Here is a 115,266-nt window from a genome sequence, read left to right on the forward strand (position 1 = left end):
GGAATTAAATGAACGCCTTTAGTTACGAAATAGTCTCATGGTGTTGTTGACGTCATTTATTGCTTCTGTGTTGTGGTTATGTGAGTCAGCTTGATGAGTTAAGAAGCTTTTAAGGGCTTTCTGGGAGGGTTGAATCGACATTTTGTTTACCATATTATTGTTTTTGTCCATTATTTTCTATACCTGTTATTTTTTTTATTATTCTGCCTATTGTTAATTTGTGTGGCGATTTTTTCCACTAACGAAATCTATTGTTTGTGTTAACTTAGTGGGTAGATAGTTAGGTAGTTTCTTGACTTCTGTTTAGGGTGGAAAGTTATCGTAGGTACTAGAGGGGTTCTGATTTATTCCTAGGGTGTACACAAATGTTTTTATCGGTTTATATACGTGGAGAGTGTGAGCGAGGGACTCTACCATGATGAAGAGAGAGAGAGAGAGCGAGAGAGGGAAATGACTCCAAAATCCATACCCCTCACCAACACCTGTGACGAGTCAGGTTGGACGATCAGGAATGAGTTAATTGGGTCGAGTTGATGAGGGGATGTTTACCTGGGTGGCTACGAAGGGGCGCCTCAAAGACACGAGGGGCTGTGTTAAGTTATGAAGAGGGACTGTGAGGGGACATAAGGGGAAAGAGTAATGAGTGAGGGGAGATGAAGGCACGTGGGTGTGTGTATGTGGATGTGTGAGTGTACGTGGGTGTCAATGAATTGATCAGCTTGCAAATTGAGTGGCAGAAGCAATGATCTGAAGGAGGGAGAGGTGGAAAGCAGAGGCCCAAGTGTAATAATAATATTAATAATAATAATAATAATAATAATTATAATAATAATAATAATAATAATAATAAACGGTTCATTAATAGAGTTGCAGCCGGTGGCACAAAATATACAAACTTACATGTGATTTAGACATAATAATATACGTTCAATACATTTACAGGGCTGTACATTACATAAATCAGGAGCTGTGTGTGGGGGGGTGTAACTTAAAAAAAACTCATTATTAAACGCATTGAAAGCAAAGAAAAACAAAAATAAGAAGACAGGTTTGCACAATCAGTATCTAGGACTCAAATCACAAATGCTTTCCTCCCGTCGACCGTAAACTTAACGTCAGACGTTACGTCAGTGCTGCTTTGGCCACCATGAAAGGAGGTTACCGCTCCTGGTCCAGAGAACAAGATCAAAGCCTCGACGCAGATGGAAGGCGGCAACATTAATATTCATGTCTCAGGGGAATATTCTGTTTCTCTCCACATATTGTCTGAGGGAATTAATGTCTCCAGTATCAAGTTTAGTACTATTTTAAGATAGTTTGCGTTTCCTGAAGAGCGAATGGATGATCGCCTTGAGAATTAGACACTGGGTGAGGCTCTACTTCACTTAACAAAGCCAATAGTTCCGACTCATTGATCACTTGACCCAAAATACGTCTCATGTTACTCCAGGGAGTTGGTCATAGTATTAGAAGGGTTAAGTCACCACACTCAAGGGATCGGGATACCCTAATGAGTTAACTGACTGTACTTAAGGGGTTTTGACAGCCTACACTCAAGGGTTTAAAGCGAAAGATCGGCTGAATAGTTTATCTAAATCCACGCAAGACAAATATTTAAATCTATGAGAACAAGCATAGAAATTTCTGATACCGCCCCTCCGTTCCTCCATACTCTTTGAGGATGAAAAAAAAATCATATATTCGATAAATTTTTACAGATATGCCATAAACTTCAGCAGGGTAGAGTGCGTGACCAAGAGTGAGTGAGTGAGTTTGATATAAGGTGCGTTTAGAATTTCCAACATTAAATATATAAGCGCCTTAGTGTAATGGATTTGTAATTAATGTTTTCTTAAATCTAATATTAAATCTTTAAGATGGAACATTTAATTCGTGATAAATATTTATTTTTTTAATCCAAGATGTCGGATTAAAGTCATTGATATTACGATATATTAAATCAGTCCTATAATGGTCAAGTTCATCCTTAAATCAAGCAAAATGAACATAAATTAATAAGAGATTTCGAGTAATGTTCAGTATTAATGGTGACGGTGGGAACGCAAGAACCGTGAAATTAGTTTGGGCGGGAGACTGTGGCTGAGTTAATCTTATTGGTCAGAGGTTCTCCAGATTCTCAAGAGTTCGTACTACCAATTGTTCTCGTAAATGAATATAAGAAGGGGCTAAAAAGTGTTTGACTGCAGCTAAAACAACAAGAATAACGAAAATAATTAGCTACAAAAAGGACAGAGATTCTACTTTATCCAGATTGTCACTTAACACCAGATATGAGATAAAATTTAACATAGGGAAATTCTTGGAAGTGATAATGTACCTTGATTATGTCTTGTGTTAGTGAACAAACATAGTTAAGATAATCTCAGTATATGATTAGGATATTTGTGAACATTAATTTGTGTTTTATCTTAAGTCAGTTTGTTACATTAATTCTTAAAGCTTCACTTACAATACATATTACAGACCTTTCGTGAACCTGGAAGGAACACTGAAGCTGCCTGGTTGTGTCTAGATTACCTGCGGCTTATTAGCCATCCAGGAGTTCATTATAAACCTATATCTGTGCTATGACCTTACGACACAACAGTATAAACAACACATCCATGCTATGACCTCACAACACCAAAGTATCCTCTGTGTGGTCTAACCTTACAACATATTATGGAAGCGCATGAATACCTGAAACGTGACACAAGAAATTTAGGATGTGTGTTCCTGCAGTGAACCTATATGATGATTTTACTGAATATATCTATCTTTTTATACATTTAAAATGAAAGTCATTAACAGAACACAGCTTAAGGTTGAAGAAGCCACAAATTCAGAAAATTGTGAGGGCAAACTTTTTTGGAGTTAGGGTTGTGAGCTATTGGTACAATCTGCCAGAGAGTGTTGTGCCAGCCTTGACTGTGAGCTCTTTCATGACCAGACTTGACCAACACTGGAGCAGGTACAGATACATTCAGGAGCCAGTACATGGTCCAATACTTGCTAACAGTGAAACAAAAACGTGACCTACTGCCCAAACCGCTAACAGGTCGATCGGTGGCGAAGAGGATAAAGTAAATAAATAGCTTTAAAAATCCTGTATTTTGCATAATACTGGCTGAATAAATATAATTCTGACTGCAGAATATAACACTAGCAGTCTTATTATAATAATTGATGGATAATACAGAATAGTCTTATAACTAACTTCAACATATCTTAACGTCTATAAACAAAGAGTATTTTAGAAAGTTCCAACTACTCCCGCTGAAAGCAAGTTTACCTTAGGCACCCCTGCAAGAGGCCCAGCAATGGTCATTTTCTTTGATCATCAGTAGTGTATGTGTGAGATGTTTCGCGGAAATTCACGAGGGTACAAATTTGTACTTATTGTATTGTTATTGTACTCAAAGGATTGTCATAGAATTCTTGAGTTAAAGCAACATATTAAGAGTGTTAAATAAGAGTACTTAGTAGGCAGTAGGTTGTCATTGTACTTAGTGTACTTAGGAAGAGTGTAGGCAAGACGTTTCAGTCAAACAGGTATTTCATATTTTTCTATTTGTATAATTCTGCTAGACTTTATTTTAGTCGTGTTTTTAGACTATTTTATCCTAATTACCTAAGTCAGTGAGTTTTTTTTAATAGCGATGTATCTTGAAGAGTATACACTATGTGTCATAATCCTTGATATGTTAAGGTTGCACGTCTGTTGCAGCACTTGTTGGCTCAAACGGCAAAAGGTGATGGCTTCAACCTTAGAGTGTCTGCAGCCTGGTTGAGAAGCCTCGTTCATGCAGCCACTGGGAGATGACGTGGTAGTTGGTGTCCATCCAGACCACGTTGTTGGCAGTCTGCTGAATGGCCTTCCTGGACGCTTCCACTACACTCGGCTGGTCCTGATGCTCCTCCAGGAACACCTCCAGCTGCAGGCACGTGGTTAATAGACGCTGATATATAGGTGTGGCAGGGTAAGTTTATTTAGCACTAGTTTATTTCCATATACAATGTAATGCTGTAATTCTGACTGTTTTACGGTATGGACACTTAGGGACATAAAGACACAGAGATGCAGAGATGACTCAAGGGTAAGTATTCCGGATTGACCATTCACGGAAATTACTTAAAAAAAATGTATACTGTTTATCACTTTTTCACGAATATGACCTTCATTTCCAGCGGAGACATGACCCCCTCCCCCGTCAATTACCAACATTGTGGGGTAAAACACGCAAAAACGACTCTCAAATATGTCAATACATGTCTAACTTAAATTAACCAGAGAAACCAGAAGGACCTGACTTAACCCCTATTCAGCCCATCCCTGGACTCCCCGGTGTGTAAACCTAACCTAATCTAATTACTATGATCTTTATGGTGATCCTGGAACCTGTATCGAACAAAATATAAGCGGTAGTGTCTTTTACTGCAACACCATGCGTGGCGACCTTGACGATACAGTCAGTCTGAATTACACCTTGGACACTTTACTGAACCAAGGAGAACACCACGAGACCTGAAGATGTCGACAGCTGCGGCTTCTTTCTTAAATACTCGTTGAATTACGCGCCAGTCTTCCAACGAGCAATCATTACAGATAGAAGTCATCTTCCCACTAATTCAAATTCATGTGACATCGAGACTTCCGCTGATTGGCTGAATTAGATTGTACTTTAAATGCTCGCCTCGCAAGCGAGCAGACCCAGGTTCGATCCCCGGGCAGGGTGAAACTATGGGCAAGTTTCTTTGCACCATTTGCCTCTGTCTACCCAGCAGTAATTAGGAACCTGGATGTTAATCGACTTGCCGATCGTGTTCCGGGGTAATGGTTAAGTCAGTGCAGAAGTCGAGTTGTCCGGTCTTCTCGGATTATTCCTTGACACTGGGTTATGCAGCCCGTTAACTCAGGGTGTGGTTGTTGTGTTGGCGACAGCTTCTACACTTAAAAAAATTCACGCCTTGGTGGCCCTACGGCCGACCATCCTCGTTACACGAGGGGGAAACCATAAAAAAAAATAAAATAAAATATAGAGAAATGTGAAAATAACGCAAACTATAATTTTCTGTCGGAAACGCTATCGAATAAAATATGCTTAGTTTTTTATGCTCGATCTCCCTATATAAGACTCAATATAAATCTCTGTGAATGGTCACTACTGAATATTAACCGACTCGAGTAAGACCTCAGCAGGAGATGCACAGGAGGGTGGGTCCTTACCTCGGCCAGCTGGTACTGGGTGTTGAAAGGTTTACTGGCAGTTCTCACGATGACGTCGACTAAGGAGTCTTCCGTGCCGAACCTTGCAAGAATTACATTATTATGGTGGGAAGTTATTGGTGACAAGAATATAAAAGTATGACAGTTTAACCCTTTTATTCTCTCCATCATTCTTTTAAGTGTTAAACAACCATCTTCATGTAATTTCATTACCTTCATTAAAGGGTTAAACCATCATACTGTTGTCTTCAAAGGGCTAAGGACTTTAATTACTGTTAAAATGGCGTGAAAATGGGGGAAATATCTCAATTTTTCAAAACATTTTTGCACAAGCGAAAACTCGGGTGGCAGAAGTTATGGCCAAATAGAAAACGAAGGACTAAATTGTTTCAAGGCCTTTCCCGCCACAGTACAAGATGACCAGAAACAAAAGCAGACACACTTCCCCCATTCGTAGTCATTCATTTACATATAGAGGCAGGAAGCGACACGAGACTCACATGGCAGTAACGTTCTCCCAGTTCTGCAGAATGAACTCCCAGGCCAAGGGCGGCCCCTCCACCTGTGCTGCCACCGAACTAAACACCTGGAAAGTGTCATGGTTCCTGATGTTCACGCCGGGGGTGAAGGCCATATCCAAGTACCTGAAGGAGGGTCAGGAGATTGGTTGTAATAGGGTGGCTACTGGAGGGTGAGGTGTCGAAGTAGGCAACTGACACATACATGAAAAAACACACACAAGCATATATACGCACACCATAACCTAACCTCTCACCCCAACACCCAGGTAACCCACATCAACACTTACCTGTTTTTCATCCAGGATTCCTTGGTGCAGGCGAGGCCCTTCAGGAGTTGGTCCTTTTGGTGGTCGTCGTCACTAGTGAGGTACTGTGTCCACCCGAACTGCCACTCCTCCTCCCCTCCGTGGGCTATAGCTGTGCAGTACACAACCTCCAGCATACCTTCAGGAGCCAGGCTGCCACAGATTCCACGACAAGTAAGAGAAATGAAGGAATGAAAGTTAGGATTTGTTTTTGAGAAGTTTGCATTAGATCCTAGAGAACAACATATCAAGCATGTCCGCTTGTCCGTAATCTTAAAGTACACGTCTGTCGTCCTTCACCCTAACTATAAGTCATTTGTAGCGGTTAGTCGAATACACAGCACTAACTAGTACATAAGAGTTAGTAGCGGAGTATTTCCGGTTAATACACCCATTGTGGTAGGTGAGGACAATACCTCTTTACCAAACCTGATTGATGGATGAAAACTGTTGTTTAATCTACATGAGTTAGCTGGTCCTCACCTGGTGGCGTTGGGTTTTTCCATAAACTGCCTGTAAAGTGTCTGGGAGTCCTGAACACAGCGTGGGTGGCCGAAGTAACAGGCCCACTTCACCACCTCGTAGCACCACGGGCTGTTGGGAACCTTACCCGCTGCACTGAGCTTCTCGTACACCGGCGTTATCACAGACAACCAGTACTTCTGTAGACGTTAGCATCATCGTTGTTAGTGGAGTCCCTCGTTGTCACTTATAGTGTATTAAAGTCTGTTTTGTTTTTCACCAGAAAGCAGCTTTTAAAAATTAGGAGATATTCTTTCTAACATGTCAGTGTCTCGATACAACTAAGTTGCCTAAAAATATATGGTAAATCTGTCTAGTTGGGCTGTTGACAGTGTGTGAACCTCATGTGAGACGAGTGTCACCGCCACGAGGCTGTCTACCTCTTCCTCTATTACTCGACTGTATGGAACTTTCCTGCTTCTCCGCGCAAATCTCAATGATCTCACACGTGCTACTTACATCTAAGTAACCTTCATTAGAGGAACTTTATTGTTAACACACTACGTAACTATTAGCTTGAGTATTCCTTGGAATTCTTGCGTACAACATCAATTGTTAACTAGTGGTTCTACATCCTGACACTTAACTGTATAAAAACTGTAGGTGCTTTGATTTCACAGTTTTGATGAGTGTGTGTGTGTGTGTGTGTGTGTGTGTGTGTGTGTGTGTGCGCGTTCGTGCATCTGTATGTACGTACACTATTTAGGTCAGCCTCACCTTGAAGCCGCCATAAGCAGCAGTGTTGGCCAGCATAGTGTTGAGGTGGTCGAGGCTGGTTAGCACTACGTCCCACACCTTCGCGTCTTTCTCCTTCGTCAGATACTTTGTCACATTCAGCGCCGTCTCGTAAGACAACTTCCCTGAAAGTATCACGAGAATTAGACAACGAAAAAAAAAGAGCCAAAAACTGGTCACAGGTCTCGGTTAGCCATACACTCGATGAAAGTTTAGTGCAGACCCACCTGCTCCAGCGAGGTTCATGGCATCGTCGATGATCTGAGCTCTGTTGATGGTGTTGATGACTCGGTGGTCGGTGAGGAGCTGCTGGATCAACAGGTTCCAGTTGTCTTGGTCGTAGTTGACTCTGTAGTAACCCGTCTCCTGCAGGTTGAAGATGACCCACTGGTCCTTGGTGGGCAGGGACGGGATGGTGATGTGTGTCTCAGAGTCCTTCATCCACACCTTGGCCCGGGTCTCGTTGAAATTGGGGTCGTCGCCCACTGTGTACGTCAGCGGCACCCACCACTTGTTAGAAGCTTCACTTTGAGATAATCGGAAGCTCTCCTGAATAAAAAAAAATGTTAATGACCAGATGAGCTAATTGTTATATTGTATCACTTAATTTTGAATGTGTTGATGTTGACATTTTTTGAAACGAGTTTTCTTTAAATTTGGTTACTGCCATGTGACAGTGTATGCTGAGTATTTGCTGCTATATTCTGACATTATCTCACCTGAGAGACAGTGGCCGAGGTACCGTCTGGGCTCCTCTCCACCTTGATGACGGGGTAGCCCATCTGCAGCGTCCAGGTGTCCATGATGGTCTTAACAGTGAGGTCTTGAGGCAGCGTGTCGTCCTGGTGGGCCGCCGTCGTCAGGTGCCGCCATAGGTCGTCCTGCTCTGCGGTATCGTACTTACTGCCAACCAAAACAACAACTCTAACCACGTGTGTCTCACGCCCGTATTATTAAACATCTTCCCTTAAAGAGGGTCGTCGTGTTTCAACCCGAGATTTAAACTAAATGAATCCTGAGGGACACCGCAGTACTGTACTTAACGGGGCGGTGTGGCCATATATCCTGATTTTCTCATCCCCTGGCACACTATATTTCAGCTAGCCACTTGAACTTCTCATGTAATCATTATTTTTATGATATTCCTATTCTTCTTCTTCTTCTTACTATTATTAACACTCTTCTTCTTCCTCTCTTTATTATTATTTATACTCTTATGACTTTGCTGCCAGTATCACTGTAAAAGCGATTACGTAATCATAGGCATGACTAGATTATACAACAGTTTCAAACAACATATAGGTACTTATCTCTCCGGTTGCCTCGCTGAACTTTAGACTTTAGGGAATTTAAATTTAAGCCTTCTAATGGCTCTCAGGTATTGCCCTTCCTCCTGTTGCACCTTATATATTTGCTGCATGCACAATAAAATCCTCTTTTTTCATCCTTTGGAAATCGATGAAATCACGAACTTTTATCATGTACAGAGGGTAGTCTGTAATTTGATATGCATCCAGATACGGAGCATTTATCAGGCATTGTCACAGACATTCGCACCATGACGGCCAGCTGGTAACAGAGGTCCCACCCAGGACCACCGCCCGGGTTGCCGGCCAGATGACGTCATGCGCGGTGAAGGACGAATTTTCAACTCGAAGTGGGTTGACTTGGCACAATTATACTTTGGATTTCACCTTCAAAACCCACACCTACAGTACAGTTCTTGTTGGTTGAAATTGCCTACGTAGACTTAGAAAAGTTAGAATAGACACAGATAGACAGACACACACACACACACACACACGTATGTATAGGGATGACCATCTACAATATCTTACTGTCTCTGGATGAAGTTTGTGAGGCCTGTTCTGAAGGTCTTTTCTGAGAGGCAGTGACGCAACATCCGGACAACAGAGGAACCTGAGAGAGAGCGACAGAGAGAGTAAACATGACCTCATAACAACGTGTTGAAGAATAAGAAGAGGGTCTTAAGTGTAATCTCTATATGTTTTAAGCTTTGAAGGTTTATTAGCCATAACAAGTTAAACCACCATCATTAACAGGTTAGGTTAGATTACATTACATTAGGTTAGATGATGTTTGGTTTGGTTAGGTTATGTTAGGTTTGGTTAGGTTACATTCTTAATCTTCAGGTGACCTCAATTAGGATACCACCAACACTCGCCTTTCTGGAAGACGAGATTGAGGAGGAAGTCCACTATGTCCTCAGAGTTTAAGGCGGGCATGTAGAGCGGGAAGGAGGAGGAGAGACTGTCCTTATGTAGAGCTTTTTGGAGGTCCTTGACCTGATCGTTATTTAGACTCCATGATGACTCCACCTGTAAGATGAAGAGGAGGAGATAAGGGGTAAGAAATGAAGGAATGAGAAGCAAAGAAGGAAGAGAAGAAGGTGTTGAAAGGATGATAAACGAAGAAGGAAGATATGGAGTACAAAGCGAGACTAATGTGGAGAGGCGAGTCACGTGGAAACTGTATCGACGTGTAGATTAACATTTAAAATTTTCCAGTTTTGAGCGTTGATACATACAGAAGGGGCGGGGAATATGAACCATAAACAAAACAAATATTAGGCATCCAATTAGTCTAAATCACAACCTGCTTCCCCACTACCTCAGTCAGGCTAAGTATTATCACCGTGTATCTCAGAGCACCACAGAACAGGACTTACACTGGAGACAGCCACGTTGTCCAGGTAGGAGGCGAGGCCCTCATAGAGCCATATGTGTGACCATGTCTTCGGCGTGACCAGGTTGCCCAGCCATTGGTGAGATACCTCGTGGGCCAGCACCTCCGCCACATGCTGTTTGTGGGACGACGTTGAGGATGACGCGTCGTACATCCCCGCTGCCTCCCTATGGACACCCGAAAGTTATAGGGCATTAAATTTCGGAGAAAACATGTGATATGTACAGTACATCCACAAAAAAATTATTCGGCACCTGTGTCATATTCTATCACGCCGTAAGGGTGCCGAATAATTTTTAGTGGGTGTACATGTATGTATCGTGCATGTATACGTGTGTGTGTGTGTGTGTGTGTGTGTGTGTGTGTGTATCCTGTGAACATCTGGGAGTTATAGGACATTTAATTGTAGTGGACATCTTTAAGAAATCTAGAACCGGTATCAACAATACTTACTGGTAGATGACAATTAGCCCTGGACTGGAGATCGCCTGAGTTTCATTCCCGGGGACGATGACCACATCCAGCTTGGTGAGTGGGTAAGACACGTTGAAATACTGCTCGAAGAAGGTGAGGAAACGCGGGGTGAACTCTTGCAGGAAGGTAGTGTGCTGGAGAACGCCTTGCCTCGCCCACACTGCGACGACAAGGATCAGACAGGAAAAGTCAGACACTCATCTGATAATTTATTTTACTATTATGCCATAGACCACTACAACAAGTAATATAAACAGAACTCTAATAATGTTAATTTATTGTACTTTCTCACCTGTGATTGGTAGGCCACTTAATGAGGTGTTCCGGGCGGGGGCGAGGGAGGAGACGGCGAAGGCGAGGGAGTGAGTGGGTATGTGAGGAGTCGTCAGGAAGCTGTCCACCACCCACCCCTCCTGACCCTCCCTGTGTGGTGAGAAGAACGTTAATTTCTGCACGTTAATAATTAAAACAAAACTTAATAATCTTATCTCCACATTAAAATTTAAGAGAGCTTTAATAAAATCCATGAAAGCTCAGTAACTTTCACTAGGTTAATGACGATCTCTCAACACTAAAACCTAACAAAGCTTTAATAAGACATAACAAAGCTCTAGAAAACCTATCAAAGCTTAATCTCTCTCTCTCTCTCAGAACATAACCAACAGCTCACAAGGGAGAAGTGTCCACCAGGGGCATGAGGGAGACGCTAGTCATGTTGTTCTCTCTGGCAAGCTGGATGTCAAAGGTCGCCTTCAGATGAGGTTCGTCGAAGCAGGGGAAGGCTCGTCTGGCGTACGAGGGCGGGAACTTAGTGATCGCCAGACTCCTAGAGAAAAAGGTAAATTTAAGAACACACTTTTATAAGGCTATCTTTGATCACCACGCAAGTTCACCACAACAAAAGTTCACCACAACAAAAGTATCACCATCATCATCACCAACTCACCTCTCACCACCATCTTCGTCCTTGTACTTGACACTATAGAAGCCTTTGTCCGTGTTCTTGAGATTAGAATAGAAGTTCATGGAATAGCGATACCTTCTGCCAGGGTTCAGTGGCTTCGTCAGGTGAGCAGTGAAGGTGTGGACGCCGCTATGACCTGTGAAGTGGGTAATGGTGGGGGCTGAGTGTCCGTCCTCCACTTCCCCCACCGCCACCAGCTGCCAGGAAGAAGGGCTTTAATCAGTGTGGGTGATGGTAAGGAGGTTGTGGAGGTAGCTGTGAAAAATGGAGGAAGTTATTGATAGAAAATGGGCTGAGCATTTGCTACCGCCACAATAGGATAAACTAGAGAGAGAGAGAGAGAGAGAGAGAGAGAGAGAGAGAGAGAGAGAGAGAGAGAGAGATTGTTTACAACGAACTTTGCTGAGGTGTTAAATGAGAAACAGATGGCTCCTTGTGGCTGGCTAGCCCGCTCCCTCTGTGGGGTTCAGAAGACAGTCTCTAGCCGTCCAGGTGGCTAACCAGTCCTACCCTAGATCCGCAACACGTAAGTGCTCTATGGTTTAACACCCCACTCTACACTAATGGATACCCTATGTAGTTGTTAATAATGTATCGGGGAGCTTCCCTGTGAAACTTACAAGTGATTTAACCAACTCATTTGCACTTTTGTATTCAACAGGTTTTGACCGAATAAAGAAAAATCGCGTTCAACGTTACGGGTCTCATTATTCCACAATCGCCCGACGAGCGGCTACATTTATTTCTCAATCACAGTCATTCTTTTGCTTAAGAGCTAAGTGAAGCATGTAGGATTATTGGTCGTTGTGGCTACTAAACTCTTATGCCAAGGTTAGGTTAGGTCAGGTCAGGTTAGTTTAGGTTAGGTCTGATTAGGTTAGCATTTGGGTAGGCTAGTGTTCGGGTAGGTTAACGTTTGGTTAGATTAACGTTTGGTTGTTTAATTATTAGAAGAAATAAACTGGGATGCCTGATGTTCACGTGACCTGATATTCCTAACACTATCCTCCGCCTACTGTACCTTGACAGAGTTAACGATGACCCGGAGATCAGCCAGGTGGAGGGTGATGTTGGTGGTGGACTCTAGAGCCTCCACCTCCACTTCCACAAAACCATGGACGCTGAAGTTGCCGTTGAGGAAGGGCTGTAATCTGACGAGGTAGTGGAGAGGCCTGACGGAGCGCGGGAGAGGAGTGTCTGGGCCTGGTTCCTCCGCGGACATCTCTTGGCTCACCTCGATTGGTGTCGTCGGTACAGGAGTCTTGGGCCCTGTCGTGTGCTGCTGCGTGCTGGTAAGTGTCGTCATAAAGTGCTCTTGGTTATCTTGTCCCTCCAACTGAGTATTGGTAATGATACATAATAAAAATCAGGGATGTGTATGTTGCAGTCGGTGTGAATTTTTTGAGGTATTTTAACCTCAACAAAATTCACACCGACGGAAATGTAAAGATTATTTTAGTGCATATTGTTAAGAATGGTTGACAGGTAAACGAAGGGTAATTTTATCATTCAACTTTTGCAGTATGTTTAATTCAAAATGAAAATTTTATATATCTTTCAATGTTAGAAGTAGAATGAAAAGACACACATACACACACACAACACTGACCGTATTAAGAGGTAACAGAGTGGGGAGTTCATCTCTCAACCTGCGGAAGGCCGAGGTATATAGTGGCCCTGTCACCAGCAGCAGCAGCAGGAGGCAGCAAGACCCTGGAGCCCCACCACCACCACCATCTCTCTTACCAGCCAACATGACGGAGGTGAAGACGCGGTCAGCCCTCTGTCACTGTAGCTGTGGTGTGACCCTGGTACAGTTACCGGACACTGTAGGAACAATACTCGTCCTCAACAACTACCTGCTCTGAGTCACTTGATTTCTGCTCCTCCTTGACCTTATCCAGTAAAGTAATATATATTTCAATACACAGTTCTCTCTTGTAAGTATATAAAAGACAGCTATGAAGGTTATACGTGAAACAGAGAGAGGAAGAGATAGGAGATAATTTAGTCGACTCTTGGCTCTTACTTCAAGGAGTAAATCAATAGCTTCATCAGTATTCATTCTCTCAAGTTTTTGCTTTTCCTAAACCTGACGTCACCACTAATAAACAATTTAACCCAAAACTAAAAATTTAACGAGATTGAAAAAATAATGCATCCATATAAAAAACTTACAAGAAAGTATAAAAACAAACAAAAAGAATCGGTATTTTTACTACACACAGGCAAGTGCTGAAGGTAACTTGTGAAATCTCCGGGAGTGTTGACCCACAACAAAAAGAGCAGACAAACACTGGGCAGACGAGGATGTCATATACCACTACAGTTCGAGGAAGATCTAGATAGCCTCCACCCAGTACTCACAAGTAAGTAAATAAGAAAGACGTAATTGAGGATATTTCACCCCCAAAATAAGAAGATTCATGAATATTTCCTATAATTCAACACCTTACGGATATCTAGGACTTGAAAGTACGCTGATCAGTGTTACCGATCATATTACACTGACCAGCTCCTCTCCTTAATGCTCGTCTGAAGAAACACAATCCTAACGTCATCGAAACTTGGACATTATACCAATAATCAAATAAAATATCGAGACTCTGCTTTATAGGTATCTAAACTAGTTCTGCAATAACAGGTTTTTATTTTCTCTCCCCGCCTCAAGAAAAACTAGATTAACCACTAAACACTATATCAACACAAACACACGGTAAAACTTTAACAAAACTGTTGAAATATCAAAAACCAATCAATGCTAAATGTATGACTGCGTTAAACTACAAAAGTAATACAAACCCTGGAGCACTCTTAGTACGTCAGGCAAGGAGCACCACCTGACACACACTGACCCAACCAACCCCTCAGCCCTCACTCGAGTCACTCACCTCCTCACACCCCGTTGTCAAGTAAACATTTTCACGAACAATATTCCTTCCCTTACACTAATATTACCTCCTTGTAGCAATAGCAATAAGGCAAGACGAAGTGATTTTGTTCAATATATTTTACTAATACCGTAACATTAACCCGATTTGAACGTTTATTTCCAGTTTTGGGGGAAGGATGACGATGTGGAACTTGTTTAATGATCTGCTGGGTGTATCATCATGGCAGAAGGTAATGCAGGAGGCCCGGGGCTACACACACTACTACTCGCGAACCTAATCTTGCACAGGTATAAAGGAAGTTTAAGTTAGTCATCATAGCAACACACTATTCGTAACTGTTATTCACTTCACGAGGCCAGGGTCAAATATCTGCTCCGCGAGGACTCTTCATTAGGATTATTCATTTTTTCTTCTTATGGCCGAATCTGCCCTGCGCTTGTCCAGTCCCTCGCCAAGACGTTAAAATTATTTCCATTTTTAGTTAGTTAACATTTAATTCTGATATAATTACAGCATTTAACAAAACCTAGCTTATTTCACCTGAAGATTAACCGCCCTAGCACTAACACTAACCTAACCAAATACCCCAGTTAGCGTTTAGGGTGGTTAATCTTCAGGTGAAATAAGCTGAGGTGTATAATTCTCAGGTAATCTTAAAGTAATCCCCAGATGTGTATGGCTTTACTTCACCCCTGTATCGTTTCGCCTTCAGGTATAAGTCACCGGTAACTTGTATATGAAGGTACTCGACTGTCGCAACCATCTCCATCAGAGACTCCCTGATGAGGCTTCACCCAGCATACACTACTCCCCGCAATAAGTCACGATCTTAGGTTCCCTCCCTCCCTCCCTAATCAACCCCCTTTCAGTAGTAATGATTTATACCCCTTCGTAGTAGCAATGACCTCCCGTGGTAACAACAGAACCTGGGTGCCTTTAGTGAGGACAGCCTCAGGGACACTACTATAATGTGGAGGTGATGCAGCGAGTCTTGTGAAGGTCACCTTGAAGTGAGCGAGGTTCCTGAGGGAGGTATTCTGGAACTCCCTCTGTTTTACATTGATTTGAATAATATAGGACACAGCTCTATCCTCCAATAGTGTTTTCAAATAGTAATCAGATGGTGGAGTTTTTACGTTAATTATGAAAGAGCGAGAGAAGTATTACTAGACCAAGAAATACGAATGAGAGAAACTGAAATCGCAACAGTGTCATAAAAACGGTAAACACCCCTTGGGTTGGGTAGGTCGTGTTGCCTCTCTAAATTCAGGTAAGGTTATAATAGGTCCGGGCGTCAACCTTTACTGTTACTAAGTTTGTGCTCTGGGGTATAAGTGAGGCAGGGAAGGGGAGAGGGAGGGAAGGGTAAAGGGAGGAAAGGGGTTGAGAGAAGAAGGAAGGGGAGAGGGAATGAGAAAGACAGAAGGGGTAGAGGGAAAGGGAGGAAAAAGGTGGGGGGGGGAGAGGTGATGGGGAGGAGAGAGAAAGACGAGGTGTGTGTGTCGCTGGGAAGACAAGAGAACAAATGCCAGAATTCTCGCTAACACCAACTGCAGGAACATCGAGGCTACCATTATCCATGAACAACTACTGTACGTTGGACTGGCCATGTTACCCGCATGGACGACAGTAGGCTGCCAAAGCAGCTCCTTTACAGTCACCTAACGAATAGTAAACGTAACGCTGGTGGGCAACAGAAAAGGCATAAGGATAGTCTTAAGACAAACCTGAAAAGGTGCCAAATCGACCCCTTCACCTGGGAGACGATTACTCAATACCGTAACGCTTGGACGACCACAACACACGAAGGTGTTTATACTTGCGAGTTAGCCCGACTGCATAACGAGGCAGATAAGCGCCAACGCCGGAAAGACGGTGCCACTGCCCCTCCCGCACTAGATGTACCCCCCCCCCCACATGTGTAACATCTGTGAACGACCCTGCCGGTCCCGTATCGGCCTCTTTAGACACCTCAGAGCTCACCAACGTAGGTGACCAATATTATAGTTATTCTTATACTTTTCATTAGACGTCAGAGTTTGGTGTTTATGTTCATTCTTCCTTCATTGGTTTTGTTTACTTAAATTCAAAATGGCCTCAGTTAGGTTTACCTCCACTGAACAGTATTGTACAAAATATTGAGGGTTTTTTAAATTAAGTTGCTGTAGCTTCTTAGAGACTTTAGATTAACCTGACTTAACCCAACTTAACCTAACCCTTCAGGCAGCGTTAGAGTGTTTAATAATCAAGAAGAAAAGGTTAAGGGGTTATTCTTCTGATGATCCGAATGACTTATTTACTGTAAGCATTAATTTCATGACACACATGCATACGTACATTACACACACACACACACACACACACACACACACACACACACAAAGACTGACACGCAAACACACACACACCCACAAAGACTGACACGCAAACACACACACACCCACAAAGACTGACACGCAAACACACACACACCCACAAAGACTGACACACAAACACGGGATACAAAAACAAGATTGGATTAGAAAGTTTGTTTGGTGTAAAAGAATGTGTCCTGCCAGGTGCCGCGATGTTCATGAGGGCGTTAACATGTCTCAAGATGGAGGGGGAGGGATGCGACCAACTCTTTCGTCTAGTGTACGCCCATGATTGTGACATAAAATAATATTCATGGTTTGGTTCCGGGATAATGACTGAGTGTGGAAGACAGTAATGAGCTGAGACTAGAGAGACAAAGATGGTAACAGTAATCATCAATGTACAAGCTCTGCAAATACTAGTTCACGCCGCCACGACTACTGAACACCCGGGGTATGGTTGTTAAACTTGGGTGGCGTGTGTGTGTGTGTGGAGGTGGGTGAGGGGCTGCCTGGCGACAGGGCTCAGTAAATGGGCTATGGGGAATGGGGGGAGGAGAGAAGCCCAGGGCTGGTGAGGGTCATCCTCGGACGTTAACCTTGCCAATACCCGCCCGTGGCACAATCTTCAGTCTTGTCATTAAGTGCAGGTGAGGGTAAACACAACAATCATCTCACTTCTACTGAACCTCTTCACTGGTTGATGACGATGGCTTATGAAGTTACCTTTGTTCATTGTCGTCACACACCCGAGGTTATACCAGACCATGACCTCCTGAACTAGTTTCTGATACTCGTTCATCCAAAGTTCAGTAAACTAAAAAGCCAAACCTTTCTTCCTTAATTTACATAAACAGACGTTAGCCTCCCACCACCAAAGACAGATAAGGCATATAACCTAGAAAATCAAATTGAGTTGGTTGACATAGATATGACAGCAGAGAGCAACAGTTTAACCTCAGTGAGCGGCAGCAGAGTGTAGTGTGTGGTGGTGTGAGACGGGTTGCTCTGACTGCCTGGAGTATCACCTTCACAATTCTCTACTGTAAGGTGACAGAGCTCCTACAACCCGCTGTTATTAACCCCATTACCTGTTCGGTCTCCATTGCTATGTCTCTTAAAAACGAATATAAATATTACGTTTATGATTTGTTTTGACCTCCGCCAGCGTTTACAGCTCGAGTGATGGCATTTATGAATCATCTTGGTGTTGTTCTTTATCATTCCGTTCTTGGTCTACATTTCCAAGACACATTTGTAACGATTAATTAATTTATGTCCTCAATGTGTCAACAGTGTGTGCGTGTGTGTGTTAATTACCGCGTGTATTCTTAATGTGTCCTCAGCAATGTGTCCTAGATAGTGTGTGTGTCCTCAACAATGTGTGTAATCGACAATGTTTGGATCACCTTAAGATTAGGCACCTTAACTAATTTCACCTGATAATTAACCACCTTAACTCTAACCTAAACTAACTTAACAGTGAAACCTAACTAAACCTAACCTAACCCCTCCAGGTAGTGTTAATCAGCAGGTGAATTAAGCTGGGGGCCTAATAGGTGACCTGTTTTTTTTTCATATCCACAGTCACCGAGTAAAAAAAATATCGCGCACGAAACTTTGTGAATTTGAAAACTTACGACACGAATTGTTGTCAGCAGTAGGACCAGACACGAGGCAGTTTACCTGAAGGAGGCCCAGGAGAAGGACTCTACAGTAGTCTTGTGTGTGTTGTCTCGTCACTTCTCGCATCAACGTCTTCATCATGTTAGCGTTTAAGAGGAGTGACTGGCCTGCCAAGGGTGTAAGGACCCACAGGTATAGTGTCCTCGTCCCCCTCCTCCTGCTGGTGGTGATAGGGCCGTCCTCCACTTCTGCGCTCCGTCGGCTGAAGAATGGACTACCCACCCCACTACACAGCAACACGGTAAGCAAATTCCATTCCCCCCCCAAAGAAAATTAAGTACGTCTTGCTAAGTACATTTTTTTTCACCCTTTCAACAATCAGTGTGAAGTGTGTTGTTGTGAATGTGTTAAACTATCGTCCTTGGAAATATTAATTATCATCCGAAAGGCATTAAACCATTATCCAGTTAAACCATCGTCATCTAAGGGTTTATTTAACACACGTAAAACTAGATTATCGTCCAGATCAGTGTGTCAAGCATCACGTGTAGAAGCCATTTAAGAATTTCTCATTGATATAATTTTCCTCAGTTGGGATCACTGGACAACCTCAAGTGGAGAACATCTTCGTCTATCTCCTCTAAAGACAGAACAGAATCTACGACCACAACGACCACAACGATCTCACCACCTACAACGACATCAGTACCAGGGACAAATTCAACGTCGCCACCAATATCGGAATTCACGACTTGGGAAACGACAAATTCAGCTTCGACTTTAACAGAAATTACAACCTTGAGAACGACAGATTCAGCATTAGTAATTTCAAAACCAACGACTCCAGCAAAGGCAAACTTACCATCATTGACTTCAGACACAACGACAAACTTACCAATGACAACATTTCCAGAATCCACAACAACAACAAAATCACTTTCACAATCAACCACTCCACAATCAACGACCACTTTAACCACAATCAGAACAACAACAACCGCACTAGAGGAACATACACCTCCCCTTAACCCTATAATCACTATAATTTCACCCAGCTCAACAAATCAACCAGACTTCAACTATCTCCTCCCCAGGGTCATGAAGCCACTCCACTATGACATCTACGTGCAGCCTTTTATCAATGGGAATTATAGCATTAATGGTTCTATGGCTGTGGACATGGTAGTGCTCCAACCTACCTCCAACATCACTCTTCATGCTTCTAATATGAAAATCACCAAAGATACGATTAAGGTGAAGGAGTATTAATTTTGTTGTAGTTTTAGGGTGAAATGGATAGATGATTGCATTGATGGATAGATTGGTAGATTCATGGGTAGATAGATAGGTACTGTAAATATTCTTTGTTTTAAAGATAAGGAGAGAGAGTTAAGAGAACATTTATCTCTGTATTTCTTATTTTTTGCCGACCTATTTATTTATTTATCTATCAAATGATCTATCTTTCCTTCTATTGCCTTATAATGTCTATCGATCAATCTTTTAATCAATCTATCTAACTTTTCATCTGTCGTTATTTCTATAAATTTATCAGTCTATCCTCGATCTTTCTATCATTCTATCTCCCAGTCTATCTATATACACACATACATACTCTCACTACAGCTGGCAGCGGCTGAGGGTGAGGCAGGAGACGACCTCCCCAGCATCAAGTCCTTCACGGTGGACACAACTCGTCAGTTCTTCACAGCTCACCTGACGGGGGAGCTGAGACCCGGCAGGAGACTCCTCTACTCCATGAACTACATCAGTAGCCTCCACAACCACCAGTCAGGTTTCTTTGGTGTCCAGTACCTCGACAGCAATGGTACCCAAAGGTGAGTATTAAAAAGTCTGATAGACGAGAGGCGTTTTTTAGAGTCTGTGACTGTGTTTTAGTGCGAGTAACGAAGGTGCGTGTGTGTTTGTGCTGATATGAAGACCTTTTTTTACTTGAATATATAACCTAGTGTTTCGTGTTCTCAGGCATCTAGTGACCACGCTGCTACAGGCCACCCACGCCAGAAAAGCCTTCCCCTGCTTCGACGAGCCCGACCTCAAGGCGACCTTCAAGCTGCGGGTGGCCAGGCAGAGCAACATGACCGCCATCTCCAACATGCCCATACGACGCACCGTGCCAATGTGAGCACGTTAGTGGTGAAAGAAGGGCCGTGTAGCAGGTGTAAACATTGATGTATCGAGAAAATGAATTAAAGTAGAGCACAGTAAATGTTTTGTTGTGATACGTAGCTAATAATAATAATAATAATAATAATAATAATAATAATAATAATAATCGTATTCATTATCATTGTCATCATAGAATCAGTAAGTTAATTTAATTCTTGCCGTGGTTATCTCTTTCCTGGCCTCCCTTCTCTGTTGCGTGACTCAGGGAGGAGGAAGGCTGGGTGGTGGACGAGTTTGACACCAGCCCCCTCATGCCCACCTACCTCCTCGTCCTGGTCATCGCTCACCTGGATTACGTCAGTGTTACCAGCCACGGCCGCGTTCCTATTAGAGGTGAGCAAGTTTATTTCTCTTGTTCTCCAGAGTTTGCCAAAAAAGTCCTTCTATTTCCAGGACAAAAATCCCTGGTTGTTTGTGTATCCCCGTCTCTCTCACTGTAGTAGGGAATTGCTCTTTAGCTATGGAGAACCATTTAAGATTTAACTGTTACATATTTTGATCATGTAATTCTTAATTGCCATTAAATGAAAATATCCCTGTTGTAACATATCCAATCTTTTGTTATTTTTCCTCCTCTGTTCTTTATTTTTATCAATGTTCAATCTTTATCTTCACACTTCCATAATCTTGTTCCTGAGAGTAAGTGAAGTGTTTCTCCTGGTTAGTGTGGGCGAGGCCGGAGCTGCTCCACAAGACAGCTCTCGTGCAGCAGGTCGCACCGGTGACCCTGTCGTACCTGGAGCAGTACCTCAACATGTCATACCCTCTGCCCAAGCTGGATTTTGTCGCGTTACCCAGTGATATTGGCACAGCGTTCGAAGGCTGGGGTATCATCGTCAACTATAAGTAGGTAGAGTGTGTGTGTGTTTGTGTGTGATAATTAATTCAGCTATAAATACTACTTTCGTGTCTTTGTAAATGCCTTTTTTTATAGAATTGATATGAATTGTTGAGCTTTAACACGAATTTATCTCTTACTCTTATCACACACACACACACACACACACACACACACACACACACACACACACACACACACACTAATATCCCGATGATATCTTTGTATTTGTAAATATGAAAAATATCTGTACTGATCACTTTCTGAACAACTTAGAGTACCGGTATTCTATTTTAATAATAATAATTGATATTCAGTCAATGTGACCAAGGATAGCTGACAAGGCCATGAGATGCTTGTATCCAGTAGAGTTTTTATGCCAGGGGGTCACCCATCCGAGCACAACTCATTTTGGTTAAACACGAAGGTAAATGAGGTCAAGCAAAAATCAATTATGAAAAAATACAGGTAGTTCAGGCTAAAAATCACTACGCGCTTAACAGTCTGACACAAATAAACACTGAAATTCTTACGACAAATTTGAAATGGAACACAAAGATTCAGCCACTCAGTTTATTTCACCTGAGGATTAAACACCATAACGCTACCTTGGTGGAAGTTAGATTTTTGTACGGTCATTAGTCCCCCCGGGCACAGGTCAATGACCCTCATCAGGGCCTGGGAGGCTAAGGTATATTGATAGAAAGAAGAAGAATAATAAAGAACCATAAATAAATACAAAAATTAAACAAGAAAAACCAAGAGTGAGAAACAATATACAGTAGGTATGTTGTGTTAAAGTAAGAGAAACAATTGAGACCCTGCAACTGTGTGTAACTGAGGCAGAAAGTTATATCAACAACCTGGGACTTGGTCACAATTTTTGTGGTGCCATATGGCAGCAGGGTCTACCATCAGAGAACACATTATGCCTCCAATATCTTCCCCAGTCGGTAGTACCTCCCTGTTTGATAGCTGCCTACTACCTCTAGATTAAGTTATGTTATTTGAAGTTAGATTAGGTTCTAATATGTTAGATTAGGTTGTTATTTGAAGTTAGATTATGTTATGTTGTGTTATGTTATGTTAGGTCAGGTTATATGAAGTTAGAGTCGGTTTATATTATATTATGTTCGATTAGGTCAGGTTAGCTTAGCTTTCGGGTGATGTAAGGTGAAAATAGGCTGTTAAATGATCCGTTGTTATTATTAACTTGTTATTCTTTTGATTTTGACAGCGAAGAGTTAATGTTGTTCAGCCCAGACGCAGACCCAAAAGACCAGAGGGATATGGTGGTTCACATCCAGGCACACGAGTTGGCTCACCAGTGGTTCGGTAACCTGGTCACCCCGAGTTGGTGGACTGACCTGTGGCTGAGTGAGGGTTTCGCTTCCTACCTGCAAGTTCTAGCTTTCACTAAGGTATGTGGAGTACCTGTGTTTCTTTGCTTGTGTGTATGTATGTGTGCACTGCTCTCTTCTGCTGGTCACACCCATCACATCAAAATTATACGTAGAAAAATAAGCTTTTTATTCATTCTGTGGAAGCCACTAGCAATGACACACAAACAGGAATATAGTTAACTTGTATATTGCATGTTGTTTACTTTATCTGTTAAATTTGGTACATAAAATTAATCTACTGTATTCCAATAATTGTTCTTTATGTAATTAATTCATCATATAACTAATTAATACTATTCACCGTTAAGTTTATGGAATACTTTTTATCCCACTATTTGGACTTATTGTAACCTTTGTATCACTTTGTAACTGTACTACTGTAACATTAAACCTGCAAGTCACTGCATCACTCTTCTGCCTCCCGCAGATGAACCGGTCACCCAACATGTTAGAGGAGATGGCAGAGCTCTTGCAAGATATTCTTCAAAGCGACAGTGAACCTTCGTCCCATCCCATCCGCCTCCCTGTTTACAACCCGAGGGACATATGGGCACTCTTTAACCCCATCTCTTATTATAAAGGTGAGTCGCTGTATCAAAAACACTCAATCAGTTAATTCATGTGAATTTTAAACCAATTATTACGCCTATATAGAATCTACATCCGTATGTTTAACGCTATTATTATCCTCGGTATGCAGTGAAATATTGTTAGTATAGTTTGCCCACCAACAGTTAAAGAAGAAAATGGAAGTGTTTTTATGGCTACCTATATCATAATTAAGGTTCGTCTGTTCCCCATTAGGGTCGTATATCATCCACATGATGAGTCACTTCCTCTCTGAGAACACCTTCAGGAAAGGCATCATCAACTTTCTTAAGGACCGGTGAGTTAATTGATGAGTTATGAACGAATAATTTTATAGTAATTGATGGATATTTTCACACTTAGTGGGGAGACGGAGACAAAGATGACATGAATAATATCCCTTAAAGACTCATTAAATTGTTAATATATAGTTACTAGTTAATTAAAGGGTATTATGGTATTTTTAATAATTAAGAAATGAGTTTTTAAACACATGATTGGTTAGAGTAGATTGATACGATTAGATAGTGAATCTAAAAAAAATTTGAAGTTAATTAATATGCATAATATGCTGGACATGTAGATTATTCTCAGCAATGGTGTACCTCTAGTTTGGGTGTCCGTTAGGTAATATTATGTAGGTAAATTAGAATAGGCTACGCACCATAAACGCCAATTATAAACTTATGTTAATTTTATACAAATTTGTTCTATTCTAGTTCTTAAAACCTCATTCAAAAGTTTACAATAGTGAGAAGTCAATTCAAAACTTATTTACTAATTTACTCGTTTAACCTCGTCATAACCTGTTAAATTAATTATCGGTCAGCTAATCGGTCACACACTGTTGGCAAGCACCAGACTTGTGCACTCTTGACTGAATATATACAGTATATCTAAACACACACACACACACACACACACACTTAATCCTCTTCACCATCTGTCAGTACACTAAACGGTCTTGCGGTTCTCTGTTCAATAAATTATTGATTGAGATACCATATATTTCTCCTGATGCCAAAACTGTCGTGCAGTATCCAATATGACGCAGGATTTTCTGGTGAATAGTAAATACAAGAACGCAGAACAAGACGACCTGTGGAGGCACCTGACAGTCGCTGCCCATCAGGACGGCACACTGCCCTGGGACGTCACTGTTAAGACCATCATGGACACCTGGACGCTGCAGACTGGCTACCCCGTCATCAAGGTGGTGAGGAGCCCAGATGGTACCTCGGCTACTGTCCATCAGGTACGACACTCCATTACATTTTTTTATAGTCAATTACAACTACTCGGCAATTTCTTTAAAATTTTTATAAATTTCAATAAATTACAATTTCAAATTACAACTCCCTCATGTCTGCCTTCTACGGTCATGAAACACAAAGCTCAAGTCAGTTTCTGCACTAAAAAATAACTACAAATTGAATCAAGAAGCTATTTGGTTAACCATTTATTATTATTTCAAGTTTTTAGTTCGTTTACCATTCACGCAAGGAAATTTTGTCAGAATGAAAATTGTAATCATCATTTTCGGTGTTATATATTATTATGGTATTGTTATGCAAATATACTGGACATACATTCATACACGTTTTCGGAACCTTATAAAATGTGTAACAGTGGCAGGATATCGAGTATTATGTTGTCAATACAGGAGAGGTTTCTACTGGACGGGTCTGAAAAACTTACAGACAGAAATTTCTACAAGTGGTGGGTGCCGCTGACGTACACAAGGCAGGACAATCCCGATTTCAACAACACCAAGGCTAAGGTATGGATTAGGAACACCGAGTCACAGATAATGATCCCGTCCCTACCAGACAAACACCAGTGGGTCATCTTCAACATACAGAGTACAGGTTATTACAGAGTCAATTACGACCTCGGCAACTGGAAACTATTAATCAAACAGCTCCTCACTGACCACCGAGTCTTCCCCGTCACAAACAGAGCTCAGATGATTGACGATGCTCTTGATCTTGCTCTAGTTGGTAAGTATCCTCTTGGCTATTTAACCTGGACTGATTTAGACATGTATTAGATTTGGGTTCCATAATACCATTTCCTTTATTAATGTTTTGATATATCTTTAAAAAAATGTAATCTTACAGAAGTTCACATAATCTATACATTTATCATCTTTTTTCGTATTTTATTGGAAAAACGTAGAACGTTTAGGAGAATTGAGTCCTCTTGTGAGTACTTAGCCAGAAGTATTCAAGAATAAAGAACAGTAAAATATGTCAATAGATCAACATATAGACGGATACATGAATAAATAGATAAAAGAGAGATTGAGTTATAGACAAATGGATACCTTGTTAAATTCATCTCTCCTTCTCAGGTGAACTATAGATATTTTGCTTAATGTCTCTTACTCTGGCAGGTAAACTCTCTTACAAGACGGCCCTCAGTGTAACCGAGTATTTGCGGAATGAGACTGAAAGGTTGCCGGTACAATCATGCTTCCACAACATGGAGCACTTGGAAAAGATGCTTTGGAACACCCCAGTTTATGGAGGCTTCAAGGTGAGTGAATCTTAAGGATGTTGTCATCATTTTATATTGTTAGCTGCCTTACTGTGTTTCTTGGAAACTGGACAAATGGATAGCATGATAGATGAAGTGATATAAATTTCACTGATGGACAGATAGGAAAATATGCTCGGAATCGAGTATGACGATCATACAGCTATGGGACAAAGATATGAGTTATTAAGGATGTCACCTTCGTTGGTGAGATCTGAAGTGACTGGAGAGGCCGATACGGGCCCGGCAGTGTCGTCCACAGATACTGTCCATGCGGGAGGGGCGGCTGCACCGTCTTTCCGGCGTTTGCACTTGTCTGCCTCAGTATGCAGTCGGGCTAACTCGAAAGTATTGACACCTTTTCGTGAGGTGATCCTCCAAGTGTTACGATGTGGAGTAATCGTCTCCCAGGTGAGGGGATCGATGTGGGACTTTTCAGGTTTGTTTTAAGACTATACTAATACCTTTTTAGTTGCCTGCCAGCGTTACATTTACTATTCGTTTGGTGACTGTAAAGTAGCTGCTTTGGCAGTCTACTGTCGTCCATGCGGGTAACATGGCCAGTCCAGCGTAGTTGTTCATGGATAATGGTAGCCTCGATGCTCCTACAATTGGTGTCAGCAAGAATACTGGCATTGTTCTCTTGTCTTCCGCGAACTGGGAAGATGGAACGTAGAGAAGCTGCCAACACCTTTGTTCCTGCCTGGAGTCGTCTATGTTGAAAAGTACCTTCATCCGGTACTGGATGTCCACCCCGCTGGCTAAATTGGCACTAGCACGAGTAAGGAAGGCAGCCAAGAAAATGGAAAAGAGCGTTGGTGCCAGTACACATCCTAATTTTATCCCCATTTGAATGGGGAACACTCAGACTGGATGCCATTGTGTAGGACACTGCTTTCATGCCATCGTGGAGTTGCTCCACAATGGCAATGGATTTTGGTGGGCAGCCAAAATGGCTGAGGGTCCGCCAGAGGGCTTCCCTGTTGACCAAATCGAAGGCCTTGGTTAGGTCGATGAAGGCCATGTACAGGTCACGACGCTGTTCTCTGCACTTTTCCTGTATCTGGCGGGCAACAAAGGTCATGTCAGTGGTGCCATGTGATGATCTAAAGCCACATTGAGATTCTGGGAGAAAGTTTTCCGCCTCAGGAAGAAGTCTGTTTATCCGCCTCAGGAAGAAGTCTGTTTAGAAGGACTCGGGTGATAATCTTACCAGCTATGAACAGCAGTGAGATCCTGCAGTAGTTGCCACAGTTTGATCGTTCTCCCCTGTTCTTAAAAATGTTGACGATGGAGGCATTTTGAAGAACTTGGGGAATTTCCTTCTATTTCCATATATTCTCTATGAGAGAGTGGAGGCTTTGTTATTTTTCATCTGTTATTTTTCATCGGTATTGAATAAACTGCAGTTTTTACTTTTCCCCTACAGAAGTACATGCTATCGTTGCTGGTGCCATTGTACAGTGCGCTGAAAATCCACAACGACCAGCAGGTTGAAGCCGTCCAGAAGGAACATGCAGACCTGGTGAAGCGGCTGTGTGACCTGAACCACCCTGACTGTGTACACCTCGCCACCTCTCTCTACAGCCAGTGGATGCAGGAACCCAAAAATCTCAAGTGAGACAACTTTTTTTCTTCTGTGTCATGTTTCAGTTACTTGTATGCTATTAATTTGTAAGATAGCGTTATAATTTTTTTAGTCATTGCTCTACACTGCCACAAAGTGCGTGCTTCTCACCAGTGTACCACAGGTTCGATCCCCGGTCTTGGCCAGTGAGAAAAATGCTATCCATTGTGACGTCACCAAATACTGCAGGTTTTCTCTGGGTCATCCAGTTTCCTCCTGTACTAACACTGGAAAATGAAGGTCGTATAAAGTAACAAAGAACAAACCAACCGCCCGAACGACCCATGAAAGGCTGAAAATTAAACTGGAAGGATACGGGATTCGAGGAAGTGTCCTAGCAAAGATCTGAGAATTTCTCCATAACCGCATGCAGTGTGTGGTTATTAATGGCACGAAATCATCATGTGTACCCGTCACAAGCGGGGTACCACAGGGTAGTGTACTGGGCCCACTGTTGTGTGTTTGCTTCATAAGTGACATGCCTGACGCTGTACATTCCTCCATATAAATGTTTGAGGATGACGCCAAGTTATTTCGGGAAAATAAGAACCATACAGACTGTGAAGAGCTGCAGAAGGATGTCTGTGAGCTTCAAGAATGGTCGAAGAAATGGCTGCTAAGATTCAATGTCACGAAGTGTAAGAGGCTGCACCTGGGGCGTACCAACAGTAAGGAGGCGTGTCATATGTCCCAACGGGACGAAGAAACTGCAGTAATTGAGACTGAATGTGAAAAGGACCTAGGTGTGTATGTTGACAATGAGCTGAAATTCTCGGACCATTGCGAGAAGAAGGTAAATGAGGCAACTAAATTATTAGGTCTCATAAGAAGGTCGTAAAGATCTTCAAGAATGAGGTGCTTCCCCGTCTGGACTATTGTCACCCCATCTGGTCCCCGAAATATGCTAGGGACTGTCAGTTGATTGAAAATGTCCATAGGAGGGCCACCAGACTGGTGCCTGCACTTCGACACCTCAGCTACCCTGAGAGCCTAAGGCGCCTGAAATTGCTTAACTTATACTACAGACGGGCAACGGGGACCTAATTGAGGTGTATAAACATCTCAAAGGGCACCACTCAGTCGAGCGTCCTTACCTGGAGCTGGCGGACGCTCGCCCCACAAGGGATCACAGCTCAAGGTTGAAGAAGCCGCAAATCCAGAAAGCTGTGAGGGGTAACTTTTTCGTAGTGAGAGTTGTGAACTCTTGGAACAATCTGCCAGAGAGTGTTGTGACGTCGCCGAGTGTGAGGTCTTTCAAGACCAGACTTGACAAGCGCTGGAGCAGGTTCAGATACATTCAGGAGCCAATGCATGCCCAGTACTTGCCAACAGTGCGTAACAGAGACGTGACCGATCGCCCAAGTAGCTAACGAGCCGATCAGTGGTGAATAGGATAAAAGTAAAAAAAAAAGAAAAGAAAAATTTAAATAAAAATATTCCACTGTAAGATAATGCTCTATTCATCTCAGTCAGTATTTGTGTTCCCCAAAAATAATTTAACTACCTAATTTACTCAATAGCTTATGCTGGTAGACGGAAACAAGTTCACTAGTTAGTATTTGTCTAAAAAGTAAACTTGTTCACAATATTTAATGTAGAAATTTTAATGTTTACCTTAGGGTATCAGCCCATTTACAACATTTAAAACAGAATGTTGAATTTATTATCAAATAGCATATCTTGTAATTTAAAAAAAGGTTTACTATTTATTTATAACAGAGAACTTTTGATTAACAAGTAGAGACTGGAGGTCTGGGATGGGGCACAGAACTACTTTATAAAAGTTATCCATCATCGCTGGCCATCACAGAAAACTTAACATATTTTACAAGTTTGTTATAGCATACACAAAATAAATAAATTTGAGTTGAGTTCAACATAGAGTTGTGAAACTTTTATTTTTCTTATGGAATCTTTATACTTTTGTGATCGCAGTAAATAGAAAATTATAATATGTGTGACTGGATCCAAGTAACGAATTATTTAGAATCTATGAATGAACTCTCAGCCATTATTGAAATCTCAACTTGCTCGTTAAGTCCCGGCTGCATCATTCTTTCAGCATAGAATCTGAGGTGAAGCTGAACTTTAATGTGACAAAATTTACACAATACGGTCTAATACATCCATCGCAACACTCAAAACACAGTGATAGACTAACATGATCCAGCCAGGACACAAACACACAGCCAAGATTCTACATTAGGAAGTGATAATTTTACTAACATTAACTTCGTATTCGATTACTTAATGCAAGCTCGAAACTTTGTTAAAATGTTTTAGTTTAAATCATTTTTTTTTTAGGAGTGAAAAAATTTAATATAAACTATAATCAGACTACACTCACACACAGGTCGGTGCCACAGCAAATACGGGAGACTGTGTACTGCACAGCCATAGCCCACGGCGGGGAGGAGGAGTGGCAATTCGCGTGGAGGCAGTACTTCCTGAGTAACGACGATGACCACAAGGATCAGCTGCTGAAAGCCCTCGGCTGTACTAAAGACTCCTGGGTCAAGGCTGGGTGCGTACTGCCGAGGGAAGGGTCAAAGAGTAACGTCCTATTATAGTATTTGATGAATCTTAATTACACAACTTATTAATATAAATTTATCCACCACCCAGAAATAAATAATAAATTTTATCTTTCTTACAAAATGAATAGTCACGATTTTTTTTGTCAGTAAACACCATCTAACACCTTGGTCCAACTTGTCTATTTACAATTAACTATAAATTTGAAAATAAAGACACCCCAAATTAGGAGAAGGTGCCTATAATATTGTGAAAATAATACATTAAATTCACTCTTTCTACATTATGTTATCAACCTTTATTTAGTTCGGGGAGATATTGTCATTCTGATTCTATAGCAAACATTTATGATCCGGTATATGTAGTTGATTAAGACTATTAAACTAGATAATTTCAGAACTTTAAAATGTGAAATTTGAGGGTTTTTTAAGTAATAATATCCTAGGAAGCTTTAAATACATATACTGATGACTTAAGTGCCAGTAAATTAAGAAACTTTAAATGCAAAGAAAATAATAATCTTAATATTTGTAACCTGAAATAATTTATTATGGAGGTAAATTAAATACTTCCTATTCACCACAGTGATAACTTACACATCCAGGAGCTTTAAATCACTACCTTCTCCCTCCTTCAGGTACCTTAACTTGGCCTTTACCCCTGGCGTGAAGCTGAGGTCCCAAGACATGTTCCAGGTGTTCAGTTCGGTGGCGTCAAAGGTCCAGGGCCATCACGTAGCCTGGGACTTTCTGCTCAATAGGTGGAATAATGTTACAGCATTGTGAGTCTGACTAGGTTATGTGTCAAGTTTCTGGGCATTAAACTCGCATTAATTGACAGAAAATTATATTCAACCACTGTCATTTTTATTCCCATTGATATTCGGCTCAACCGAAAGTGCGAGAATGATTCTTGCACTCACAAATATAAAGTGTGTGAGAGAGCCTCGAAACGACAATCTTGAATGTCTATCTTTTAATGTGAATCTTGTTTCCAAAAGTTAAGAATCACTTTATGGTTAATCTTATCCAAATGGTTCTTGGTGTTATTATGTAATCAAAAAAATAAAATCAGTGAAAGGAGTGAGGGTGAGAGAATGTGGTTGAGAGGAAGGGGTCGATTATTGAGGATTGTGAGTGGTTATGTAAGGATATCATGGCGTGGAGGATGCTGTACATGACTCATCCACTGGCTATGGTAAAGAGGTTTAGAGGCTTTATTTAAAATGTAAGTAGAATACAGGTTTAGGTATAACGTGTAGGTGGAGGTGTATATAAAACATTGTCAACAGCGTGATGGTGGTCCAAGAGGAGAGGCATTAGTATAGGGTAGAGTAGACCTTCCACTTGTCCCTTTATCAGATTCTTGTTGGTTACGATGTTTAGGAAAGTATGAATTGATTGACGGAAATTTCGACTGCTTATACCATATACCACTAAATTATTAATTCATTAATTTAGTGAAACTCATGTAAAGGCAAATACTAATTTCACTCACATAAAACTACAGCTAACACATCAGAGGAATTGTTAATGCTTTGATCATTACAGATTTGGTAATGGAGAGAACGTGGCCGAGATATTCCTGAAGACGGCCACCGAGTCCTTCAACACCAGGCAGAACCTGATGGAGGTGAGGCTGTCACTTGTCACTTTCAGCTCACACTAACAAACTTTCTCGCCCTTCTTCCAAGCAGTCCACACTTCTCCGCAGACAAAGCGAACATAAATATTTCCCCTGTGTTTTCTATATTTGTTGTCAAGTGTTTGAATTGTGTACGTGCTTAGAGACCTTTCTTATTGATGTTAAGAAAATTGTTTTAAGGTAACAGGGATGGTAAATTTCATATTGCCAGTTCAAATTTCAATCTCTTCACCTTCAACCACTCAAATATAGTAACCCAGCAAGCATGATCACGTCTTTGTCACCCTTGCTTGTGTGTGTTTATGTAAACCGCCTGAACTCTACTGTGTTTATTTGCAGCTGAAGTTCTTCATGAGGACAAACAAGAAGTACCAGGGGGTTGAGAAGGCTTCTGAATCTGCCATGACACGGACTTACTCCAACATTGCTTGGATGGACAGGAACTATGATGACATCCGCCTGTGGCTCAACAATAACGGCTACTCTACCAATTTGCAGGTTTTATGAGTTTCCAGACCCACAGAACATAATGCTGCCTCAATGTTTCTGTACCAAGTGACAAATACCTCGAAGACCTCAAGCATACAAAGTACCAAATCCACTGAAGTGTCTTCATTCCATCTTGAAATTCAGTGCCAAGCCATTGCATGTATTAAGCTCCGGTTCGCCTGGCAACTCTCTGGTGTTTGTGTGCTAGCACTAATGTATATATCCCGAGTGCTTGTTGTATATGAGTGTAACTATTCTAGTTACTAAGCGGTAGTTCACCTGTTGATCGCTCCACCCACTGTTACCAGTTTATTTTATATTCTTAATTTGTTATCAAGTCATTCTCTTCCTACGGCCAAGTCCACAGAGTCATTTCTATATTAAATCACAGTCATTTATATCTATTAAATCACCCGGTCATTTCTATTTATAATAAATCACAGTCTTCTCTATCTGTATTAAATCACAGAGGCACTTAGGACAATATTCTGGTACAGTACTCGGCTATAACTACATTATGAGTGAGATTTTCCCTCTTGGTGCAGCAGTACTGAAAATGTCCAGACTTCAGTAAACGTGTAAACAAATGACTTTCGTCTGTTTTAACACTCTGGACTCACCTAACTCTTTAGACTTCACTCTGAGAATCAAACTACAAACTTATTATCAAACAACATTATTATTTGTGGGTATTTTATCAGTAGAACCATCCGAAAAAGAATTGCCATTGTATAAAAACTGTCTTTTCCAGGGACTTACTGTAAAGGTGTTGATGAAGACCATCTTACCTGGTTAATGAGCGTGTGAGTTTATTGATTAAAAAATATAAGTTCTTTTACTGGATCAAGATTAATAACTTATGACCATAGTGTAGTAAAATGATTCAACAAACTCAGGGGTAAATAATGACGTCTTAATATTGAAAGACTGAGAGTGATTTGGTTGTTTGCTTGAAGTCATCCCTAAATAGATACGAATATAATTTATTTTCTGTTGTACTTATTGTTGGAGAATAAATGACATACTGTTATAGTTTGGGTAATATTAATCCTTATTGTATTTTGGGTAATACTCTACTTATTATATTTTGGGTAAGATAGATTAGACAGACAGACAGACAGACAGATGGATGGGCGGGCAGTCATGCGTACACACATTCGGTGAAATCGTCAAATAAGTTTATATTGTTTCATTATGTATATAGAGAGTACAGATATACAAATAATGGTAAGCCCTCCTCTCTCATAGTCACAGGTCCTCCAGCCAGGTAAATATTCACGGTAGAATAGCACTGTAATGCACCTGAGACACCTGTTCCTTCACCTGCTCTCATCTTAACCTTGGCTTAACCTTGGGACTCGACAGCATCTTAACCACCGAGACACGGCTATCGTCATCCTCTCTCAGCTAAGTTTATGCATCACGTCACACACACACACACACACACACACACACATGACTATATATCTCTCTCATCGCTTCGGGGGGCAGAAAGTGATTCTTTTCTTTCGTGTTCGTGTTAATCATTATTATTTATCTCAAGTGACCACGCACACCCGTCGAGCAGCATTCCTCAAGCAAGAACTGGTACATAGATCCTACATTTGGGGGAGAAGAAGTAAGAACCCAGCCTCTTCCTCATCTCCCCCTTCTCTTCTCCCTCTTCTCTTCTCCATCTTTCTCTTCTCCCCCTCCTCTTCTCCCCCTCCTCTTCTCCTCCTCCTCTTTTCTTCCTCCTCTTCTCCCCCTCATCTTCTCCTCCTCTTCTCCCCCTCATCTTCTCCTTCCTCCTCTTCTCCTTCCTCCGTCCTCACAAAACAGAATCGCGAGTCATGCTTTCTTTCAAGGACTCGACTCTCACTCTCAGTCACATTCTACTTCACGTTCATAGCTCGTCCTTCCCTTTATGGTCAGGATTGAGGGAGTTTTATCGAGTCATTAAACTGTCCAGCGGCGTTAATCTTGTCACTTATACAAATTTTAACCCATTTTTTTTAAGAGAATCTATTAAATCCTTCAAGAGTTGTTGCTCCTATACGGGATATAAGGAACACACGAGGCGACGAATGCGGTTCCGTAATATTCCTGAAGTTTGATCAGCGATATAATTGGTAACTTGGTCTGTCGCCTTGTATAAATAAAAGGTCTATGAGGTACAGTAATTGCTACGGTAATATTTTTTCTTTTCGGTGAGTCTTTCTTCTCGCGTCATGCTAAGAAAGAAAAAAAAAACACTATTAAAACACTCGCAATGTTTAATGAAAGTATGCTTCAGCGTCCCTGGTGTGTCGGGTACAAACGTGGAGGTACTGGGCAGCTACCATCCTTTTTCTTGTACATGACTGATTTGTAAATGTAAACAGTGACGCAGCTTGTGTGTGAGAGGGTGACCAACCACATGCACTTCATAACCTCTTTAATTCTAACTTTCCCAACAACACGTTCCCTGCTTGAGGAATCGATGGAGGAAGGGAGTCTTGGCTACCTATGTCGTGTTTATTGATGTTTAAAGTAAGCTAAGACACCTCAACAGGTCTCGGTATAACGGGATGATACGCAGATGAAGAAACTCCTAAACTCACCCAAGCACAGAAAAGCGTACATGATAAAGTGAGTTATTGCCAACACAAACCTGTTTACCCTCCTAATATCAACTTCCTTCTAAAGGTCGTAGAGGAAGATGACATACGAAGATAAGTACAAAAACCAGAGGAGGAGTATATACCGTCATCAGGAGGATATGAGGGAGGAGGAAAGAGGGGAGGGAGGAGGGAATGGCAGACAACCAGCTCACACTTCCCCCCCTGTCCAGGTCTTCCTCTTAGCCAGTTGGTGGGTAGTTGCCGTCCTGTGCACATACCCAGTGACTCTCCTGCCGCTGCCGCTGCTGTAGGTGCTGCTCCTGACGCGGCTATTCCAGGGTAGTACTGCTGTACCCTCGCCACACCTCGGGTAGGTTCCGACGCTTATTTTATTTTCACAGGAACCAAGTTTTACCAACCTACACACACACAGACACACACTCACTCACTTACTTACTTTCCCCTCCCCCTCCCCACAACCCCCCCCACCTCCCCCCCACACGCATCTTCCCCTCACACACACACACTACTACTACTTTGCTGTCACTCGGAATCGAGTATGACGATCATCCAGCTATGATACAATGGTATGAGTTATTAAGGGACCGGTAGGGTCGTTTACAGGTTTTGCACATGTGGGGGGCTACATCTAGTGCGAGAGGGACGGCGACAGAGTCTTTCCGGCGTTGACGCTTGTCTGCCTCGGTTTGCATTCGAGCTAACTCGAAAGTATTGACACCTTCTCGTGTGGTGCTCCTCCAAGCGTTACTGTGTGGACGACAGTAGACTGCCAGAGCAGCTACTTTGCAGTCACCTAACGAATAGTAAACGTAACGCCGGCGGGCAGCTGAAAAGGTATAAGGATAGTCTTAAGACAAACCTGAAAAAAAATGACAAATCGACCCCCCCCCCCACACACACACATCTCTACGCTGCACTGAAACGCCTAACACCCACCCAAGCCCGTAAACCCTCACAACTCGCAGTAATCCGCCCATAGCCTCCCCCCCTTCCACCGCCCACCAAGAAGTGTGTGTGTGTGAGATTCACTGCTTGGCCCAAACAATCATCTATTCACATCTCAAGTGGCCAGGCAGTGTTTACAAGTGTGCTCTGTAGAGCTTTATAGTGGTTGAGTGGTGGAATTATTTGAGTTAGTTTCAGTATGGTATAGACAGGTGTATGAGGTGGTGTGATGATGTATGGGATGTCTAGGGTGTGTGGAGCAGTGCTGGGATGTGTTAGGCGAGAGGGGGAGGACATGTATTAGGCGTTTGTCTGCCGTCTCCACCCCCTCTTTCCTCTCCCTCTCTCTTTAATAATGAATGGCTAAAAAAAATCCTTTATAAACACAACACTTTTATTTCAACATATACAGTACACACCCTCCCTCCAACACATACACTCTCCACCAACATCAACAAATACACTCGCCCTCAATACAAGTGTACACTCTCAGAATCTTTCCTAATATATACGTCCTTGTTTCACGACCCAAGATACCGCGGCGCTCATGTTAGCATGGTGACGAGGCTATAGGAGATTATTATTCTCACTCTCTCTCTCTCTCCACACACACAGTTGCTAGGGAGACGGTGAGAGTATAAAAGCCCTTCACTGAGATGTTTACGGACGTGTAAAGGGAAAGTTGTGTTGGTGTGTGGTGCAATAGAGGGAGAGTTTTGGGTCTGAATGCCTCGGTTATACTCTTCATCACCTGTCTCGGTTATGTTTACTAGCCTGTCGCATATCAGGTTATAGTAGATTCATTACGTCACACACACACACTACTACTCTGCTGTCACTCGAAATCGAATATGACGATCATCCAGCTATGATACAATAATATGAGTTATTAGGGATGTCACCTTCATTGGGGAGTTTTGAGCTGACTAAAGAGGGCGATACGGGACCCGCAGTGTCGTCCACATTCGTTGCACACGTGGAGGGCTGCATCTACTGTGTGTGTGGGGGAAGGGGGGGGGGTGGCAGCGTCTTTCCGACGTTGGCGCTTGTCTGCCTCAGTTTGCAGTCGGGCTAACTCGAAAGTATTGACACCTTCTCGTGTGGTGCTCCTCCAAGCGTTACGATGTGGAGTAATCGACTTCTAGGTGAAGGGGTCGATTTGGCACCTTTTCAGGTTTGTCTTAAGACTATCCTTATACCTTTTCAGTTGCCCGCCGGCGTTACGTTCACAATTCGTTAAGTGACTGTAAAGTAGCTGCTTTGGCAGTCTACTATCGTTCATGCGGGTAACACGGCCAGTCCGACGTAGTTGTTCATGGATAATGGTAGCCTCGATGCTCCTCCAGTTGGTGTCGGCAAGAATACTAGCATTTGCTCTCTTGTCTTCCCAGCTAACTCGGAGGACGGAACGTAGACTACGTTGGTGAACGTTTTCAAGTGCCTTGTGGTGCCTCCTGTATGTGACCCATGTCTCACTGCCTTATAGGAGGGTGGGCAGGACCACTGCTTGATATACGTGCAGCTTTGTGGATAATTTCAGCTCCCTACAGCTGAAGACACGGTTTCGGAATGCGCCAAAGGCTTGAGATGCACAACTGATCCGATGTTGAATCTCTTTATCAATGTTTGCGGTGGTGGACAGGTGGGAGCCGAGATACCGAAAGTGGGCAACATTAGAGAGGGTAGTACCGTTAAGCTGGATGAATGGTGGAAGTGTATCTGAACCTGGGGCAGGTTGAAAGAGAATCTGAGTCTTACGCACATTCACCTCAAGGCCGAAGTGTGCTTGCGCATCTGCGTAAGGAACAGATTAGCGGACCCCTCGTAAATTTATTTACAAAATCATTAGACACGGGAGTTGTGCCAGACTTGTGGAAACAGGCAAATGTAGTACCCATATTCAAAAAGGGAGGCAGAGCATCAGCGTCAAATTACCGGTCGTCGATTAGTTTGACGTCAGTAGTGGGGAAATTTCTTGAATCAATTATAGCAAATAGCGTCCGATAGCATTTTGAGAAAAGCAAATTAATCTACGACTCTTAACACGGGTTTACAAAGGGAAAATCTTGTCTAACAAATCTGCTAACGTTTTTTAGGAAAGTCTTCGAGGTAGTAGATAATGACGAAAATTACGATGTTATTTACTTAAACAAGCAAAGCGTTTGGCAGAGTACCGCATCAGAGGCTTCTGAGAAAAGTTAAGGCTCATGGTATCGAGGGGAAAGTTTTGAATTGGATAAAATCATGGCTCGCCGATAGAACACAGAGGGTCAGCGTAGATGGTGTTAAATCTGAGTGGGGTTGTGTAACCAGTGGGGTTCCCCAGGGGTCAGTACTGGGCCCACTCTTGTTCAAAATCTACATAAACGATCTAGATACTGGGATCAGCAGTGACATAAGCAAGTTTGCGGATGACACCAAAATAGGGCGGCAAATTAATTCAGGGCAGGATGCAAACGCACTACAGGAGGATTTAAATCAACTTCAGGAGTGGTCAGAAAAAAGGCAAATGAAATTCAGCACCAGCAAGTGCAGAGTACTTAATATTGGAAGAACAAATATTGTCAATGTATACAGCCTTAACAACATCAACCTAGAGAAGTCGACTTGTGAAAGAGACTTAGGGGTACTTGTAAGCCCGGACCTACGGCCTAGAAAACAGTGTGTTAATGTTCGAAATAAGGCAAACAGAGTATTAGGTTTTATATCAAGAAGTGTAAGTAATAAGAATGCAGAGGTCTTATAGCAATTATACCTTGCGCTAGTCAGGCCGCACCTCGATTATGCGGTTCAGTTCTGGTGCCCTTATTATAGAATGGATATCAATTCACTGGAGTCGGTGCAGCGAAAAATGACGAAAATTATTCCGGGATTTAGAAACCTTCCATATCAAGATAGGTTAGAGAAACTAAACTTGCATTCCCTAGAAAGACGAAGAGTGCGGGCAGATATGATAGAAGTATTTAAGTAGGTGAAAGGAATCAATAAAGGCGATATAGATAAAGTTCTTATAATATCCGAGCAGGACAGGACTCGTAGCAACGGGTTTAAGTTGGATGCGTTTAGGTTTAGGAGGAAGATAGGAAGGAACTGGTTCACAAATAGGGTGGTGGACGAGTGGAACAAGCTTAGCAACTTTGTAGTAAGTGCTGGAACGCTGGAAAGTTTTAAAAGGAGGCTAGATAGATTCATGGATGATAGAGAGTGGTAGTAACTCTCGACAGGAGCTGCAATGCACAGGCCAACCGGACTATTGCAGACTCCTTATGTTCTTATGTGTTCAGTCTGAGCAACAAGGCTGAGGTCGTTTGCATACTGAAGTTTAGTTATGGAAGCTGCCGACACTTCTGTTCTTGTCTGGAGTCATCTTATGTTGAAAAGACCCCCCTTCACCCGGTGACCTTACTAAACATAAGGTCAGGCCATAAACATGACATCCACTAATCCGCACACCAACACCACCACACACGCAAAGGAGCTTAAGAGAAAGGGCGATGTGACTAGTCAAGTCAGGTCAAAAATATGGGACCCACTCATCAAGATTTTTCTTATCCACGTTTTCATTGTGGATATATATATATATATATATATATATATATATATATATATATATATATATATATATATATATATATATATATATATATATATATATATATATATATATATATAAATATGAAAATCAATATTGTTTCCCCTGTAAAAATACATGGCAGAATTTTTTATCACAAATACTATTATTGTAAACAATTCCTACCGACAGCTACTCACCACCACCTGAACAGACTGATAAGATGTTCGGTCTGGCCAGATTCATCTGTGTGATGGGGTCTGCCATATTGGCCTCCTGCACCGTGACTACCACGCCCGCCCCGATCACAATGCCCACCGTGAGTGTACGTTGATGCATTTTTGTAGATTGTGTGGCAGCATAATAATACTGTATGTGTGTATTACAATTCAGATGTATTAGGCCCTAACAATGAATTATCCCATTGAGTAAGATGACTTAACTCTTTTAGTACGATGATTAAACCCCTTGAGTTCGATGACATGACTCCTTAAGTGTGATAATTTAACCCCTTAAGTACAATTTTACTGTACTCATTGCAATAAGCCATCGAATGCATAGCGTTAAAACCACTGGAGGACAGATGAATTGTAATCAAGGAGTGATGTCGTCATGCTCAAGGCGTCAAGTCATCATACTCAAAGTGTCAAATTATCACATTCAAGTGGCCAAGTCATCATACTCAAGTGCCCAAGAAATCATTATCAAGTCGTCATACCCAAAGAATTAATAAAGATCTTTTCGTATATCCTGCAGGAGGAGGGAGACAAGTCTATCGTTCTCCTGCCGAAGACGGTGCGGCCACTCCACTACCTGGTCAAACTTCAACCTTTCATCAACGGTAACTTCAGCATCCATGGGCACGTCAAGATTGACTTCCATGTGTTGGTCTCTACCCACCACCTCGTCCTCCACATGGCCGACATAGTCACCCTCAACGACACTACTAAGGTACCCAACTTATCCGTTATAAATTGATTCTTTAGTAAAGTTAAATTTATCCCTTTTTATGGGGGTTAGCCCACCCGGGCACAGGTCACTGACCCACATTGGGGCCTAGGGGCCAAAATGTAATAATAATAACAATAATAATAATAATTAGTTCATAGTAAATAAAATTTATAATAAAAATTATACAAAATAAAAATAATAATAACAATAGAAATTATAACAACAACACTGATAATAATAATAATATTAATAATAATAATAATAATAATAATAATAATAATAATAATAATAATAAAGAACCACAAAGAAATACAAAAATGAAAAAAGATCAATAGCGAAAAACGATTATGTATGTTGTGTTGTCAAAGTAAGAGAAACAATTGAGACCCTGCCATTGTGTGTAAATGAGGCAGAAAGTCAGATTAGCAACCTGGGTCACAATTTTCGTGATGTCATATGGCAGCAGGGTCTACCATTAGACAACACATTATGCTTCCAATGGCGTGTACCTCCCTGTTCAATAGCTGCCTACTACCTACTACCGTGATACCCGTTTTCTTTGATTCTCTAGTAAAGTTTAATTGATTCGTTTTCTTTGATTCTCTAGTAAAGTTAAATTTGCCCGTTTTCTTTAATTCTCTAATAAAGTTATAGTCCAGTCTTCCGGAAGGTAATTTTTTCAATGCTAATATGACTTCACTGCCGTGTGACTTTATGGAGTTTTGAAACATTGGGTAAGTTTTCTGTGGTTTTCGACTTTAATTATCCAGAAAAACAAAAAGTAAAAGTTTCTGTCGTATACGGGATGATGATACTCCTAGTGACAAAAATAACCACGGATGTAAGCCAGAAACGACGAGAAAAGTTACTGGTCAAAATTCAGAGAGTAGACCCTATACCAGCCATATGTAACAATCCTAGCATGTATTGATCACTTTATTACTGGTAAGGAACCCCGTGTCGAGTTGATATGTTTGGGCGGTGGCCACCATCCAAACATATCAACTCGTCTCAGCTAGGTGCACAGCCCACTTGCTATCATCCCCTACTACTTTACTTCCCGTTTCTATGCTTTACTTCTCTCTCCTCTCCTCTTCCAGGTCAAAGTCATTTGCCACTTTGCTTCATTATCATCATCAACATCGTGTCATCTTTAGACTTATAAATTATGATAGTTTACGTATGGAAGTTTTTTTATTCTGTATGTTTTCAGCTCTAAATGTGTACTTCTCACACAAACCTTCGCCAGCAGACGATAGCAACCAGTACCGGTATGATTTTCACTCTCGCCCAACTGGTGGCCACGCTCAACAGGAATAACAGTCACGGATTTGGTCAATTATTAGTTATGTGAGTGTGAATCCTGAATAACCAGTACAATGAGCCGCTAGGTTATGATCTTAAACCTGCACCAGCGTCACAGTGGCAGTCTCCTCTAGGTAAACAAACCGATATAATAACAATGCCCTTCCCTGTCTACTTTTCGTTTCTAGTCAGGGTGACAGGACCCTTCACCAGTTAGAAGATATAGTAGACGTGCGCCAGGCAGCAGATACAGTTGTATACAGCTCCTGGATCAAATTATCAACACCAATTGACGGTGATTTCCCCGCTAATGGCACACACACAAGCCGACTTCCCACCCCTCAATTTGGTTGCAGACCTCCCCGCTGTGAAAAGGATGCGACGGCTACTCTGATTGATGGATCAGCAGCCCGAACCTAGACACCATCACAGGGAGGCCGGTCAGCTGGAGGATGTGACACATACAGTTATTATACAAGTACCGGGTCCTTCCACCCCTATAATTCCCAACATCCGTCACAAAACGTCCATCAGGATTCCCGATAAATTTTGTTAGTTGACCCGCAAGAGAAAGCTCCATCACAGTTAACTAATGCCCTACCCTCCCGCAATTCCCTAAATAAACCTCTCTTAGTAAATCTTAACCGCTACCATATCCCTGTAGAGTGTTAGTTCTCTATGGTATCCAACTTGTCCTGAGTCTCATCCTCTGAACACTGGCACACTCAAGCCAGCAGACCTCTAGGGTTACACGCTTGGATTACCCCACAAGTCAACGGAGTAGTTAGGAAAAATCCATCTTAACACTGCCCGGTCCTTCTTCACCTTAACCTTGGTCAAGTGAGTCTTTGTCCTCCCCCCAAGTGGCGTGACTCAACCTACCTACAACAATCCTTTAAACATCCGTGTGTTTGCTTGTGTTAAGATTCGTCTTGCAGTTTCTTTCAGTGTGTGATTGTCACTTAAGTCTATATGCTATCTACTTAACTGTATGATTGCCACTTAACTGTATGATTGCCACTTAACTGTATGATTGCCACTTAACTGTATGATTGCCACTTAACTGTATGATTGTCACTTAACTGTATAATTGCCATTTAACTGTAGAATTGCTACCTCCCTCATCCTTTCCTTCTTCCCTCTCTCTTATCCTCGCCCTTACCCATTCTGTCACCCACCATCATTCTCCCTCATCCACGACTATTTTCCACATCCTCCCTCCTCCTACACCCTCCACCCTCGCTCACTACTATCGACCCTCACCCACCATCCTCATCCTCCTCCCTCATCCACCATCACCACCTTCCTCCCTCACCCACTACCTTCCTCCCTCACCCACCACCTTCCTCCCTCATCATCCTCCATCACCTTCTCCTCTACACATATATTGTAAGAGATTGATCCAATGACTATAAAATATTTTCCCAAAAGAGATTAAGTTGTTTTCCTTCAGTTATGTTATGTAACCCGTCAGGTGATAGCGAAGGACAGCGAGCGAGAGGAAAAAATCGTACAACAAGGCTACAACTCCTCCAGGATGCTGTACATAGTCCACCTTCAGGAGCAACTGTCGGAGGGCCGTAACTACACTCTCTCCCTGGACTTCGTGGGTACACTAGGGGAACAGGCCCGGGGGTTCTACAGGTCCTCCTACAAGAAGCAAAATGGAGAGAGGAGGTAGAAGGAACTTGGTCTTGTAGTCTCGGTAGTAAAAGGTTTATTTTTTTTTTTTTGCTCCCCAGATTGTAAGCTTCATGAATTGAGTTGTTTAATACAGTGTAGTACAGTAGTCGGGTGGGTGCATCACAGTAGTTAAATACGGTCGTGGGATGAAAGTATACATCATCACAGAGAGCGGAGGATAAATTATTCCATTTTGCTATAACATAATTATCTCCTCATAAAAAGCCAACTAGGACTTGTACTTTACGTAACAACCTCCCAGGACAACCGTTTCACACTACCTTAAGTCTCTGATTTATTTATAAAGAGCGCTGTTACATTTTTTCCATACTAATTTGTTTCTCATTTTGCAAAAAAAAAATTAGGATTTTACATGGCCAAATTTACTCCTGCATTATACTGTACTAAAGTGAGTCTGTCCGTCACCAGCTGGGTAGCGTCCACACAGTTCCAGTCAACAGATGCACGACGAGCTTTCCCTTGCTTCGACGAGCCTGGACTGAAGGCCACTTTCAAGATCTTCCTGGCGAGAGAAGAGCACATGAACGCACTCTCCAACATGCCTCTCGTCTCTTCCACCCCAATGTGAGACCCTTGGCTCTCCTACAGGCTCAGGCTTGAGTTTATTATGTGATTCTAAATTAAGCTTTGCAGATCAGTCCATAAAGAACAGATCCTTCTAGCTGCTTCAGAGATCGTGAGAGTTGAATAGATGTGTCAGATGGGGAGGAGAATTTCGTCGACGTAAACAGGATCCTTTATACACCCATTCCAAAAAGTATCGAGACCCCGAGCGTCTGATAAAATATGAAACATCAGATGAAGACAAACCCTTGGAGTCTCAATACTTATTTTGATTGGCTAGACATGCTCCGAAAGTCTCTTCCATGGCAGACTTGGCAGACGAGGTATTCATAAATGGATAAATTCATTGCCAGATACGTTATTAAGTGAGACCATCAGTTTGTCACATGTTGTCAGGTAACAGAATTTTCTTCTTTTCTTTTCGTCATCAGTCTCCAATCTCCTTAGTGTCTTCTATTGTCGTGACAGAAACTAAACACATTGGTTGAAAATTCATAAGATATCGAGGATGAGACTTGTTATGAAAGCTCTCACGAACTCTTTAGCATCAGTGATATTGTTTTGATGAAGGTAGTACTTAAGTAGTCAGTCTTAATTGATGTATAGGATGTATAGCGATAATATGTGTCTTGTTGTTGTCATCAGTGAGGGTCAGGAGGAGTGGTTGTGGGACGAGTTCCAAGAGTCGGTGCCCATGTCTACCTACCTGGTCGCCTTCGCCATCTCAGACTTACCCTCCAAGGTTGTCAGCGATAACGGTACTCTCATCAGAGGTGAGTTCTGGCAACTATTAAGTGGCAAGGCTTGATATAAACACTGCTTGGTGTTTTGTGTTTTAATGTTTCTCTATGCTTTATACACTGGTAGGACCTGAGAGAAATATTTGGCAAGGTCTCTCTGGGGAAGTACTGTAACTAGCACTGGACAATGAATAAGTGTCGTGGTACTCCCTAAACATCATCTCGGTTATAAAACAGTATGACATGTCAACAAGAGGTCCCGCCAAGTAATATTTCCTGAAATCGTGAAATTTGATAAGTTTTTTTAACCGTTTCTTGTCGATGTTCCTCGGGGTTTTTATGTTCCTGACTACCTTAGATGAACCAAAAAGCGTCCTCCATTTTGTTTCAGGAAGGTATTGTGTTGAAGAATGAGTCTCTCTTGGAATTTTTATGCAACAATTTTAACTTCTCAAAAACGCTGACCACATTTTGTCTTTATCATGGTGTGAGTTTGTGGTGGGCCTCTGCTGGATGTGTTAAGTGTAGATGGACAGTTGCTTCGAGATTGATAATTTACGTATAGATTTGCAGAGAATATAAAAAAGGATACTCTTCATACTTCATTAAAAAATCTATATGTCTTACTTTACCAAATCATAAACTCACACCAATCAAAAAATTTGGGAGTTTTCGGGTTAATAATACCACCGATTGGTCCTCCTTACCTACCTGTTTACCGGTCTGTCTCTCACAAGTGGTGACACGGGCGGCGACGCAGGACTTTGCGGAGTACGGGGGACAGACAGCCACCAAGGTCCTCAGTTACTACAAGGACTACTTTAGCATCTCCTTCCCGCTCCCTAAAATTGACCTGATAAGTGTACCCGAGAACAGCTTCGCTGCCATGGAGAACTGGGGTCTCATTACCTTCAGGTGTGAAGAGTCGTGCACGCTGGTAGTGGTGGTGGTGCTTGGTGTAGACTGTAGAGGGCAGGCTGGTGGTGGTGCTTGGTGTAGACTGTAGAGGGTAAGATGGTAGAGTTATGGCTAGAGGGGTAAAATATAGGCTATATATGGTTGATACAGGTGGAAAATAAACCATAAATAGCTGCTTGACTTAGAATATAGACTGTGTATGGTTACGATATGACTGCTTGGTCTTGGTGTAGAGGGTCGGCTATTGGCCCATCTGTCCATATGCACCAAAGACAGGTCAGCCTTCGACATTTGTTTTTAAGACTAATTGACAGCGGCGAACCTTTGATCCACATTACATCCCATATCTTATTAACGACGTGTGGAATATTAACAAATGCTGGTTAGAGCCTGTACTATGATTCTCTCTGATTAATGATTATTCGCAAAACTCAAGGCTGGGAACTAATACTGTAACATGTTCTCTTTAATTGAAACGCTGCATTGCTTACTGTGATATACTAAACGGATTATCTCTCTCTCTCTCTCTCTTTCTCTCTCTCTCTCTCTCTCTCATTAGTGTGGGCTCGGGAAACGGAGGAGGACAAACTACACTACGGGTCACAAGTGGCTGTAAGAGGCCTTGAGTTCTTCGAGGACTTCTTCGAGATAGACTTTCCTCTCCCTAAGTTGGATTTCATATGTCCCCTGGAAATGGGTCCTAATGCCATGGAAAATTGGGGTTTGGTCACCTTCAGGTTAGTCTCCTCTAACTTCCACTGGAATTTTCAATGTGTGATGTATAATATAATCCTTGCATGAACGCGCTTGACGTATGCGATTAAGAGCTATGCATGGTTTTATTTATTAATTTGCTTTTGTATATAATTCGTTGTCCGGATTCTCAAAGATTCCTATAATGAATATTTATCGTAAATGAAATGTAAGAAAGTACCTAACTGGCTTACCTATACAGTAATTCAAAACTAACGTCCAGAAATAACAACAAAACTAACGACCAGAAGTAAGCATCAAAATTACAATACATTTTCACTTATCACCAATAGAAAACAATATTTATTTACAGGATCTTTATGAATCTCGACCAAAGATGACATAGAGTGATACACGGGTGGTTAATATAGATGAAAAATACGATAATATTGATACTAATCTTAAGTGTTATTGTTCCAGGTTATCTTATTAACAGAGTATTGATGTAAACAGAATAATCGAATCGTATTGTTAGAAGATATTAATATTTTTATACATTCTCTTTGGTTGTCTTTTTTTAAACTCTTATCTCTGTTTCTGTTTGTCTCTCAATCTATCTCGCTAATTGTCTTACCTCTCTTCTTCAATCTCGCTATCGCTTTCTTTCTCCTTTATCTCCCTGATTCACCACGGTTTCTCTCTCTCTCTCCCCTTTTTCTTTCTCCTCCTCCTTCTTCCTCCTTCATTTCATTCTCTCTCTCTCTCTCTCATATCCTTATCCCGGGCAACAGAGAGACAGGACTCCTATACGACCCAGAGAGCTCGCCGGCATCACAGAAGCAGTACGTGTGTTACCTGGTGTCACACGAGTTGGCCCACCAGTGGTTCGGCAACCTGGTCACACTCTCCTGGTGGACGGATCTGTGGCTTAACGAAGGCTTCGCTACCTACATGGGCGATACGGCTGTAGATCACGTGAGTCTGACTAGGCATGGGAAGGGGTCAAAAACAAGTTCGATTTTATTTTACTGGGTCATATCAGGAGGTTTGAAGGGTTTAAGGGATTATATCAGGGGTTTAAGAGGTCATATCAGGGATTTAAGGGGTTATATCAGGGGTTTAAGGGGTTATATCAGGGGTTTAAGGGGTTATATCAGGGGTTTAAGGGGTTATATCAGGGGTTTAAGGGGTTATATCAAGGGTTTAAGGGGTTATATCAGGGTTTAAGGGGTTATATCAAGGATTTAAGAGGTTATATCAGGGCTTTAAGAGGTTATATCAGGGCTTTAAGGGGTTATATCAAGGGTTTAAGGGGTTATATCAGGGTTCAAAGTTAAGAGTGTTTTTAAGAGACTCATTTATGTTCTCCATTTACGACCTCATATTTTATTCCCGATTTACGTCTTTCCCTAGCGTCTCCGATTTACGTCCCTCCACTTACGTTCCCGATTTACGTCCCTCCACTTACGTTCCCGATTTACGTCCTTCCACTTACACCCCCAATTTGCGTTCTCCCACTCAACTTCGTGTAGATCGAGCCCTCGTGGGGGATGCTGGATCAGTTCGTGGTGGAACGACAGCAGAAGGTGATGGCTCTGGATGCTCTTCGTTCCTCTCACCCCGTCAGAGTCCCTGTCAGCGACCCCGCCGAGATCAATGAAATCTTCGACGTCATCTCCTACAGTAAAGGTGTGTTTTTGACGCCATTATCTGGAGTAATGGTGTGTTTTTGGTCCTTTTGTGCTACACTAATGATGAGTTTCTGACCTGTAGAATTGTTATAATGGAGCAATATTGCCTTTGCTCTTTATTAATGATACAATTTTGTTTCCATGTCGTATAATAATGGTATGTTCTCTTTCAATTATTTTCTCGAGTATTATTTTATTTATTTTTTCTTGTTCATGACAATAAGTTCAATAAGACTTTTGTACATGTGTCGTCTTAAAATCACTGCTGACGTCACCTACCTTGTGTTTATGTTCTGACGTCACTTGTGTTTCTGACTTCACCTATCTTGTGTTTATATTCTGACAGCATCATTGTTTCATAGCTCTTCTAGTTTGTTATTTAGTTTTTTTTATGTGTATTGCTTTCTTATCTATATGTTAATGCCTTGACGTTGTTCCTATTACGTCATTTAATTTTCCTTTTTCTTCGTACTTCTTTTCTTCCTTATTTATGTTATTACTTATGTCTTATGTAGATTTTTTATGATTTCTATAAATTTCACGTTAAACATTTCTTTCGTTCATTACCACTATATCTATCCTGCCAGGAGCGTCTATTATCCGCATGATGAACCATTTCCTGACGGAGACCGTCTTCAGGAGGGGCCTCAAGACCTACCTCACTGACCTGTAAGTTAACATCTTGAATTCATGAGGAGTCTAACCTAGCTTGACCGAACCTAAATTAATCTAACAACCGAACCCAGTTTAACTTAACCTAACTTAACCGAACCTAACACAACCGAACCTAACCCGTAAACCAACACCATGAGTATATAATCAATCTAACCTCACCTAACCTAATCTAACCTTACCCCCCTGGCTTGACCTAACATAACATTCATTGGTTGATTGATAATATCATCGAAGATAACTTTTTTCACCCAGGAAGTACAAGAACGCGGACCAGGATGACCTATGGCGGCACCTAACGAAGGCAGCACGCGAGGAAGGGACGCTGGCGGAGCACCTCAGCGTCAAGACCATTATGGACACCTGGACGCTACAGAAGGGTTTCCCCATTGTCACCGTCACCCGCGCCGGCAACAGCTCCGCTGTCATCACCCAGGAATACTTCGTCTACGACAAGAATGCCACGACCTCGGAGTACAACTGGTGGATCCCTGTGACGTACACCTCGCAGGAGGGTCCTGAGTTCCACGACACCAATGTCAGGTTCTGGCTCAATGGTAAAGGCATCGACCCTGTGTCTTACATCGGGTTCCCTCAACCACACCACTGGGTCATCTTCAATCTTAAGCAGACAGGTGAGTGAGTCAGCTACATGAGTGAACGAGTCAACCAGATGGGTGAGTGAGTCAACTAGACGAGTGAATGAGTTGATCAGACCAGTGAATGAGTCGACCAGACGGGTGAATGAGCCAACCAGACGGGTGAGTGAGGCTACGAACTTAAAACTCAAGTCACATAATGATAAACAGCAGTAACAATCTACTTCCCTTTATCCTCAGGTTACTACCGAGTCAACTATGACGAGGCCAACTGGGAGCTCCTGACGCGGCAGCTGCAGGAGGACCACACCGTCATCCACATCACCAACAGAGCCCAGATCATAGACGATGTACTCAACTTGGCCAGGGCAGGTGAGCCACCCACTGACACCTGGGATAATAACACCCTCAAAACTTAATTAATCCCCAGTTAAACGGAAGTTGAAATTGTGTATACTTAAGTTCCTGCAATACGTCATTTTCTTTATAATCGAATTATCTTGTCGTCTTCATCATACATACATACATACATACAGTCCAGTACTTGCATGTGTACGTACTAACTTGTCCAGGACACCCACCACACACATACACGAAATTCAAGAATGATTGTCAGTACCAGTGTGAGTAAGACACCCAGTGAGGATCGGACAACACCCAGTAAGCTCATTTAATATTGGTGCAGGAAAACTGTCATACAAGACTGCCCTGGGTGTGCTGTCGTACCTAAGGAAGGAGAAGCAGTTCGTGCCGTGGAAGGCGGCCTTCAACAACTTCCAGTACCTGTACGACATGTTCTACAGAGACCCTGCTTATGGCGCCCTCAAGGTAAACACCCATTCTCTTGTAATGTGTAATACTATACAGAGTATTTATGTCTCGAACCTTGCTATGCATTATCTTATTTGGGTCAGAATTACGCACTTGTTTTACAATTCAATTTAGTGCATTTGTGCCCCGAATCTAATAGAAGTTACCATAAAAAGATCAAAACTACGGTACTTTTATCTAGCTATCTATCTATCTATCTATATATCTATTCTTCTTGCTGGTTGCAGGACTACCTTCTGTCAATCATTGTGCCAATGTACGATAAGTTGGGCTTCGAGGAGGAGCCAGGGGAGGACCAACTGGCTCAAAAACTCCGCACTGACGTAATCACCTGGGCGTGTAACTTGGGCCACCTGGACTGTCGCAATAAGTCCCTCGCCATTTTCAGACGATGGATGGCCGACCCCGAAAGTTTCAAGTAAGAACTCGTCAATTTTTCGTTTACTCTGAATAATTTGAGGATAACTCGCTGTTTTTGTTTTACAGGCATTAGCCCACATCAAGGCCTGGTGGGCGAAAATATAAAATAATAATAATAATAATAATAATAATAATAATAATAATAAATATCAATAATGAGAAATGATATACTGTATGTATGTTGTGTTGCTAAAGTAGGAGAAACAATTGAGACCCTGCAATTATGTGTAAATGAGGCAGAAAGTTAGATCAGCAACCTGGGACTTGGTCACAATTTTTGTGGTGCCATATGGCAGCAGGGTCTACCATTAGACAACACATTATGCTGCCAATATCTTCCCAGGCGGTAGCACCTCCCTGTTTGATAGCTGCCTACTACCTACTCTATACTCTACTTATAGTTTTTAACGTTCTGAGTAGATATTCATAAAATGAAAATCGTTGTCAAGTTCACATTGGTTAAAGCAAGTACATTGTCAGTACAGGAATAAAGACAGTAATAAAAATAACAATCCTATCACTTTGCTAATATATGAATCAAATACGTGAAGTTTATCTCCTGTGTCTGCCAACAGGGGTGTATCAGTCAACGTGGCCTCAGCGGTGTACTGCACTGCTATAGCGGAAGGCGGGGAACCAGAGTGGACCTTCGCCTGGAAACAAACCCAGAGCAACACCGTAGTCGACACATCTGAGCTGGTCAACGCTCTTGCCTGCACCGACCAGATCTGGCTCCTGACCAGGTCAGTGTTAATACTAGGATGGTTCTTTATGAATAGCAATAAAAACATCGCATTGCTCTGCGAGGCGAGAGAACACCGTCACAGACTCACAGGGACGCCAGAGGCGGATTTTGTATGCATTTATCTGCCTCAACAGCTACGTTTTTTAAAGCATATCTTATAAGTTAACTTTAACATAAGACAAAACTATCTGAATAAGTCAAACATACTTATCACGGTGTCTTAATACTTTTCGGTCGTATATTTTTTTCGACAGGTACCTGGACGGCGCGTTTAATGCCAACTCAAGAATCAGACGTCAGGACGCTGCTGGCACCTTCAGGAACATTGCTGCTGGTGGAGTAGGCAATATGCTGGCCTGGGACTACCTCAGGTCTCACTGGGCCAACATCACCGAGTAGTAAGTCACAGGATATTTTTATTCTGTATATTAGTGAGCGCTTTAGTCATGTATAATTTGATGACTGTATTTCCCTGATACCTTGTCTCACTTTCTTCTCACCTCCTACTACTACTTTGCACTTTTCTGTCTTTCTCTGATTTAATGATTTTTCTACCTCTTATCTCAATTAACTTAGTTTATTATTTTTCCCATTCTCTATAGTATCGGCTCCACATTCTTCGCGCTGCCAAAGATGGTGGATGATGTGACCAAGACCTTCAACACGCTGCAGCTTCTTCATGAGGTAAAGTGTCTCTTCTTGGCGTCCCAGGTTACCAGGGCAGTGACCAGTCAGTGAGATAATGTACTTGACGTTTACATACGCCTCGATAGGTAGATGGCCGATGCAATGTTTACAGTTTGACACCAGTTTTTTTGTTTTTTACCTTTGTTATGATAGTTTTTCCTAATGTTTAGTAAGTCCGTTTATCATTAAATAAAACTCCTTTACCAATGTCAATACGATTAATTTAAAAAAAAAATTGGGATTCTTTTACGTGCATCCTTCTTGTACTAAAAGGACTGATGGCTAGTTGTTATTTTAAGTGTACGTGAATTATTGTAGTTCCTCACTAACATACTATAGTTCTTAGTGCAACAGCCTGGTTGATCATTAACACACTTCATCTGGTATTTCCCGTAGCTTGAGGAATTTGAGCGTGTCAACAAGGATCAGCTACTGACGGCATCGCGGGCGGTGTCTCAGGCGGTGGAGGCTACAAAAATTAACTTAGCCTGGATGGAGGACAATCGTGACTTCATCGTCGACTGGCTCAAGGAACAAGGCTTCTCATCTAACCTCTCAGATCTTTAGACCCAACCTGACGCCTACATGAGTTGACTTGGTTATGACAAATCATTGACATCTACAACGCCTTTGGAAAACATCTAAGGCTTAGTTTGACTATGACGGATAATTGGCATAACAAAGCCTATGAAAAACACTCACGATCCAAACCTTTGTCCCTCAAATCCAAAAAAACCATCAGCAATGACTATTGCAAACCTGGCACCTGTGATGCCCTGGAAACGATTTATCTTAAAGGCTTTCTAGATAATACTCCAGGAATGTAGTCCCGCCTCAGTTCTCAGATATATTAGGTCCTCGTGATAAAATTGACAGCAAGTTTGAAATCCACATGACACCTGATGAAAACTTTGCATTTTCACATGTACTCAGATCCACTGCTGCGCACCCATAAAGATAAACTAGACGCAACTCTCGCATCAATAATGAGGGTCTCAGGAAGAACTCGACCCCAACCTCATCGTTTATAGAACCTTAGGAAAGCTCACTGGAATGATCCGATCGTTCGCGTCAACAGTTGGTTCCAAACAGCCCTCTGGAATGACTATTGAAATGTGTCCAACAAAACATCAAGTGTTTACTTATACTTTTACACCCTTATAGCATGGAGTTATAATTACATGGCTAGAAAGATTGTTACAGATGAATAATTGATTTGTACAGATATAAAACAAGATAGACGATTCGTAATAAAGATTGAGGAGCACATGACTTGTTTAAATGAGAATATTCCCTAAAAATAGTGTCAGTTGTTTTGTATATACTGAGGGTAATTAAACAGGATATAATTATATACTGCAGTATATGCATGGTAGTATACACACCGTACATGGGGTACAAAGATATATACACATTAGCCACGAAGGTTAATTAACACACAGTAGAAAACCTCCACTTGACACACAGCTTGGAGACGCCACTGTCGTGGAAGGATAAAAAATTTAGCATTGAGTGAACCTTCCTCTAGTCAATCAGTCTCAGTAACTCGAACTCACTCCAGTCTGTACAGTCAGGGACAGTGATGAGGGTGGTAGTGCCTTCTACTCTTGCCACCCTTCCCTGTTCACATGGCTGTTCAGAGCCGTTGACCAGAAATGAGAAAGTTGACTGTTGTCTTTTGCTACAAGGAAGTCTTAATTAATATTCATAGACATTAGCCACTCTCTCCTTGTTCACATACAGCCGCAGTATATTCAGTAACAATAAAACAAGAAGGCTAACGGCTGTCAACACGCCCCCACCCCCCTCCCCCACACCCCCCCTACAGTTTGCTACACTCCTGCCAAGTCTTTAGTGCGACATCTAAAGGAGGTGTGTCCCGGAGTTTTAGATTTTGCTGTGAGCAGTGAACAGTACTCGTACTGGGCAGTCTGGTGGGTAGTTCTTAATTTCTTACCCAAGACAGCTGTAAGTACTCGTGTTGTGACGGCCTGGAAGTAATTGCAAATATTTACTCTCCCAAGCCTGGCCGTGAACAGTGATTGTACTCGTGTCAGACAGTTTGGTGGAGAGTTTTACAGATTCTCCAACCCCAGACTGGCTGTAATGGTGTAGCACTAGAATTTTGAGAATCAGTGACTGCAAGCATCTAGAAATGGTGAGTGAACTTTGAAAAAACAACAGTGTGTATGTTGAAATTTACAGTGACTAGTGAAAGAACCGGTGAGGTCCTCCCCAGTAAGTACTATTCACAGTTCCACGACATTTGCTCACAAGAAAAATGCTCATTAGACAAATCTAACCTTACCTAACCTAACCTACCCTTTCCATTAATGTTGTGAGCATTTGTCTTGTGAGCAAATGTCAGCACACCACTGTATACACATTTCATTGTTGCACTTATTTTGTAGTGTGGTTCGGGATGATTGGGAAGGAATTATTACTAACTTCATGAATCTTGATTAAAGTTAAAGGCATAAGTTATCTAAATTTGTGCATTCCTTTGTTCGTGTTCCTTATTCCCTGTACAGTGTTGTAGTGATCCGGCAGGGTAATACTTCGTCGAGGTCTTATAAAGCAAATAGTGTGCGGCAAGAATCAAACCTAAGAACTTTTCCATGGTGTAGATTTGGTTTAATTCAAAGAATTCCTAAATAACAGATAAAATTTCCTTGTCACTATATAAGTTTGTTTTGATACACTGTACGTGTATCAATAGCGTACTCTCACATCATGACAGGAAACACAGGACTATAATTGCACTCATCACTACAGGTCTTGAAAAAACATTACATATCAGCTGGTTTAATCTTCACACAAAGAATAAATTGAGGTATAAACCATTATATTACCTTGGTGATAAATTTTAAATTATTAGTAATTAAATTTGAGCCTTTCCTGGTGTTGGTGTAATCATCCCGAGAATGACTGTACTGCATACACGATTAAACATTAGATTACAGTCACATGTGTTGCTTTTGTTTATACATTAAACTTATGAGAAGAAAAAAAAGCACCGCTGAATTGAGTCGAAAAACATTTGTCTGATACAATTTTCCAGTGCACATTGTATCCCTAACTAAAAAATAAAACTTATGCATTTTCGTTGCCTATTCTCAATGAAACCTTTTATCGAGGTATTGTCTACATTGATTGGTCAATTAGAATAGTTTATGGGTAGAACTTGGCCCCAAAGTACTGGTAGAACTAGTTACGGGGTAAAATTTCTTGCTCGTGCAACTGTTCAGTCTGTTGGTGGTAGCAATGAACTCGTCCCACTTCTCGACCCACTTCAGCATCAGGGCGGATTTTGCCTCTTCGTCCAAGGTGCTGTACCTGAGCACGACAACAACATTAATCCCCAGTCTAGTTCATGAAAAAGTGTGTTAACTATCGTCCCACTATTCTTTATCGATACGAAATAACATCATCTCTGTACAGTATTTATAGAAACTCTAAGTAATTTATTATTTTAATGTTAAATTCATGGATTATATTATCTTGAGCCTCCCTGTTTAGTAAGTAAACCAATCAGCCGCATTCATATTGCTGTTCCGATCACAAGTGCAAAATCATGAATTTCCTTGAATAAAAAATGGGATGATAAATCATTTTACTTCATCTTGACTTGTGTCAATTTCTGATAAGACAAAAAAAAATGGGTTATAAAGCTTACATGATGGAGTTGATAGCCAGTTGCTTGAGGAACCTGAGATCGGCCTTGGCTCCTCCCAAAGCCATAAATGCCTCATAAAAGTCGTGAGATATGCCAACGGCACCCCAGAAGCCAGGATCGTCAGAGGAAACCACCACAGGGAAGCCCTCAGCCACCAGCCCTGCAGCTGGGTGGTTCCTCAAGTCCGCCACAAGCTTTAGTACCTGGTGGAGGACACCACCGTCACCGTTCATATATCATAGTTCTGCAATGCTTAGAGCACCTGAGGAGGGACATTATTACCTTAAAATATCAAACAGTCCTACAACAGCTACAGCACTTGAAGGACACCGAGCTCACCTGGTTGGAAATAGGACAGATTTCAAGAGGGACGTCCTTCTCTATGGCGAGCTGCTTGGCCTCGGGGTGTTTAGTGATGGCATACCCATGGCCGATCCTCGTGGCGTTGAGCAGCAGAGCATCGACAAGGTTTTCGTCCGTACTTGTTCCCATCCAAGCTGACCAACACAACCAGTTACTCCAAATATTTTTTCATTGGAAGTCTTACATTTAGTAATCTAACAAGCAGGCACTGGTTGTTCAATTCACCTTAGTGACTAAAAACTAGTTATGTGTTCCCTTATAACCCCCCCCCCCAAAAAAAAATCTTACTGCCCTTAGTCTTTCGTTATCTTCAAGAAAAAATGTGGCTCTCTGTAACCCTTTTTCTCAAGTGCTCACAGTTTGCTTATTAATCCAAACTCAAGTTGTAAACTAGGGAAAACCTCCATTATTAAGACTTGTTCTTAGAAAACATCTTCCCTATATAGGTTTGGATTGTTCACACACCAACTAGTGCAGTACATACCTGTCTCTCCTGAGTGGTAGAACACAGGCACCTGAGCATCATGTAGTGGGAGAAGATAGGCCAGGAAGTCTATGAGAGGATTACCTAAGTCCTCCTGACCCACCAGGTCGAACCCCGCCACAAAGTCCGGGAACTGAGCTCTCAGTTCCCTTACCAATGCGACGTAGCCTTCCATGGTAGCATTGTCCACACTGCGAGGAGAGGAAAGGATATTCATATTTTTTTCTTTTAAGTTACAATCTGCTGAAACGCAGTGATATGTACAACATTTTCGGTTACAATTTTGGTCACTTTACCTCTATAGTGATTAACCAGGACAAAGCAAAAGTGACAGAAATTATGAACAACAATACTTTTAAGATTGACACTTGAAAATACCAAAGCAACAGACTTGAGTACTGAGTGGATGTAGTGGAATAGAATTAATAATTTATTTAAATGAGCATAGAAAAGGCCAGTCAGCCTCACGTCTGCCTTTCCCTGCACGCAGAATGGGTGAGGAACACCTGATCAAAAAAGTATCTGCACATTTTGCATGAAACAATGACACCATATATCACGACATTTTCTGTTTTATCCATAGTGAGTATTTTTATTTTATGCACATTCAGAAGAAAATAGATTAATCTTGCAAACAGTGTGTAGTGTGATTCATGTTGGTGGTTACATTGTGGCATAGGTGCATTGATCATTTAGGAAATCATCAGACCCAATGTACAGATATTTTTTTATCGTGTGTACAGTCAAAGACAAAAGTCATGTCGTGGTTTTGTCCGAAGATTAAATATAACTCGTGAAACATTATGAGAGCCCCTACCACAAGGCAGTGCTCACCAAAAGTTTAAGCCCTTCGGCATATGTTTTCATCATATTTCATGACACGACTTTTGTCTTTCATTGTACACCCATCAAAAACGGTATCGCAACCCTCGGGTCCGATGGAAATCAAAATGAGCAAATACGTACAAATACAGATGTATCTGTTGGGTTGGTGTCTCGGACTATGCTATAGGCCTAATATACTTTATCGTGCAAAGTTCTGTGATTAAGACTACTGAAATAATACTAAGCCTAATATTTGCACTGAAAAACATGGTCAAGTGCTCTACAGTAACATAATGATGAAGGGTTAGGGTGCTATTCGTGGCATGCAGTAGGAAAGGATGGCTTGAGAAATGAATAGAACAGTCGTCATTTCCCAAATGATATGTATTTGTGGGAGAAATTCAAAAGGTACCAATAGGGCTGACAGCGATAATCAGAGATTATATCGTATTTCTCCTTTGCTCTTTAGTCACATCAATTTAATTAAAAAACTTATTCTCACGAATCTCTCTCCGTCGGTTAGAGAATCTTGAAGTATGAATGATGGTCTCGGTTCATGTGATTCAATATGGCGGGAAGTCTTAAAAAATGTGGTTTCATGGTAGTGCAGGGTGTTATCCCACCCCTGATTTCCTATTAAGGGTTAAATTAAAGAAGTACTGTATGGGAACAGGCATACCAACATATCACCAACCACACCCAGGATATATGTAAAAATACTTCATTCTGTGTTCCAGAAGGCAAAGTACAGCAAGAGTCATGATACATCTTTTGTTGGGTGTACTTCTATACAGTATTAAATAATCATAAATGCATCAGTTCATTCTCTCAAGGATCACACAATACCTGTACCTAAATACAGTACCGTGTGAATGTGTTTGTCTCACGTATAATGAACCACTCATCACAAATAAGATATGTTTTGACAACCTAACAACTTACAGTCGAGGTGGAGCGTAGATATAGCGGGTACCGAAGAACTGGTCAGGATGATTATCGAGGAAGCGCTTGGCGGTGTCCCGATAAACCGCCGCCGACTCAATTTCGGTGAGCATCGTCCCGTTGAGCTCGTACAGCTGGCAACACAGTGACCCTTATGTAAACAAACGATCCAAGTAGAAAAGAAATTACTCTTATCTGCATTATAGTATTACTTGAGACGTAAGTAAGAATATGCTGTTGGATACTGACCAGGGGCAGTGTACCCCTGAACTCTATGTAGAGGACATTATCATGGGCAAACTCCTGGTGGGCCCGGTAGAGGTAGCTCTCCCACGCTGGTCGGTACATCAACATGCCTGTTATGGCTATAAACACACCCTGGAAGGCTGACCATACGCTGTTCAGGTCCGGATATTTCTCTAGGGAGTGAATACATATGAATTAGCAAAGGTCACTTTTTAGGTAAATTATTGGAAAGCTCTGGGCTGAGCTAGATATTTCTGAGCTGGACAAGGGGCAAATAGATATGCAAAATGGCATAGGAACAACTGAATATATGAGTTGGAGATATTTCTACTGAATTTATGATAGGACATAGGCCCTTTGAAGTGTATAGATACTCCCGTCCACATGTTTACCATCTGGGTTATCAGTCAGTATTGAGAGTCTACTGAGAAGCTCCTGGTCAAATTCGTCTGCTGAGGGGTACGACTCTCTCACTTCACTCATAAGCTGCCAGTCACAAGTTGTATCCGGAGTCTCGAAGAACCTGTACGAGGAAGTTACAATATAGTAAGCAGTTTATTAATTATAGATAGGTGAAAGCAAATATATTGTGAGCGTTAAGTGAGATGAATGAAATATGATGGGTGACGGGGAAAGCTTAGGACCATTCGAAATGAAACTAAAAAGATATATATACAAGATCACAACCTGAAGAGTTGTATGAAGACTTTGGTGGAAATAGAAATGACCTTTTTTAAGTGGATAGGCCATAAAAGCACATCAAAGCTGAAAGCTAATGTTGAAGAACAAGATTAAAGAAAATGCAGTACCAGCCATGCTGCCTCCTTGTGTACCGAAGGCTTAATATACAGTGAGCTGTATCTACACTGTCCCTATGGGACCCATTCACGACAGATAGCTGACGATTCCTTGAATGGAGTAATGCAGGTATGTGAAGGTTCCAAGTGTTCCCTGAAGAAAGCAGTGATGGGTAGGGAAACACCGGGTAACACTGAAGTCCATTTATTAAGGGATAGGAGAAATACAAGTGGTGACTTGCGTGTCCCATGCACGGCCCACAGAGTCAGACTGAGACTGCCTTGCCATATGGCAGCCTCGGGGCAATGTTGCCACCTAACACGTGCAGTGTTGCCACATGATTACATAAATAAATGCTACTCGGCACAGTAGCTTAGATACATACCCTACAGTATGCGTATTAGAATATTTCTTCATGGTAGTAACATGAAGAAGTATTCTAATACGGATACCTGAGGTCACAGTTTCAAACTGTTCAAGTTAACCACACCAGACTGCTATGATAATTTTACATGTGTTTTATACTGATAGAAAAATTCACTCGAGCTTGTGTTATTCTTTAATTAGGTTGACGTTAAATAAATACCTGGACAAAAGTTATGTAAACATAGACTAAGACTGATATCTGAATATATGTTATAAAGACTGCTTTAATAAAGATCTTCGTTTATAATTTTACAAACAGATGTCCGATACCTTTGACCAGCGCGGCCACAAATGATGCCCTTAACTAGTAGTATTAACCGCACCAACCAGCAACTGTCTTAAATTTATTCAGTTTAAAAAAACTCTGAGGCACTCGTATACTCACATCGTCAGAAGTTGGTCATCTTTAGTGTAGCACATGTAGAGGTTCGGCCAATAGGAGATCTCCTCCACCACCCAACTGGAAGACGCCATGGCGGTATCGTGCAAGTGTAGCGCCGCGCCTGCAAAGTCAACATAGTTACACCGTGCACTTCTGTATGTCATTATTTTCCCTTACATGTCTTGTGTCACTGTTACAGGTCGTGTCACAGTGGTAACCTCTCCCCTCACATGTTTCATCTCTACAGGGGAGTCCCTCAATAAAATTTTTATACCAGTAGAGACGAAATATGTCAAATTTCAGGGTATACGTTGACGCTGTGCCCTGACTATATTTCCCTACTGTAGTTTGAGACATGAATCCTTGGAACAAAATTTCATCCAGTGTTATTATCCCAGGAAGTGTTGAAGCTACAGCACAACTTTTCATGTTCACTTGAAGGCAGTGGAACTGAGCGTTAAATAATATTAACGTAGATCATAATTATGAACTGCTGCTTTTGACTGGCAAAGCTTACTTGTTAGGCTAAGGTAGAGTTAGATTAAGTTAAATAAGGGTGGTTTAACTTTTGTCGGACTAACTTAGGTTACCTTTAGGCATTTGCTGAATCATCTTGAAAACATCTGAAGCCTCGATCTCGTGCCTGACGGACATGAAGTTCTTGGAAGGAGGGAAATCGTGGGTCTCAAAGCTCTTGTCCATTTCCCTCATCTTGTTCAACATCAGTTCCTTGTTGACTGCTTGCTCGTCCGCCGATAACACCTGCTCCTGACCTGTAAAGTGGCCCACTTGTTATCACTGTTCCTCCACCGCCATCACTTGTTACTGCCCTACATCATTAACGTTTACAACACCTCAAATTAATGTCTTAGTAAGAACGATTGTGAAATTGAACTTGATATAATCAATAAAATAATTTCACAGAGTAACTAATACAAGCATAGCCCATTTAATTAAAACCTCACCTTGAAAAGTTCAGGAAATTAAATTTCGGGAAACTACTTTTCCGATCATTTACTTGAGAAACATTCAATATCAATTAATTTAATCGTTATCAGTAGAGGCTTGGCATTTCAACTGGCAATATATTTATGTTACCAATCTTACAATATAGTGTTTGGAAAAATTTTCCTTTAGTGAGATATTGACTAGGGTTTGAGTTCCTGGGTGGGTTAGAGTACTGTGACGACTGACCCATGATAGTAGTCTGCTCCTGGGCCAGCAGCATCGCCCTCTCCTCCAAGTATTCCTTCAAATCAATGGCATGAGAGGAGGCACACGCCAAGACCAACAGACCCACCAACGTCCACCACCATCCACGTTGCCTCACCGCCATCACGAACCCTGGACGGGATAAAAGGACCACAGTGTTAAAGTCGAACTGAACCAAGTTAACGCACCTCGAGTCGAAAATTCGTCCTTCCCCAAGCATGACGTCATCTGGTCCGTAGATGTCCACTAAGCTAAGAAAAATTCAGGGTCAATATCAGTCCATGTGAGATACTAACCTGGCGTCGATCCAAGATGGCGTCCTCGTTGTCACAGCAACTGTCACTAGGGCGTGTGAGTTGCTAGGAGCTGAAGTTTGATGACCTAGGAATGTCGGAGCTGGACACCGGGTGAAGTCTCAGGTCACTGGGTTCACTGAAGGTTCGCTGGGATCACTGATGAGAGATCCACGTCGAATGAAAACCACTGTGAGACTGACGAGCACAAGACAAGCTTCTCTGTATATAAGACTGCCTGTTACACAAGGAACACTTGCAACACACTACATTCACCAAGAGCCAAGGCAAACAACTTATGTCTACCAAGAGAAAAACTCAACTATGTTTAGAACACAGGAATGTTGCTGGGTAGTTTTGGTTTTGTTGCAAAGCGAGAGACTGCACGTTCTGTCAAGGTGTGAAGTAGCAACGTTCGCTCTCCCTGAATCGTCTCAAATTTCGCATACACGCTTCACAACGAGAAACATTCGACGAACACTTGACATCCCTGAAACAACTGGGTCGCGCCACACTACGTCACTATGACGCTATTGTAATGACCACGGTCTTACACGTCAGTTAGCGCCAAAATCAAATGATTCATATTACGCTCAATAGCCCACAAAACATGTAACTCGGCTTTCGTTTGAGTCCTCCATCTGAGGAGTCCGTTTTCTCATCACTTCAAGACACCTCAGTCCTCCGTTATCCCATTTTCTCTGACTTACTGAAACCAACCTCTCTATAAAATGAATGTGAGTGTGAGAGAGAACACCTTTGTTTTGAGTCAACTTAGATATGTCTGTTTACAGTTGGAACATTCAAGATCCATTGTGAGTGGGGTAGAATGCTTCAACTGTCCTTATCGTTAGAAGAACGTGTCCGTGTATATTCCACCTTTTCCTGGCAAGCTCAACCTCTGATTAGATTATATGAATAGACATAGGAAATTACCCTGATCAAGAACACCGGAGTTCATAACTAAGTCTACAGTGATCCAAAATGATAGAGAAGTTATGTTGTTGGTAAGATCGACCCTTCTGGTATGAATAGGGAGGCCCAAGCTGCCCAGCAGGTGCACATATATACCTCTACACGAGGGAGAATCACGCATTCGTGACTTCCTCAACGTCTCTCCAGTGTGTTGAGCTGAATACTCATCGGCTAACGTGGGGCGGTAACCGGGTTGGACGATGCCGTTGATTCGACAGGACTGAACTGGGAAGTCCGTTTCCCGCAAATCAGGCGCCTACTCCCTGAGCGTGTGTCGGGCTACAACCGACCCCTAACAGCGATCTTCATTTGTTGTAGAGACCAGTGTTACCCTGGGGCACTCCTCACAGTCACATAGGCCTAAGTATTATGGTACCTTGTTTGGGGGATAACTAGCAGAAATATAGTATCCCAGGTTAAGTATTGAACCACTGAATGAGAGTTAAAAGTGCCATGTTGTTCCTTGTGAATTAACAGGAGGTATTGTATGTTGAGATAATTGTGGAGTTGTCCAGTGTGCTATGTATTCATTGGTAGTGACCATGAAATGATAATCTGAGAGTATAATGATATAACCAAGAAGTGAAGAGTTAATTTGCTACTTGGTAAGGTAAGACCTGAGGGTCCAGTGATATCTGGTGTATACCCAGTACTGAATATCATTTGGCAGAGTGACAATGCCACAATTGTCGATTGAAGTAATAAGTATTTGGAGGTATTTAATGAGGTAATAAGTTCTTGAAGTGTTTGATGACTTAAGAAACAAATTGCAGTTCTGTTTTGTCTGAGTGAATCTAAGATGCATCTTATCCAATCACTGTGTTAATAAATATTGAATTAGTAATCTACGTCTACGAGTATCACCACTCTATCCTTTCCCACATTGGTTCTCAGAAAATAACTAACTCACGTGCCTAGAAGCTCGCTACCTAACAGTTAACTAAGAGATGTTATATTCTAGAAAATCCTGGGTGGTGGCAGGCTACCGTTGTCAGTATAATAAGTGTGGTAATAACAAAGACATGGTTTCCCAGGTTAATCCATGGTTTAGAATATAACTAGAACAAAATATATGGATGAGATCATAATATATGACAGGAAATGAAAAGAAAGAACATTGACTTGGAAAATATAAGCAGAGAAGCATACAAGCTACTTATATAAGAATATAGAAGAATAAGGATATATATGTAAAGAATTGAAGAAGGATAAGTATATAAAACCGGATACTCATTGAAAAGAATAGCTGGATGGTAAATTATTGAAAAGAGGAAACACGGCTCGTTACACTGTTAGTCCACATTAGGCTAATCAGCAATTTATTTCATTTACTTATACCCATTTTTAAGCTTTCGAAACTTAATGGTATACTTCAGTGTGAGTGTGTTAAGCGTGAAACCTGACTTGACTTGATTTGACGTCTGTAGATAAGGAAGAGGGCTATTGCTTGTGACCCACTTAAATACTTCTATCATATCTCCCCGCACTCTTCGTCTTTCTAGGGAATGCAAGTTAAGTTTCTTTAACCTATCCTGATATGGAAGGTTTCTAAGTCCCGGAATCATTTCGTCATTCTTCGCTGCACCGACTTCAGTGAATTGATATCCATTCTATAATACCCGGCTATGCAAGTTCTTGTGCTAAATCTCTGGGGGTTCTTGGCTACGCAAGTTCTTCCATGTATAATATATTATCACTACCTTTATGGCTTTTAGTTTATTAAGCTTACCACACAGATAACACTGGGATCACTGTCTGAAAAGAGCTACGTGGCACCTCTCATTCTTGTCTTGATATCACCCTCACAACACTTGGACTTTACCACAGTAAGAAACCTATTTTATGTTGTTGTTTTTCGTGTTTATTCGTACAATATTACCGACAAACAATTTACAAATTAACATTTCATAATTCACTCTAACTTTTGCTGATTTCTGCGTTTGTTATTATAGTCGCGTGTTTACTAATTAAATAAAAGAATTAAAGTCGATATATGTGTCACGTGGAATAAAGCTGACAAAAGCAAATACAGAATGTTGTGAATTTATCTAGATATACCTGGAATCATAGACAGTCTTAACTGCTAAAGTGTTGATCTTGTGTTCTTGCCTTGGTGAATGTGGCGAGCTACAGCTCCCGCGCCTGATGCTCCAGTGAACTATCAAATACCACTGACCAGAGCTTGGCGACCTTCCTCTGAGTGAAAGAGGAGGGGGGGTTGGATGGAGGGCGAGTAGGGAGGGGTAAGAAGTAGGACGATTAAGGGACGGAGGGGGGTGCAAGATAAGTGTGTTGTTGGTTGGGAGGGTATGGAACAAGGCCAACTGGCAGTATGTTATGTACGATAACAAGCCTCCTTGGGAAGTGTATACGTGCGAGTGTGATGGTTACGTCCGTGTTGTTGGTTGTTACGTAAGGAGTTCACATTATGGCCTCACATACAGGTAAGTAAACCAGGACTTCAGACAATAAAGCTAGGATTCCATTCAGGCGTTAGCGCCAAAAATAGATCACATTGAAATGTACACGGTTGTTTCCATTGGCACGGTTGCGCTAGCGGTAGCGTTAGCGTTATGCGTTTGCAGTACATGTCAATCGCTCCCTATAGCGATTGTAAACGGAAACGGTTGGAAACGGATGCGGTTATCCCACACTGTGACGTCACTATCCCTTTGTTTGCTCTTCTCACCCAGCTAAATGCCTCGAGGAAAAAAGTTTCTGTCGAGGAGACTGAGAAGTTGATTTCACTCAGAATATATCCTAACCTATTTTGTAATGCATTTATATAATGCATTTAAAAACCTTTACATATCATTTTACGAGATCCACGCATTTTTGACACAACTATTCTAAATTGAAGGTTCATGGTCTCAATACAAGGTTCACTGGAATACTAATTTTTATGTCACTTAATATTTATCTGCAGTTCCTAGTATTTCTTATTTATGAGCATAACTCACCTTACACTACTACTACGGACTGCCCAGTATGGGTCAATAGGCCCGCTGCAGTTTCCTCCATTCTTATGTTCTTATGTACTACTTTACTGTCACTCGGAATCGAATATGACGATCATCCAACTATGATACAATGATATGAGTTATTAAGGATGTCACCTTCATTAGTTGAGTTTTGAGGTGCCTAAAGAGGCCGATACGGGTCCTCCAGAGTCATTCACATGAGTTGCACATGTGGAGGGCTACATCGAGTGCGGGAGGGGCGGTGGCAGCGTCTTTCCGGCGTTGGCGCTTGTCTGCCTCGGTTTGCAGTCGGGCTAACTCGAAAGTATTCAAACCTTCTCGTGTGGTGCTCCTCCAAACGTTACGATGTGGAGTACTCGACTCCCAGGTGAGGGGGTCGATTTGGCACATTTTCAGGTTTGTCTTAAGACTATCCTTTTACCTTTTCAGTAGCCCGCCGGCGTTACGTTTACTATTCGTTAAATTACTGTAAAGTAGCTGCTTTGGCAGTCTACTGTCGTCCGTGCGGGTAACATGCCCAGTCCAGCGTAGTTGTTCATGGATAATGGTAGCTTTGATGCTCCCACAGTGCCTGTATGTGACCCATCTCTCACTGCCATATAGCAGGGTGGGGATGACCACTGCTCGATATACTTATAACTTTGTAGATAATTTCAGCTCCCTACAGCTGAAGACACGGTTTCGGAGTCTGCCAAAGGCTTGAGATGCACATCTGATCCGATGTTGAATCTCTTCATCGATGTCCGTCCTGGTGGACAGGTGGGAGCCAAGATACCGAAAGTGGGTAACATTAGAGAGGGTAGTTCCGTTAAGCTGGATGGATGGTGGGGGTGTGTCTGAACCAGGGGCAGGTTGACAGAGAATCTGAGTCTTACGTACATTCACCTTAGGGCCAAAGTGTGCATAGTCATCAGCGTAGGTGTTCATTTGGGCAAATGACTTCTCTGTTCCTGCAGTGTTTCAACAAATCCTCGTCAACCAGGAAAAGAACATGTACGAACTGTTGCCTGCTCAGACGAAAATATTCTTTGAATTTTTCTTCATCCAAGCTTAGGTCTTTTACCACAGTAGTGTAGGTAGTAGGTAGTAGGCAGCTCTCAAACAGGGAGGTACTACCACCTGGGAATATATTGGAATCATAATGCACTGTCCAAACACAACAATTGTGACCACGTCCTAGGTTGCTGATATGACTTTCTGTCTCATTTACACACAATTGCAGGGTCTCAATTGTTTATCTTACTTTAACAACACAACATACAAACTGTATATTGTTTCTCACTATTGATCTTTTTTATTTTATTATTATTATTATTATTTCATTTTTATTATTGTTGTTATTATTATTATTATTATTATTATTATTATTATTATTATTGTTATTTTTATTATTGTTATTTTTATTATTGTTATTATTATTATTATTATTATTATTATTATTATTATTATTATTATTATTATTATTATTATTATTATATTTCTATTTAATATTTTTTTAATTTTGTATCAATGTATATTTTTATTCATTTATTTATTATTATTATTTTTTTTTTGCACCCCCTACATCCTTGTTTAAGGTGAAGCGCAGAAGCGTTTACAGCGCCCAACAGGGAAGCATGCTAAGTTCATGCTTGCCTTTATGTCTCATGAGTTAATGGCGTAGAAGCCTGAAGAGTCAAGGGCGTAGAAGCCTGAAGAGTCAATGGTTTAAAGTTATTGGAAGCTCCAACAACTCCCTGAATACGAATTCGCAACTTTCGACTTACAACAGGTACCTACATTACTGATAGGTGAACAGGGACTAACGGGGGCTAGGAAGTATGTCCAAACAACTTCCACCGGCCCGGGAATCGAACCTGTGTTATTATGTTTTCGCCCCCAAGCCCTGATGTGGGTCATTGACCTGTGCCCTGGTGGGCTAATCCCGTAAAAAAAGGGCTCCATATTTGGTCCGACTCAGCAGCAATCTTTGAACCCACCATTTATGTTTCCTTGTCCGTTTTTGTCTTTGCTTTAAGCTTGATCTTATACAAACCCAGGATGTTTAGTTGCAAATCATCCTGTTCATATAAATAACGTCGTAGCTTCGATACACTTGACGCCACCTTTCCTGTCCTGTTCCCACTAGAAAGACAGCTGCATGTATGTGGAAACAGGGGTGTCCGTTTTTCAAAAATTTTACGCAAGCACATCCTGCTAACGTATACCGCAAAGTACAAAGAACATAAGAACATAAGAAAATAAGGAGTCTGCAAAAGGCCGGTTGGCCTGTGCATGGCAGCTCCTGTCGAGAGTTACTACCACTCTCTATCATCCATGAATCTATCTAGCCTCCTTTTGAAACTTTCCAGCGTTCCAGCACTTACTACAAAGTTGCTAAGCTTGTTCCACTCGTCCACCACCCTAATTGTGAACCAGTTTCTTCCTATCTCCCTCCTAAACCTAAACTTATCCAACTTGAATCCGTTGCTCCGAGTCCTATCCTGCTCGGATATTATAAGAACTTTATCTATATCCCCTTTATTGATTCCTTTCACCCACTTAAATACTTCTATTATATCTCCCCGCTCTTCGTCTTTCTAGGGAATGCAAGTTTAGTTTCTTTAACCTATCCTGATATGGAAGGTTTCTAAGTCCCGGAATCATTTTTGTCATTCTTCGCTGCACCGACTCTAGTGAATTGATATCCATTCTATAATAAGGGCACCAGAACTGAACCGCATAATCGAGGTGCGGCCTGACTAGCGCAAGATATAGTTGCAATAAGACCTCTGCACTCTTGTTACTTACACTTCTAGATATAAAACCCAATACTCTGTTTGCCTTATTTCGAATATTAACGCACTGTTTTCTAGGCCGTAGTTCCGGGCTTACAAGTACCCCTAGGTCTCTTTCACAAGTCGACTTCTCTAGGTTGTTGTTGTTAAGGCTGTATACATTATAAGTATTTGTTCTTCCAGTATTAAGTACTCTGCACTTGCTGGTGTTGAATTTCATTTGCCATTTTTCAGACCACCCCTGCAGTTTATTTAGATCCTCCTGTAATGCATTTGCATCCTGCCCTGAATTAATTTGCCGCCCTATTTTGGTGTCATCCGCAAACTTGCTTATGTCACTGCTGATTCCTAGTATCTAGATCGTTTATGTAGATTATGAACAAGAGTGGACCTAGTACTGACCCCTGGGAACCCCACTGGTTACACGGCCCCACTCAGGTTTAACACCATCTACGCTGACCCTCTGCGTTCTATCGGTGAGCCATGATTTTATCCAATTTAAAACTTTCCCCTCGATACCATGAGCCTTAATTTTTCTCAGAAGCCTCTGATGCGGTACTCTGTCAAATGCTTTGCTAAAGTCTAAGTAAATAACATCGTAATTTTTCGTCATTATCTACTACCTCGAAGACTTTCCTAAAAAACGTTAGCAGATTTGTTAGACAAGATTTTCCCTTTGTAAACCCATGTTGAGAGTCGTAGATTAATTTGCTTTTCTCTAGATGCGATCGGATGCTATCTGCTATAATTCAAGAAATTTCCCCACTACTGACGTCAAACTGATCGGCCGGTAATTTGACGCTGATGCTCTGTCTCCCTTTTTGAATATGGGTACTACATTTGCCTGTTTCCACAAGTCTGGCACAACTCCAGTGTCTAATGATTTTGTAAATAAGTTTATGAGGGGTCCGCTAATCTGTTCCCTCCACTCTTTCAAGACTCGAGGGAAAATTTCATCCGGCCCTGGGGATTTTGTTTTCTTTAGTTTATTTATCCTCTTAAGAACATCCTCTTTTCTGATAGTGATATTCTTTAATTTCTCTTCTTCCTTTCCCTTAAATATCAGTTCCACCTCTGGAATTTCATCGCAAATTTCTTCTGTGAAAACTGATAAGAAGTAGCTGTTCAATGCTTTGCTTATTTCTCCACTGCCATTTATCAATTCTCCCTTCCCTGACTTTAAAGGCCCAACTTTGTCCTTGACCTTTGTCCTATATACCTGGAAAAATACCTTGGGATTCGCCTTGAATTCTCTTGCTATTTTGATTTCATAGTCTCTCTTTGCTTTCCTTTACATTTTTCTTAACATTCCTAGATAGTTCATTATACCTATTTCTGAGCTGCTCCTCCCCACCCTTCAATTTCTTATATATTGACCCGTGTTTTCTTCTTTCTTTGTGGTTATCAGCATATACCTAGATCACGCGCACCTACAGTGATTTACTTGCACACACACACACACACACACACACACACACACACACATATATATATATATATATATATATATATATATATATATATATATATATATATATATATATATATATATATATATATATACCCCTGATTTTTATCTAAAACTGGAATCATAATACAAATCATAAGTGAATTAAGAAACTACAGCATTTATTAAGTTGAGCTTGATATACAAATGCGTTATAACAACAGACGAGACAGCTAGTACCGTAGCGCCATCTCTTGACCTAAGTCTTAGGTTCGTTAACGTTAGAACATGTGGTAACTGGTAAAGCCAGTCAGCTTAGGTTCGTTAACGTTAGAACATGTGGTAACTGGTAAAGCCAGTCAGCTTGCTCCTCTTATTATGTTTGTAACGTGTCAAAACAAAACAGGAGACATGTGCTGATCAAGCTTTGAGAACTATCAGTTATTTCTCTCTTATATGAGCAAAATAGGGATTTAAAATTAGCACAGAAGATAACCTTGATCGGGTTTGTGTTTTAACTGTGGTGTTGGAGTGACAGGTTGGTCCGAGTGGCAGGTTCCCGGTGTCAGCTGGTAAGGCTCTAGGTTGGTTTCTCTAATTTTATAAATGTTGTATTTGTGATAGGTATGGATGAGTTAAGTATACTAATAAGAAAGATTCATATAATATTAGATAAGGTAAAATATATGCATTTTAGAAGAAAGATTAACATAATATTGGTTATTAGGTCAACGGATACACCCCATTTCGTCACCAACCCTCTGTTCGTCATCAAATAAATCCATGAATAGAAATTACACATGTATACATATGACTCGAGAATTATTGTTATTATTATACATGAATATTATTTATTTAATAAAGGAAACTATTAAAACTGGTAAATAAACAAAATACAGAACAAATGCAGGCCTATTGACAATGTTTTTATTTTTTCCCATTAGTCTTTAATAAATTGTTTTAGTGAGATGCTTGTATGAGTAATAACGTTTTTATTTTCGTATTTATTAAATTGTCTTTGTGAGATGCTTGTATGATGCAATGTATTGTTATGAGAAGCATAATTTTGTATTACAATTTTGAAATCTATGTGTTTTGATTATTTTCTATCTCAAGCAACAGTTATTTTGGCAAATGTAGTGAAATTTTCGTGTAAGTATATATTGATGTATTAATTATGTAAGAATTTTCTGGAATGTATTGCGGTAAATTTGCATTGTCACATCATTCTCTGTTAGAAAGTCAAAAATATATTTTTCTAGCGTAGTTGTGTGTGTTTAGACCAAATATGACCTTCATTTCTGGCGGAAATTGGCCGGGTTTTTTTTCGTTGGACGTTTTCCGAAAAAAATCATGGCAAAAAACATTAGAAAAACCTAACCTAACCTAACCGACTCTCACCATATGGTGGAATCACCTATTTCTTGCCTTATTGGCCTGGTTCTTGTTCGTCTTTGCATTCTGGGATTCTTACCCAATGCCACATATGTTGGTCTTTGCGATATTTACATTCAGCCTTGCTCTTAGTACACTTTCCTGAGGTTGGAAGACCACCATGCAATCGAAAAAGTGCTATTGTTTCTACGTTTTTTTTTCCCAAAAACTCGCAATCAGCTCCATATACTTTAAGCGACACCCATCGCAGACTTCCATGGTCGAAACTGAAATTGAATTTCAAAATATGAGAGACCCAAAATAAAACTTGAATTTGATTGGGCCAAATATACTGCGAATTAAACCCAAAATCATTTTAATCGGTTGAAAAACAAAAACACTTTTGATTGGCTGCGTGACGTGTATGGGAACGCATGCGCGTGATGATTTATGAAGGAGACCCGCAGTGTTGGAGGTGAGGCAGGCGATAATGGAGGAAGATTAATGGAAGAATATAGAGAAAATTTTGGATATGCTATCTCCGTTATTATACATTTCCGCCGGTAATGTAATAGATGAAAATTCTCTTATAATTTTGAATATGATAATAGATTAGTGGTAGGAATGAACGGTGTGTAAACGCAATAATACCTGTATTGCATCATTTTTTTTTATGATTTAATTGTTATTGTAAGCCTCGAAGACAATTGTTGTGCAAGTATTGTGGAATTGTGATTAATATAAAGTGAGAAGACTGAGGAATTGTGCACTGGTAGTGTGCTGACTATATATTCGAAGTGTGGGTAAATTTATAGTAGTTCACATAACCCTGTTAGAAAGTCAAAACTATGTTTTCTAGTGCATGTTTTGTGTGTTTTGATTGGTTCTGACCTTGATTTCCGTCGGAAATTTCTTCTTTTAGTTATCGCCCCCCTTTACCCCCAACAAGATAGGAGATCCTGTTGGGAACCGGGGTTTAGGGTGGGGCTTTTTCCGACAAAAATCACAGCCAAGTGAAAACAAAATACACCAAAAAACACAAGAGAACTGAATAAACTAACATTTTGGGGGATAACCTAACCTAACATGATCTAAACTAACTCTCACGGTGTTTTTACATAACCAGACTCACCATATCACTTATTTCTTATCTTAATCTGAATTATAATCTTTATTGAGGTCGGGAGAACACCATTCGTAACCCGGGGATTGCCTGTAGTTTATAAGCCTGTGCCCCTGTATTGATTTTTTTTAAGGGTCTTTTGCAACTAAGGCTATCTTGCCCCTATGCATAAGTGTGAATGATAAACAAAGGGGAAGATTAGATTATCCATAAAGTAATCATTGTTTAATACCATAATAATGATTCCTGACAAATAGGTTGGGACTTGTACTTTATCTATACATTAGAGTACAGTATTATTCTTTTATGGTCACTTCTTGTCTCAGTAAATTGTGATTTTTAAAGTACTTTACAAATAATTGAACGTGTAAATGTCTTAACTGTACAGTACTTTTTGATGACACATGCTGTTGATGTAAATTTAATTTGAAGTAGTTTCTAATAAGTTATTTCATGCTCATGACAGAGGATGCCACTCTCTAGGGAGGAGGAAGAGGCTTTAAATGATCACTTTCTGGTCAACAGCTACGTGGAAGGTTTCACCACAAGCCAGGCTGATGCAGTTTTATTTTACCACTTTAAATCGACTCCCAGCCAAGACCTTCATAACCTTCACCGCTGGTATAAGCACATAGCCAGTTTTGGTAGTGATATATCTAAGTTTGCCGGCCATAAAAGAAACAACTTGACTCTCTCTTTGAATGGAAAAAAGGTTAGTTGATGGCAATTGAAATTAGTTCAATATAAAAGACAGTGTTGATGTACCTGCTATACAGTATTTGCTTCTTTTATGCACTCTTCTGTCTGTGGTATAGATCTTACAAAGGGTCTTGTGATGTAAGCCAGTGTAAGACAAAGAGAGAAGTTAATGCATGTACTGTGGTAGTTACCTCAGACACTGTTTCTTGTGTATTCTGCATGTACAGATGCACTGAAAAGCCATACTGAAGTTAATTTGCTTAAGAGTTCTGCATTGCTAACCCATAAGCCCCGGGTTAGGGGTGCTGCTGGCAGTACAGGGGGGGGGGGTATAAATCAAGAAAAAATCGACTTAAAAAAAAACAGTGGCGGGAATAGGCGGACGTTCTGGAACGTCACCTGGGGCCTATGGGTTAAGGTTGGCCATCATCAATCTTTAGTAAATGCTGTACAATACACTAGAGACAAGTAGACAAAGTTTATATTACTGTAATATACAGTATTCTTTTCACATAAATTTATTCACAGCTACATGTCTTGAAACCAGAAATATCAATCTTTTTTTTTTCGTGTTTTTTTTCTTTTTATCATCTGGTTTTAATAGTGATTCTTGTGTAGGGAGTGGAGTTGTGTTCTGATGTGTGTGCAGTAGGTTGCTCTACAGATGCCATAGCTACTTCATTCCTGAGCAGTTGCTTCAAGTATATAAGGGATTCATTCGTCCTAACTTGGAGTACTGCTCATATCTGGGGTGGCTCTTCTTCTGTCCAACTGTTAGATAGGGTGGAATCAAAGGTATATCTTCTTATTGACTCTCCTCCTTTAGTTGATAATCTTTCTTCCCTTTCTCTTTGCTGCAATGTTGCTTCACACACACTCTTTTACAGGTACAGTACTTTAATAGGCAATGCTCGGTGGATTTGGCATCCTGTGTACCTCCGGTAAGACCATAGGCTCGTAACACTCGTCTTGCCCGCGGTGCCCACCGTTTCTGTGTGGATGTCGGTCACACTAGAATAGCCCATTATAGTACATCCTTCTTTCCTCACACAGCCAAATTGTGGAATGCTCTGCCTTCTTCTATATGTTTCCGTACTTATACAATCTGTCTCACTTCAAAAAGCTAGTTTTCCTGCATCTTTGTGGTGTAGATTAATATAATCTTTTTCATTTATATTTTTAATTTCTTTTTACTCTTATTTTTTTGCCCCCTAGGCCCCGTTGTGGGTTGATGACCTGTGCCGGGTGGGATGTTCCCCGTAAAAAAAAAAAAATTAGACAAACCAGCTTTGGGCGATGGTTCACTGTACATGTACTGTATTTTATTTTATTTTTATTTTTTTTTTAACACGTGCTTCATTAAGTCTTAGAATTTTACACGTTTTTAATGTCATAGAAGGTACACTAAATTTAATTCTACCTCTGTGTGGTAATCAATATTGCTACGTAACTGAGACCACAAACTTTTTTATTTATTTTTTATTCAGTCATCTGACCTCTAGTCTTGTTTTGGCCACAGAGTTAGCAACCAAAGCATTATTAATATTAGTTGTTGTTATTACCACCGTACAGAAGAACGTCGATTTAAAGCGATTCAATTTAAGGTTAATTATTTAAAGGGACACCCACAATTAAGGACAATGTTTTAATTTAAAGCGAATCTGTCCTATTTTGCGCAAGTCAATCTGATGCATCATATTTTAAAATTCGCGCCTAATGTTTCTCTGGGCACGCTTCACTGTCCTTAGGGCAAAGCTGTACAGTACTGTACATGTACTCAAAATAATGTACTAAATGGTTACGAAAATTTTTGTCTAGTGCAAACTATTGCATGATTATATTCAAATTAATCACTATCTTATAAGTATTCCAGCAATGTAAATTATATTCTCCCCGGTCTTTTCTGTGACAGTTATAAACAAAAAACAAAAACTCAATCTATAGGACATAAACAAATAAATACTTCACTGGACCTTCGGCGCAACTGTCAAACGTGTCGCCTCCCCTTCCTCCCTCCCTCTCCCCCATTTTCCCAGCCAGGGTTGGGTGGTTATAGGCTTACAGTTTTTATCATATATAATATCACAGATTAAAGTTAGGAGAATATAATTTGCATTGTTAGAATCCTTGCAAGACAGCAAATAATTTTAATATAAACGTCATATATTTTGCACAAGAGATAAAAATTTTAGCCCTTTGTAATAAAATTAATTAGAACATGTCAGTTCAATGACATTTTATAAGAGAAAAACTTCGTCACTCCTAAGGACAGATAAATAAATAAGCACTAGACCTGAGCATCAACTGTCAAACATATCACCTCACCTCACCTCTCCCCCACCCTCCCCCACCCTCCCCCCTCCCATCTTCAGCTGATCGCTAGTAAACAGACCATTTCACTTCCCATAATTTTAGAGGTATTGATTTATGAATGTTTGTTTTAACATAATACAGTGGTCCCTCGATTAACGAACACAATTGCCTCCACAGAATTGTTTAACTAAATCTATTATTTCAATGGGAAATTGGGTAATTGGTTCCAACTCACAGAAAAAGTACATACCGTACAAAGTACTGTACAGTATACCGGTAATAGAATTAACAAATCATTAAATATAAACTAAATACAATACTGTACTGTACATTATACTGTATAATAATAAATAAAAAACAATAGAATACTTTATTTTAACTTACTTTGAGGTGTGTGTGTCGTATTACCGGCAGCTTTGTTGACATATCAAACAGCTAATTGTAGAGGCAGTCGATGATGACATGCCATGTTCTTTACAGAGTGCATTGGTTCTAATGCCTTCTTCATGATTCATAATAATTTCTGCACTGTATATTATCAATATGTGAACTAAATTTCAGAATGACCAATAATTTTAATGTAAAATTGCAAAAATATTCAAGAGACCAACAAACTGGATGTTCACTCCACTGTAAACAAAGTTAAACTGAGAAGCGTTGGTGGGTGATTCGATCAGTTGATCGGCACACAAAAACTGTTCCCTGTTCCCTGTTAACTAAATTAGAATGACCAATAATTTTAATATAAAAAATGCAAAAGTATTCAAGAGCACAACTTTCTTGATATTTACTCCACTGGAAACGAATGTTAACATAGAACCAATTTCTCTATTGGCGGACTAGCCGATCAGCTGATGCGCACAACAAAGCGTGTTTCTCGTAAGGCTTTCATTAATGGAATTAAAAATCCTTATGGGAGCTAATTCGTTAACCGAAATTTCATTAATTGAACAGTTCGTTAATCAAGGGACCATTGTACTACAAGAAACAATGATTTGTTTATTCTAGGAGATGGGCTGAGGTACATCTGGATAGACTCTTAGTCTTTTTAGTATTTTGTTTCTCTCAAGTACCAAACTAAATTATTCCATTGGAACAACACATCGATTTAGTGCGAATTTGGTTGAAAGTGACCTCTCTTGGAACGTATTTCGTGTTATATCGATGTTCTACTGAATTAGTATTATTATTATCTGTATTTTAATCTCTATCTCTCAATAGAACACAAGTCTTTTCCTCCTATAATTCATTGATAAGTACTGTAGTATAGTAATTGGGCATGCTTTACTTTACATGTAATATATAGGATGATATTTTTATAGTTGGTGGATTCTCAGATAACAATCGCGATGGAGAACAACAGTGAGAAGCAAATTAATGGCGAGGAAGGCACGGAGCAACAGGAGCAGAAAACAGCTGAGGACATTGTTGACCCGTGGAATGTACAGGCATCTAGTAATAAGGGCATTGACTATGATAAGTTGATAGGTAAGCTGTTTTAGTAGTTAATTTGTTTTATATATAGTACCTGTACTGTACCAGTATTTGAATGCAGTATTTGCCTCTTCTTTTTAAGTACAGTACTTGTACTGTATAGTGAAACCTCGTTAATTTGAATTTGGGGAAAGGTGATCCAGATTATTGCAAATTTCAGAGCACAAAGGTCTACCACATAGAAGTAAATGACATTAACAGATGTAATTCAAAAACACAATAGTATCCTGTAAAATACGAATACCCTTTAATTCCAAAGAGCTCCTGGCTTCTGAAGGTGGTGTAGAGGTATTGATGGTAGGTAGTGAGGTACACTTTACACTATCATATACTACAGTACAATACTACTCCCTCACAAATCACTTATACTATTCAGTACACTAATTTTAAGTCGCTCTCAAAGGTCTGCCCTTAAACACTTATAGTTTTTCATCAGACTCATTATATTGTAATATCTGTTAAGGAGGTTCAGGAGAAGGTGTAGTAATGACAGAGATCTGACTTGCCACTAAGACTTGAACCACAATGGAAAGAAATAGAAGGACCAGGAATTGACACATTACTCACCGCATGATCTGGATTAAGTGCTATCCAGTTCATCTGCATCCGAATTAATGGGGATTCACTTTATTTAATTCAATTAGTGTTCTCTATAATATATCCCCCCTTCCCATCTCCCATAATCCAGGAAAAAAATATATTGATGCATTGATTTCTTTTATTGTTCTCATTTGTTATTGAAAACATGTAATTCATTAGAACTCTGTGCCTAGACAGATTTGGGTCTTCTCGTATTGACGATACTCTCTTGGAAAGATTTGAGAAGCTCACTGGACAGAAGCCTCACCACTTTCTGAGACGAGGGATATTCTTCTCACATCGGGATATGCACAGGTGAGTGTTTCATACAACTTGATATATAATGGAAGAAAGTCAAACAGCTTATATGAGTAATTTTATCAATTCTTAAAGTTATGTATTTGATTTTATTAATGATTATGTAAGAAATTTGGGCAATTAATTCTTCGCAGATGATATATTCAGTATTTCTTGTAGTGAGAGAGAATGTGTGGTAACACTCACATGGCACCACTTCATTGTCACCTGATGTATGTAATTGTTCAAACTCCTCGTTTCCCTTCTATTGCATGCTGATTTCTTGTTTTTTTGTTTTTTTTGTTTTTTTTTACCTTCTTAATTATTGGTTTATCCTTACTTGAGAAGCCCTCGGTCATCTCTTCTCTTTGTGTTTATACATGGTAAATCCTCAACTTCTGTTATATGGCAAGTCACTGAGACTCTGCGCCGAGCCGAGAGAGCGTAGCGGGGCCAGATAAGAGAGGGTGACACGCCACAGAAAGAAGTCTGTGACGACGCAAAACGACGTAGTATTGGATCACCGGGACGTTTTGGTCTCTAAAGTTTAGCGACTTAGTACCGAAACAACGTTTAGCGCGGACTACCTGTATACTATATACAGTTAAGTCCTTTTGTATGGAAGAATTAATGAGGCTGATGGCTTCACTTAGTATGTTAAGCCTTGGAAGTAATCTAGAGGTTAAGGATTCACATTATATATACCATTTCAAGTTTTTCTAAAAGAGTTTCAACCCCCCCTTTTTTTTCATATGCACTTTTCATGAACTGTATCACTCGTCTGTAATATTCCCTCCCATTCTTGATACAGGTACAGTATTTCTATGTCCTTAGATTACTGTATGCATATTGATGTGGCAGAAAGGTAATACAGTAGTGTAGATAAGATGTTGAATATATTTAGAACTCTTTTATGTTTGTGGTATTGTTGATTTCTATACAGGTCTTAGTATGACAGTAAATCCAAATTAATATACTGTAATTTTCATAACATATGGATAAGACTCTAGAACTGGTCATTGTCAGAATCATCCCTGACTAGTAACAAGCTCAGTGTAGTGTAAGCATCCTGATTCTATATTATTTCAGTATTTACATTTTATATTTTCTTTTTATTTCAGAATTCTTAACCTGATTGAAGCAGGCAAGAAATTCTTCCTTTACACTGGTCGGGGTCCATCATCAGAAGCCATGCATCTAGGGCACCTCATCCCATTTCTTTTAACTAAGTAAGTGGTAATTTGGTTAAAAATTATTTACAGAGTACTGGTACAGTTGAACCTCTCCAATTTGGTAAACTTTGGACCTGAGGAGAGCTGGATCATAGAATTATCTGGTTCATGGGAGTTTACACATAAGGTATAAGTTACTTACAGAACCACAATATAGTACAGTATGAGGGCTGCTACTGCCACCCTTCATGAGGGCCTGTGTGCCAGTAACAATTCCTTTTACTCTTATATATCACCATTGGTAGCGTGACGATAGGAGGCTCGTGGGTAGGTGTAATGATAGTATCAAGCAATAGGGAAGAAATAACGGTAAATACTGTAGGTAAATAATATACACAATTATACAAATACAAAGTTTATTTAAACATGAATATGAAATTAGAAGAAAGAATTGGTTTGTACTAACAGACGAAATCTATTACTAGGCCCTCAGGCTCAACATACTCACACCATTACTGGGTGGACATATTCAATACCCTTCCAACCCTACGGGGTGGACATACTCAATAACACAACTATGATAGTCACTTAGCACCATAAATACTAGGCAACTGCCACTACAACACTCAGTCGTCAGGAGTGATACTCAAGCAACAGCCATGGGGTCCAGCCACCATGGAGTACTATCCGACGAACTCTGGAGATCCCAGTGGGTTAATTCCACCACACAAATATAGCCCTACTGAGGTAGACATTCATCCACCAATGATGGGGGCTGGTAGTGGTGTGTGGCTTGGTGGTCCAGGGTCACCTCGTGGACCGAGCGTTAGGGCCAGACGAGCCAGCTATGGGGGCTATAGGTGGTCTGAAGTGTCTGACGGCCGGGTCTCACGAAGGTAACTGATCCTACTGGACCTCGGACATGTCCCCAGACATAGTGGATACAACATCCACCCTACAGACACGGCCTAGGCTGCGTTAGGGACCTGTATGGATGAAGGGACGGGCACTTACTAACTGGTGACAACAACAACACGTTTCAGGGGACGTTAAAGACGTAAATATGACTTTACTCAGAGCATATCAACTACGTTACTGTAACACTTGCACAATCAACTATTAATTGGGTCAAATCACTTAAAGAAGGGCAAATTACAACACAGCGTGGAATGGCATACCTGTATGGATGAAGGGACGGGCACTTACTAACGGTTAAAATGCCCGCGGCGCCCTCACTCAAACTAGGCCAGGGAGTCCAGCTACTCCTATTCCAATGAATTAATTTACGGTACCCTCTGACGTTGAAATTGAGACTATGAACTCCTTTTCATTCTCTACTATTATCTTCACTAACAATGCTCTGACTCAGCTATCGAAAGCAGAATTAAATTGATTACAAAGGAATGGATGGCAACAGGTCCCAGCATACAGCGTCTGCTCCCATAGACAAAGGCGGGGGAAACAGAGAAAACGGGGGACGTTTCCACTGGGGGACTCGGAAGGTTTTGTGGACGTTTGAGCGTAATATGAATCCTTAAGGTTTTCAGGTTAGCTCTTATCATGACCATTACAACAGTACCATACAGTACTTGTAACATAAACTTAATCTACTGTACATTTTACCTGTTGCAGCAGCTTGGTAGCACATAGCTTTTCTGTTAGTGGATGTTTATTGAACAGTTGAACCCATGATCGTAAGTATAACTTTTTCTAGTGAGGTAAATGATTATGCACTCATTGTCATTTTTCTTGTCATTGCTTGTTTCATGTTTTAAAGGTGACAGAGGCATCAGCTATATCAAGACGAAGGTTGTCAACAGTTAGCCAGATGTTGTTTCCCGAGAAGTTTTGCTAATTACTATTGTAACTGTAGGGACATTCAGTATATTAATAGATTTAATGCATTTTATCACAGTTGTCATACAGTATATGTATTTGTTTGGTCTATCAAACTCAAAAACATATTGTTAAAACCCTGGTTCTTTGTTTTGATTGCAGCTGTTAAATCCACAATGTCAAATATATCTCCTGCTGAAAAACACATAAAATAATGAGTCTGTTCTGCAGTATTTACAAACATTCTTTATGGTTTCCAATTTAATTGCTACTGTTTAACCCAAAATATATGCTATGTCTTCAGGTGATACAATTAATTACACTTGAATATTATTACAGATGGCTCCAGGATGCATTTGATGTCCCCTTGATAATCCAGCTGACTGATGATGAGAAGTACCTCTGGAAGGACCTGAAGTTGGAACAATGTAATAAACTTGCTTATGAGAATGTAAAGGACATCATTGCAGTTGGATTTGATATGAACAAAACATTTATATTCTCAGATATTGATTTTCTTGGTGGAGAATTTTATAAGTAAGTATTATATTTTTTCACACACATTCCGGGTAGTTATTAATCATACTGTACTGTACTTAAAAACCTCATCAATGTCGCTTTCTAAAGACAAGTTTATGTACAGGGGAAACTTGTTGGTTGAAGGTATTGGATCATCTTTAGGGAGTGAAGAGGCAGCACTGGTGGGGCGTGAGGAGACAGCAATGGGGGACTTCTTAAAATAGATGTCCAATTTAGACTGCACAGTTTGCTTTTTCTTTTCATCGTAAATTTTCGTATAGCAAGCAAGTGCATCTTGGACCATTCTGTTAACTTTGGCAAAACGCTCATAATTTTGATCCATTCCCCTTATTAATTGTAGCAAATGCCTCTGCCATTTGCTTCACTGAAAAATTTTGGGGGGGTTCAGGTTCTTCTTCTACATTTCGACTCGCTTCTTCCTCTGCATTTTTGTGTGCTTCCAGTTCGATAAGATCCTCATTACTTAGCTCTTCTGTTACACTTTCAACCAACTGTTCAACATCTTCATTATCAATTTCTAACTGAAGCTGTTTACCTAACTCCACTATCTTGTTACTGATCTCAGAAATAACTTCATTTTCATTAAATCCTCTGAAACTGTTCACATATCTTTTCAGTATTTTCTTCCATATTCCATTCATGCACTGTTGTGTAGCCTCATCCCATGTTGCAATAATGTTCTTTATACATGTCAAAATGTTGTAGTCCTTCCAAAACTGTCTGAGCGTTTTCTCACCTTCAGTAGCAGCAACAGCCTGAGCGAAGGTCGTACGTAAATAATTTGCTTTAAAAGCTGCAATAGCACCGTGATCCATGGGTTGGATGACAGAAGTAGTGTTATGTGGAATGTAGACCACCTTAACATCAGGGTGCATGTCGTCCAGGTGTGGTGGGTGGTCTCGGAGCATTATCTAAAATCAGCAAAATCTTGAATGCATTCCCTTGTTGCAGACAATACTCCTTGGCTCGAGGAAACAATTCATGAACCAATCCTTAAACAGTACTAGGGTCATCCAGGCTTTCTTGTTACTTTGATAAAACACTGGCAGTGTGTGCTTGCTGACATGTTTAAAAGTCCTGGGGTTCTCTGAATGATAGATCATGAAGGGCTTGATCTTGAAACCAGCAACATTCCCCCCTAACAGAAGTGTAATTCGGTCCTTGAATGCCTTGAATTCTGGCATTGTTTTCGCCTCTTTGTGGGTGTATGTCCGTTCAGGCATGCGCTTCCACAATAATCCAGTTTCATCTACATTGAATATTTGCTCAGGCAAATAATTTCCTTCCACAATCACACGATCTAGCTCTTCCTTAAAAGCTTCGGCAGCACCAACATTAGCACTAGCTGCCTCTCCACTCACCTTAGCATTATGTAAACTGTAGTGGTTCTTAAATCTGTTAAACCACCCATGACTTGCTGTGAAGGTTTGGTCGCACTCATCTCCTGCTTGCTCCTTCAGGCTTTCGAACAGGCTTCTTTCCTTAGCCTGTAATGTTAGAAGGCTTAAGGGTACACACTTCTGTATCTGGTCTTCCATCCATATCACCAATAATTTTTCCATCTCGTGAATGGGACCTTGTCATTTCTTCGTAATTGTAGTTCCCTGTATAGGTGCTGATCCTTTCCCTACATCACGAATACGTTCCTTGTCCTTCAGAATAGTGGATATGGTCAAGTGCGAAAACCCTAGGTCGTGTGAAATTGTTGCTACAGTTTTTCCATTTTCAAACTGCATTATTATCTTCATTTTCGTCTCAAAAGTAATAGACTGTCTCCTTTTCTTCTGAGCACCACCAGCACACCTCTACATCACTTCTTAATACTTTGTACCATATATTATTACTTAAATCTTGTCACAACACAGTATTTACGGTTGAGAGATGCATGTTAGTGGATAAAGTATTTAATAATATGCCCATGAGTGTGATGCATGTTTTTGTTGGTTCACTACCTGACCCTCACTTTATGCTGTGGTTGCATTCTGTGACAACACAGCATAATGGGAATCCACAAATAGTGAATACTTAATCTTATGGGGAAATTTAGGATATGTTCCACAACGACTAAAAGTCAACAGTAATGCTATAAAAGTTGTGGAAAAATCATTACAAAACTCTAATGTGGGTTGAAAATAAATATAATACAATATATAACTATAAACTAAGACATATGAAGTGCATGGATGTTTGTGTAGAAAGTGTGTCTGACTCACCACTCCAGCCGCGTCCCGTGATGTCACATACAGCGCAGTGCACACACACACACACACACACACACACACACACACACACACACACACACATTGTGCCATGTTTCACAACCATTTCTAGAGCACTAATGCTGTAAAAGTTGTGGAAAAATCATTCAAAATACTCTAATGTGGCTTATAAATGAAGATAATATAATAACAATATAAAACTTTTGTGCCATACCTTCTATAGAATGCATAATAGGGAATCTTTTCCACATAAAATGAATTATGGGTAGAAATAGGGCCACCGCAAAAACGCGAATTCGTATACAGTGAATGCACATAAAGCGTAGGTCCAGTGTACCACAACGTTGACGTCTGTTGACAGTTGAGAGTCCAGTGGCTGTTCCCCTGAACGTTTTACCCCCTCCCAGACTGTGTGTATTTATATTGAGTTTTATCGGTGATATGAATTATTTGGGATTTATCTAGCCATATAAACTGTACAGTAGTTTGTTACCTATTGTGCTATATTTTTTATCATTTGATTCTGTTTGCCACACAACAAAGAAACATGAAAATACTTCACTTAAAGCAAATTTCATCTTTGACTTTGACCTTTTAAGATATTTAAAAATTTCTAACATTCTCTCTGAATTGCTAATGCTTTGAAATCTTTTGCATTTTGATAGTCCAGTTATTAAACATTATTTTAGAGAATAACAGGTCTGCTTACCAGTTGTGAACTTGTTTAGTTTGAATAAATGGACTGCTACACGAACATTTCTTTGAACCAATCGGCTATTTCTAGCTATAGATGAGAGGCATGGCTTACGGGCCAGGTTAGCATGGAAATACTATAACCTGCCTTTTAGTATAATTAATGTAAAATAAAATTTGACTTTTTTTTTATATTCATCTTCTTTTACCCCCAGAAACATTTTAAGGGTTCAGAAGCATGTTACGTTCAACCAAGTCAAAGGAATATTTGGGTTTGATGAATCGTCTAACATTGGCAAGATCATGTTTCCCGCTATTCAGGCAGTTCCAAGCTTCTCATCCAGTTTTCCTTTCATATTTGGTGAAAAGAAGGATATTCCCTGCCTCATTCCCTGTGCAATCGACCAGGTAAGCAAGAGGTTAAGCTAACTAACAAGAAGAGTAAGAGAGTAAATACAAATGAGTGAAATGAAAGAAAGATGAGAAAGGAAATCAAGCAAGACAATAGACCCTGACTGATTAAAAATAGAAATGAGGATGGAAGATTTAGTAAAGAACTGTAGCTATAAAAAAGGAGTTAGAGCATAAACAGGGAATTTCATATTGAAAGATACACAATTTTTAACATGAGTTGGTGAGTTATGTGAGTTTAAAGGAATGTCAAATGATGTGTAGCTCCCTGAAGGCTTTTCATGGCAATAAGTAGTATTGAACTATCATCATCCAGAGTACATATAATTCAATAATAAGGTAAACAAAAATTAATACTGGTAAATCATGAAATATTATGAGAACTGGGGGAATTGATTGACTTGAGAACAGGTGTTCCCAACCTGTAGGTCGCGGAGGGTTGGCTGGGGGCCGAGAAGCCTTGGGAGAAGAACTTAGTACATCAGCAGGAACATTACCAAAACTTTCATTTCACTGATATGCCAGTAACCTAGAACACACAACATAATGTTGTGTCGGTGGATTAATAATTGTTTTCTCTTTCTTCCCTTTCATTCTCAGAAAAATTTGTAAAACTGAAATAGCTGATGGCAGGGGGGTCGCATGTGTTTCGGGGTTTTGAGAAAAGGGCCGCAAGTACAAAAAGGTTAGGAACCACTGCTAAGAATGAAAATTTAATGTGCATTGACTTTTTCAGGACCCTTACTTCCGAATGACAAGAGATGTAGCTCCAAGAATAGGATTTCAGAAGCCAGCACTCATCCACTCTACCTTCTTCCCAGCCTTGCAGGGTGCCAGCAGCAAGATGAGTTCCTCAGATGAAAATTCATCAATATTCTTGACAGACACTGCCAACCAAATTAAGAAAAAGGTAATGATCACAAATTTAAAAAGACTCTCAATGCCCATTATTTGAATCAGTTTAGTTTACTTAATACAGGATAGCATCATAGTGGCTCCATAGCTCATTTGGTAGAGTATTTGTCTGAAAATGAATAAAAGCAGGTTCAATTTTCTGCTGGAGTATTCATCATCACTGTTTTATGGCCATTTTTCACACTTGTATAAGTTAGTATTTAGTCCCCTCTGTTCACTAGCCCTTATGCACTCATCAATAAATGAGTATTGTACTGTATATGTGCCATTGGGTGCACTTGCGAATGGTGAAGCAACCATTCAGTAGACCATTATCATGCTAAGGGTATTAGGTAACCCACATTCTGCTGAGTACTAGGAACTGGGATCGGTACCTTGCCAACCACAATCCATAGCACTAAACTGTAACTGGAAAAGGCTTTTTGTGGGCAATTAGTGTTTTAGATTTGATTCAGTTTTTCCATTCTATTGGATATGGTTAGAGTTTGAAAATATAATTATTACATACTGTATATTAGGAATGATAGACAGATAGCCAAACAAAGATACTAAGGAGATTAACATACTGAGTGAATGGAAAGAGAAAAATTAATAAATATAAAGGTGCAATTGCGTAAGTGTTTGGTAGGAAAGGGAAGGGGGAGATTGAGAAGTAATGATGGGGTGAGGGTAATACAGTACTAGATGGGAAATAGAAGAATAAACATTCAGGAAATAGCATTGTGTGAACATGATCAGAATGAATGGCATAAATTGGCATTTGGAGATAAATGTGATGGATGGAGGATATATAAAGCAGTAGGAGTGTACCTGAGTCCAGGTATTATGCTGTAGTATTAAAGGTTTTGCAAGATTTAAATATTAGAGATAAAGTATTAGAGACCTTGGTGGTATTATAATTAGTTTTACCAGTGTGTTATTCACTTTCAAATCAGTGTGCTATGGAATGACATTATTTGTATATCATTTTATTAAATTGTAGTTAACTCTTATGTGTAGCTCAGGTTCAGAGACTGCGAGCTTATTTTACATCATCAGCTCGGCTCTTTTTCATTGTATGTAATTTCTTTCACAGATTAATAAATATGCTTTCTCTGGTGGTAAAGACACGTTAGAGGAGCATCGAGAATTGGGTGGTGACTGTGAGATAGATGTTTCCTACATGTACCTCAAATTCTTTATGGAAGATGATAGTAGACTAGAGGAGATCCGTCAACAGTATTCCTCAGGCAAAATGCTTACAGGAGAACTTAAAGCTGAGTTGATCAAGGTACTGTACTGGAAAAGTTTATTTTAGGTTCTGGTTAGAGCTACCATGATCTTCAAGTTTTATTGTTTATCTGATAGTTATGGTACAGTAAATTTTGGTCTTTCTTATTTTAATTTTTTTTTACCTAAAAATTCAGTTGTACCAAATCAGGGAGGCTTTAGCTCTTGACCACTTTATAGCATTTGGGGAATATTGAAGCTTTTATATAAGCTCTAACCCACCAAACCTTGAAACTACTTGTAACATCTCTATAGTTGCAGATATTGGATGTTACAATTACTGTACTGTACTAGCAGTATACACAACTATAGAACCAATGTTGCATACAATATATCTGTTCTTTTATCTCAACCATATTTCCTTGAGGTTTTTACTTACTTGTCTCCTTCTTCACCCACTCTTACTTTGAGGTTTTTTATTAGCTATTGAGATTTTAAATACCATAGTAGCCTTCATCTACCTCGTTGACATCTCTCCTTGAAATATCTTATGTCTCATATTTAACAATTATCTTTCTCTCTTTTTTTAGGAACTCTAACTGCTTTATAAATGTTTGTTATCATGATGTACTAATCTCTTGTATTTAATACACCAACTGGTCTGTGGTGGTCTGCCCTTTCTGAACCCACACTAATATTCTCTATAATTTATTTGGTATATAGTTAAACTAAAAAAAAAAGGATATAATTCTAGCTTAGCAGCCTTTCCAGAAGACTTCATGACAGCAATTTATATCCAGTGGGTAGTACTAAGATCCAGTGTAGTTGGTAGAATTTGTTTTATCTACTTTTTTATGTCTGGGAATTATAGTTCCTCTTCTGGAAGTGATGGGGATTTTTTCTCATAGTTTTAATGAAGAATTCATAGATTTTAAGCTCCAAATGTTCTCTTCTAAGCTTATTTAATTTCCCTTTACATGATTGGCTCCTGGATGCTTTATTAATATGGAAGCTTGTTATCAATCTTCTTACCTCAGAATTTGGATATTCCTTACCATCCTAGTATACTGACAATAGATTATGTATGTTTTACTACTGTACTGTCCTCTAACTATTTAAGGAATTGAAGATACCAATGCATGGTACAGTTTCTGTGGAAAGAAATAATACAGAGAATAGTAACTCTCATAAATTTAGATTCAGTGTATTGTACGACTTGTGATTTCTACACGAAGAACTTTCCTTCTCATGTATGATTGTCTTACAGATTCTTCAGAAGTTGATAGCTGAACATCAAGAGCGAAGAAAAGTAGTTACCGATGACACAGTTAAACAATACATGACCCCACGAGCACTTAACTTTACCATCCAGAAATGAGGTTGTTCAATCTTATGGAATCTTGTTATTGAGAGTTTGGTAAGCCCTCACTGTACTCTGTTCATTCTTGTGCCTTCAGTCAGGGGAGTGTAATTGATTTTGTATATGTTGATGTCAAAGCCTGATTCATTTCATCATTAGACTTAATGGGTTACTCTCATAATCCAAACAGTCGATAGCTTAGCCCTGCACTGACAAGAGAAGTGGAGAGTTTCTGGTGGGAAGTAAGCAGTACAGTATTACCTTTCCTTAGACCTGATAAAATCTTGATCCTGATTTGTGTTAATAACTTGATACAAAATTTGAATATAGAAGAAAATAGGTGATTTGACAGTCATAAAGTGGTTTTGTATGTGATATTGCTAATGTGAATGACCTTTACAATTCACCTTAGTTTGGACAGTGAATTGCACTGAAGCATTGTGACCAGTGTGGAAATTGATAATTTCAGACTACCTATATGCTCTGTATATGAGCTTCAGTACTGTATATGAGAAAGGGTAAAGTATTCCTACTTGTCTTTGAGCCCTTTCCTGTCTCATTTTAACCTCTACAAGCATTTCTCCCCTGATCATGTGCTCCCTTACTGAAGATTTCATTCCCCTTGATATAACTGACACTTTTTGGAATGGAGGAAAGAAGATAAATATATAGATTGAGTGAGTGTTGCCCTTAATCCCATCATGGTGCCTATCATATATTACTAGTCCTGAATTGTATTACAGGATCCTTTAAGTATAGGAACTTGAAAAATGCCTTTCCAGTGTTAAAATAGTTCAACAAGAAGCCCTCAGTTTGCACGAGTTCTACAAAATTTTAAGTCAAAGATATGAAATAGTGACCTCATTTCTGCTATGGCCATATACCTTTAATACCATTCCTAAAATATGAAAAAGTTCCCTTAAAAAAATATTAAATATTTACTGTGTTGACAACCACATTGTTTTGACAAGTGCTCATAAACTGATCTCTTATGGCATCAGTATGCACTGGTGTTGTGGCTGGATGTGTTCTGTATTTATCAGAACAACGGGGATGACTTCAAACCAGGGCCTGTTGCATCTTTTTTGGTCAAGACAAAATGATGTGCCTTCACTATTAAGGGAAAAGGGCAAATTCTAATATTAGTTTGATGCTTTACATTTGACAACTAACTGATAGAGTACAATATTATGCTGTACATGCGATTATGTTTTAAAACTTTTGATACTTTATATATTTCCAAAAAGTGAAGTTTGTGGGTGGTAACAAGTTTTTGACATCCATAAAGGCACTTTTTTTTTTTCTTTTTTTTTATTATAAGAATGTAACTCCCATGTAAACTGAGCACCAGCTGTATTTTAACAAAATGCTGATGAATTAAAATGAATTGTTGAATCTGAAAATTTAAAAATTCTCCTAAGTTTTAAATAACCAGTGCTTGAAGCATGATAATTTGTCATGTACAGTACTTTATTAATGAAGAAATTTCATTCTTTTATATTACAGTAAACCCTTGCCATTCGTGAGGGTTAGGGTCCAAGAAATGGCGCGAATTGGGAAAATCGTGAATAGCCACTTATATAATACCTTAGTGCACTATATATACCTGTACTGTGTACGTATGAGAAACTTAAGTCACCAATACTTACATTCGCATGTGGAAGTTTGGAGACATCTGTTTACTGAAGCATAGGGGGATCATCAGGATCATTGTTGGAATCTGGTGATGCAGTGGTGGTTGATGGAGAGGCGCGCGACTGGGAGGAGGAGGGTGGAGCGCGGCGGTAGTAGCTGGTTCTTTCTTGATAAACATGGTGATTAGTAATTGTTTCTTCTTTGCTTTGAGGTCTTTAAACATTTCCTGGTAGGGAAACACTATCTGGTTGATTCCTCGGAGCATCTGAAGGCAGCGTTCCGTGGAAGGTTGTAGTCAACAATGAAATCATTTACCATCTTTACCTGTCAAAATAATTCACCAAAATTGTCCAAGCTCTAATCTTCTTTTTGCAATTCCATAATTTCTTCCTCTTCCCCAGCACTTTTTACCAACTCTTCCAAATCCTCTTCTGTCAGTTCCTTTCCATGCCCATCAATCAGCTTTTCCATGTCTTCAGCAGCCATGCCCACAAACCCCTCACCACCAACTGACGTGCAACACTCACTATGTCATTCACACCCTTTACTATGGACGGAAATCCGTGAAAGTTATTCACACACTCAGGCCTTAAGGTGTGCCAACAAGCATTCACTGTCTCTTTGTTTGAGTTCATTGAATTCTTCACTGATGTTGGTAATGCAATCGGCACTGCTGTACTCCTTCCAACACTTGTTAACATCAAGGTCAGGGTCTGCATCCATGGCACTACGGATACGATCAAAAGAGCATTGGGTGTAATATGCCTTGAAGGTGCCTATTACACCCTGATCGAGAGGCTAAATAAGAGCAGTGGTGTTAGGGGGTAGGAACACCACCTCTATACCTGGATGGCTAAACTGCAAACTTTCTGGATGGCCTGGTGTATTGTCTATCAGTAATAACATCTTGAATTTCATCTTCTTGGAAGCAAGGTATTTTTCTGTTTCTGGGATGAAGCATTTATGGAACCAATCCAGGAATGCTTTCACAGTTACCCATGCCTTTTCGTTACTGCCAAAAAACTGGCAGAAGGTTCTTGTTTTTTCCCTTTAAAAGTCCTAAGATTTGCTGAGTGGTAAAGCAAGCCAGGTTTGGTCATGTGGCCAGCCGCATTGCCACAGGAAATGAGGGTCACTGTCCTTGGTTGCCTTGAACCCAGGGGCATGCTTCTCTTGCTTATTTATGTACATTATACCAGGCATTTTCTTCCATTATAGACTAGATTCATCAGCATTAAACACGTGCTCTGGTCTATAGCCTTTCTCTTCTATTATTTTCTTTAGCATGGCGGGAAATGCATCTGAGCCTGTGTGGTCAGCTGTTGCGGCCTCCCCGGTCAGCTTCGCATTATGGAGTGAAAATCTTATATAAAAATTTTCGAACCAACCTTTACTGGCACTAAAAAATGGTTGTCACTGCACTAGCCCCTTCACCACCTGACTCATAAAAATTAGCATAAAGACTTCACGAATCACGTTGCTGTTGGTCAGAACATTTTTGTGGTGCTGGTCCTCAACCCAAATATTCAGTTTTCACTATGTTCTTGTCATGAACAACCTGCGCCACTTTAACACTTGCAAGAGCACTCGCTTGAACAGTATCACGAATTGCTTGTTAATTTTTCTTGATATGCCACACTGAATTTGTTCACACCAAACAACCGACCAGCTGCGGCAGCACTCATCCCCACCTTTAACTTATCTAATAATTCAACTTTCTTTGTCAGGGTCATCACTGACTTTTGCCTTTTATGTTTCACTCCACTAGCACTCGACACTAGGCAGTCTTTTAGGGGCCATTTTCACAGAAGAACGCGAAAGTTTTGAGAGTATATCACACGATACTACGTCACGGGTACTGGGTGAACGCGAACAAGAGGGAGATGAGACACCGCGGGGGTGTGGAGTGACTCGTTGTGCTGCAGGAAAAGGCTCGCCAGCTAGCCACCCGAGCTGCCAGCTGCTTACTGTGAATCGTCGAAATTGTGAATTGCAAACCCTCAAATGGCAAGGGTCTACTGTATTCAGAAGTTCAAGTTTGATAATAATAATAATAATAATGTCTCAGATACAGGCAGAAGTATTTTATCTTTGTGGTTTTATATTGTATTTATATGTATTTTATCTTTCTTTTGCAGATACGAACTGTACTGTATATTGAATAATGATGCTGTCCACTTTGAAGCTGTTGTTTTATGAATGAAAGAATTTGTATACACTAAGATCTCAATTCTGAAGTACTGTACTGTAGTCATTTTTTTAAATGAGACTTACATTAATTCATTTTTAGCTGATAAAAACCTGATTTCTCATGCTTTAAGGCTAATCATGTCATTTTAAATGAATATTTAATGTAAAAATATTGGTAATGGTGTAGAATGGACATGTAATAATTGAGACATTTATATTTTATCTTATTTATAAAATCTTGGATGTTTTTGCAGAATACATTGCACTTCACAAATTGTGTATTTTTACCTAAATATTTCCTCATTTTGGATGAAACAGTTCCAAGGAAAATAATAGCTGCATAGATAAAAAGGGAGACAGGGTGGAGAGAGGTACATAAGCAGGATGTGAGCTTTTACTTTTGCTCGCTCAAGAATGATGAGCATCAGGTGAGTAAGATTCTTTACACTTACCTGTAGCTCACTTGATTGGGTGAGTTCTTGTTTTTTGTTTTTCTTCCTTTCCTTGGTATGTACAGTAGTACCCCGATTTACGCGGTCAATTGAACCAAAGTGAAATCCGCGTAAATGGAACAACAGAACATATGGGATTAATTCCAATAGAGACTGGCCCGACCCCCAAACTCCACTTTTTCCGACACAATACCTATGTTGTAGTAAAAATAACATCTAAATTTTATGATGGTATGCTCACACAATTAATATTTAAGAGAAATATAGTCGCCAGGTTAATGTCCATTCAAATAATAGACTCAAATTCCCCCCCCCCTCCCCCATCTTCCCAGCTCACTGGCCCCTACCTCTCTGAGAAATGATTGGGTGAAACACTAGATTTTAACGTTTAGTAATAAATAATACCTCAGACTAAAGTTAGGATAATATAATTGACATTTCTGGATTCCTTGCAGGTCAGGGAATATTTTAAATGTAAACTTCATATATTTTGCACAAAAGATAAAATACTTGCTTTGTGTAAACCAAATTATTACATTAGATCTAAAATTTGTATGTCTAATGCAAAATCCATGATGTTTATATTCAAAATGATCATCATATTGTAAGAATTCCAGCAATGTAAATTATATTCTGGTCCAGTAATTTGTATGAATTTTATGAGCTAAAACAAATATCTTCAGTTAATAAAAAAAAAAATATTCTTCACGACACTATCTGTCAATCAAAGTACCCCAACTTGCCTCCCCCCCTCTTCCAACCGCGCCAGATGGTCGGTCGGTCCCAACCCTCCCCCCCACCCCCACCTTCCCTCCCTACCAGAGAAATGTTGGGTGAAAAAACTAATTTTAACTTTTAGTAACAAATAATACCTCAGACTAAAGTTAGGATAATATAATTGACATTGCTGGATTCCTTGTAAGACCAGGAACATTTTGAATATAAATGTCATATATTTTGCACAAAAGATAACATATTTACTCAGAGTAAACATTAGATCTAAAATTTGTATGTCTAATGCAAAATCTATGATGTTTATATTCAAAATGATCATCAAATTGTAAGAATTCCAGCAATGTAAATTATATTCTGGCCGGGTAATGTGTATGAATTTTATGAGCTAAATAAAAAATAAAAAAATTATACTTCACGCGTATATGGGTAGATGAACCGCGGAAAGTGAAAGTTCGCGTATATGAGAAATCGCGTATCGTGAAACCGCGTAAAGCGGGGTAATACTGTACAGTAGGCTGTGTGTACTCTTAATATTGTTGTTTGGTTTTTTAATATGCAGATGAAGTATGGTATGTAGGCTTAAAAATTTGCAAGCCAGGTGATTAGTTTTCCCTGGCACAGGTAAACCACAATTTCCAAGGATTTTATTCAAAACAATACAGTTCTGAAAAAAAATCCCATATTTTGAACTATGAACAAAAACCCTGAAGTTACACACACACAAACAAATCACTACTGGACACTCATGGTGTTGCCTACCATTTCTGTGCTGATGATAGACAGCTTTGTGACAATCATAAATGTTAACGATATTGAAGAGATAATGAAATCCTTGATGTCTGATATTCAGATTTGGTTAGCTAGGAGAAAGCTTAAGCTGAAGGCAAACCAAGATTATCTTCATCTAAGGAGATGGCAACGATGATTTTGGCTCTTTTAAACTTTGGGGGAAGTGCAACTCAGTCTTGTCGATTCTATTCATAATCCTAGAATGTACTTTGACTAAAAACTGAATTTTTAAGAGCATATCAATTCCATACAGTACTTTAGTTAAAAAGTTGCAATTTTCTTATTCAAAATCTAAATGCTGTTAAACATTTTTGAATAGACAGTGTCTTGTGACACTATTAGTCACTTACAGTATTTGTCTTAGGTTGACTATTGTAACTTTTAGGGTCTGCCTACCTAATTATCTACTGAAGAAAGTTCGGCGGTGAACAGGGTTGCCAGGCTTATTTTTGCTATCCCACCAAGGACTCCCACTACCCCATTCTTGATCGAATTACATTGGCTTCCAATTAAAGCTAGGATAGACTTCAAACTCTGTTTAATGTTAGGTGAGCCTAAATATTTGGCCATTCTATTAATTCCACTGACTACACATTCTGAAATGATTTTGCATAGTAGTGATGATCCTTAATGCTTTAAGCCTAGAGCAGTACAGGAATGTACTTTTATTGCGCTACCCTTTTCCTATACAACATCCAGTGTATAATCAGTTGCCTGCATCTATGAAACAGCTGACCCCTTTTCACCAGAAAATTACATTACTTTTCTTTAATGCAGTATTGTACTCAGGCATTTTTGTTTACTTAAAAGTATTTACTATTGACTTCAGAATATCTCCTAATATCAAGTGCACATGGCTTCTAAATGCCTATGATATTGGTCATTTAAAAAAAAATATTCTGGTGAGCTTAAAGTGCCCCCCCCACTGGGTTTATTGTAGTATAGTATTTCTTTTTATTCTCAAATCTTTGATTTTGTAGTGTTTCAAGCACTAGTGAATTATTTAGATGAACTGGCACTTTCGAGAAACAAAAACCAGATATTATTATTTGTAAGGATAGACAGAATAGGCATGCAGGGTAGCATCCCCACTCTGTGCAGAGAAACCTTTTAACATCTGCTCACCTCCCCACCATAGTGATGTTAGTAGGGAGGTAACATAGGAACTGTTGATGGGGGTTAGTCAGAGTACCATCCTCATATCTGAGAGTTGGTGACAGTCTTCCACTCAAAATGTTCTCGGGCTGTTTTTACCAAACCTTCAAGGTTATGTATCTCTCTGGGATCTGTTTTTAATTTTAGACATCCATCCCAGTCTCTGCCTTCCCCTGACCTCAACTTTGATCATTAACCCTTAGGCCTCAGGTGACGTTCCAATGTTTAATTTTTTTTTTTTCCCGCAAGAGGGGTGGGGACTGCCAGCAGCACCCTAACCCGGAGCTTTAGGGTTAATATTTCTGTTCTTATCCCCTCATCCATAGTTATTGACCAAAAGTACAGGTGCTCCTCTACTTACAAACGAGTTACGTTCCTGAGGCTTGTTTGTAAGTCCAACTTTACTCTTGTAGATACCAAACATATTGTAAAAAATGAAAAAATTATGGATATTTAATACAGCTATACACTTTATTACAGCCTTAAAACCTGGCTCACTCTTCTCCTCTTAGGTAATGTTTGTTCTATCTGGAATTTTCTTCAGTCATCTCCTTGATATTTAATTCAAAACCTAGTTACATTTCTTGTAGTTAAATACTTTATCACCAGTTTTTTATATATGCATACTTAAGGTGACCAGACGTCCGATTTCTCAACAAGCGTCCCGATAATGTCCTGCATTTTCAGAATTTGTCCTGAAATGCCCCGCTTCATTAACGAAAGAATGAATTTTGACAAGAAATTTGAAACATTTTTGAGAGGTTGGCAGTGGCACAAAAGGTAATGATTGGCATCTTAGCCCTCCAAATTTATATGATTCCTGTTCTGTTCCTGCTGCGTGCAGAGAAGTCATTTGTTACGTGATACATTTAATAGTTTTCGTTCACATGTGTAAATTCTGTTTTTTGCCATTTTAAAGACCTTTGCCAATATAAAAAGTGCAATGCAATGTCAGTGGTTTTTGTACATCATATATTGCATTATAATTCTCGATATATAACATACAAACATTAAAAATGTACATGTATACTGTCCTAACAAGAGAAGAACAATCACAAAAACGGGCAGAAAACTGCAACTGTAAGCTATGCTGCTTACTGAATCCTCAGTATTAGTCAAGCTGCTTGGAGAAGTTACATGAATGACACCACACACAGAAAATTAGAAAAGTTATTTTTGTGTTGGACAGTTTTTCTTCATTTTGGTTGGAAAAATGGCTGCAAGTGTACTTTTAATTCCTTCCTGCAGTCAAAATACCCTTCTTACAAAAATGAAAACAAAATGATGTAGTGTATGAAATATAACCGCTTAGCACTGCACTGGTGGTGATAATGATATTGCTAAGCATCTGATCTCACAGAAACACAAAGCTGAAGTCAGTGCAGTCTAGCAAAACAGTCGGTACCTTTTTTTAAAAGTGTGTCCTGTGGCAGTAAGGATCAGATGGCTGCTGTTGAGGGTTTGTGGGCCTACCATACAATCAAAGAATAAAAGTTTCCCATCTAATGACTCGAAATGCTTTGAGCCAAAATTTAGATGTGCCAGAACGAAATGCCAGACAATTGTTACAAATGCATTTGCACCATTTGCCTTATCAGAACTGGATAAACAGTTGAAGGATGTTCAGTGTGTAACAATATTATCTGATACAAGCAACCATGGGAGCACCAAAATTTTCTCTGTATGTACTTATTCGCTTCTTTCAGCCCTATGACAGTGTTTAAGTAAAACTCTGACTTTCAGTCTCAGCCTGGAGAAACCTTGGATATTGTGGTGAACTATTTAACATGTTATCAAAGAATATGCTCTTGGCTAGAAATTAGTTGCTTTCTGCGGTGATAATACAAACTGTAATTTTGGCAGAGCTTAAGAAAAGGGTTAACATTTTCAGGAAAATTAACTTGTTTAGGCAGAGAATTAATTGATATTGGTTGTTGTACCCACATTTTACATAATGCTGTGCAGACTGCTTGCAAATTGGAGTGAAAACAGTTGTTAAGATATACTCATATTTCTACTTGTATACAGTTAAGTGCAGAAGACTTGAAGGACTTGAGATTTGGAGGGAAATTGAGTACTGTATAAAAAACTACAGTACACTACCGGGGTACAGCAAAACAAGATGGTTAGTACTAATGCCTGCTGTTGAGAGAATTCTTACACCCGTATTATTAAATGTCTTCCCTTGAAGAGGGTCGTCGTGTATCAACCCAAGTTTTAAACTAAATGAGTCCCGAGGGACACCGCACTACAGTACTTAACGGGGTGGTGTGGTTGTAAAATTAACTTATTTCCAATAAAATTAATTTATAATATTGGAATGTTAATTTTACCGCCACACCACCCCGTTAAGTACTGTAGTGCGGTGTCCCTCAGGACTCATTTAGTTTAAAACTCGGGTTGATACACGACGACCTTCTTCAAGGGAAGAGGTTGTTGAATAATACAGGCATTGGAATGTTTCCTGGCTTTGTCATATTTTCTCCGTCAAAGCAAGTGTCCTGTTGTGCCTTTTTTTTTTTTTTTTGAGAACCATTGTGCAGAAATCTGGCTCAGCTTTGTGCATAGTCAGTCAGCCACCTTCCATTAAATCATCTCAAGTCGTAGAAGTTATGATCACAATCAATGATTTGAAGCAAAATCTGCAATCCAAGAAAGACTACAGTATATTTTGTCACATTCAGTGAGGGTTCTAGCTAACAAACTTTAAGACGAATTGACTCCTCTGCATTGGAAAAAACAGTAGATTTTTATGACGTATTCAGTATTTAGGCCTGTGGTCAGGTTGCACATATGCAGTGGGCCTCATTAAAGCACTTACCAAAATGGCAAGACATTGAGAAAATTATGTATTTGCTGTATAAAATAGATTTTATGATTCAAAGTTTGATAAGAGTTATTTGACGCGTTTTACTGTTACAAGTTACATTTCCGAGGAAAAAGTGTCGGAGTGGAATGCAGCTAAGTTACCTACAGATCAGCGCTGGGTAGAAATGTTCACTATAAGGTCAGAGAGATATTATACACCAGCACATGTTAAAATTGGTTCAGTTCATTCTGTCTCTCCTTGGAACAATTTCATCTACCAAATGTTCTCTCAAATTGAACAGACTGTGTACATTTGAAAAATCAACTAAAAGTCCCAACCCTAAAAGCCTTACTAGTCACGAAAGTTAACTTCGAGCAAACCTGTCTGTAATTCTACAATATGCTAAAAATCAATTCCAGGGATGTTAATACAAATCTTATCCAGTGAAAAATTTGAGCATTAGGAGGCAAGTAGGCAAATACCATTGTTATGTACAATTGTTTTGGTTCAAGTATAACTACATACTTGGTGTTGGTGTATGGGTTGTAGGGTTTTTCTTTCATGATTTTTGGTATGCCCCACTTTTAGCTACAAGAAATATGGTCACTTTATACATACTGTACTTCATTTAGCACGAGTTTAAAATTTTTATAAGGTAGTGAAAAAAGCGAGTGGGCCTGATAAATAGGTCAAGTATTAACTGAATACTGTACCTGTACTAATTAAAGATCTATTCCATGTGGTGATGACCTGGACTATTGGACACATGCAATTCCCACAAAAAGGAAACCACACAAAATAAATCCACCAAACATTCCAAACCGTATGATCAAATTTGTGGCTTTTAGTCCTGCTTTTTATAAATTACTTTAACCCCCAGAGCTGTCAGTACTTTATTTTGGTAGGTGACCATTAATACAAGTTGATACAACTAAAAATTTATTTTTATTCAGATATGAAGAAAAATTAAATGCGAAGAGAATGAATGCCCTGTAAAAATCTTAAAATCCAATGAACTGGGAACAATTGGTCCCTAAATGAAGATTTGCAAAGGCTTATGTAGCTTTGATCAGCTTTCTGATCTTTGGTGATAAAGAAAAGGATGAATGCATGAAGTGATATAGGGACATATCTTCAGATCTAGATTCCCACTGGAATTCTTGAACCAAAAAACTCTCTCTCAAGCAAATACAATAAAAAAATTACTCATTTTGTACTTTAAAAGAGAGACTGGTATTAAATTTTAAACACAGCAACAGTTACAACACCTACTGTACTGAACACATAGAAAACGATAAACACCTCGATATAACCTTTACCATCATACCCCTGCCAAACCCTTTACCTATTTCTACTTAAGAAGCCTTTACTGATGTAAATACATAGAAAAATAGGTACCTTTAAGCTATTTGGAAGTACAAAGACATTTAGCATTACTGAAGCACACACATATACACACACACACACACACACACACACACACTAGTAGGGTACACATGAGCTGCTCTAACACTTATAAGATTACTGTAATAGAAAAGATTTTCCTTTTCCTACAGCAAGTCAACATGCAGATTGTCCATTAACTCAGATATTGTATCCTATTATCAATACTAACTCAGATGTTGTATCTTATGGCGGATAAGGTTTAAATCCATTTTAGACAGCAGCCAATGTCAGGGGTGTGATGGTGGTTCTTCAACGATGTTTCAAAATATTTACTCTGCATCTTCAGCAGATTCCTCTGATGCATCTTCTTTTGGGGGATTCTTTGCAGGACGTCCACGCTTTCCCTGCAAAATGTCAAAAACTGTCCACTGAGAGGAGTGCAAAATTTTCATTAATAACTAAATTCATTCATTTAAAGCTGCATTAAAGAACAACAAATAAACAACCAAATCTAAACCAAATACCAAAGTTTAATGAGCGTCAACAACCCCATCTTTACGCATTTGTATACTGTACATCTCCCGATATTCAAAAGGATTTGGTTCCATGATATCTCTGTAAATTTAAATTCTGTACAGGTATCCCCCAACTTGCGATTTTCTTATCATGCTATTTCGCTTTAACAAAAAAAAAAAAAATGCTACTACCAATTGAAGAGAAACTGAAGATATATATGTAAAAGAATTGAGGCTGGAGCCTCCATGAGCATTAACTGAAGAGTTTGGGGTGCAGCAGAGTACTGTAGAGTACTGTACTTTTTACATCAGTTGTATTTAGGTGCATACTCTGTACTACAGTATATAGTATACTTATAACTAAATGTAAAGTAATTAAATTAAAGCAAATAAAGATATCGAGTATGCAGCCCCATCATCCTCTACCTCAAGATTCATCTACCTGTACATTACTGCAATAAATATAAATGCAGTGTAAATGAATATAGTTCTCTTTCAATTTCTTTTTGGGGGGATTTTTTCAGCAAAATGGTCATCGAAAGTGATGCTTTTCCTTGACTACAATACAGTACCAGCATTCACCTGCAGGTCATTTCCTGAGACAATGGGTTACAGGTCAATTGGGGTAAAAAGTATGCACATACAAGGAGAAATAAAGTTACCAATGCATTTTGGAAGTGAGAGGGGAGCATTCAACACTAATGGAACGAGGCTCCTATCAGCACATACTGTTCTCATTGGCCGAGTGCACAGCTTCATAGAGAAGACTGATGCCCATTCCCTTTTCTTGCATGGGACTTTTTAGCCTCTAGACAAACTTTACTTTCTTTTTTAAGCAAAACAAATTTCCAAGAGCATCATTACAAAACACTAGTTATCAAGGTACACTAAATCTGTGCTCTGCAAAATAAATCGGTAAATCTGTTAAGGAACTCAAGATAACTTTAAATTTTAGGAGGAATTCCCAGCATATACCCACATTAGATACAGCAAATTATGTTAACAATAACAATTTGAAAAAGTACATATAGCTTATATATCATATTGATAATTTAAATTTTAAGGTCAATGTAATTTGTTAGTTTTGTTACTATAATACAGTACCCATACAGTAATTACAAATATGACAAAAGGCAACAAAAATTCAATCAATTTATTCCAAATCAAATGAAGTGACCAGATTTACACTAAAAAATGCATTATAGGTAAAATAAATTATTCATACCGTGCCCTTTCCTGGCCCTTTCTTGCTTTTGTTTTTGCTCCCCTTGGGGCGCCCTCTGCCCCTTTTGGGAGTGCTTGCACCATCAGCTTCAGCTGACTTACGCTTTGCAGCCACTTTCTCACTCTCAGGCTTTGGTGGACGTCCACGCTTGCGCTTGGGGCTGTCTACTGGGGTGTCTTCTGCCATTTTTCCAGTTCTGAAATTTGATACAAGCCACTGTAACAAGAGAAAAATAATCAAGAACTTAGGCACCACAGCAATGTTTTTGCATATATTGTATATGGAAGTCTGTATGCTATATGGACTGATATATATATATATATATATATATATATATATATATATATATATATATATATATATATATATATATATATATATATATATATATATATATATATATATATATATATATATATGTGTGTGTGTGTGTGTGTGTGTGGATGAAAACCCTAACCTGTATACCAGTACATCAAAGGTAATTAAAAAATATGAAGGGGCTGGTTAGCAAAATTCAAGGATGGGTAATTTGATTACAAAGCAGTACTGACCATAAAACTGTGATGATGATTAGGAGGAAACTGAGTACACCCTTAACCATTTGTCACACTCTAGAATTGTATTCTGGCTACTCCAGACCATTTCATTCGGTTTAAGAGAAACCTCCAGGAGCCTAAAGGGTTAAAACCTATCAGGTAACCCTTTCCTACCAATTACTGTATTTTAGAAATACATTCTACATCCAAGTATGTACTGTATAATGACGCTGTATGCAGCAGAAGTGTTTAAGCCCCAAAACAAAATTTTCTAGAAAATGCAGTTAAAGTTGCACAATGTTCAAATTGCCAAACACTTGAACTAATGATGATAGAAGTTTGTAACTTCTTTTTCACATAGCTTTCAAACTCCCAAAATATGGTGGTACTGTACAGTATAATGGAAATTAATATTCCTGGGAAGTGCATAAGCCAAGTTAATCCTGGTGTTTGCTACTGAGGATAACGGGAATTGAGCTGGATGATGACATGTCTTAGCCTGCAGTGGCACTTATATACCTCTACTGCACAGCCTACAAATGCAAAATCAGATGTTATTCTCTTCCCCGTATTCTATTTAATGAATTCTCCCAACTTTCCTTGTGAAAACTTTGTTGTTAATTTTATGTGCTAAAAATGTTACAGTACTTACCTACCAAATGCTTGAAATTGATATGGCTGTAATTTCAGCAATTTTGTAGCTCTAAAACTCGTTAGGATAATCCATTCTGCGGTTTCCCAAGATTCTTTGGACGACCAAAACTCAAATAATACCTACAAATTTATTCTTTGAAGCATGCTCTCCGACACAGTGTAGCACTGCTGATGTGTCACTGATTATTGCTTTCAATTCACCAAGGGTGCGTAGATTTGTAGCATACAAATCTGGCGGCGTAAGATTTTATAGTGTCAACAAGTGAAATTTTACCGAAATTCATTGAAAATGCTGATGCAACATTCTATTTACCCTTTCTGGGAAAATTGCAATGGCCTTTCATGCCTTGCATAAGGTTGTTCACTTAACCAAAAACGATTGCTTTGTGAATTTACATCCCCATGGAACCATGCTCGTCTGTAATAAACACAACATCCTAGACATAGTCTTAGTCTCTTACCAACCTCTGAAGTTTGAGTGTCTTAACCGCCTTCCTTGCACTGGAATATGAACAATGAGCTTCTTGTGCTAAACATCTCAAAAGATTTTTTCGGACTTGCTTCCATTATTTTCTGCACTCCATTCACTTTCTCCGGTGCAACAACACTTGGCTGGCGTACACGTTTTTTAACTTTAACACAGCCTGTTTCTCTGAACTGTTTCACCAGTTTCAGTTTCTATATTACTGATTTCGAAGGTTTCGTACGATTACCAAAGCGATTTTTAAATGCAATTTGACATTCCGTAAAGGATGCATTCTTAATGTAATGTTCGACGAGAAACAAACGTTTACCCACAGTGAACGCCTTAATGTGACGAGTGTAAACCGTTAAACGGTACTGACTGTTCACTTAATAAATAACGTGAGTTTTGATAATCCACGATCACGTTACGTCTTTTAGTATCATTAAGCTACATTTACGCAAAACTGATATAGTTTTTAGTGTATGGGAATTATTTTGGGTTCTCGAATAAAATAATCACCCCCTATTAATTACATTGACCAAAATTACCTAAAATGTATTTTGGCTCAACAGATATAACTAGATTACAAAGAAAAAACCACAAATCCACATACTGATATTCTTCAAAAAGCAAATGACGTTTGAATTTACTTATCTGTATCTGCAATATATATAACGAAAATAATTAAGATTGTTGCTGCCTCCTATTTTCCCCTTGATTCTAACGTCTGGTCGCCATTTTCTCAGCATAACCCAAGCCAACAACCTCAAATTTTCACGTCAAAGTCATTTTCACACTCGTCAGCGTTAACATTTTTCGGGGAATTTCTTCTGGAGCGCGCTAAAAGATCGCCCCGTATTTTTTGGCGGGAGATTTAAGGTTGGCGCGCGAGAAAAGACGAAGCGACGCGATGCTGCCGCCATGACCGGCTACGTCGCTTCCACCCGGCCACACCAACGCTTCATCTAAAACTTTTATTTACCAGCTAATATACAAATTGCCAACACTCTGAACGTCACACTCTCACAAGGCAACTCTAGGGCTAAACTTGCAAAAACTTTCAAGAGCCAAATGATAGGGAGGGGTAGTAAAAGGGGTCAAAAACTTACGGTGTGTGCGGGTGACTAGTCTGAGAGAGTGTCTGGAGGGGCTGTGGTGCGAGGGGCCGCGCTGTGTCTAGCCAGCTTCACAGGGTAGCGACACCAGCTGTAAAATATCTTTCTATATTATTTTCACGCTATTCTAGAGGATGGGATCTGTTTTAATTATTTTTATAAAATCGTTGGATACTCCTAATATTATTTTAAAATAAAGTTTAATTCATAGAAAGTGTCTACAGTATTTAAAATAAATAATCGGTGGAGCCTGTGGTTATTCAAGGGATATTTTCGGCGTCAGGGTAGGAGGTCGGGAAAAAATTGATTATGGAAATAATTCTCATTTCCTTAACTCAATTTATTATCTAAAAAATAGGTTATGTCCCAGAGGACGATTACAAAATTTCGCTGTATTCTGGTACGTGATATATGTCGAGAAATAAATTATTCCATTTAATCCACGGAAAAACCGAAGTCTTCTCCACGCCGCTCCAGAGATATATTTCCACAAATTTCAGTGTATTTCATTGAATTTTTTTCAGGTAAAATGTAGAGAAAATATTGCTCAAATTTTAATTTTAATTGAATCATTTGTTCTCCCTTAATATGAGGATAAAATAGTATACACAGACAAGGTCAATATTATTCCCTGGTTAATGTTAATCAATGGTGTGCGTATGTGGGATCGGGAGGCTTGACGACACATCAGCGATATTCACGTGCCAAGCCAACGGTTACCCACTTTTAATTAAGCCTTGAAATTATATAATAATTTTATTTTGTACTTTAAATCTCGTAACGAGTAGCACTATGGGCGCGAACATTTTCTCTCTTTACTGATGCATACAATAAAGCCATGGTACAGCAATGGCGATTGATCTGATGAATTTAAAATTGTCATAAAAATACATGTTGTGCTTTGCTTGCACGTATGTACCAATCTATTATCACGTACGCGGGGAGGTTTGAATACTAAGATCATGTTTAAGCGTAAAATGTATATATACACAGTATATAAAAATATAATAATATTTAGCTTTCTGAGAAATTAATTTAAAGAAATACCTTTGTTCTGTTTTGCAATAGTAACTTCGCGTGGGCTAATTGGTAATGCCTTTATGCAGTTGTATGTCTAGTGAAGGATGTGGTTCACAATTTTGTTTATTTTGTTCACCCAAGAGGAGTGGCTGTTGGCTTACTCAGCGCTATTCAAATTTATGATTTGAAAATTCTTGATATCACATTGGTCATTGGATTTACTCGAGTAGCTGGAACCTGGAAGAAGAAAAATCTTAGAATTGCTAGAAACCTTACCAATACACACGCACGCACCCAGTGTCTGAGGCAAGTATTTCACACTTAACACACTTCAGTAGTAATTTCACACCAATGTGAATCAGACTTTTTCACGAGGATAGATGCTCTACATGCGGTCATCCCGACGGTCATTGGCCTCTCTAAATAAAATATATCAGCTCCATACCATCGTTCAAGATGACAGACGGGACATTATACAGTATGAGTGATTTCAAAGCTACGAGTTTTTTTATTTAGTAATCAAGACAGTGAATATAAATGCTTTAGTGCATTGGGGAGTGGGTCCCTGGATCCACTACTGTTTGCCTTTTTATATAAATTTCAACTAGAAAATTTTTTTTTAAATAACCTGCTACCTGTATGTAAATTCCTACATTTAATATATATATATATATATATATATATATATATATATATATATATATATATATTCCGTTTTCAAAAATGCTAATATCTTCTTTTGCACCGAAGTGCTATTTCTTCATACAATGAGAATTTTTAAAAAAAAAAGCACTTCGAGGAAAACTGATCATCTATAGGCAGGTGTCACTGCGTCCTCGTGTAATATCAGGAATTAAGGTTATTTTTCAACGTGGGAAATATAATTGTTGGTGAGTATTATCTTTTCCTTCCTTTTTAATAAGTTAACTTTAAATCTAATCATTTTATTTCTGCTCCTACTGTGTATCCCAGAAGGTATACCGTTGAGATAACATTAAGACATTATCAACTGTCGATTCACGTTGAAACAGGTTACGTGGCCGTTGAGATGCAGGGAGAAATATTGATTTGCACTTGTCCGTCTCTTTCCTACAGATGTTTATTTTACTCTGAAAGTTGTTGGCAAAATTTAGCAAAGCTTATCCTGCAAAGAAGCAAAGTAGTTCTGTTGGCTTCTTTCTTTACACCATTGAATAACATGGTATGATATTCAAACACTTATAGAATTTTGTACTAATACAAGCACATATTTTTCACAACCACAACTTTTTAAACAAGTGTGATTCTTGATTATTATCTTTAACAATTCAGCTCTTTTGACTTCACACATTATTATTTTTTCCTGAGAACTTAATAAAAAGCAAAAACTTTGGTTAACCGAACCTCGCTTTTGGCTAGGGGCAGTTAGATAGCGACCAAGGGATTGAATATTCCATGAAAGCGACCTTCAACCAGGCTGTGATTGTTTGAAGTGTCTGAGCTTTTTTTTTTTTTACGGACTAATCAAAACAACCAGAGCAGGCCTAACTCAACACCAGAGCTAATCTAATCAAATATACCGAGGGGTAGTTAGATTAGGTGTGGTTGGTTGTGTTGTCTGTTGGCATCATGAGAGGTGTTACGAGAATTCTTGATTTTTCAGAAACACGTCATGCGTTCCAACCAATCAAGCTCTGGCTGACGGGCTTCCCCTAGCCGTATGTGATGACTGATTGTAGCCGCATGAAAACTGAAACTGATATAGCGTAACAGAAATATTATATATATTACACATTAGCAGTTTAGATGAAATTGCCGGTGGCTGAATGTTCTTACTCTAACAAGAAAATTAAAACTACTGTATTTTAATTTATAAAACTTACATGTAGGACAATTTTTCAGCGCATAATTAAAATTTCCATTGAAATTGCACAATGAGAAACGCTACTCCAGGTGCAGATATACAATGAAATTTCACAGGGTTATGGTGTTATGAAATAAACTGGCAACTTTGTCGGATATTATTGGTCAAATAGCCTTACTGTATACCATTATTGTATACCTGCACTGTCTAGGACTCTAGGTACTGTACAATACACATGAAACTGTATACTGTACTCCCACGCCCTACGTGCACCTATGGATGAGCGTGCACTGTACAGTATACTTACATTGTTTACATTAACTGAACTGGATGATGCATACTGTTGTTTATACAATAATAATAATATTAATTTTAGCTAGTCTTTTGTTTCTCAAAAGCGCCAGTACCTCTAAAGAATTCACTAGCGCTCGAAACACAAAAACTTGAAGACTGGAGCATGGTTAAAAAAATTAAAAATTCGATTTCTATCGTTCATATACCCTTAAGTTTTAATACATGCCTATCCAATTGTAAACCTGTATGGCAGTTTTACTTAATAAATATTATTATTTTTATTATTACGAAGTAGTAGGCGATGAGGCAATTCGAGCTTAAAGGTTCGAGTCTCAAACATAGTGAAGTATGGTCACTGGTGAGTAATCAGTTGTTCAGTGGTAGTACAGTGACGCATTCGGCGTGTTGTGATTTTCTCTGTTCACTTGACGGGGGACGAAATATGGGTACAGGCATCTCGACGTCGCCGGGGGATAGCTGCCTCTGTTCCTGATCGTGGTGGTGGCGGGTCGCTTTGGAGGCTTTCGGGTGCGTCTGCAAGCAGTTCAACATACAGGTATGAATAGCCAAGTGAGTTACATACTTCAATGGAATAGACCTGCACCATTATACAATAACCTCAACGAATAAACCCTTGACTGTCAACAGTAATATACAATATGTTTAGTTGTATTCAACACTTAAAGTTCAGTCTAACTCAAAAGAAGAGAAATCGAACAATTAACTAAAAACATAAGAACGAAGGACACTTTCAGTAGGATGGTTTACACCCAACCATTATCACTCGGATAATTTATCTGTGGAACTTCCCAACAAGTTCAAGTTGATGATGATGTTTGGTAACTTGTTCCACTCATCCACGAATCTATTTCCGGGATTAATTTTGTCATCCTTTTCTGATTAATTTCTAGATCTAGGAAATCAGTATCCATTCTATAATACGGTGACCAACACTGAACAGTGTAATGATCAAAGCGAAGTTTCACTAACGCAAGACAATTGTAAAATAGCAATGCTGCTTCTCTGGTAAAAAATCTTTTTTTATCCCTAACCTAACGTAACCTACTATTGCCACGTGGCTATTTGGGGGATCGATTTCTAACTAAAAAGGAATCCTAGTGATAATGGTAATGTTACGAATCCTTCTTTCACCGCTTACCAGCGTCCATCGCCAGTGCCGGATTTAGACCTGTGGAGGCCCATGGGCAGCCTCTTTGTGGAGGCCCCCCTCATTAAAACTACCCAAGAGGGTGGGGTGGCGAGTGAAGCGAGCCTAAACATCTGGGAGTTCCGGGGGGCGCTGTTGTGGGTTATGTGATATTTGGTTCACACTCAGGATGGCATGGAGAAAGGAAACTCACAATGTGCTCTCTGTATACATATTGTATTGGATGTATGGTGCAGCTTGGTGCTGGTAAGTGGCAGCGTGGTTACAAGCGTGATGTAGAGAGAGCTGGTTGGTGAGGATGCCCAGAGGAGGACCAGCTTGTGGGCCGCCATGGTCGCCGGCGGGAGCGAGGGCCGCTAGGCAGGAGTGGAGGAGGAGGAGGAGGTGTTGCTTGCTGGTGGCTGTGGGTAGTAAGAGTGGTCACCACGAGGTGTGGGTCGCCATGGTCGCCGGCTGGAGCGAGGGCCGACAGGCAGGAGTGGAGGAGGAGGTGTTGCTTGAAGACTGGCTGTAGGTAGAAAGATGTAGGTCACCACGAGGTGAGATCTTATATAGCGTAGGTAGGCGTGGCTTAATAGTTGACCTCCGTCATGTAAGGCGGCGCTGGTTGACCTAGACCACGAGACATACACTGGGGAAATCGCGGGGTCGGCTACTCAGTGACAAAAGCGTTTGTAGGGGAGAGTTCCACTACACTGTAAGCCCCCAGGGAAAATTTTGAAATTTGAACACTTCTTTGGAGAGTTTTGAAGCCATATGCAGTTATATTGAGGAAATTAGAACACAGCGCCCTGATGGCATTCGTAATGGAAGTGATAATGAAAAAAATATTTTATTTGTTTTTTTTAATCTCAATTTCGTTATTTCATGTAGTTCATTTTTAATCAGTATATGTTTGTGGAATTCTAAATATATTATTAGCAACACAAACAATAGCATTCATTAAAAATATACGGTTCATAGGAAAACCAGGTATTCATGAATTTCAAGGAGTAGCTAGCCTAATTTCTATCACGCTTCTTGCTGAACATAGTTTTACGTGATGGAATAGATAAACATGAATTTTAAAGAATGAAAATAAAAATAATCCAAATGAATAAACAAATAAATAAAATATTGTAATATGTGGAGGCCCCCAGATTGTGGAGGCCCCTGGGCAGCTGCCCACTTTGCCCACTCCTGAATCCGGCCCTGTCCATCGCTGGTTACCAACGGCCAGGTCGTATATACAGTACATAAGCTGTAGATATATCACAAGTGTCATCGAATTATCACTAGTTGTCCTGCCAGTTTCTGGTAATTTCCCGACGACCAGTATCGGCGTATAGACAAACAGCAGGCATGTAGATTTCACCAGGTCATAGAAACACACTTGTGAACTGTAGGCTTCTTTAATAATCACTAAGTTGTCAAAAAACTGTTCACAGGGCATGTCTTCACAGCTGGACTTAACACCTCGAATATATACAGTCAGCACACTACCAATGTACAATTCCTTAGTCTTTTCACTTTATATCGCTCACAACAATTCCACAATACTTGCACAACAGTTATCTTTAGTTGACACTTTATAGGCTTGTACTTCACACTCTGGACATAAACGTTCGACCAACTTCCTATGTTGCTTGTGGGTGTTTATATACCTCATCAGACGCCCCCACCCCCGAACTTCCTAGTACCATCCAGGCACGTATGGGAAGTTCTAGAATGTTCTACTCTGATCGCAGCTTAAAATAAGAATTAAATCATAAAGAATGATACACTACATCCTAGAAAATTCTTGCATTAGTCATTCTTCAATATAGACATGAAAATCTCCCAAAACTTGTCAAATATTTTTTTGTTTTTTGTTTTATGGGTATTAGCCTGTAGTGGATTCCTCCCCTACAAACGCCGTTTGTCGCTGTGTAGCCGACCCTTTTCGAATTCCCCAGCCTACGCCTCCAGCAGCGCCCCCTGACGGAGCGGGGGTCAACTATCAACCCACGCCTACCCCCGCCTTATAAGACCTCACCCCTCTGTGACCACCCTCTTTCTACCTACTGCCACCAGTAAGCAACACCACCTCCTCCTCCGCTCCAGCCTGGCGGCTCCAGCTCCCGCCGGCGACCTTGGCGTCCCTCAAGCTGCGTGCCCTCCTCTGGGCACCCTCACCAACCAGCTCTCTCTACTCAACGCTTGTAACCATGCTGCCTACCCAGCACCAAGCTGCATTGTACATCCAATACAATATGTATACAGAGAGCACATTGTGAGTTTCCTTTCTCCATCCCATCCTGAGTGTGAACCAATATCTCATAATCCTACAAGCCCACCCGGGCACAGGTCACTGACCCACATCGGGGGGTATAATAATAATAATAATAATAATAATAATAATAATAATAATAATAATAATAATAATTCATAGTAAGTAAATTTTATAATAAAAATACAAAATTATAAATAATAAAATTAAAATAATATAATAATAATGATAAAAAAATAATAATAACACTGTAATGATAATAATAAAGAACTATAAATAAAAAATACATTAACAATCAATCGTGAGAAACGATATATGTATGTTGTGCTGTCAAAGTATAAGAGAAACAATTGAGACCCTGCAATTGTGTGTAAATGAGGCAGAAAGACAGATCAGCAACCTGGAACTTGGTCACAATTTTCGTGATGCCATATGGCAGCAGGGTTTACTATTAGAATACACATTATGCTTCCAATATCTTCCCAGGCGGTAGTACAGTCTCACCCAAAAGTTCGATGACTCCCAGCCAGCTATTGCGGCACTGCCTGCTTCATATGTATGAACTTAAGTCTGTTACTTCGAACCTGGGAGAGTTAACGAACTTTTGGGTGAGACTGTATCTCCCTGTTTGATAACCAAAACTGCTGCTTGTGGTAGAAAAAAAACCAAAACACCTAGTTCACAAAAAATTATAATGCTAAATTATGCCACGGCATAACTACCCCCTCCCCAATCCTTGTGTCGTCCCGTCACAACTATTCACTATATACATAATAATCCCGAAACTTGGTAAGTCTCCCCCTCTCCCGCTGCTGCCGCCGACGTACTGGGATGTCTGGAAAGTCCTCCTTTGGCGCAGCATCCTCAGAAACATCCTCTGATTAGCCCCCCTCTCCTGTCACACCCAATTTTGCTAAAAGGGAGTGGTGCTCCTCTTCCTGATCTATGGTCGGGTTCCCCCAGGTCTGATCCTCGTCGGTGGTAAGTAACTGCTCCTCAGAGTCTTCCCAGGTGTACTGCTCTAACCCATGATACTGCCTCAGACGATTGGCATGATCTACCTTCGGCTGAGCCTTCCCTCCTCCTCTGATCCGGTAGATCACATCTGAAAGACGTTCCATTACAGTGTACAATCCTTCCTATGGGCTCTGCAACTTCGGTGACTGACCTTTCTTCCGCAGAGGGTTATACAGCCGGTCCTTATCACCGTCCTTGTAACAGACCTGGCTTGCTTTGACATCATAGTTGCACTTCATGACTCCACTCGAGAACTCCAGAGCTCCTCGAACTTGATGGTTAACCTCCGCCAACCTTTCTTGGGGCTTTTGGCGTAATTGATGGTTTCTTCGGGTTGTCTTCCTGTTAGCAGATCCACTGGCAGCCACAGTCCGTGACCCAGCATCAATTTTGTCAGTGTGTATGCTGTTGACTCGTGCGTTGCCGACCGATAGGCCATCAGCAGAGCAAACAGCTTCTGGTCCTATTATGTGTGCCCCTCAGTACAGTACTTGGCTAGTTCTTGTCCCAAGGTCAAATTAAATTTTTCCACCATTCCGCCTGACTGTGGCCGAAGCGGAGTGGTCTTGTCTTCCTTTTGCCCAATAGCTTACATCACTCGCTGAACACATGACTCAAAGTTTCTGCTCTGGTCCGAATGCGACTCGTGGGGCACACCAAACCGGCAGAAGAACTGGTCACCACAGTTTTGGCTTCCTGATTTGGTGTATTAGCCCCTTAGCTCTTATATAAATGTCAGGACAGTACATTGGGTTTATATAATCATATTACCCCCTGTAACTTTCCACTGGCTATGAGGTGACATGGTTACATCACGTGATGGGTAAGTTCCTTGAGGCGCGGCCATAAGACTGTTAGGTCAGCATATAAAACCCGGTTGCTTTGGCATTGTCACTCAACCCCTCACACCAACCGGACGTATTTTGAAGAGCTATGTAATATAGCCTCTGTCCTCATTTTAACACTCATAGCTACAGTGATTAAGTTACGGTGATATACACTTGGAACTGTATATGATATACAGTAGTTTCTTAATAAATACAGAATACAGAAAGGACAATTGGGTTTTGCTACTCAAATCCTATATACTTTTACATGTTCCAGCCCCATTAACCCAGAAAGAATCATCGGTTAAAGGGACAGTTCATTGGGATGGCATAAGCTTCTGGCCATTTAGTGAGGTAATCCATGGCCTGAGTGGCAAAGGTCCTGCAATATCCTCTGCTATCCTCTCCAAAGGTGCGCCTGCATGGTACAACTGCAGTGGGGCACGCGTGAGTAGCTTTGGTTCCTTCTTGGCGCAGTAGACGTCTCATGAACGGCACATCTTTACGCATGCCAACCCAATAAAACCCTTGCTGAAGGAGACTCAGGGTCTTCTTCACTCCCTGATGTCCACTGGCTGGATTGTTGTGCATATCTCCCAGGATCTTTGACCTCATCTTACGGGGAAGTACTGTCTGTCAGTACCTGTTGAAGCCATCTGTAGTCACCCACTGGCACTGCAGCAGACCACCATTCAGCCGAAGAGCATCCACTGAGCCCAGTAGTTTTTAGTCGTAGGACTTGTTCCAGAGAACGTCTCCTATGCTGGCCGCACTGAGCACTGGTTCATCCACTCTGTACGACCGTGTTTGTACTGACCACGGTTGTACAACTCGACCACTGGTCATAGGTCATGATCTTCAAGCTGCAACTTCTCAATGCCTGAAGGCCTGCCCTAGCAACGGCTGGATCCTCCTTCACTGCAGTGCGACTATACTTCCTGGGAAGTGCCTCTCTCCGGCAACACTGGTGACAATCAGGCTCCACCACTCCCAGACGGGTATGCAAGGCATCGTTCACCTTGCACGGAAACAGTACCTCTGATCTTGGAGGAATAACTACTGTCCGTACTGTCCTTAGTACTTGTTTGCTTCACGGTCTGCAGCAGTACCCACCTTCCTTTAACTTTCAACTGCATCGAGCCAAGGCCCAGTTAACACTTATGAGGTAGAAGGTAGTCCAGACCCAGGATGCAAGGGTCTGTCTGCTATATCTGCTACATAAACCTGTAGGGTTTCTTCTTCCCCTCCCAGTTTGATGCTGATATCCATTGGTCCCTTTAGTACTGCGCATTGCCCAGTTATCCCACACAGCTGCTGCGACGTCTCGGGTAGTTTACGCCCGGCCTCACGAAAGTCTGCTCCGAGGCTGTGTCGATCACCAACGGACCACCTTATGCCATTGATCTCACCTTCATCCTGGACACTGCTTGCAGTGGCTCGGTTGCATTTTGTCAACAGTGGGGCTCGGGGGAGACAGGCAAGCCGTTGTCCCTCAGCACCAGCCATCTTTAGTTTCCCTGTCTTATGGGCTGCTCTTCTTTCCGCCCCAGCTTGGAATTCTGTGGGCAATTCATCTTGAAGTGTCCATCTTCTACACACGTCTAACTTCCTCTTTTTTCCAAGTTCTCTGCATTGCCCTTCTCTCGCTCTCGTTTCTCCTTGTAACAGTCCTCCTGTTTGTGCTCAATCTTCTCAATGACAATATCAGTAGGTTCCTTTAAATCTGTCTCTTGTATTTGACCCTTTTGTGCCTTAAGACCAGAGCTAGACTCAGTCCGTCCAGAAGTTTGGTAAGCTTGACCTTGCATAAAATTCAAACTCCAGGGCTCAAGCCAAAGCTTCCTGTAGAGTTACAGGTTGGGACTACTTCACCTGAATCTTGAGCTGCTTGCTGTCCAATGCGTCCACAACACGGCTAACAGATCAAGTGATGCTCCAGGATACGCCTTAAGAGCCACACTTTCCAGGTCTTGAGCAAGCTATAGCAGTGTTTCACTTCGATTATGGGTATGAGTACGGAATCTGGCCCTGTAAACCTCATTTTGGTTCCATACTTTACCAATGTCATGTACTGTAACTGTTTCGCTCTTCCCTTGTCAACTGGCTAAGATCCTCTGTAGACGTGTCCTTAAGACTCGTGGCCAATTACACTGCTTGTCATCCCACCTGTTTAGTTCAGCTAGTAACTCAAACTGTGCTTGGTAAGCTTAACATGGGACCTTGCCACCGAATTCCTATGGTTTCTTCTTCACTGGCTCTCTTGGATAGTTCACCACTTCACCTGACGTAGCGCAGGGTCTGAACTCAAGTGTTCTGTAATTCAACTAGTCACTTCCTTTTTCCACACACTCATAGTATTTCCCAACATTTTCAACACTTTTCACTCCACTCTGAATGTACACAAATGATGGGGTTCACTAGATCTTGGCTGTTTGACAATTCTCCAGAACTTCCATCCTGCTACTGACTTTCTTTAACTCTTCATGTGCCTCTGTGATCTCACTACTCACTTTTTATTTGATCTGCTTCAACTTTTCAACCACTTCAACTTGCACCTCCTGCATCGCATCATCCCATCTTTTACACATCATCTGCAGAGTCTCATCCCGCTCATGAATTTTCTTGTCGATCTCTTCCTGCAGCTGCTGTAGTTGTTGCTTCTGTTCTTCGCCCTGTTCCTGTAGTAGTTGTTTCGGTTCTCATTGCTTTTGCAGTAGTTGTTTCTGTTCTTCTCGTTGTGATTGTAGCTGTTCTTGCAAAGCTGTTTGTTGCTCCCTCTGTTCTTCTCATTGTGATTGTAGCTGTTCTTGCAATCTTGTTTGTTGCTCCTTCTGTTCTTCTCGTTGTTCGTGTAAGAATCGCATCAGATCAGCCATGGAAATCTCCCCTTGCCTGGTCTGGCTTCTGGTCTGGACACCGTCACCCTCTATCTTGACTAATATCTCACTGCCAGTGCCGGATTTAGACCTGTGGAGGCCCATGGGCAGCCTCTTTGTGGAGGCCCCCCCTATTATAACTACCCAAGAGGGTGGGGTGGCGAGTGAAGCGAGCCTAAACATCTGGGAGTTCTGGGGGGCGCTGTAAGCCCCCCGGGAAAATTTTGAAATTTGAACACTTTTTTGGCTGAATTTTGAAGCCATATGCAGTTATATTGAGGAAATTAGAACACTGAGAAATTTTTAATTAACTGTATATTTATTGATAGTGTACAAATTCCCAACACACACACACACACACACAAAAGTGAGACATGATTGGAGTCATTCATGTGGTTTCAAGTCGACCAGCCCTGATATGTGGAGGCCCC

The 115,266-nt window shown here is 40.3% G+C and overlaps 6 protein-coding genes across 20 annotated transcripts; 3 read left to right on the forward strand and 3 right to left on the reverse strand.

Annotated features, from left to right (window-relative positions):
- Positions 1-3,096: 3,096 nt before the first annotated feature.
- On the reverse strand, positions 3,097-14,328 carry LOC121861923 (aminopeptidase N-like). The gene is made up of 18 exons (XM_042359874.1): positions 14,257-14,328; positions 13,064-13,281; positions 12,476-12,790; positions 11,437-11,651; positions 11,161-11,316; positions 10,783-10,913; positions 10,470-10,650; positions 10,000-10,183; positions 9,496-9,649; positions 9,149-9,230; positions 8,030-8,213; positions 7,538-7,859; positions 7,293-7,435; positions 6,537-6,715; positions 6,036-6,206; positions 5,728-5,871; positions 5,228-5,309; positions 3,097-3,935 (listed from the first exon to the last, which is right to left on the reverse strand). Exons 2-18 carry the CDS (start codon positions 13,208-13,210, stop codon positions 3,768-3,770), a joined length of 2,958 nt encoding a protein of 985 aa, XP_042215808.1. The 5' UTR covers positions 13,211-13,281; positions 14,257-14,328; the 3' UTR covers positions 3,097-3,767.
- A 3,341-nt stretch (positions 14,329-17,669) lies between these two features.
- LOC121861924 (aminopeptidase N-like) lies at positions 17,670-33,211 on the forward strand. Of its 3 annotated transcripts, none has more exons than XM_042359876.1 (18): positions 17,670-17,747; positions 18,290-18,629; positions 18,920-19,582; positions 19,955-20,166; positions 20,315-20,470; positions 20,724-20,851; positions 21,184-21,364; positions 22,594-22,777; positions 23,187-23,340; positions 23,564-23,645; positions 24,419-24,602; positions 25,011-25,347; positions 25,743-25,885; positions 27,315-27,502; positions 29,866-30,036; positions 30,685-30,828; positions 31,598-31,679; positions 32,031-33,211. In XM_042359876.1, the coding sequence occupies exons 2-18, from the start codon at positions 18,468-18,470 to the stop codon at positions 32,196-32,198; spliced, it is 3,339 nt and encodes a 1,112-aa protein (XP_042215810.1). In that variant the 5' UTR covers positions 17,670-17,747; positions 18,290-18,467; the 3' UTR covers positions 32,199-33,211. The 3 variants fall into 3 exon arrangements, with proteins under 3 accessions (XP_042215810.1, XP_042215811.1, XP_042215809.1); XM_042359877.1 differs by having other exon boundaries at positions 17,671-17,752; positions 18,364-18,629; XM_042359875.1 differs by having other exon boundaries at positions 17,674-17,752.
- Positions 33,212-34,970: 1,759 nt separating this feature from the next.
- LOC121861925 (aminopeptidase N-like) lies at positions 34,971-53,088 on the forward strand. 3 transcript variants are annotated; one of them, XM_042359879.1, is made up of 18 exons: positions 34,971-35,132; positions 39,492-39,624; positions 40,056-40,250; positions 43,030-43,232; positions 43,668-43,823; positions 44,469-44,596; positions 45,301-45,478; positions 46,966-47,149; positions 47,707-47,863; positions 48,453-48,534; positions 48,793-49,172; positions 49,377-49,508; positions 49,822-49,964; positions 50,195-50,385; positions 50,963-51,130; positions 51,387-51,530; positions 51,735-51,816; positions 52,216-53,088. In XM_042359879.1, the coding sequence occupies exons 2-18, from the start codon at positions 39,523-39,525 to the stop codon at positions 52,384-52,386; spliced, it is 2,796 nt and encodes a 931-aa protein (XP_042215813.1). In that variant the 5' UTR covers positions 34,971-35,132; positions 39,492-39,522; the 3' UTR covers positions 52,387-53,088. The 3 variants fall into 3 exon arrangements, with proteins under 3 accessions (XP_042215813.1, XP_042215812.1, XP_042215815.1); XM_042359878.1 differs by lacking the exon at positions 45,301-45,478 and adding an exon at positions 46,041-46,218; XM_042359881.1 differs by lacking the exon at positions 45,301-45,478 and adding an exon at positions 46,041-46,218 and having other exon boundaries at positions 39,492-39,618.
- A 1,343-nt stretch (positions 53,089-54,431) lies between these two features.
- LOC121861926 (adenosine deaminase 2-like) lies at positions 54,432-64,642 on the reverse strand. Of its 4 annotated transcripts, none has more exons than XM_042359884.1 (12): positions 64,500-64,626; positions 61,470-61,664; positions 61,156-61,305; positions 60,552-60,734; positions 59,965-60,082; positions 58,748-58,878; positions 58,359-58,528; positions 58,110-58,243; positions 56,343-56,533; positions 55,835-55,992; positions 55,496-55,698; positions 54,432-55,155 (listed from the first exon to the last, which is right to left on the reverse strand). In XM_042359884.1, exons 3-12 carry the CDS (start codon positions 61,295-61,297, stop codon positions 54,981-54,983), a joined length of 1,605 nt encoding a protein of 534 aa, XP_042215818.1. In that variant the 5' UTR covers positions 61,298-61,305; positions 61,470-61,664; positions 64,500-64,626; the 3' UTR covers positions 54,432-54,980. The 4 variants fall into 4 exon arrangements, with proteins under 4 accessions (XP_042215818.1, XP_042215817.1, XP_042215816.1 ...); XM_042359883.1 differs by having other exon boundaries at positions 61,470-61,625; positions 64,500-64,617; XM_042359882.1 differs by lacking the exon at positions 61,470-61,664 and having other exon boundaries at positions 64,500-64,642.
- Positions 64,242-91,979, forward strand: LOC121861927 (tryptophan--tRNA ligase, cytoplasmic-like). 7 transcript variants are annotated; one of them, XM_042359888.1, is made up of 11 exons: positions 64,242-64,267; positions 72,610-72,855; positions 76,493-76,643; positions 77,423-77,543; positions 78,647-78,754; positions 80,873-81,070; positions 84,201-84,393; positions 85,133-85,306; positions 86,387-86,581; positions 87,788-87,937; positions 91,654-91,979. In XM_042359888.1, exons 2-10 carry the CDS (start codon positions 72,613-72,615, stop codon positions 87,896-87,898), a joined length of 1,494 nt encoding a protein of 497 aa, XP_042215822.1. In that variant the 5' UTR covers positions 64,242-64,267; positions 72,610-72,612; the 3' UTR covers positions 87,899-87,937; positions 91,654-91,979. The 7 variants fall into 7 exon arrangements, with proteins under 7 accessions (XP_042215822.1, XP_042215826.1, XP_042215821.1 ...); XM_042359887.1 differs by lacking the exon at positions 64,242-64,267 and adding an exon at positions 70,016-70,230; XM_042359886.1 differs by lacking the exon at positions 64,242-64,267 and adding an exon at positions 70,016-70,218.
- A 6,592-nt stretch (positions 91,980-98,571) lies between these two features.
- Positions 98,572-103,664, reverse strand: LOC121861928 (high mobility group protein HMG-I/HMG-Y-like). 2 transcript variants are annotated; one of them, XM_042359894.1, is made up of 3 exons: positions 103,537-103,664; positions 100,772-100,967; positions 98,572-99,435 (listed from the first exon to the last, which is right to left on the reverse strand). In XM_042359894.1, exons 2-3 carry the CDS (start codon positions 100,955-100,957, stop codon positions 99,361-99,363), a joined length of 261 nt encoding a protein of 86 aa, XP_042215828.1. In that variant the 5' UTR covers positions 100,958-100,967; positions 103,537-103,664; the 3' UTR covers positions 98,572-99,360. The 2 variants fall into 2 exon arrangements, with proteins under 2 accessions (XP_042215828.1, XP_042215829.1); XM_042359895.1 differs by having other exon boundaries at positions 100,772-100,987; positions 103,537-103,609.
- Between the last annotated feature and the right edge of the window lie 11,602 nt (positions 103,665-115,266).

This window comes from Homarus americanus, unplaced genomic scaffold, assembly GCF_018991925.1.
Source record: "Homarus americanus isolate GMGI-L3 unplaced genomic scaffold, GMGI_Hamer_2.0 scaffold11407, whole genome shotgun sequence".
Classification (NCBI taxonomy): domain Eukaryota; kingdom Metazoa; phylum Arthropoda; class Malacostraca; order Decapoda; family Nephropidae; genus Homarus; species Homarus americanus.

Bases quoted from the DNA above. Each gene is read 5' to 3' on its own strand.
- LOC121861927 (XM_042359888.1), top strand. From the start codon at position 72,613: ATGCCACTCTCTAGGGAGGAGGAAGAGGCTTTAAATGATCACTTTCTG. The intron at 76,644-77,422 runs GTAAGCTGTTTT...CTCTGTGCCTAG, and splicing joins TGACTATGATAAGTTGATAG to ACAGATTTGGGTCTTCTCGT. The intron at 86,582-87,787 runs GTACTGTACTGG...ATTGTCTTACAG, and splicing joins TTAAAGCTGAGTTGATCAAG to ATTCTTCAGAAGTTGATAGC.
- LOC121861928 (XM_042359894.1), bottom strand. From the start codon at position 100,957: ATGGCAGAAGACACCCCAGTAGACAGCCCCAAGCGCAAGCGTGGACGT. The intron at 99,436-100,771 runs GTATGAATAATT...GACATTTTGCAG, and splicing joins AAGGGCCAGGAAAGGGCACG to GGAAAGCGTGGACGTCCTGC.
- LOC121861924 (XM_042359876.1), top strand. From the start codon at position 18,468: ATGTTAGCGTTTAAGAGGAGTGACTGGCCTGCCAAGGGTGTAAGGACC. The intron at 24,603-25,010 runs GTACGACACTCC...TTGTCAATACAG, and splicing joins CCTCGGCTACTGTCCATCAG to GAGAGGTTTCTACTGGACGG. The intron at 30,037-30,684 runs GTGCGTACTGCC...TCCCTCCTTCAG, and splicing joins GACTCCTGGGTCAAGGCTGG to GTACCTTAACTTGGCCTTTA.
- LOC121861926 (XM_042359882.1), bottom strand. The intron at 58,244-58,358 runs GTCAGTATCCAA...CTGTGTTGCCAG, and splicing joins TCAGGGGTACACTGCCCCTG to CTGTACGAGCTCAACGGGAC. The intron at 55,699-55,834 runs GTGAGCTCGGTG...GTCCTCCACCAG, and splicing joins TCTGTCCTATTTCCAACCAG to GTACTAAAGCTTGTGGCGGA.
- LOC121861923 (XM_042359874.1), bottom strand. From the start codon at position 13,210: ATGTTGGCTGGTAAGAGAGATGGTGGTGGTGGTGGGGCTCCAGGGTCT. The intron at 11,317-11,436 runs GTGAGTTGGTGA...CTTTTTCTCTAG, and splicing joins GACGAAGATGGTGGTGAGAG to GAGTCTGGCGATCACTAAGT. The intron at 5,310-5,727 runs GTGAGTCTCGTG...AATTCTTGCAAG, and splicing joins TGGGAGAACGTTACTGCCAT to GTTCGGCACGGAAGACTCCT.
- LOC121861925 (XM_042359879.1), top strand. From the start codon at position 39,523: ATGTTCGGTCTGGCCAGATTCATCTGTGTGATGGGGTCTGCCATATTG. The intron at 44,597-45,300 runs GTGAGTTCTGGC...GTCTCTCACAAG, and splicing joins TAACGGTACTCTCATCAGAG to TGGTGACACGGGCGGCGACG. The intron at 50,386-50,962 runs GTAAGAACTCGT...GTCTGCCAACAG, and splicing joins GCCGACCCCGAAAGTTTCAA to GGGTGTATCAGTCAACGTGG.